The 144,179-nt window shown below is 46.2% G+C and overlaps 1 protein-coding gene across 1 annotated transcript; it reads right to left on the bottom strand.

Moving 5' to 3' along the window:
- Positions 1 to 73,681: 73,681 nt before the first annotated feature.
- KCNJ3 (potassium inwardly rectifying channel subfamily J member 3) lies at positions 73,682 to 132,802 on the bottom strand. The gene is made up of 3 exons (XM_049810966.1): positions 132,034 to 132,802; positions 126,262 to 126,478; positions 73,682 to 77,853 (listed from the first exon to the last, which is right to left on the bottom strand). Exons 1-3 carry the CDS (start codon positions 132,709 to 132,711, stop codon positions 77,270 to 77,272), a joined length of 1,479 nt encoding a protein of 492 aa, XP_049666923.1. The 5' UTR covers positions 132,712 to 132,802; the 3' UTR covers positions 73,682 to 77,269.
- Between the last annotated feature and the right edge of the window lie 11,377 nt (positions 132,803 to 144,179).

The following is a 144,179-nucleotide window of genomic DNA, read 5'->3' as shown; positions in this document are numbered from 1 at the left end:
CCTTGTGCCTACAGAGCACGGCACCGTCTGCGGTTACAGGCTCTCCTGTTATCTTTCCGCCTGCCGTATCAGCCGGCGTTTGGTGGTCGGCACAAAGTGGAGCAGAGATAAGGGGCCAGGTCCTTCCCGCGGAGGACGGCTTTCCCTCAGCGCCTGGCCAGCGTCGGGTCATCTCTCCTGGCCTCCGGGTTACTGGGTAAAGGGGTCGGGGAGAAAGAAAATGGCCTGTTTCTTGGGGGACCCCCCGCAACCCCGGTCGTGCACCCCTTCCAGAGGGTCCGGCGCAGGTGCCAATCTCCGGACAGGGCTGGCGCAGGCAGGCTGCGGTACCGGAGGAGTGGGATTCTCCGGCCGGCAGGTCAGGCAGACGGAGCCCCAGAGCCGCAGGGTGGAGGGGGGGACCAGACCTGGGAGTTACTGTGCCAGCTCCATGGGTTGGAAAGGTCTTTGAGACCGCCTTGGCCCAATAAATATTATTAATGGTCGTAGCTGAAAATTAAATTTGTTCTGGTGGAACAACTTGAAAATGGCATGCTCTTTCCTCTAGTCCAGAGGCTTTTCACATGCTGTAAAAATGTGTTATTCGTTTTACAGGGTCATATTTTATGAAAAGCAAGAAAAGTTTTTGTTGTCTGAGGACCAGATTTTGCTTTCAGTTTTCATTGGCTCCAGCTAGATTTGGCCAAAACAAGGACCTCTGTTCTCACCAGGACCGGTCTAAAGGGTAGAAGTCACGTTCAAACCCTTACCTTACCCCAGGTAATACTGTTCTTTTAGGGCTAACTTCTAATTTTAAGTTTCCATTTTAAATTTGAAGGTAGTCATTCTCTTCAGTCTGGAGCGCTTCATCAGTCAGCAAAAATGAAACTCGGTACAGCAAGAACAGCTGAGTCCGCCTCCCCATCCCCGGAGCACCGCATTGCTAGGTCAAAGGGAAAGCAGGGTGGGCAAAAAAAATCATCCTGCACTACAGATTTTCCACTTGAAGTGCCTTGTTTCTGAGGATATGGTTTGCTTCTGGAGTACTTGACTTAGCCCATGTTAATGATGGATTTTTTTTTTCCCACTAATTTTGATGGGAATTGCACCAGGCTCTGCAGAAGCCGGAGTTGCCCTCTTGCATCTTCTGCATTTTCTGGTAACTCACTTGTAATTAAGCCATATCTAAAGCGCTCAAGAGCATCTCTCAAATTATTTGCAGAGCATCACATGCTTCCTTTTGGGCTATTTTCGTCGTCGTTATCCGTGTACAAGCAGCGTCCCGCTCCGTGCGTGGTCCGTAGCTGGGGTGGCAGCAGATGCGTGGCAGGCAGCCCGGAGGACGGGGGCACGGCAGCGGTGCCGAGGGGGCAGGGGCTGGGGAATTCAGCGTGAAGCCCAGGACGCTCCCCACGGCCCTGGCAGGAGCGGTGCCGGTTGGGTGTAAGCCGGGCAGCCCTCGCAGCAGGGCAAAGAAAGGAGATTTGATGTCTTCGAGGCCATTTCTTCCCCACAGGAGCTGTGTCCAAGTCCTGGTGCGGGAATAGCCGCAGGAGAGCGGTGAACCTCAGCCACGGCTTCACTTTTCCTAATGCTTCATGACCTTCCAAGTGACTTTTGCGAAGCGCTTTGACGGTGAATAGCGTCTTTGCCTCATGGCTCTCAGCCTGGCAGAGGGGCTGCTCCGGCTCCCGGTCTCCCTTTCCCAGGGACCCAGGACACGGTGCTGGGGGGACGGCACGGTCCCCTGCCACATCAGCCCTTTCACCCCAGAAACACCAGGCTTCCCTTTAGACAGCTAGTCTTGTCCTGGAGTTTATGCTAAGGTTGCTGTGTTCATTGAGAACTACTTTCAATTAAAGTGTTGATCTGGAGTAAGAAAAAAAAAAAACCCGGAGAGCAGTTGCCCAGTTAATTGTACAACTCCATCCAAAGTTGCCTACCCAAGGGTACGTCCCCATCCCGCTGCAATGCGGAGCAATTCATGGTGGAAAAATGGCAGGAGTCAGCTTCCCAAAGGCATTAAGACATTTGCAGTGCTTTGGGACGTGGAAGCCGGGACGAGCCAACGGACCGTGGCTCGTCAGAGTCCTCTCCTGTTCGGCCCGAGGACTTTCGGCCATCCCTCTGCCTGGGGACGGGGAGGGAAGCGGAGCCAGCAGCTCAACCCAGACCCGCCGCCCAGCGCTCCTCACCAAAACCCCAAATGCTGGGATTCAAGGGTTTTGCAGCGTCGTAGTTCGCCAAGTACAGTTTTTCTATAGTGAGGAATATTGATGAATTTCATCTGCCTGCGATTAAAATAACATTTCAAATGTGCTATATATAGATTTCTTTTTCCAGTTACTAACTAGAGCGGCGATTTCACAGGGGGCTGGTGGGAGGACGCTGGAGCTTTCGCACCCTCACCACAAACTCCCCGTTGGTGCCTGTGTCGGTGCTTTCACCGAAGGTACCTGCCGGCGGAGCCCTCCTGGCCGACCGCTGTGACACCCCGTGCCATTAAAACGTCATTAAAGGCTCTGAGCGGGCTTTGGGCTGAGTTTATGAACTTATAAAAGGCACGGAGAGCCCGCCTTTCTGCTGGGGTGAACACCGCAGGGTCGGGGAGCTGTGCTTCGGTCGCTGCAGAAAGGCCGTTTAAATAATAAGTTTTCTGGGAGGACAAAAGGGGCGGCAGCACTTCATCTATATTTATGGTGCCACAAATGCATGGCAGATGGCACCGCTTTTGTGTCTTCACACTTTCAGTGATGTTTAATTACAGGCCTATAAATAGCTGGGTTTATGACTTACGGTCAGATGCTCTTTCATCATAGTGGGAAAGTAAGTAATAATAAGCACATCAAGAGAGCCGCTTTTTTTTTTTCCCCTTTTCCCTTCAGGCAAGCACCCCTGTAATCGTGACAGTGGATTTTCAGAGATGGGGGTTTCTGCCAGATTTCTGCTGCACTCTGCTCCTCTCCAGCCACCCAAAGGCTTTAATTACAGCCAAAGGTTTGTATGCTAACTGGAGTGTTTATTACACAGAAAAATTCTGGGTTTGATGAGATAATAGCTGGGCCCCTGCGCTCTTGGGTCTTACCTGAAAATAACCTATGTGGCAAAATGAGGACGGGCTGGATATGAGTCTAGTGCTTCGTTTGTAAAATGCCATTGAAGACTCTCCTGTTTTTTTCACTCTGGAAAAGGGCAGATGGGTTCCTTCTCGCCTGACCCTGTTAAGTCTCATTCAACTGAAACCAACACCAACAGCTTGGCTTTTGTAAGTGAACATTGCAGCCCCCTTACTAAAATACGATCTTGAAGGAAAATCATAATTGATAGCTTCCACGTGCTCACAGCTATGTGGAAAATATGTTTTTTTTTTTTCTCGGAGAAAAAACCTTGGGACAGGGAAGAGCAAGAGGGTGGAAGCAGATTTCCAGGCTCAGGAGCAGGCAGAGGGCAATCAGCCCCAGAACATCTTGTGCTTTGCTTTTCCTCCTTCTGCCTTAAATGCTCTGCCACGTGAAGATCAAATAACTGTAATTAGGGGAAATAACAGTCAAAGCGGTGTCTTCTTCGGAGACGCCTTAGCTTTGTCAAAAATAACGCTCGTGCTTCATGGGGAGGCTCGTGTCAGCAGAAACGTGACGCTGCTGGGGACCGCGCGGGGGCTGCGGGGAGGGGTGCCGGAGCGGGGGGAGCGCCCGGGCGGCCGGGGCTGGTGTGCTGCGAGCGCACCGTTACGGGTAAAACGAGCAGCTCTTGCACGAGGTACTTCATGAAGAAAACGAGCTGTCAGAACAAAAGCGATGCAACGCTCGGTTTTGGAAAAGTGGGGAGAAAGAAACTTAGATTCAAGTTAAGTGGGAGGCCGAGTATAAAACTAATTTAAAACCAATGTTGAAGCTTTTCAAGCTGCTTATTTCTCACCGACGTGTAAATTTTGAACGTTGGGTAAAGCACTGGTAAAATCAGCTGCTGGCTACAGATCGTACCAAGGACGTAATGTGTTGGCACAGCAGACGTCTGGTTAAAACCAGGGGTCGGGGGATCGTCCCAAAGGTGATGCTTTGGCATCGCGAGTCCCTTGTCCTCGCCAAGACCGGAGCCCAACCCCTCGTGTTTCAGTGCAGGGCAACGTGTTCTGAGAGCAGGAACGCGTAACCGCAGGGAGGGAGATTTGCAGTTTAATGAAAATGTCCTCTGAGCCGTGAATTGCAACACATAGTTTCTGAGATTATATGTATGAGTTTACCCATATTTATTAAAGCATCAAAACCTGAAATAAGAATAATTGAATTACAATTTCTAGGCAAGTTTAATTTTATTTTCTGTGTTTCGCTGCAGGTAGCCACCAAACGTTTCCCAATGTGAAAGGAGTACGAGGCAGGGCATGACTGATAGAAGTGCGTGCGTTTCTGTGGTGCTGCCCAAAATGAGGTTTCCCAGTGAGCTCTAACCTGAAGCTCTGCTTGTCCTTGGGCAAATATTGCCGTGTGGCCCCTTGCGAGCTCCTCTGTTTCGCTGTCCATAAAATTGATGATAACTCAGCTCACAGTGGAGATAAACTCATTAATGCTTGGGAGCATTCAAGTTCTCAGCGATGAGTTAGTAGGAAAGACCACAGGAAAATAAAGAATTCTCTTCCTAGCTCGTGATGACAGGCAGTAAATAAGGCACGGGCCATACGAGGGATGATGTACCTACAACGTGCAATGCCTCGCGCTGCACGTGCTGCCCTAGAAGGTGGGTAAGACGTAACGAGCTCTCTAACCGTGTCTTCTGAGGGACTGCTATTGCGAACTGATGGGGTCTTCGCAGGATAAAGTGTGAGATCGCGGACATTGCTAATAGCTTAGCGAAGCACAATACATTGGCTTAATTTGTTGGTCAGACCTAGCCAATAATTAGCTTGAAGATATTGACTGTAGAACGATTACGCTCAATCTTCGTCAGAAGCAGGCAGCTGTAATTGGAGGCTGTAATTATAAATCGTCGGTAGCTGGGCCCGTCCTTAGGGAGCCCCACTGACAGGGGAAGGGTGATCTCCTCTTGCCATACACGTCTGGTCTCCTTCCTGCAGTGCCCGGTATTAAAGATCCATCTAACTGAGTGTCTTTACGATAATGACTCATTTATATTATTTTGGATTTCCTTTTTTCATAAATCTCTTCAGATTTATTTTGTGGGTTGGATTTTTTTTTTTCATTCAGCTTTTTTTAGTGTCAATAATTGCCTAGCAGCTGGTGCTTAGCTAACTTTGTGACCATAATTTTCTGTGCTTAGATAATTATGTCACTCCTGTTTCGGAAGAGAATCCACTTCACTGTTGGGCTAGTGCAGAGATGATATGTTTAGTAGAATATGGTGAGAAATCATACGACTTACTCCACAGGGAGTAATAGATAAATATTCAAGTGTTATATTTAGTGAAGGTCTGGCTTGGATAGCAACCTGCTGTATAAAACTCCTAAATCTGTGCTTGTGAGTATTATGTCTTTGTGTGATGGACCTACGCCATCCCCTAGCAAGGTCTTGTTTTCTTTTCCATACCAATTGCTTCACTGGTACTTACTTAGTCTGTGCCTAGCAGCCTTCTATCATGTCTTTGGTTTTTAGTGAACATGCATTAAAAAGTGGCCACTACTGCGCTAAAATAAACCCCTTTAAATGCCAGTGTTCTGCCCTGTGCCCCATTTGGGTACCCAGCCTCTATGTAACATAGAAACAGTGAGGAAGGATAAATGTCAGCTGCCACCAATACAAATCGCAAACCAGTTTTCTTCCATTTAATTTATAGCAGAGCACCATGACCCATCGGAAAGATCGTGTTTGAGGATGAGCTCCAGCAGAAAACCACATCTTATGAATAATATTCTCTCTAAGAAGAAATATAAATTGCTGAAAATGCCTGAAAGGTAGGAGAGCGAACATCAATTTTTGGTTTGTACCTTGGTGAAATAGATTTCTTTCCAGGAGATTGGTACACATAAAAACTAACCAGAATTTCACCTGCCTCCTCAATTTACTTAAAAAAAAAAAAAAAAATTATAAAAAAAAATCCCAATGTCTGAGATATAGTTATATTGCTCCCCTTTTAATGCTTATCTTACTCCATGACAGATCTAGCGCGGTTTGTGACCTCCACTTTGAAGACTGCTGTCCGTACCCTATCAGCACCTGCGCTGCTATTTTAGGTAGCTCAGAATGAATATTCATCTTGTGTCAGTGTAGGACAGATCAAAACCAGAACAACCTTAACGAACAAGTACATTGATGTGGCTTGATACTCAACAAAGTGGGTGTTTGTCTGAATCGGCTACGTAGAACAGCCGAGAGCCGGGAACAAAGCAAAAACGTAAAACATCCCTGTAGTGATTAAAGTGACTTTGAAATCTTAAAGTAGCTTCCTATTAATTACAGGAGGCCACTAATTGCATTGGCCTCCAAACCTGTAATTCAGAGAGAGAAAGCATTGCAGGATGTGCTCAAGGCAGTACAGCCTTTGTTTATAACAAAGGAAGCTGAAATAGAGCAGCAATAAATACAAATATGATATATACAAATATGTGATAACCCACAACCAAAGCTATATATGACACAAGGAAAGAATGACTCCGACGACCTCGTGTACAGCTGAAGTGCAGGCTGGCTGGCTGCCCTGTAAAGCCCAGACTCTCCCGGAGGTGTGAACACAGCTGAAACCCCAAAGGCACGTCCCCAAACGATAATACCGCTCCCAAAGTACAGCAATTCCTAACAAAGAAAACTGCAAGTTTTCTGAAAGGAGATAAAAGCTTTGTGAGTAAGATATAATTGAGTTTCTAAAAAGTAAGAATATATAAACAGTTTTTAGGATATTTTTTGCCCGTAATGTCCTTGTGCCGAGGCATCAGTGTGTCATTCCCTAGGAGTCGCACTGCTCTGACACCAGGCACTTTTTTTGACGCAACCTTGGTCAAGTACAACATTTTGCAAAGCAGAGAGGAGAACAGTGAGGCCGTACCACCGAAATTCAGAGGTCAGGAGAACCTCAAGTTCAATGTGATAGAGAGGTGGTTTTAAAAAATTATAAGAGACTGAACGAAAAAAACCCCAGCATTAATAGAACAAATTAATGTTAAAAATCAGTTAAAAATCAATTTTAAAAAAAAGAGGTGATTTTTCTGAGCTTGACATTTTAAGAAGCAACCTCTGCTGTACCGTGGAGAGGAGAGAGAGCAAACTTTACCTGCTCTGTACTTCTCTCCAGGTTTCATAACAGCTCAGTATTACCTAGCAGAGTTGAGCACGAAGCAAGTTAGACAAGAAATTGCTGGCTGTTTGACAACATAAATGAATGCCCCAGCCATGAATCGGCTTGGGAAAAAAATTTTGACACCAGATTGCACATTGAATTGACATATTAAATAAGTGTTCAACAAATAATTACAACAGATAGCGGTGGCTGGTTTAACTCAACGGTATAAATTGTTAATAGCTGTATTATTTGCTAGATAATTGATTGTGATAACCACGCGCGGTGCGAGGAAAGCCACGAAGCTGGGGTGGCTGAGGGCGGGTAGCGCAGCGCACCGTGAGCGATGTCATGCTCCAGCAAAATGACGGTACCCAAAGCCGAAGGGTTTCTCGTTGAAAATACAGGTAATCGAACGAAGGGGGTGGGAGAGGAACGCGGCGTGCGCCCAACCCCCACAGCACTGCTGTCTCCTCAGGCACCACGCTGAATAACGGGTATGGAGATGCTTGTTGGTCAGCATATGGGGGGTGGGAGCAGGGGAGGGAAAGGCTGGCTAACGTGTGGTGACATTAGATAAATAACTACTGTTTTATCCTCGTGCACAGTGGCTGGAAGACGGGCTGATAGTATTTTGCAGTGGCATCTCGCTATCGCTGCATGCGCCAAGCCGTCCCTGTCATCGTCTTCACGCTCTACCCGTCCTCTGCTTCTTGATCTCTTTCCAATGAAAAAGCACTTTAGTCCAATATTATATTTAGTACAATATATTTGGTACAAAGATATTCAATCTAAATATAAAAAAAATTCTGTTATGCAGCAGAGCAATCTCTCTTTGATTGGGATTTGATTGATTATTGCTTTCCCTTAGAGAAATTTTATGAATTGCCTTGTTAAAATAATTTGGGATGCTAAGTGGTAATGTTTTCACATTTCGAAGGCACAGCCCAAACCTGTGTGTCTTGCTGTCACTGCCTAGAAACTGATCTTTCTGGCTTGGCAGCATTTCAGGGCCAGGGTGTTTTGGTTAAAGAAGAACAGCCTGTATCTTTTTTTCCTAGAAGAATCAGATTTTCAATTGCTCTCAAAACGAATTACTATGCTGGGTTTATCAGTGCGGCCAGTCGACATTTTAGCTACGGCATTGGCTCTCTGGCTTTGACGTTAACAACATCTCATGAAAATGCTAATGCGTTTGTAAGAGATGATCCTGCTTATTAATATATTTCACTGATTTGCAGAGTATGTTGTTGAAAACATGTATTCCCCCAATCAAAGGTAAATGTATTTTATGTGCTTTATATGACTCTGCTGCTAATCAAAATTAATCAAGGCCAGATCTTTTGATTAGATTTTTTACTGTTGTGTCTACAATTAGGCTAAAGACGAAGCTCTAGTCTTTAAGGTATGTGTATTCATTTTATATAGGCTTTGGGAGGGTTACTTTTAAATGTATATGGCTGGATTTTCCACCACTTATTTTAGCAATGGATTTGCTAGATGCAGCACCTAAAAACCGCTGGATGAGAACTGGAAACATGCACCCGACCCACTTGCAGATGATGTGCAGCCACTTCACAGGTGCTGGGGCCTCAGAAGTAAGTTCAGTTGGGTGGATTCCTACAGTGTCATTAAAGGATTTGGGCTGGATCTGAGAACAGAATGTTATTTTATGGGTATTGGCTTAAAGGAAAACACACAACACGTTCGGAAAGGCAGGTGTTGCCATCAAACTTAGAAGGATGCAAATCCCAGATGATGGCAGCTACCACGTTACGTGTAACCTGCGGTATCGTACCTACCATCGCAAACGCAATTATAGGATGGGACCTATTTGCTCATGAAACAAATTATACAGTTTCTTTTTCTCCCGTAAACTTGCAAGCTCTCAGCAGGAATGAACCACAAAGCAGATTATCCGACGGCAGCTTTGTCCAGGTTAACCTCGCCACCGCTGCCCTGACCGGGCTGACGGGAACGCGGAGCCCGCTTGGCAGGGGGAACCCCAGCAGGAGAGGATTGCCCCCAGCACAGGATGGACACACGCGCCTCTTCCAGATACCCTGGGCTTCCTTAGCGCAGGGGAATCGGTTTTTATTCAGTCGTGCAGCGAGGTGAAGGAAACTGTAAGGATTTCCTATGGTTGAGATGTTACTCTCCTACTGTTTTGTGCTATGGAGGAATTGTCGTCGTGCACGCTGAAGCCAGCAAACCTCATAGCGGAATCGTTAAAAGTGGAGTTGCTCCAAAAGAATTTATATCACCCGATCTGATGAAGCATTCAGGGCCCGTCTAAAAACTAAATATCTAATTTTTTCAGTGAAATGAAACACTAAATGGTTTGTTTGTTTGATTAGGAATTTCCTGATTTTGGAGTGTATCTTGTTCTACAAACTAAATTTAAATTAAATCCATAGATATTTTCACTAATTCTCTGATTTTAATAGTCGTAAAACACTTTTTATTTTACTAAAACATGTTCTGATTTTAAAAGTAATTGGATTTTGAGATTTATTTTTTCTTTCTTCAGCAGCTTAGCTTGGTGGGCATTTTATTTTCTACTGAACTATTACCACTAACTCCACTAGCATCATGGATAGAAAATGCAAACAAAAAATATAAGTAGTCCTTTTAGATGCATATAAATTATTATATATATATATTATATATATGGACATATCCCTTAATATACCCATGTAGAGGGATATGTAAATAGCAGAAGATGATGAAGCAACCTGTTCTGGTTGAAGATGTTCCTGCTCATTGCAGGGGGGGGGTTGGACTAGATGACCTTCAAAGGTGCCTTCCAACCCAAACTACTCCATGATTCTGTGATTCTAGGATTATCATGGCAGCATCACATTCTGTGGGATATGGGAATTACTACCTTTTGGAATCTGGTAGCTCCCGGTAACTGGTACGGCTGTCTCTGGCAGACATCATCCAGAGATTTTGGTGGGACTGGCCACCAAATCCTGCTTGGGAGTGAGAACAGTACCTGAAACAATTTCTCTTCAATTTTAATTATGTCCTTTCCTCAGTTTCTTGAAATTTAAAGAAACTTTTAAAGAGGCGGAGTAGAAAAAAATGTGGAAGGTCCACAGGAACTGCCTGCCTTCCTCTTTTTTTCAAGGAGGGAAGCCCAAGGAGCTGGTGCGGCAGGGGTTCATTCTCTCTGCAAAACCAGGGCACCCCTCGGCCTCTGAAATTAGGGGAGTCATTTCATTAGTGCGGCGGCACATGGACTTGATGCTGAGGGCTGAAGGCATCACCTTACACAGCCTCCCTGGTGACGCAGTACCCTGAAATTCCCGTTTATGGGAAGCAAAACCGGTGAAGTATTACGAGGCTGCGCCGTACCCAGCAGCTCCTGGCAGGGTGATGCTCCGTGTGGGATGTCCCTCTCCTGCAGCAGGGAGCTGCGACCGGTCGGAGTGGTGCATTCCAGACTAGCAAGCCTTGGAAAGGTTCGAGGGTAGTGGAGAAGTGATATATGGCATGTGTCGAGAGTTTAATTAAGGAGGGAATGATGCAAAGTCCCTCAGATCATTTAAACAGTAACTCAAGGGGGTCTTCTCTTATAATAGGTAATTACCAAAACATTTCCTTTATATATTCCAAAGGAAAAAAATGAGCGTACTCATTTATCACCTGGTTAATACCAAGGTTTGCAATAAATACGAACAAGGCATTATCAGGGGGAAATGTGATTGCTATCTTCTTGACACTTTAATCGTAAAAATGAGTCTTTCAAAAATCAATCTTGTTAGGTGTTTCAAAGCAGAACTATTTTAAAATATTCATTACCTCACACCAGTGTAAAAATATCTGTATAGTAAAACTACAACTCAAAAGATGAAAGAATAGTATCTGCTAAACAAAAAAACAGCAGAGCACTGGTTAGCCAACCTTGTTTGTACCAGCTCAGATCAGAGGGAGCAAACGTGCTGGATTTAAAGGGGATAAAATGCATTTTTAAACACAGACTTCCATTACACAGTGACTAGTGATTTGCAGCGTGTCCTTCAGTTCCTAAAAAATAGAGAACAGGTAAGAATGTCATTATCTGGCCACGAAGACAATGAGTTCAAGCCCTTTCTGCTTTGCTGCACACAAACCCAAGCTGAGCTCCGGGGGAGTCATGCACGGGATTGAACATCCCTTGTTGCCAGCTTGGCCCTGGGAGCCTGCAGAGCAAAAAGGGCCTTTCAGCGCTCTTCTGATCCCAAATCACAGCTGCGAGGAACACTTTTTGGATGTCTACTTTGTGATTTTTTTTTTTCTTTTTTTTTTTTTTTTTGAAAGCGTTGTTGGTTTTATACTTGTTTCCTAGCGAGACAGCTGGAGTTTCTTGTGCTGGCTATTGCACCGGGTTGCTATGTTCAAAAAGCTCCTAAGAGTAGCTGTGCATGCATCCCTTCCCACGCAGAGCTGCCTGGGTGGGCAAGCGATGGCAGTGCTATACAAATATGCAGTCATTAAAGTCCACTCAAAACAAAAAAAACCAAACCCCAAAACCAACAAGAAGAATCAAACAAAACTCCAGAATGTCCCAGATTACATTTCCAGTGCAGAAAATAATCCATTTGCGGTGACACAGCCAGTAATATTGCAAAGTGATGCTCCGGATTAACATGCTTGCAATACAGCTTTGAACTCAACAAGGTGAGTGCTCAATGAGGAGGTGATGCTGAGGGGCTCACCTCGCCTCTGTCGTCCCATCACCTCCTCCCAGAAGAAGCCAGACCCTTGTCCTCTCGCGTCTGGTGGCTGTGCCGCAGTAAAGACCGTGCCGAGGGCAGCCGCTGTCTCTGTCTTTGCAGGTACCTCTGCAGCCAGCACTTCGATTGTCCTGCTTTCTTGGCAGAGCAACTCATTTTTTTTTAATTAAGGCATATTTAATATAAATTTAAGTAAAAGGGCATAAATGCATTGCATAGATCACAATGAAGAATTGCGCACACAGTTATTTTGCCAAACAATTATACATGAATATTTTTCCCACCCTCAGCAAAAATAGGTGGCTATAATAAAAAATACAGAAGTCTTGAAATTTGAACCCCCTGCCTATATTGCAGAATAGTAATATTTTGTATACATTATATACCCTATTACACTATCCCCTCTACCGCTTGCTTTATTGCAAAAAGGTGACCTGACAACGGTCAGGTGTTCAGCTGTCAAAACTCCCATCTTTTTATCATTTTGTTGTTGTTGTTTAGCAGAGAACGAATGGGGGGGAGATATAGAAATGATGAGCACTTGTTCATCAAAATCAGAGTCTTATTTCCATATTAGGGTGTAATACTCTTAAGATCTTTGACTATAACTAATACGAAACATGCAAACACCTGTAAGAAGCTCTGAAGGCAATTGTGTGTGCACTGTGCCATAGGGGAGCTCAGTGCGTGTAGCACAGGGCTCTGGCAGGTGTGGGCAGAAAGCTAAAACTCCTCATGGGACACTGAAAAGTCTAACTATAAAGACATTCACAATATCGATGGCCTTCCTTGGGTTTGGGCATGTCATCGGTGAAGGCAGTGCTATTACTGTTCGTGTTGCTTAATATTTATCCCTATTATCAGTGGATGGTTCCTCAGGAAAACAGCTGCAAATCTCTTGTTCAAATGTGCTGGGTTTACCACTTTATCTAACTTACACACACATTTGCAAACGATACCCATTAATTATGTACCAGAAACCTTGCCTGTGCTCTGTTTTGTTTGGTAACACCATGTTTACACTGCTGCTTTTTGAGCTGTTGTAACACAGGTTGGCACAGCCCAGAGTGAATCTTGCAAATACTGGGGAAATCGAGCATTGATCTCTTCTGGGGATGCTTGCTGCTTTCCTTCTTTATTACCATTATGATTAAATGCTTTAAGAGGTCTATTTTTCCTATTACTCTGCCAACAGAAGCCATAAAATCTATTTTAAATTATACTATTATCTACTTATCTTACCGTTGTCTGGAGAACAAATACTTTCATGTCGCAGACGTAAATTAAAAATTTCACCGAGGCTTCCCAAACTCCGGCTGGTTTTTGTTTCCAGCCTCTTTAGTGTTCAGTGCTGGAGCCTCACGTGTGTTTCACACACCTCCTCGATGTCACTGTTGCCCTAGGGAGATTCATCTCCGGCATCTGTGTCACGGATCCTCAGAGACCCTGCTAGGAAAGGAAAATTTAACCGTGCACCGTTACTGCGGGGGGCCCCCTTGGCAAAGCACTCCTCAGAGCTGTGCCAGCATCCTTCGGGTTCATCGCTCAACCACAGCACCGCCTGGAGCTCTCCATACTAGCAGAATTCGCTCTATTAGTAGCTTTAATCAGCCGAAGCGTTCTTTTATGTTCTTTTCCTCCCCGTTTTGGTGCAGAGAAAGCCGAGTTAAAGTCGGCTTCCACGATGGCTGGGTGGCACTGGCAATCAGGGTGGATGCTGTCCGTGGGTGCTGGCAGAGCCAGGGGTGCCCAGCGTCCTCCCCACTCCGCTCCCCGCTGGTCCCTACCTCCCTGTGCTGCCGTGGGACCGATCATCCCCTGCCCCAAATGTCCCGTGGTGACACCGGCCTCAGCAAGAGCTGCTGCAACGCCACGCGGCACGCCGGTGTCCTCGCCGGGCACGTACCAGCTTAAAAACGTTCCTTCTAGCATCTGCAAATTGGGAATCTGCGCGTTGTTGGTTTAATCGTATAGCTATTCCCCAAGTGACCCTAAAGGAGGTGATATATTACACTTCTGGCTGGAAGAACCAGCGCCCAGCATGGGAATAAACAAGCTCCAGCCCTTAGCGGTGGAGCAGAGGGGAGCGGGGGTCTCCCGCGGGGAAGCCGGAGCTGCCCCCCCGCCTCTGCGGTGCTTTGGCGGGCATGCCTTTGCCCCCGCCTGTCAGAACATTTCTATATACACCACGGCTGCAAAACGTGGCACTAAATCCTGTAGTTATACCTCCGACGTGGGAGAGGTTTGAGTGGGATACCGGTACCCTCGCCAGGGGCGGTGGAAGGGGCCGGGGACTCGTCTCAGCCCTTAACCCCTGGAGTCGTCGCTTGATCTCCATCCTACCCGCTGTTTTGGAGCGAGGGCTGTCCGGTGCGACCCTCCACGGCACGTGCCAAGCAACTGCAACCGGGGACCCCCGTCCCCAGGCTGGGCTGACGGATGCGGTGGGTCCCCGGTCCCGGAGGGGGTGATGGACGCGGTGGGTCCCCGGTCCCGGAGGGGGTGATGGACCTGGTGGGTCCCCGGTCCCGGAGGGGGTGATGGACGCGGCGGGTCCCGTTCAGCCACCGCTCGGCTTCAGGGGCTGCGCTTTGGGGGTTTTAGCTGGCAGCTCGAGCATAACGAATGAAACAAGGTTATATTTAGAGCTATGAATAATTCTGCATTATGAATGAAAGAACATGTCATGCGAGACCAACACAGAAAGGCACTCTCTATGTGCAAGTACTTTTCTCCACTCCGGTGCTGGGTTTCCTTTGGGAAACAGGACTGTTATTCATTTTTGCTTGATTCATCCATATGCAGAAAAACCTCTATAAAGGTAAAACCCTCTTATTCTCATACATAGAGAATGAGCAAAAAAGTTATAAATACCTAATGATATTTAGCTATTTCATACATTCATGGCTTAGCACTTCTTAGGTCTGGCATTTTCTCCTTCCAGTCCTGTCTCAGTCTGTTTTCCCTGGAGTACAGGGACTGTACTTGGAAAACATGAGTGTACTTAATTAATACGATGTCAGCTCAAAAATACTGCCCAGGATTGCTAGGGAAGGTTGTTTAATTTGTGTATCGAAACTAAAGAACTGAAAAGAGAGGTATGCTGACTTAACAGTTAATTCACTCAAAAATATTTTATGTAGTAGAATGAAGTTATGGCCCGTCAGGAGAAAGAAGTCAGGAAAGACTACGAAACACTTGGCTATCTAAATTCAAAGTCGTCTGTAATTCACAAATTGGCTTCCCATGATAGAAGATGTATTTCAGGATTTCTCCTAGCTATAAAATTGTGGGAATGGCATCATAAATCAGGCCACGGATTCCTGGAGTCTGACATGCGGGCATCGGTTCGCACAGGGGTCATTTGTTCTAGAAAACACTGAATGCAGACGACATTCCGTGTTGCCCGTGCAGACCTTGTACCCAGCCTCTCCTGAGTCACCGCGAGCGGGAACCGGTGCCACGATGACTTTTCGACCTTGAGAGATGCTGCCTGAATTCACTTGGCGAAAACGTAAGGCTTCAAGGAAATCTCCCACCACGGCCCATTTTTCTGGTTTTCATTTCTTCGTGCTCGCGGTATTCTCAGGTGTAGCCCGGGGAGGATGGCACCGTCCCAGTCCGCCCATCAGGGACCACCGCAGCTGCAGCCATCAGCGCCTGGGGCCGGGGCCGCGGGGCTCTGCTCCCTTAATGCTGCTGCGGGGCACTCGCGCCCACCGCCCCCGGGTCTGGTCCTGCCACGCCAGCTCGCCGGGGTGAGCCGGTAACACTCTGAAATATCTCCCTTTTCGCCTCTTTCAGGTCAGCTCAGTCCATTTTCCATCTGTCTGGAGGAAACCTGCAGGTGCCAAGCTCCCCGCACGCCTACCCTCTGGGTTAAAACAGTGCATCCTGGCTATTTTGGGTAGGGAAGGAGAACGCTGCAAAGAAAAAAAGTGGCTGGACAGCGTGAAACCTGCCTGGGGAGGAGATGTCAGAGCTGCAGCGTCAACCCTCGCAGCACTGCCGGCATCCGACAAAACCTGAGGCAAGAGCAGCCTCCCCAGTGCCAGCTGCCTGCTGCCAGCTCCTGGAAGGCCATGAAAGGGTTACTGCTAATTAGCTAATTAGCTCAGCTGCTACTTAGGGACACCTGCCCCTGTTCAAAAACAGGCCCAGGGGTAGGGGCTGCCCTGGAAGGGGCAGTCTGGGACAGCCGGGCTTCGTTCAGGCACCGTCCTTGCGGCTGACGTGGGGAACGGGTAGGTGTGTGGTGCCCGTGGGACGTGGGGAGGAGGAGGAGGCAATGGGGATTTGGGAAGGGGCTTGGGTGGCTGGACGCGTGGTCGGTTCTGCTTGACGTGGCCATGGAGCTGGTGGTGGCTGGTGGTAGTCCCCAGGTAGCTAGACCAGCCCTGGGGGACTCGCCGGCCCCGGTGAGTGAAGGGACAGCATTCTCCTTGAGGCTGAAGAGAAGTGCAGCGGGGTGAGGGGTTGCGCTCCTCAAAGGTCTGTGTTTGGGTGGTAACGAAGGTGCCGGACGCTTGGATCCATGCAAGGAGGTGACCCCCGTGGAGACAGAGTGCCATGTGCACGCAATTCCCTTCTGGATCCAAAGCGCTGCTTCTGTGGATTTTGTAGCTTGTCCGATGTTTGAGATTAAATCCTTTTAATGGCTTTCTGTTACTGGAAAAATTGCTGTGTGCCTCGCTGGTAGTTGGAAGCGCTCAGGAAACTGAACCCCACGTGCAAAGTTGTGTTACAGCTAAGAGAGACTTGCAGCGTAGCTTTGCGTGTAACTTGTCAAAGCTTTAGAGCTGAGTTTGCAGACCTACTTCGCAACCCTGATAAATGTATTTTTTTTTGTAGCTATTTGTGTTGTCGTGACCGTAATTGGAGCTCTGCTGCAAACTGAGTGACCTCAGCTAATGATGCTCTGCCATGGCGGAGGAGGTGGCAGGTTGGATGGGGAGACAAGCTGGGGGTGAGGTCTGAGCAATGTGGATGGCTGGTTTCTGAGGGTCCTGGGGGAGGTGCAAGAGGAGAGCAAAGAACTTCTTGAGTTATGGTGGCATCCCTTGGCTCTAGTCCTCTGGGTAGGAGCTAGGGCTGGAAACGGGTGTCCTGCCTGGGTCACACGCTGGAGCATTTGCACTGCATTCAGGTCAGTATTTGCTACACGCCTGAGCAAAGCGATGGTGGGAGGAAAGCCTGAGAGAGGGGAAGGTGCTGCCAACATAATTAATCTGCTTGTGTCAGGGAACATAAAATTGAATTCTCAGCTTTGTGAGGGTGTAGGTTCTGGGTGTTTTTTTCTTTGGGTTTTTTTTTTTTATTATTTAAAAAATAAAAGGAAAGATCGCAAATGTTTTTTCTTAATGTGTTTAAGTATCTGGGTATGAGATACCCAGATACCTCAAGTTACACCAGTCTTGCAAGAGCCTAAATATACTTAGCCTCCTTTTCTTCCAAAGTGTGTTCAACCCTTTGGTCTCCCTAGAAACTCTTAAAATTAAGCCACGGAGGCTTAAAAGCAGGAGCAGCACAGCTGTGGGTGCTGCTCTGCTGCTGCAGCTTGAGGGGCTGCCTGCGGTGCGCCAGGTCCCCTCTCGTTTTACAAAGGACTGAATTCCCACCGAGGTGCTTGAGCAGGCTTACAAGAAGCGCTGTTTCTTAAACAGGCTTTGTGACATTACGGAAATCTGTAAGAGCTGCGTAACTGCTCCAGATGGCAGAAATTCGGCTTTGAACCCCAAGCCTGCCTGCCCGCAGCAGGTGACTGGGTTGAGGGTGTGCTGCGGGTTTTGGGAGCTGCAGCTGGAGACCTGTGGGGGAGAGCTGGAGGGGAGGTTATCCTGGTGCCCTCCCTGCCCCGTGGGCTACTGGTTTAGTTTCGTCATCTCCTGACTGGACTTAAAATGTTCACGTGAATGCATCCGTAGAAACCCTGTGGCAGCTTGGCTGGTTTATCGCCTGTTGTCTGGACCGGGAGTGTGCACGTGAAGGGTATGTTTCCAAAGCCTTGAGCAGTTCCAACCTCTGGTACGAGATAAACGTGTCTGTCCGTATAACTTCCCCAGCCTGTATTGAAGGACTGCTTAATCTTCACACATACAGCTCCTAAAAAAAAATTTTAAAAAATCTCATTATTTTGTAGTATATGGAATCATTCCAATCAAAAATAGCTTGTCTAGAATATTTGCTGAATTTTCCAGGTACAAGTGGAAAACATAATTACCAGCTTCATGTAAAAAATGAAAACACTGTTTAGGCTAGAGGAGACTCAATCTGTTGAAGTACATTTCAATCTCCTTCTGATGCTAAATAGCTATCTGCATTGCAGATAAAGCTATATTTGCATGCAGACCTGGATGTTGTCATCTCTCTTTCTGCAGTTGTTTTGATTTGAAGTCCCTTGTACAGACTCATTAGCTGCCTAGAATATCTTAGTCTGTAAGTATCTCTCTGGAGGCAACAGTCAAGATCTCTTGAGGACCTCTGATTATTTTATATAAGTGTTTTTCCTGCTTTGGTGACGCTTACTGTCTTGGTCACCTTGATTTAATCCAAAATGAATGCAGTCAGTGTCACTTAATTGGGAGAGGTGAGAAAGAGGGGAGGAGGGGATTGATTGTAGGCTTAATTTCTAGGCAATGCAGATACAGTTGATTATACCCCGGGAGTCTGAATAAAAGTGCTTTGGACAGTTTACAGGCCTAAAAAAAAAAAAACCCAAATAGAAGAACCATCCTCCTTTATCTCTATGGAAAACCACAAGGTTTCCATCCTGTGTGCTTCATCATTTGTTATTTCTAAAAGTCCAGAATCTCCTTGGACTGTAATTACTTTACCCAGAAGGACTGTAACCCTTTCCTGTTAAGGCAGGCTACTTCTGAGATATTGACATATAGATATAAGGATTTTTCTGAGTAGTAAAATGGGAATAATGGAGTGATATTTTTTCTTGTATTTCTGTAGCAATATTTGGTCCCTTGATCTTAAGATGCACTTACAGGAACAGAGACTCTAGCTTTGGATAAACTTCCACTTCTAAAATGAATGACTACAAGTGTATTCCCCATAATTCATGGCTGATTTATTCCACTTTCCACACTATTTGAACATACATGCTAACAGGGCTTTAAAAGAAGACAGTCATGCATGTAGACCAGAGGTCTAGATATTATAGGAGTCTTCTAGGTTTGTGGGTTTGGTTAACATGACTGTTGAGAAAATAATTGAAATAGCTAAAGTATTTAAAATAGTTAATTATTTTAAACTTAGTTAACTATCCCAGTGTTAAGCGATCCACATCCCTTCATGTTTATCAATTTAACTTATTTCTCTGGTCTAGGCTACTCACAGTAACAAAATGGGCAGATCGTTAATTTAGCCAGCGTTGAGGTTTGTTAGCAACATTGGGTAAACTATACTTGGACATCTCTTGGGTCATAAAATGGTCTGCAAGCTACTTTAAAATGCCTCTTTTCAAAAGCAGACCTACGTATGTTCTCCCTTTTCTCAGGTTCAGTGCTCTTCATACCAGTTATGGAAAGAAATACAAGCTGGATTGCACGTTTTCATGGTGAAGTCATTTTTCTGTGCTTCTAGTAACCTTTTGGTGTGAGGGTCCTGGGGTCTTGCCTCGCAGACCCTCTCACTTGCCCGAGCTGCTGCTTTGTGCCCCAGGAGAGGGGCTGCTCCGGGGGTGGGCAAGGGCAGAGCTGCTTTGCCCTCTTCTCCAGGTGTCAATTTTGTAAGGAGACGTGAGGAATAAGGGTATGCTCTTCATGTTCAAATCCCCCGTCAGCAGCTTCTGTAATGAGGATTTTCCCCTTGTCTTCCTCGGTGATTAACTCTGGACAACGAATGTTGCTTACAAATGCTGGGAGCACCAGCTCGGCTCCTGGATTTTGTACTGAACTACGGCATATTGCAAGCTGTTAACGAAGGCACGCAGCACATGTACACAACTGTTGCTGCAGAACACTAGTAATCAGATTAGCCCCGAAAAAAAGCAGGAAGAGCCTGTGTTCATTAGCATGTAGTTCTTCAGCTGAGTAATTAGAGTCTGTTTGTTAGAATAGCCCTTGGCTTCAGAGGATGACAATTCCTGGTGAAATCTCCTGTACAAATGGGAGCAGTGCGGGAGCAAACAGGATAGCTCGTTAGTACCAGAAGGGATTAAAGCAAGTCTTGGGGTTAATTGCAGTGAAACCCTTTTGTGGTGAGCTCCACCGCTAGCGAGAGCACGTGGGGACTGAGGATTCCCAGTGAGCTCTGCGGCTGATTTTGCAGGAGCTGCCTCTGTAACCTACACCTGAAATTAGCTGTGCCCGTAAGTCTCCCTTTTCAGTAAACAAGATGATACATGGATTGATGTCTAGTCACTTAAACAAGGATGAAATGCCTCTTATACTAATGGATTTTCTGGTTTATTATGTATGTACTCATGTGAAAAACATTGGTTTATGATGTTTTGACATGCATGGGTCTGAGAGGGAGCTGCAGATCTCGGGAGCTTACTTTAGTCCTGTGCAGGTGGCTGACTTTGCTAAAGTAAAAATCAGCTCATTAACTGCCTGAATAAAAACCAAACCAAATGAAACCCCTTAGAATCTCCCACCTTGGGCAGGACCACTGACGGGAACTCTCTCTCGAGGCCAGGACAGCAGGACCGGGCTCTCGCTGCCTTCTCCCCTCTCCGAGGATGGAGATGTTGCACCCTCTGTCCCGGCTTTTGGCCACCCCCCTGGCGAGAGGTTTATTTTCCCTAATATCTAAGCAGTCTCCCATGCCCAGGTTTCCCTGCTTCCCCTTGCCATGCACCTCGGGATGGGTCTGGTCCCATTTTCCCCTGCCCTCCCCTCTGACGGGACACGACGAGGCGCTACGGCTGCTCTCAGGCCACGAAACCATCACGGTGGGGATGGACCACTGAAGAAACCCAGCTGGGTGTCGAAGCAGGCTTCTTAAACACAGGTTACAAATGTGCATGTAGATGTTGATCGCCCCATCTTCACGTCTTTGGAAACGTCTTGCCTGTGTCCCCTTTAATTATTAAAAAAAAAAAAAAATCCTCAACATACCTGAAATAATTCTTCAAAAGGTAGAATGGTTTGACTCTTGGAAAAGTTGCACTAATGCAAGGTGTTTCATTTCTTTCTTTTACACTTGGTGAAAACCCGTTCTGTGATCTGTGCTAAGCTGTGAGGTGCTTTTCTTTGTTAACGTTCTTTAATTTGGATTCGGTTTCACTTCCAGCTGAATAGTTCTGTACTTTTGAGAAACACTTCCCAAAATCCATCACCAGTCTCTCTTCCCCTGTGGTGGATTTGTCTGCTTCTGCAGACACAGATCCTTGTCTGGAAGGTGAAACGGGCGGATGGACAACACTGTCCTGTAAGCGCATCCCTGGATTTCAGCTGCAGTCGGCGTGCAGCGCTGGGGCTGTGGGTGTGTAACAGCGCGCTCTTGGAGCCCCCCACTACTCCCTGCCGCTAAAAACCCGATATAAATGAGATACACTGCAACTGGAGCAAATGCGGTGCATGTCAGCACGAACCAAGGCAATGTTTTCAATTCCCCGTTTCCCCCTCTTCTGCCCCCCACCTTGGTGCTATATTTTCCATGCGTGGCCAAAGGCGGCATCTGAGCTCTGCACCGCTTTTATTTTGTGCTGAGCATGAACGAGCTGGGTACAAAAGCAGCGAGCATGGGAAGCTCAAAACAACGTGGCATGTGTCTTCAGAAGGACTTGGTTAAAATACCGAGAAACACGATGCGGTCTGCTATTATTTACTCTGTTTATAATCAGTTTGCCATCTACAAAATGAAGGTAATAGGCTAGTAGTTTTCGGCTGAAGCTAATAGACCTTATAAAGGAAATCGTAATTTTTGCTGGATGTAAAGGGCTATTATCCTTTAGATTAAGACCAGCTAGTTGCAACTAATGAACTATATCCCACATAATGTGCAAGATGAACTCTTACTACCACTATATAGAGAGCTTTGGTTAATCTTCTAATTATTAAATGAACAAAATTATTCCTAATAGCATGTAATTTTGTGGTCAAGCAGGTAATTATCTTTCTTGCATGAAACAATAAAAATCTTCTTTGGTGTAAATCAGCGTGTGCAGTTATTGACTTCAAGTCTGGGTTTCAACTCATTTGTCTCTGTCCTCACTTAACCCTGAACCAAAGCTCAGTGGCTCAATGACTTGGGCTTCTCCATGGCTGCTGGTGCTCATGGTTAAGCTTGTCTGACCTCAGCCCTGTCTTTTATTTATGTTATTCCCGATGGTCCCAACCCTTCTTCCTCCTTTTATTCTTTTCCAAGAGCCATCTTCTCCTAGACATAAATTCCTAAATATACATATATATAATTACTAAGGTCTTTAATATAAACTGTGGTAATAGCTCTTTCCTTACAAAACCTATCTGCAGAAGTTGCTCATCATAAGAGCTCTGACACTTGGATACCGCTGCATCATGCTTAGATGTCTAAAGCCTCCAAGTGTCAGGGAAAAGCTTTGAGGTACATGAATGCACACCTGAAATGCAGAATAGACTCTGGATCTTTCCAAGTGAGGAGACAGTGGGGCAGGGAAGAGTCTGAGCAAACAAACGAAAACCAGCAGCAGCAGTTTTGAGATGAAGAACCAAACGGGTGCCGAATGGGAGGACGTCTGTGGTGAGAGGCAGATGCGGTGCACCAACGTGACGTGTAGGACATGGAGATCTTGAACAATGCCGTAGCTTCAGGATAATCTTGTATGGGCTAGACACAAAGCACTTGCTTTAGGAAACTGGTGATGGGCTCGGTTTTGGTAAAGTAGAGCCAGGGCTGAGCCTGAAACAGCTGAAATTCAGGACCTGGGGTACTTTGCTTCTTGCAGCGTGCAAATTGCAGAGGTGGTTGATGACAAGTCTACGTGCCTCGCATGGGATGTGGATGTGCTTCATACCCGCGTGTGGGCAGGGGACGAAGGCGGAGGCACCAGTGTGGGCCTTGGTTTAGGGAACGTGGTAGAAGGCTGCCGGTTTGGGAGCTCCGTTTGGGGAGTGGGCACGGAGCAGGAGCTGATGGATGAGCTTACCTTGCTTGGCGAAGCGAGAGGGCGTACCTGCTGCCCCGGCAGAGATGCTCCCAGAGCTGCCTTTCATTTTGTCACGTACAGCTGAGCTTGGGACTCCCTTCGCCAGGATTTTGGCTTCAGTGCACCTTGGCTGTGTCAGACCAGGACCTGAAAAGTCAGACTGCCCTTCACAAATGCAACCCCCACGCACCACGAAAAAGCCAACTTCTCTTTTTACGTTCTGTGATAATTCAGTATGCAGGAGAAAAAGGCTAAATGGCTGATTTGGGGTGCTCTTTCCAGCTGAAAGAAGCTCTCCCTGGGTGCAGAGATTGTGCTTGTGGAGGACCTGCGAGCAGCCCCCGGCTGCAGAGCAGGGGCCGGGGAAAGCGAGGGGAGCCCTCCCTTTGCAGGATCCAGCTGGAGGAGAGGAGGATGTGCGAGGGAAACGCCATTTAGCTCAAAATTGGGCCACCCCCTGAATGCTTGCAAGCTGGTATACCTGAAATCAGCAGCAGGACTCCAGCCTGGCTCTCGCAGCGGGTAGACCCCAACCCTTACCGGGATGGACTTGTCACCGCTTCCGAGGCTCTCCGCAGCTTCACCTCTCCCTGATTTCGAGCTGATTTTGAAGGCTCTTGGTGTTTAGGAGATGCTGAAGATGTACTTCTTGCACTGTGTGGTTTGGTCTTGTTTGACCTAATTGGTTTAGTTTTAGGCAACTGCTGACTTTATCGTTATTAAACTTTTATGCTGCTTATAAATAAGAAATGACTTTCTAATAATAGTCTCCTTCTTTGCTTAATTAAGGTACTTTCATTTAATGACTGCTGAGTGTTCTTCTGCTTCCTGGTTTGTTTTTTAACACCTTATCCTAATGATTCTATAGTTTGAGGGATTATGCTCAGGAGGAGGAAGAACTTTCTTGTACCAATTAGGGTCTCTGGAGACTGTGCCGTGAGCAGTGACGCATGAGGTATTACCGAGGGCTCTTCCTATTAATGAGTTGCAAATGCATCCAAGGAGTTATTCAGGGAACAGGCTGGAAAAGGTAGGCAAGAAAATAAAGGCAGATGATTACAGTAAACATGACTTCTTGGGCAGCTCCCCTTTCCTCAGCAAACAGCCTGGCAAAAGATGGAGCTGCTGCTTTTATGAATAAATCAAAGGGAGGGAGAACCACAGAAGGAAAACTAGCACCTTGAACTAAGGAACTTTATAAGTAAAACACTGTAGAGAATTGCCTAACGTCTTTTAACAGCCCTTCTCACGAGCAACAGGCACACTGTTGCATGGGTTTGCCGCATTTTGTTTCATTCCCTTTAAAAAACTGCTTTAAAAATACAGCTGCTTTAGAAATAGAGATAACTTTAAGGTGACACTTTTGTAAATCTCTCTCTCTAAACACTACGAGAAAAATGGCAGGATTTAAAAATACATATATATTTATTTGCAATAAAACCTGCAAGTGAAGCAGTTATTTCCCTGTGGCTAGAAGAGGTGCAGCGACTTCCCACGGCCCCTGCCACGGTGGCGGTTCATTTGCTGAATGTCAGCTCAGGTCTCCACGAGTGGGGGTTTGTAATTATCTCCCCGCAAGGTGCGAGAGGAGCAGGGTTGGGGCGGTGGGGTGGGCGACAAGGCACCTGCGCTCGTGGCTCAGCGTCGCTGCTGGAAGCCTGGAAAGTGAAAATTCACGTCGTGCTGCCTGCGGCAAGGGTGACATCGCTCCCTTCGTCGGCACAAATGCTGGGAAGCGCTCTCGCGGTGGGAGGGTAGCCAGCAGCGTACGTGTCAATGGGAGGCCCCTGGCCCGTGCTCAGCTTTAATTTGTGCGAGAATTTAAAATCCTAAGGGGTGATGCTATGGACAGTAGCATCCAGAGCTGGGAAGCGTTGTCCCAGTTGGAAAGAAGACACTTTGCATTTTCAAAAAAAACCCTGAACAGTAGATCTCCAAAATAGACTATTCTAAACCATTTAAAGGCAGGTTCAACATCCTAGGAGCATACTTTATCATCTTTGTTAATTAGGCTGTTGTTTCCACAGTCTGTGTTCCCACTGGAGAAATGTTGTGAAGACTTTGAATAATGCTGTCTAGCGTTCATATTTCCAAAAATCTATTTATTGTTTTAACTCGACCTCAAATAATCTCTGATTAGTTTATGTTAGGTGTGTACTGGGAAAAACGTTATGAAATGTATAATGAGAAAGATTATTTCCGTATGTCTTTCTCCCCAAATTAATAAAATCATAAACTGATTGTTCAGTTGCTCTGGTGCACAGCCAGGTCACAGCCCCTGTGCTGCAGATGGAGTCTCCGCTCTCCAAAGCCGCTCATTTTGGAGTTAATTTAATGCTGGTAAAGCAAGCGGTGAGCACGGCGAGCCAGAACCAGGCTCCTGCACGGTGCCGGCTCCGGGTGCCTCGGGCGTTCGGTCACCCTCCGGTCCCCCGACCCCGGGGATGCTGCCCGGGTTCGGCACAGGTGGGCTGGAAAAGTCTCGTAGGGAACATGTTCGACCTCTCCTGTGTGCTTATGGTAACACAGCCTCGTCTTCTCCCCTTTGTTAGGAAACGCTGTCTGGCTCTGGAAATGTGTGAACCCAGAGAAAAAGTTGATGTTACAATAGGTTTCAGCAGGTTGATGTTTTTGGAATAAACGTTAAGTCTGTTTCTAGGCAGTTCTCGGTACACTTTTATGAAAGTTTAATATTCCATGAGAGCCTTTTTGTGGACTGCTGTCTGCATATGCACGTGCATGAGCAAACCGACGTACACGCGTACACCTGCAGCCCTAGGTTTGGGCACAGGCTTCTGCCAAGGGGTGTTTCAGTCGTCCCAAACAAGAACGGAGGTTTCTGTAACTCTGCCTTTTCCCACGCTCTTCCTTCTTCAGGAAACTTTTTTTTTATAGCAAAATAAAAAGCCAAGAAAAGCAACTTCAAAAACCTCAGTTAATCTTCACTTTTAAAATAGGAGTTGTTAAAGGCGGCATTGCTGCTCTCAGGATGTTTTTCATAAAATCTGTTGCACCTTGTGTTCCCTCTGTACCACCGTGGTACTCCTTTGGCAAATTCTTGAGCTAAGATTTAAGGGGGATTTTTATAACTTTTTACAAACTACAGTGTTTCCCCAGGGTGTTGGGAGTCCAGTGCATCTAGTGACAACCTCTGGAGCTCTCCACCAAGGGGTAGCAGAGATGAACTTTTTTAATCTCTATACAGGATTAAAGAAAAGGTTGTTTGATTATTTTTTTTTTCTCCTAAAAACAGCAGCAGCAAAATAAACACCCAGCCAGCAACAAATAAATAAATTTTATTTGCACCAATACTTTTAACTGAGAAATAGCTGCAGGAGGTTATCAGCTTGCAAACTCCACAGCAGTTTTCCCTTGGCAGAATACCTTCTGCACTGCTGAAGCTCTGCTGCTTCAAAGTGCTTGCTGTTACGTTGCGTTTTGAATAGGATAATACTTGGTCATGGTAAAGTAATATAGTGTATAACATGGAATTACACCTAGCATTGTAGGTTGAACAAAAAATCCCCTGCTTCCCACAAAAAAAAAGACAATTCTAGCATCTTTCCATAGGAGTTCAAGGCTTCAGATGGTTTAAAGGAAATATAAACATATTCAGTGTCTTGCTTTTCTGCCTTTCAGATGCAAAAATGTTAAACTGAAGTTCGGCCTACAGAAATGGTGAGCCCTGCTCTGAAGGCTTTAACCCATGAATTCCGCTACCCTTAATCTCTGTGCATCCCTAATACTGACAGTGTTACTAAGGTGGTTTTGTAAATAGGAATTCATTTTTTTTCTTATCTGTTACTGAGTGCCTCCTTGTCCAAAGCCAGTCTAGGAGGGCAGTCTGCGCATTTTCCATTTCTCCCCCACGGATTTCAGCCGGAGTAAAGTGCAACCTGCTGTGATGTTACCTTGTGTTGGGAAACAACCATTTCTAAGCTAGGGGAGTTTGAAGGCAAGAAATGATTCAGGGACTGGAGGTGCCCAGCAGGTCCGATGCTGCGTAAGAGCAGCTGCCGTGGTGGGGGCTGCAGCCCCCTTAATGCTGGTTAATGTCCAGGTTTCGCCTCAGATTTTTCTCCCGTGATGGAAAGAGCTATTCCCGTCTCCCAACAATAGTCCTAATGCCAAACTTGACATTTTGCCTGACAAAGCCTGGTGATTAGGGGACTTGTTTGGGAGAGCTGGCCCCTTTTGGATGTCTCTAATTGCACCAGGGAAGCAATTGTAACGACCAAAATATCTCTTCCCCAGCCCAAGAATACTGCTGGGCGGTTGCTCTCCGAAGAAGTGACTCATCTCTGCGCTGTAAGAATAGCTTTTTGATGTTTTTCTATTTTCAGTTGCCAACACTGATGTAACTTTTACAGAAACGAGTTATTAAGAATTGCCAAATAAAAGGATTTTTTTTTTTTTTTTTTTTTTTTTTTCCCCAGAAAATACAAACATCTGAATCTTCCCTGTAGGGAAGAAGACCATCTACTAAAAATCTTCCCTTGGTCTTTGAGCTGACTGGAGAGAGTACTTAAACTTGTGTGTGTTCCCCTTTCAAGAGTCAGAAAATAAATTTAAAAGTTTACTGAATTATTTACATCGTACTACCCTTTTCTATATTGACAGAATACTGCCAATAATGAAGATGGGTGTGAGCGGAGCCCTACCCAGTACGATATGCGATGCTGTAGCACTCCCGCTTCGCTCTTGGCAGGCATTTACACTTGTGATGCACAAGGAGCCTGGCGACCGCTGAGCGCAAACGCTTTCTGCCCCGAGCCAGGGAACATCGCCGCAAGCAGGCTGACTCCTGGCAGCCAGATCCCTGCGGGTGAACATCCCTTTTCTTTCCTTTTTCTTTCTTTTTTTTTTTTTTTTTTTTTTTCCCCTCACCTGCTTCACGGTGTGTGACTTAGCTAATGAAAGCCTGTTAATTAAAGGTTGCTGCGTGTGTCAGATAGAGCTGAGGGGCTGCCGGGGGTCTGGAGCTCCCACGCAGCCACTGAGCTGTCAGAGCTGATGAAATCGGGGCCACCCGCCTGCTCTAAGGACACATTTGCAAATGGGGGAGTAATGGGGAATATAGGGCGAGGATGCAGTATTGCTGTCTGACTGCACTGCTGGGTCCGGACAGATGTTGCTGGAAACTATTCCAGCATCATTTTGAAGGACAATTGTGTTTTGAGATTCTTGAGGTTACTTAGTGCTCTGTTCCTGAACTGGTTTGGGTGCATCGGCTTTACTGGGTCCCTGCTCTTCAGGATTTGCATCTGACTCCAGCTGCAGAAAGCCCCGTGGGGCCAAACGGTCCCCAAAACGGCACCCGTGGGCTTGTTGTGGCGCAGCCCCGCGTGCTCGTGGGATGGGCTGGAAAGCTGAGGCTGGCCCCAGGGAAAATCTGGCCCAGGTTTTAATTTCTGCTCCTTTCTTTGCCGTGGGATTGTACTTGGTGTTTGAGAATCATCCCATAGGTTTGAGTTATTTGCTTTTGAGTGCAAGAATAAGTGCGCTTCTTTTCTTTAGAGAACGTATCATCAGCAACTTTATTTTCTTATTGCAAAACTTTAACCAAATGATTGTGTTGAGTGTGTTTGGGAATCCTGAAACTTGGTACAGATAGTGAATCTTGGCATATTAAAAGGAGGTAAGATTTAGCTGTAGTATTTTGTTAACAGAATATGCAAAGCCAAGGCAGTCATGTGGCTGTTTGCAATGAGATTCGGAGCTGGTTTTCAGACTTTGAAGGTTATTTTCAAGTATTCCTCAATGCACCTGAGCCCTCTCCCACAGGCCACGCAAACTTCCAGGCTCTATACATCCACCCTGTAAACTACTATGTAGTGACTGCTGCGTTCATATTTCACCTGTTTTCACCTTCTGAGCATTTGTTTCTTTAGGATTATGAAGTGTTTATGTACTCATAGGAGGGATTTTGACCACCCGCTGCTGATCCTGAAGTTGATGCAGAAAACAGCCTTATGCAAAACAAAGCCCCCAGGAAAATAAAATAGCAATTCTCGGACTTCTTCAAATTGGTGTAATTTAGCATGTAGGTCAGGAGCCGTACCTCCAAAGGAAAACAAATATTATAATTAAAGAGTAAGGATTACATAGTTTTGAAAATATAATAATTACAATAATTATGTAAATAATAAAATGTATTATGAAATTGCTCCCCATCCTGCGGTCCTCAGAAAGTCAGCTATAAAACACGGTGCTGTGGCAGATGCAGTTTGACATTAACAGGTAACTTCAGCTAAGCCTACAAGAGCTTGCTTTCCACCTACATCAATTTATTTTTCGAGGCAAAGCATGTAGCCATCTCATCTGTGCCCATGCCTCCCTGGGACCTTGCAACAACACCCCAAGAATCGCAGACAGAGGGAGAAGCATCTGGAAACACGTCTGCGTAATGAGGGCATCTCGTCTCCCTTCGCCCAATGGAAGGGAACGGGCAGTGGGGAAGCAACAAGGTGCCGCCGCAGCCCTGGTATTTCTTAAGTAAGTATTAAAAAAACCAAACAACAAAACCATCATGGCTCTGCTTGTCCCATTGGAAATGGGATGCCGGGGCTGTCTGCACTGGGAGCTGTGCCCGTTCCTCACCGAAGTGATGTCCCACCATGGTGAGACAAACTGGTGGGCAAAGCCAAGCGTGTTCAGGCTGTAAAATGCATAGCAACAGATCCCAAAGCTGTGTTACACTTCCACATAGAGAGAAAACACAATTTCACCTTTATTCACATTTTGTCCTTTTTTTTTTTTTTTTTTTTTTTTTTTTTTTCTTTCTACAGACAATATGCAGAAGCATTTTAATAAAAATCTCAGTGGGGAGATGTGAGGGTTTGTTGGCTGCATTCAGACCCTGGGGTATTCTGCACTTGCTGTGCCTGCTCCCAGGCTCCAGACCAGGCCAGTAGGAAAGAGGGTGATACTTCCAGTACCCCTGGAAGCTGTGCTGGTTTGACACAGGCTGCACGGGGGGTCCTGCACAGCCCCCAGGAACTCTGTGCTGGAGGGAGGCAGAACAGTAAATCAAGAGAGCAATAGAGTATTTCCTTCTTCTTTCTCTTCCTAATAGGTCAATTGATGGTGTATCTATATTTTTAGTGTTATTCTGACCCCCCTTTCCCCTTACCCAAGGCCTAAAAGACTATAGGAGTGATAATTGCTCTCATTTTTTTTCTCCAATTTGCTAGAGTATGGAGTGATTTCTACAGGGAAAAGTAAGTAGACTATGCTTCTTCAGCTGAAAAAATGACAGAAAAGGCACCTGAAATGAATGAGCAGGATATACAAAATGGTCAGTGTCACAGAGAAGGCAATAATATGAGAAATAGGAGGTATAAAACTCATATGAAGCCCAAGGGAAGATGTGGAGGAAGATTAGGTTTTTTTCATCCTCTGGAATGGAGATGCAAAACTCATTGCCCTAGCAGATTTGTTTGAAAGCCAAATTCTATAAATGACTTTAAATAAGTAAATAAAAACCGGACAAACTGAGGTTGTTCCGCCTCAGTGTTTGAGCTCCTGGCGAAGCTCTCCAGACAGCAGTAAAGTGAGAGGGTGAATATTTGGGGAGGGCAAACGGAATGTCAACCTTTAGCTGGCTTCATGTACGGAGGAGAACAAAAGCTGCGGCATTTGACTTTAGTTTTTCACTTACTTTATCAAAGGCCAAACTTGGGTGGAAATACGTTCCAGGGTTGGAGCAGCTTTCTGCAAAAGCACATAAGTAACCTGTAAATGGAGTGTGGTTAGGCTCCCTGGGATGACACGGTGCGGTTGGCGTCACTTGAACTGGTGCTGGTAGACCTAGAGGAGCCCTTGGGGAGCCCTCTGCGATGCTGGGGGGGAAAAACGGGCAAGTACTGAGATGTCCTTCCAGGAGCTGTGCAAGGAGCTCACTTCATGGCATACACATGTCCAGGTATTCCTTTCAGGCTTGGGACCTTCCTCTTGGGAAGGGCCTGCTGGAGTTACATGGCAGCTATAAGTAAAAAGAGAAAAGGCATTCATATTTTGGGGAAAAACATACATGTCAGTTGAGGCTGTAATTGGGAGCAGTGTTGGCTACTACTTTAACTCTTACTTTCACGGGTGCTGACTAGTAATAATTTTTCTTCTCTATCTCCCAGGCTTATGATTATTCATTAAGCAAATTTTACCTGTTGACAAAAAAAGATCAGAATGTTGCATGGTTACTTACATGGCCCAGCAGAAAATGCAAAGCGTGAACATAGGAGTCCAAGGAGATACACTGAGCTATCTGTGCGAGACCTCTGGCATATACAGTGTTATATGTGGATCTCTTTATGTTTTGCTTTACTAGCAAGCCTGAGTAACTTCAATACACGGCCCGTATCTTGAATGAGAGGTACGATTGCTGATAACTCCAGTATTTTTGGAGTTGTTCCTTCTTTCTCCTGCCCCAGTGCTGTGTGTTTTCACGCACGTGGTCTCTTCTTGCCTGTCACCCCAAGGGTGGTGGTGGTGGTGGTCCCCAGACCCTCTGCCTGCCCCAAGGGCTGCCCACCGCCATCACCTGGGAGCTGCTCCATGGCTGCAGAAGGCTGAGGAGCGCTTTGCTTTTGCTAAATATTTTGACTATGCAAACTAGACCATCTATTATTATGTCAGTATCCCAGTCGTGCCTTGTTTTAATCCACAGCCCTCAGCTCTGGTGCAGTGATGGGCTCGAGGGAGCAGAAATCCCTGCCATAGAAATGTCCTTGCAGGCAGGCTCCCTACTGGCATTTGGGCTAGGTACTATGATGAACAGCTTTCCAAACGATAATCTGGTATCTGGTAAAGCGCACCATGCAATACAGGAATTACATCACTTGCAAAATATGCCCCATTATAAATGAGCACAATTCACTGCAGTACTTCACATTAATGGAACATTAAACACTGTCCTTTTTAAGCAAGGTTGTTTCTATGGCAACCGACACGATTGCTGGGACCTGGCGTGTCTCTGCTCCGTGCACCGATGGGGGGAATTCTGTTCCGTGCGTTTTCCTGGGGAAACAGGCAGTGTGGTGCAGTCGGGGTCTGGGATGGTGACAATCTTAGGGCTCCAAACCTTTTCTCTCACACGTAGTCTTACACAGGTGCCCACGTTCTGCCCATTTGCTCGTGAGAGAATTGTGCACTTTTTGGAGGGGAGCCAGATGTAAAAACTTGCAGTCCCACCACGGGCTGGTGGTTAGTCGTGTGTTTGAGGTCTCTGTTGCACCTTGCCGTGATCCACCCGTTGCTCCAGTGCCAGAAAGCCCCAGTCCCTCCAGCTGGAGACCTCAACCCCTCTGGCCATCGCTGCCCATGCTAGCCTTCAAAATGCTCTAAGCTCGTTTAAACAAAACGGGGCCAAAATGCTTGCGATACCCCTGTGTGTTCCCCTCTGTCCGCGTGGTTTTGCTTTTTTATTTCAAGACTGATTTAAAATAGCTTGAAAATGGCTGTGGACTGCAGGTGACAGCGCTGGACTTGGAGCTGGTGGTCCTCATTTGGAAGGGAAAAATAGAAATGCTTATTAAATGGCTTAAGAGGTCCTGATGATTAGAATGAACTAATTAGTGAATGCAGTATCCATGATGGGCAGTAAGTACAAAACTGCATCATTTTATTGTCTATCACAGCGAGAGTAAGTAACGAGGTTTTGGGGCTGTAACACTGCCACAATGACACCAACTGCAGTTCCAAGTGCATTGTGCCTCTTCATCACCTTTTTTCACAATGATGATACAAAATATTTATACAACAACTCTTCCTTCTACAAACTTTGCAATGGAAAAAAATTCCTTCCCTACTTCCTGAAGCTTTTGAAATATGCTTTAATCAGGATTGCTGAAGTACTGCATATAAAATACAGCACATCCGTAACAAGAAATTATAGATGTGGAGCAATGCTTTGATAAATCACTGCTCCCCTTTCTCAAAGGGCTGAAGAATATGCATGGTGTATAACTGTAACTGCTTTTCCCTATGGTGGATACTTTATGGTCTTGAAATGGAATGTGAATTACCTGCAAATATCTAATGAGCCTCAGCCCATGAGCTGAAAAAAACAGGGCAAATAAATCTTTCCCAAATAGCACAATTTAAGTGCCTCCTGGAGTACAGAGCTTTCACACAGCTGGCAAAGTTCAAAGTGTGTTCCTATATACTTCTGTGCCAGTTTTTAACTCATGTTATTTGTGCTAACTGCAGCGTGGCTTGGGTGCTAAAGGCGGGGTTTGTCTCTGGGTGTCTTTTTTCTCTCTAATGCCAGTGGTAAAGGCGTTTTTGGGTGGTTTTGGTATTTTGATTTTTTGGGGTAAATGCATTTCTATTAGCCGTCACAGTCAGTGCCACTCTCCAGTCAAATGAAACCTACGCCATCCCTTGGCTGTTGTAACGGTAAAGCCAGTTCTGGATCGGGGGGGAGCTGCCTGCTGCCTTGCGGGACAAGAGGAGCAGCAGGAGGGTGCAGGTGGGATGCGGTGCCCAGCAGGAGGGTGCAGGTGGGATGCGGTGCCCTGCTCTGCCCGGAGAAGTGGGAGTCCAACGGCAAGGCCATTAGGTTATGCAGTCTCTTTACAAACAGTTATTCACTAACTAGGCTCACCTGTAAGCCCCAAATCTCAGTGGTTTACAACGATCCAGCCTATTGAATGCTGCCCCTTATCCTCATGCTTTGTCCTTTTTTCCTTTTTTTTTTCCTTTTTTTTTTTCCCACAAACCTTTCACTGAATTGAGACCTGTCTCTATAGAAACAGATTCTGGGGTTTTCTGCAGTCATTTCTTAAGTGTTTCATTTAATAAATGTTCTGAAATGTAAAGGCAGGGGGGAGATAAGGAATAGAGAATGATTGGTTATAAAGATCTCAAATCTATGAATTAAGGGAATGGTTTACCCTAATGGAGGGGGAGGAAGAGGAAGAATAATTACAGTGGGTTATGTATATTTCATCAACATTTTCATATGCATGAAAGAATGGAAGTATTTCAATGACTTTTCAACCAATAGTGGCCATCTCAAATGATCAAAGTTTAATGGAAAACAAACACACATGTAAAAGGATCAGTCAGTGACAGATTTATCTCCCTGCTGTCAGTGTTTTCTCCTCTCCAAATGCAACAGTTCAATGTTTCTTCGGTTAAATCCTCTACACTGTTTATTATACGTTGTGTTGTTCGGAGTACTACCAATTACAGATTCCCTGCTCAATTCCCAGCAAGTGGTGGTGTTCATTTCCATATAGGCTGCACTTCCACCACAGAGGGAGAGCATACCCAACCCTTATTTTCTGTGGGAAACTGAGTTAAACCAACCTGGCTGTTGGGTCAGCCTTGAGCATCCCCCAGTTCCGCAAAGGGAGGCGGGAGGGGAAGATCCACGAGGGCTGGGGACCAGAGGGGCTCCATCCAGAGGGGCTGTTCCTGCTGATCTTGCCATCCCCAGCACGGCAGCAACCATGATTCCACACGGCAATTGTATCTCCTTGGAAAATACTTGACTAGTACCTCATTTATTCTTCCTTTCTGAGCTGATGCCATATGAATATACATGTCTTTAAAGGGTTTAAGTTCCTAGGATGTTATTCAAAAGGGTGAGACGACTACAGTTTGATTTAGATTAATCTTTTTTTAGTGCATACTTTTAGCAAGTGAACAGAAATTCTAATAAATGCTTTTACAGTCTATACTTTCAAAACACCCCCAAAAAATAATTTCATGCACTGTTCTAGCTATGACATTAGCAGGTACTGTGGGGGCAGCTGTTTTACAGAAACAGTCCCGCTCTCTTTAATAGCATGACGAAAAGTGAAATAAATACAACGTTTTGACTGCTGCGAATGACTAATTTTAAGTAGTCTTTATATGCTATGTTGTCTTCTGCAGAAAACAAGGTCTTCTCATCAGAAGACTTTACATTATTGACAATAATGTCTAAAATAAATATTTAACAAATTACTTTCTAGGGTGAATTTTATATAAATGCTTTATAGTTATGCCTTGTGGTCCACTTTATTTGGAGTAACACAAGTCTCTTGTTCTCGCTGGGTTCTTCAGTAAGAAGCAGGTCCTGTCCAAAATACCTCATGGGAGCAGAAACGCTTTGTCTTCCCTGGGCTAAGAAATAAAGCAGCCATTTGCCTTCAGTTTTAGCTCTGCCAGACTGTGAGGAGTTGGTGCTGCCTTGTTACAGATGCACAACAACCAAATCCAACAGGTGTTAAAACTCAGATTTATTCTTCAGTAAAAAGTTAGTTAGAAGTCTGGTAACATTTTATAAAACCACAGGCTCAATGATGCAAAAAGAATTAATACTACACAGCCGACTTAAGAATCCTTAAGATTTAAAAGTGATGACTTAAAATGAGCCTATCGCTCACCTAAAAGCCGAGGGCTCTCTCCCTCGAGGAGTTACTCAACTGCAGACCCGCTGCTCCAAGGAGGACCGATTCCCACGGGTCCTCCGACCCCTGTCGAATCTCACCTGTGGGCATTTAATCCCTATCAGCCAGTTCAAATTTCAACCTGCAGCCTCCAGGGTTTCCTTCCCCTTCTCCCTGCCCGGAGAAGTTTCATTTCTTGCGATGGGGATGGGGATGGGGGGGAAGTGTGCTGCCACATGTCTTTCACCCTTGAGTGACCATACCAGCCTCTATGCCTGCTGACTGCCTTGTCCTGATGTCCCTCTTTCCCAAAATGCTTTTTGGGGAGGTGAAGTGAAAATCCCTGTATTTATTGGTAAGAAAGTAAACTGGGGAAAAGAAATATTCCAATCAGAAATGAGAAAAAAAATCAATCAAACAAACAAAAAAACCCCCAAACAACCAAGAAACTATTGCTTCTGAGTGCTTTTTTAAAAAAATCCTAGAAAAGCCTAAAGCCAATTCAGAAAACAGCAAACCAAGGAACTCCAAAGCCTGCCCAACCCTGTAGGGCTCTGAGCGGCACGCACGCAGCAGTCTGAAAGTACTCGGTGTGAGCTATTTCTCAAATTACTGTTATTATTCCAGGGACGGGAGCCGACGGCGTGACCATCCGAGTGCTGTGGGGAGGCTGAAGGGCCCCCCTGGCGCCCACCCGCCTCGCTGCTCTGCCTGCCCGGCGAGTGCCAGCCCACGGGAGCCGCCGGCGGCCGCGGTCCAGCCGGCATCTCTGGCCGCCTCGCTCGTTCCCTCCTGACAGCCGTAATTGCTCTCTGAGTAAGTGAGCTGATAGAGAATATGCGTTAACTTTTGACGTGGGATTTCTTCTCTTAGAAAACATATGCGTCTGTCAGAGTAATTCGCCAAGAGAAAATCACCTCTGCTATCAAACCTGCATCTGTATTTTAGCCCTGAAATTACCTAGCTCGTAGCCATTGCGTTGCCTTGCTCAGTCTGCAGACGGACGAGCCTTTCTCCTCCCGTGAGCTCTTTACCTCGCCTTGGATGAAATCTGGGAGGCTTCCACAACAAAGCCGGTTTTTCTAAGCTTAGAAATCCTTCTGGTAGCTTCCTTCTGGCACCCCTTTAGACACATCATCTTTTGCTATAAGCCAAAATACTTGCAAACTATTTCACTTCAAAAACCTGACCTTATTGTCTATTAATGAGTACTCTAATCCTGTTCTCTTTTGTAACCTCTTTGAGACTTGGCACTTTGTGGTGCAAACCTGCTGAGGCACGGCCTGTAATTGCTTCTGTCTGGTTTTGAACATTCCAGTGTTTTTTAACTTTATATACTTTGGGTTTGCATTTTAACATAAAAGTAGTTGCTAATGGTTAATACTGCTAGTTTCTCGCTCTGATTTGCTGGCAAGCTCCAGTGGATTAGCCATCCCACCGGTCTGAGATTTCTGCAGTGTCATGCTTGAGCTGGTCTAATTTCCACCGTGGCTCTAGCTCAGCAGCTCAGTAACAAGTCCTCGGCATCAAAGCCTCTTCCTTCTCGAATGGCTGAATATTCGGATAACAGGAGGATGTTTTATTCGTGGAGAATGGTGCCATCAGCGTACTAGCTCGTCACAGCACATGATAGGAGTGCATTGGCCAAATATACCCAAGAACGCTCTTGGTGTCCAGAGGCTCTCACGCCCCGTTTGGACAGCCCCAGGCTGGGAAGCCTCCACCTCTGAAATGGATGTTGAAAGTTGTCCAGGTGTCCCCTCCTACCCTGTCCGGTATCTGTGGAAATCTCCAGAATTGGCTCCTATGCTGATTAGCTCATGGCTAGCCAGAAATCAATGTCCAAGTGAACCCAGTATTAACCATGTTGGTTATTAGGGAACTCTCTTTTACTACATGGTACTGCATGGTTTGGGGTTTTTTTCCCCTTAAAAAAAAACAAACCACAAAAGCATTTCCATAATAAACTCATTTCTTATTGGCCAATTGTTTTCTTGACTGTCACAGAAAACATTAACACCTCTTCAGATTTTTTTGTTGTTGTTGTTCTCTGGAGGATACCTTGTTCCTCACGTTTTTGTAATGGGCTTTGTGCACTTTATTACATGTGCTGGGATTTCAGTTCACAGGCCCCATAAAATTTCTCTAGGGATAATGGTGGTGATGATATAATTAAAGGATAACATAACGTAGTTTGTTTAACTGTCTTCAGTTTGCTATGAAACGAAGAGACTGAGTTTTTCAAAGTCACTTCCAAAAGACCAGTCTCTGGATTAAAGTCCTGCTCGGGACTTTCATGATCTGGCATCTCCTTCAAATTTTGGCAATTCCAGGCTGAAATGACTCTGGGCAGGTGCTTCTGGCTTTGTAAACTGGGACTTGGGTATTTTGCTTCCTCTTAAATACTTCAGTGCATTGCCGTCTTGGGGGAATGAAAGATTTCCTTCTTCTGACGTCCCAGTCTATTTTGGAGAAGATGCTGCTCTTCAGTTGCCATCTCCCTTACTTATATGCTCAGATTTTTTAAAGGCCTGAAGTTACTCCCATAGAGGTTACACAAGTGGAAGGTCTCCTCCTTGTATTTGTAATGCATTTAAATGCACGTTGGTATATGCAAAACGGCATGAACTCTACCTTAGAGCAGATTCCTAAACAGCCTTAACTTCAAGCTGGGCCCTTAATTGTGAGCGGGTAATTCTGGTGGCTCCGAGGTCGCACGCCAGCTGTCAGATGGTGCTGTCTGACTGCACAGGTAATCAAGGGAAATAGTGGGAGAGTTGCAGGTGGTTAGTTTTGTACTCTAATTACTGTCCTCTGTTGACTGTGTATCCTGTAGATTTTTCTCTATCCTCTGTTTCCAGCAGAACTTCGACAGAAACTTCCGAGACTGCGGTAGCCAGAGCTACACTAGTCTCTCCTCTTCTGGCATGATAGCCTAACAATAAAAAAGCAGTCAACTCATCGTAGTAAAAGCAAGATTTATTTTTTTTCTTTTTAAAAATAAAGCTTTTTCTAAGTGTGCACTCCATACAGAAAACAAGGATGTTCATGAGATTTCTTTTGCATCCGTCTCAATGGTGGAGACGCTCTCTCCTATCCAAGTAATTTCACCTGTTTCTCACACCTAGAATTTAACGGCGGCTTCAGACATGACTGACCTTCTCTCTGCATCTCTCATGGATGTCAGAGCTTAACTTTCTAAATTATATTTTGAAATATGCATTTCAAAAGGAAGCACTCAATTTTTGTTTGGCGCTTGCAGACTCCGTTGGAATTTGCAAACTAAGGTTGCCTTCCCTGAAGGAAACAAATTTTGTTTATATGCTTCTAATAGAGCTTGAAATGACAAGTAAATAGGCTTTGGCCTCATATACATTAGCACGTTTTAATATTCCAGACATTACCATATAATAGCTTTATAAAATTCTTTCAATTAGATATAATTTGTGCAACTGGAGCAGGCAGAATAGATGCAAATGACCAATAAACCAGAAGATTTAAGATCATCCTCTGAAGTGACGGATCTCGTGGAGTTGAGTTCTTCAATGACCTATTACTTTACTTGTACAAGGAAAAAGATGAGTTGTTAAGTCAGCTTTACTCCTCATGGCTCCTTAGAGAAAAGGAAATAGGTAAAGGAAAAAAATAAAGTTAAACAAGTCTTCTAATGGGCTGGGTTGGTAGGTATTATTTCTAGCAGAATGTATAGACCCTCCCTGAAAATTTGGATTCTATTGTATCCCACAAATAAAAATAGGGCATAATATATATTAATGTGCCCTGTAAATAAGGGGAAATAAAATTCACAACAGAGTTCTCTGTAGCTGGTAGTGGGAAATCCAAAATGCACATCATGGTTTAAAACGTTTATTGCAGATGTGAGCCAGGGCACCAGCAATGACAAATATCCCAGCAAGCTCACTTGGGTTCCCAAAGGACCAGGCTGTAACAGGCCACATGTAGGAAACTCCAGCTCATAAAATATCTATGACAGAATCTGAAGCCTTGAACTTTCTAGGTAACAGACCTACTTTTAGCAATAAGACTCCTTTAAATTTGTTTTTACTGAGGAATTGTGCTCAAGCTGCCCTGTGACACTGGGCCATGCTGGGGTCAGGGAGAAGCCCGATGCCTGTTCTGCCCCGAGAACTGAAGCAATTCAGATGTCCTGGGGAAATGGTAGAGAGAAACCTTTTAACTAGAAGAAGTATATGTATTTTTAACAAATATGTTCTATTCCAGCCAACAAGATCAATTCCCAGTTATTCCTCCACACTCCAAATATGACTCACAGCAAAAGCAGAACCACCTCCTCACTCTGCTTGAACCTTGCGCTCCTGCCCTGGGTCAAAAGCTGTTAAACAGAGGGAAATCTCTCATGGAAATGCCCGATGGAAGCGCACAGAACCGCGGTGGAGGCGGTCGTGCGCCTGCCTGGTTTGTAACGGCTCCCTCGAGGTCAAGCCTATGCTTCTGGTGGGTAAGGAGCAAATCCTTGAGAAGTTTTGTTAAACTACAATTTTAGAGCATAAACTCTCTGGCCGCTGCGTTCCGCTCTGCCGGCTGCCTGCTGCGCCCGAGGTCCGGGGGCTCAAACCGGGGGTGGAGGGAGGGAAGGGGCTCAGGGGATGCTGCAGAAATCGGGGATGCTGAGGACACGAGGTGACCCCCGAGGAGCCTTCCTCAGCATCCGCCGTCACGACTAAACCAGAGGTTATCGAGGTACCTCTGGGGTGACTGCGCGGCAGCCGTCACCAAGTCTGTACGTGGCTATTCCTGTCCCATCGCCCAGATCATCGACGCTGGCGAAGCTTGCTCTGATGGCCTGCCGGTAATGCCAAAAATATTTTGCTTTCCCTGAGAAATTCCCGTGCTGTGTTTGCAGCCGTACGGAAAACTAACGAGCGCGCTAGCGGGGAGCTGCTCTTTTGTCAGTTGGATGTACCGTTCTTCTGCAAAGCCCGGCGCTGGTGTGGGCAAGCTGGAGTGACAAAATGTAAAATAGCAGTTTAGGCTTATTTCAGGCATGGCTTTGTCGTACTTTTATTTGCCAAAGCGGTTTGGATGGGTTCCCAGGGGTCTGGTGTTGGAGGTCTGTCAGGGACTAAGTGAAGCTGCAACCGTCCAACTCGGCGCCGATGTCTCCTAAGCACGGTCATAGATCGTGGAGTGCAGGAAAAACAGCTCCAGGGACCGGGAACAGAACGCTACTGGGGGTGCTTTTTCAGGCACAAAATGTCATTAAAGCAACTTTGCAGTTACGCTTCTAAACGTTTACCCCAGGTGTGAAGTTGCCCCCAGCAGCACCGCCAGCACAGACCTGTCTCCCACTGGTACCCACCCAGGAAAACATTTTCGGGTTTTACTGAGGAGTTTTCCTTCCCTAACCCACAAATACAGGCTTGCTAGACTCTAAAGCTTATGCTCAAATTTCAGTATGAAACTTGCTGCAAGGTATATCGTCCTGCACCTCTACAGGTTTGCATGTGGGAACTTCACATTGATTTTTCCCCTGTTACAATAAGAGCACGATGAACAGCTGCTTTTAAGATATGAGAAGAATAAAAGGAACTTAAAGACCCAAGTATTTTAATTTTTCAGCCCTAAGTGGTCATATTTCAGAAGACCTATCAGTGTCACATGGCTGTATTTTGGTAGTGAAGTGGAATTTTCTATCTTTAAATGCACAACCACTGGTTAACTCACTACGTTTTTTCTTCAGTTATAATTTTTAAAGAGCACCTTATTTTCACTGAAGTAACTCATACGCTAAGCACAGTGAAACTTTTAATGTGACACTAATTGTGAAATACTTCCATTGCTCGCAAATGCACGCTTTGTATTGAAAATGTTTTCAAGCACGTAACAAAAGGGGAAAAGAGGAATGTCCCAGAGCGGTCTCCTCCTGCCCGAGAGCACCTGATCCCTTTACATTTGCTGTTAGAGTAAAACCAATGCCCCATGCAAGGTTAAAATTTGCATCTACATGTGAATTTCCACCTCCCTGGGTCGGCAACTGTGTGTGGATTTGGGACGTATGGCTCGGCTCTGCCTGGATATCCGCAGCCACGCCTGAACCTCTCCAGGGGAAAATGCAGAAGGGTCAGACGGCAAAGGGAGCTCTTCAGTAGTTTCCAGAGAGTGAAAGGCAGTTAAAGGCAGTGAGGTCATTTCTTACGCTGAATGGATTTACAAAAGCAGACATCGGAATCGCGTATCAAACGATCATGGCAAGAAAAAGTCTTTTCAGCAGAAACATGGCTTCTTCCTTCCTGTGCTCATCACTGGGTGCGGTTAGTACCTATTCTGATCAATACTGCAAATGCCTTGGTATATTCAGTGATTTAGGCTAAATTGCTTCTATTACAGCTGGACCACATATTCTGTTTCATTAGGTTATGCTGCTGAATCCTTACCAGGAAACACTTTGCCGCTGTATGTTGGTACATAAAACTGTATAAATGTTTCTTTGTAATGCAGGACTGCAACCCAGCCCGACCGCTGAGGAACGGACTTTATGTCCTTCTGAGCCCCGCAGAGTAAATAAACAGCAAAACCAAGTTTCCACCGCTTAACTGATGTAGAAAACGAAGTCACCGTCTCATTCCCGTCGGCGGCCGGCGCGTTCCCTGGTAACCAGCCTTGACCTCCTCCGTCGTGACACGCCTCGCAGAAATTTGGGGGAGCAGAGCCGGGACTGGTGTGCGATGGGCTGCTGGGGACGCGGTGGGCTCTGCGGCCGCCTGGTCATCGCGTTCCACCGCTTCGCACCCGCCCGTGTGCGTTTAGCACAAGGTACAATCCGGTTAAGCGTTTATCCAGCGTAATCCAGTTAAGCATTTATCACTTGGCTCAATCGAGAGGTGAATCCGCAAAGCATCCAGTTAAAATCTGGGGCTGAGTTAAGCGGACCTTGCCTACCATCTGCTCTGCTATCTGCCTCTCCTTGCAGAAGCAGCACCGGTCGGTGTCCGGCTGTGCCGCCGCGCCGGCCGGTCTCGGTGGCGACGCCGTCTTCCCAGCAGGACCAGAGGGCTGGCCGCCGTTCCGGGTGGTGGCTGGCGTTTTGGGGGAATGGGATGGAGAATGGTGAAGAAGCAGTTCAAAGCTAAGAACAGCCCTGGGTACTGCCCTCCGTGCCCTCAGCTCTTTCCTCAGCTGGGTCCGTGCCCCTCCAGGATGTGTGCCCCCGTGGTTTCTGCCCACCGGCTCTATCCAGCCACGGTCTCCACGCCAAACCATCTATTCTTGTTCCTCTGAACCATCCATCCTCCTCAAACAACCTCTTCGGGAGAAGCCTGTGCTAACCTCTCCGCTTTTTCCCACCGCTTTCATTCCTAATTGACCAGCATGAATTTTTAAAGAGCGTTTTTTTTCTGTCTCCCGCTGCCTGAGCAGCACCTGCCCCGGCACAGACAGTCCCACCCGGCTCCGCAGCTCGATGCAGGTCCTTTCAAGTTGTGGCAAAATTTCCAAGGAGATCACGGTAATAAACTTCGTAAGGAATTTTGGGGAGGCGGGGAACCGAGGAAAGGGGCTCGCCTCCCACCCCACCGCCCACGGGCAAACCCCACCACAGCTCGCCTGCTCCTGCCCGCTGCCATCTCCCCCTCCTGCGCTGTGTTTTGGGGACCGGGAAAGAAAATTTCTAACTTCAGCATTTTGCTTGCGTGCTTCCAGAATTGGAGTCCTCATTAAAACAGAGATCATATAGGGAAGGCAGTCATCAAAATTTCCATTTATACGGTAAGAATGATTATAAATGAATAACAGTAACTCAGCCATTTTGGGGGGATCTGGGGATTGTCTTTGGTTTTTATCATACATTTATTTAAAAAAAAAAAAAAAGGGCACAGCAAACACAAATGAAAGGTTTTCTGTAAAAAACAGCATGATTTTTGCCTTTCCTTAAACCTGTCTGAATGTTGGCAGCCTTTAATGCCCCCAGCAACAGGGGAAATGGATGCACTGCTCCAGCAGTTTTGGTCCCACTGGTTGGGAACTGGCTGAGGTGGGGGTGGCTTCTCCGAGCTGCGCAGCACTGCTGCTCCGCCGCTGCAAGAGCCCTTGTGTTTGACACCCTCATGTTTCCCAGTGGTATATTTCATAGTGGAATTAATTAATTAAAAAAAAAAAAAAAAAAAAAAAGGAGAAAAAAACCCACAACCACCCCTGTGTCAATGTAGACCTTAACTGTCACACTGTCAGCATGAACAATACTACTTTACGTGGAGAAATTCAACATGGAGTTGGTGCAGACCGAGCAAAGTCTGGCTGTGGGGCTGGCGGGGTCTTCTGCGTCCCCCTGAACTCGGGTGAGGTTTGGGTCTGGGGCCGGCACGGGTGTCTGCAGCCGGAGTCGGGGTTTGCATCCGAGGACCAGGGGGATAACTCTGCAGCCGGCCTGAGCGTGGCAGGGCTTAGGAATTTCTGGAATAGCTGTTATTTGGATCAAAAAGGACTGTTAGCTCCACGGAGAGGCTGAGGTCCCGGCAGCAGCTCGAGCCTGGGGTGGTGAGCGCTGGCAGGGGCTGCGGGTCCCTGCTCAGCCCCCCCCCAGCCCTGCTAGCAAGCCCGGTCAGCGACTCTTGTCCCCTACCTGTGGCTTGAGATTTTATTGTAAATAAACATGAATTAAGCCCGTGCAATGTTAGCCCTGACCTCTGCTTGTAAAATGGTTTTAGTCTCTTTTTGGTTTCATCCCTATGAAAGAACAGTGACATAAGGGTTCTGTAAAACGTGCTTCAGATGTCTCAAAAAATCAAAGATGACCGGTGCAGTAAATGGACTGTAATTGTAATTCTATACAGCCTCTAGTTTGTTTTCTTCTTCCTGCAGTAACCAGAAAGCTGTGGCTCTTAGTGTTCTGGTTTGCTACTGAATTTTGCCGAGAGGACAGCCACCGTGGGTTGATCAGTCCATCTCCCTGTATCCCACCCTGTCCTAATGCAGTCTCCTAAAGCCGCTTTAACAGGAAGATTTTCATGCAAGAGAGAGAGATGTAACGAAAAAGGAGAAAACTCCCACGGAAATACTATACTTAAGGAGTAGCTTCATTATTTTCAACCTTTGTATCAGTAAATTTGGGAGGAGGAAAACAAAAAAATAAAATTCTATGTGTTTTGAATTCTTGATTATGCTGTTTCAGGAGGAAGGACTCTTTATAGGAGCAGACTGTTGGAAACGGCACAATCAGAAAGGAAAATAAAGTATGTGAGAGAGAGCCATCGTCACTGTAATTTACAGTAAGCGGCAGGATATAAGGGCTGCGGTGTGCTCTGGGGAAATTTGAAGGCACGCGTTGAATGGAAATCAGACGATTCATTGAAAATTATAGTGCTATGAATAATGCAATCTTCAGAGCCCTTTTTGTAAATGACAAAATATATTCTTGGATGAAGGAAAGGGAGAGACTCTGTGTGTGTGTGTGTGTGTGTGTGTGTATATATATATACACACACCCATACACCAACACCAGCAAACAGATCGCCGCTTAAGCCCGAGGTCCTGCCTTGCCGTGGAGCTGCCTGCCCGCACAGGTCACCCCTCTGGTGCCGTGAGCGTGCTCGGATCAGTGTTTTATGGCTTTCTTAGAGGGAAAAAAAGCATTTTGTGTATACACGCAACTACTTGAATTGCAAGTACATTTCCACTCCCCCTTTCTTGCAGGTCCCTGTAGGGTGATAACCTTCCTCGCCTGCTCGCCGCTCCTTTTCCCAGGCAGTGGCTGGTGTTCGCCGCTCCGTGCTGGGTGCCATGCCGCGGGGCTTCCTTGTCCCTCAGAAGTCCCAAAGTCATTTTTGGGGATGGTGCTTTGGAGGAAGCAGCCCTGGGACCTGATCTCCTGCTCCAGCTCCCAAGTGACGTTTGGGGTGACATTTATTCATCGTCCTAACTTTAGTCTTGAAGAAGTGCAGGGGGCGTTTGGCACGACCCGTCCCTGATGCCGTCACGCAGCTCTCCCTGTTTTCCCTTCTTTCCTTCAGTTCCTCACCTGAATCTTTTCCCCGTTTATTCTGCCTCCGTCTCGCTCACGCAGCTCATCACCCCGCACACGGCGCTGCAGTAGCCGTAGTCCACTTCCCCGGGATTTCACGTGAAATAACGTGGAGGCCAGCCTCTCGCTTTAATCTTAAACTCTTTGATCTGGGTTAGATACAGTGCTACAATTTAATGAGTTTCAGTATATGCGATGTCCCTTTTTGTTTCAGTAAATAATGTATTTCGGTGCATATAACCAGAATTGTTACCAGCAGAGGTACGGTGGCCTTCACCCACCCAAGTTTCTTTAAGCCAGCGTGAATTTTTGTCCAAGCGAGGACTTCAGATTTCACCTACGAAACAACAGGCTCCAGCTTTGTCCATTTTCCAGACGATGATGTTCAGCAAGAAGAGGGGCCGTCTGCACTGTGTGAGGATTGCAGTGCGATAAGGTAACAAAGCAATGTGTGGTTTTAAAAATATTATTAACTTTTCTTGTTACCTGGTGGCATCGCCTGTGCTGTGTGTGACGAGGAAACCGGCAGTAACTCCCTTTCAGTCTGGCTCGCTCTCAGTGTCAGAGAAGCCTGGCTTGCTTGCAACACGCTCCGAGGAAGTAGATTATGTATTTTTTTTACCTGTAAGTGCAGTTTAGGATGCAGATGGTGGGAACAACAATACTGTTAGGGAGAAAAAGGAAAGAAAAGAAAGCCCGACCCCAGAGCCGATCCACTCCGGGCAGCGCAGGGGAGGGCTCCCGCGATGATCTGGGAATATAATTTTTACAGGAAAGATCATCTGTGTTTCTGCATTTTTACATGACTAGGTGCTTGCAGATGCTGAATGGTATGGCTGCCCTCAACACAACGTTTATATGTTGAACAAATGCGATGAAGGTTTATTTAAAATACTGCAATGCCGCTTCTGTCCAAACAGATCAATTTAATGGTTATTTAGTAGAAATAAATTCAATCTGGCACAACAGAAACAGCAGGAGGAGAATCTAAATATAGCAGCAGCAGCAGCAGGCCCTGGTGTATCATTTTTTTCCAACTGCCATATTGGTTTTTAATAGGGCAAGAGATGGTGTCAGTGCTTGAGGAAGCCGGGCTGCTCCCACAGCCTCCCCACCAGCGCAGCAGCTATGCTGCTCTTGGCGTGTTCAGAGAGTTGAAGATGAACAGACCTAGTAAGAAAAAGGTAAATAACGGCTGTAGTACAAAGACAATATGTCCTGGAGGGGTCGATTATCCTAAATGTACATAGGGGAGGTAGGAAGCCACCTTGCTCTATATAGGGGATAAAGGAAACCTGCATAAAATGGAATGATCAATTAGTTGAACACGAGAGAGAAAGACTTTCTTAAATGGTAGAATTTTTTTAGTATTTATAGTTTACGTGCTATAAATACATGAACAATTTAGGGGCAGTTTAGGTAAGCAAAGCAAACTACGGGATTCCCCAGGCGAGGGCTATGCGAGGAGCACGTGCCTGGTCCTGGCGGGTGCTGGCGGCCGGCGGCAGTGGAGCTGCACATCCCGGGAATTTTCTGGATCCCCCACGCCCGCGGCAGCCACCCCAGCTCTGCTCACACCTCCTGGGTGGTGGGTGGCTTTTCACACGGGACACGTCCGCAGTCACGGAACAGAGGTTTTCCTGCTTTTCTCCTTTGCGAGGGATGTTCTGCGTGCACCCAACCAGGCAGCAGGATGGTGCCGTCTCCTGCATTGGGTCCTCGGATTCTGCACTCAGAGTTCTTTCTGTAAAATGCTTAAACCGTCTCTGAGGCCCCAAACTGCTGCAGGATGCGGCCAGGAGCGAGCCGCCCGCCGCGTCGCCTGCGGGCTCTCTGGCAGGAGGTGCGGAGGGACGAGAAGCGGCAGCGTTTTTCGCAGCGGTTCAGGCAGTCGTGTCGATCAGATTTGCTCCCGTCTGAGAGCACGAACTCCTCCTGGCTCCTGCCTCTGCCCCGGACCTGCTGGGAGCCCAAGTACGTAAGGGAAAGACAGCGGCAAGAATAGAAAGCACAATTTCTTCCCTCCTGAGCACCCCGAGCTGCACACGGATGGACCCATCCTGTGCCAGAAGCACTTGGGCTGCAGGTCCAGCAGAGCCCCTAAAAGGAGGCAGTTCCAGACCATTAAGCTAAATTAATTTTGTGTTATCATTACTAAGTTACCTGTTGGAAGAAGAATCCTCCCTTCCTTGTGAAGGATGGATTTTATTTCTGCCAAAACATTTGCAGCTCAATGAACAGAATTAATCTATAATTTGGCAGTTAATGTGTCCGCAAGCTCTCATGAAAGAAAAAAAGCTTATTAAACTTAATCGGGTTTTAGGTTTTCATTATTTCTGCTCTAATAAACACAGGAAACCGTACTGCAGGAACGCAAAGGCTGAGCGTGCTTTCGAGGGGAGGGCTGCAGGGGCTCCGCCACCCCAGAGTGAGGGGTAATCCCTGCACGCCCGGGATGGCTTTCCTTCTGTAACTTCTGGATCCTGAATTACTGGAGTCAGCTCGCTACAACCCTTTCACCCTTTCTGCTATGCAGATATACACACATACACAAACACACATATATGGTTTTTTATGTGTGTATATATATATATATATAAAATATGCTTGACATCACTATGCTAGTAAACAGGATTTATTTCTTATGTATTATATATAACTATAATGTTATTTTTTTAATATATATGTATGTAAATGCTGATGCTCTGTACTAGCATTGCTCCTTTCCCTAGTAGCTGTTGATATTCACGACCTTGCTAATTAGTTTCACAGTCAGAGCTGAAATTAATGACACAGATATTTTACATTCTCTCTTTCGCTCTTGTTTTCTCCCCCCCCCCCCCCACCCCCCCCACCCCAAGGCATCTGATGTGTCGCTCTAAGGTGAGATCTTTGGGACTGCGCCGGGGCTCTGCCATGCAGCTCTCTGTGATGTGGGTGGGCAGTCCTAAGAGCAGGCAGGGTCCACGGGGGCACCGGTGGGTGCTGGGTGCCGGGAGGGATGCGACGGCCCTGCGCTAATGCAGAAGAGCCCTTTCTGGAAAGAGGGGGGAAAACTATTGCACCTTTTTTAAAAAAAGTCATTTGCAAGCAATGAATAATTTTAAAAGCGCTCCTCTCCATAGCGTCTCTCCTGGACGGATTCAGCGCCGTTGCCATGGCAGCGCTCAGCATCTGGTCCTGCCCGAGGTACCCGAGCGGCCGTGCCCCAGGGCTCCCTGCACCAGCCCAGGACCCCACGCTCTGGCCCTCGCATTTTAAAGGGTGATTTTTTTTTTCCCTTCTCTACTTCCAGTAGTATAAAACCTTGTCGTGCTAGTATATTGAGTCACTTTTCAAACTGACCCCCTGGAGCGTAGACTGAATGTTGTTATCTTAGCGATAGCCGTGATTTATAGGACTCGGGCACCTACACAGAGTCGCAGGGTAGGGATGATCGGGGTTCCGAGCTCCGCAGATCTTTTCTCTCCCTCCTGCGCCGATGTGCTTTCACACCTGGGGTCTTGCTGAGTAAATTGTTAGCCAACACCTCGTTCCAGGTTGTTCCTTTTTTCGCGCGGCTCGTATCCCTTTGAAAAAAGATGAAACACCACCAACAACAAAAGGCTGCTTTTGTGTCACGTTTGAAATCATTATTTAAATGCCAAAAAGGATTCTTAAAGAATTTGGCTCATACACGTGAATTACGGGTGGAAAATGCATGTAATTAAACACTTTTAGAAATTCATATGGGAATTTGAAATGGGTATCTGCAGACAATAAATAAAAACAAAGCTACCAGGATGCCGAGGAAAACCAAAGATGATGGGAACATGTGAACTTATTTAATGATAGCGAATAGTTACAATTACCTTTAAAAATGACTTCTCATACTTGAATGCTTTTGGAAGAGCTTTGGTTTCTTTAAATCCCGAACATCAGGCTGGATGCTTGAATTGCCATGGTTAGCCCGCTCTTGCCATTGACCGCTTTCCGAGCATCTTGTGCAACATCAGCCCTAGGTAGTGTGAACACCCGGGTGATATATTGACCATGACGGTCTCAAATTCTTATTAGTACGGGTGCAAGGTGGGCTGTGCTGTATCACCAAAACACCAGGGTGTTTTGAGGAAGTAGGGTAATTCCCTGGCTGTTGGTATCTGTGTTATTCAGCCAGGAATACCTTTAATAGTAGTGGGGAATCTGGGCTGGAAAAAGATAATAGAAATACATCCTGGGGTTTATTATGAAAAAATAATCAAAATTAATATTTCCATGTAATTCTTTAGCGTAACCTGTTGGCAGTGTGACACTGAAGTGTAGGACTATTGGGCATGAGAAAGAGCAATAGTGTGAGTGCATAAGCCGTGATCACGGGCACACCCTTTCACGGCATCGCCTCACTGGGGCTGCTCTCGCTCTGCTGAGCCCGGGAGCGAGACGTGTTGAGAGCTGCTGACCTGCCCTTCCCCTTCCCCTTCTTCATCTGGAAGAGCTACCAACAGCGTGCGAAATGCTGTGGGAGGATTTAGTTGCAGGGTAACCACAAAGGAGCCACAAGTAAATACTTTCTCCTTTTCCTCCTGTATTTAAGTTGGCAGCTCTGCCACTGGGAGAAGTTTCCATCTCGGTGTTGGGCCGGGAGATCTGTGGATCCTCTGCTTGTCGTGTGGCTGCGGTTTGGTGAAGAAAACCCTACTGGGTGTGAGTCGTGGCTGGAGGCTGTTGCTGCATCGCTAGAGACGTTGCTAGAGGAAACCTTTTGGATGTTCTCATGTGAAGAAAGGTTTGGAGTCATTCGTGCACAGATAAAAAAAAAAAAAAATAAGAAGAAAAACAGTGATTAGTCCTTGAATCACTGTTGAATGATGCTTGGCCTCCCAGGCTGTAAATCAGGGTGTCCAAGCAGAGGTACGGCTGGGGGGTGCGTGCCGGGATCTCCAGCTTGAGCATCCTTTGGAGGGGAGGGGATGCTCTGGAAGTCGTTGTCGTTGTAGGTATTGCTCCTCCTGGGGGGGCTCCAGCAGGGAAAATGCAGGCTTAGGCTCAAGAAACCCTACTCAGGCACTGAACATCATGAAGTGATTATAAAATACCTACGCATAATATCACATTGAATCTATGGAACTATGTAGCTATGTATAGGTAGATATAAATACCATCGTATATGTTTGTATACATGGACACATGCACAATTATTAAAAGCCATACACTGGCTTTTAATAAATCTTTACATTGATCTTCCTCCTATATAGCGAAATCAGAGAAAGTATGAGATTTTATAGGGAACTTTAGATAATAAAAAGATATTGTTCGGGTGATCTACTGCTCAAAGCAGAACATAGTATTTAGCATTAAGATGAGGAGGGACGTGCTTTTCGGGGGGAGTGGTGCTGGCAGAGCCCGGGAAGCCGTGCAAGTGCCCAGCCGCTGCCAGCCTGGCCCACATCTACTGCGAAACAGGGTTTTCACAAGACTGAATGTTTCTATTTTCCTGCAAAAATGCCGTTACACAGCTTGGTTTTGCTCCGTGCCGCAGAGCTCCCTCCTGTCCTGCCGGAATGCTGCCGGCCGGGCACGGCCCCGGCGCTGCCGTGGTGGCACCCACGGGTGTAAATGCTGTTAGGAGCCAGAAAATACCACTTTCTGCTCTGTGTCTTGCAGCCCTTCTCAGTGTGATTCTACATGAGAAAAGGTGGCCGCAGCCTTCCCGCTATTAACCCTTGGAGCCAAGAGTTTTCTAAGGAGTTGCCTTTATGTTTTATTGCAAACCTGATGGGTGAGCGGGAGCAATCTGGCAACGCGATGATCCCACCGGGACAGATAACAAAGGCGGATCGGTCCCGCTGGCCGCAGGCTGGTTTCTAGCCTGGCGTTGCGTTTGGAGTCACATTAAATGAATATATGTCCCCTGAGCTTTGCCTCAACGTAACTGTTTTGTACCGCTCCTCCTTCAGCATCGGGCTACGGACCATCCATGGCTGGGCTTGGGTACCGAATTTAACAGTATTTACCAGCTGTTTTAATTTCTACACTTGTGCCAAACGTTTTCTCATTGAATCGCTTTCCTGCTAACAAAAGGCACAAGGAATATGTGTTAGCCCCGTGCTTTTTGGAGATAATTCACTGAGGGATGTTAGGCAGCTGCCGGTGGTATTAACGGCTTTCTGTGACAGAGAAATAAGATTGTTCGTGTACAGTGATAGCAAAGGATTGCAGGGACTGTAATGGGCTTGTGATACTCCTGCCATTTTCCTGAAGCATTTTGTTATCAGACACTGCTCTGAAATTACTCTGCATTTGAAAAAAAGATTAGCAGACGTCTTTTTTTTGTTGTTGTTCAGTCGTGCATTAACAGCTAAAATATACCTTTCAGATGAGGAGTAAGAAATCAGCCTTGCAGGACTTGAAATGCCCTTGCTGCATGACCTTTGCTGATATGTTCCAGCAGCGACACGGAAAAGTTAATTTTATTCCTCTAGGTAGTCACCCCCTGGGAAAAGCAAGCAAACCTGGGGAAATGTGATGCCTAAAAACACCCTGGGGGGGGGGATGCGGAGTACACCGCGTCCCTCCCCTGCCACCCCTCCCTGTTTCCCGCAAGTGCCTTATTTTGGGGTGCTGAACCCTGGGGTGCTCCCAACGCCCTCCTGCGCCCACCCGGGTAGTGTCACGTCCCGGGGGAAGGTGCCCGTGCCTGCACACGTGTGTCCGTGCATGCACGTGTTATTCTGAATGTCTCGGTGTATGTGCCCAAACTACCCTACGTGTCCTCAGCAGGAGCCATACTCAGCGGCATTACTTAAAAAATAGTCAAGGAATACCACAAGGTTTCTCTGAGTTGGAAAATAGAAAGGTTTTTTTTTTTTTTTGTATCACGGTTTGCAAAGACCCCCGTTCTGCACACTGTTCCCGTATCAGAGAGATTCCACTTGGTTTTCCTTTGCCTGTTTCAGTGGGAATTTTGTATATGCAAGGAAAGTCAATTCGGCCACTAGATGCTGCTTTATCGAAAATAGATTTCAGTGAATGTTTTTAACTAAAAGGAAAAGAAATAGGTTGAATTAAGATTTATTATTTTTTTTTATTTAATTTTTTTTTTAGAAGGAGCCTTTACAATGCAAGTAGTAAGCCTGAGACTTTTGCAGATCCCAACACTAAAAATGATTCGTTCTCCCAGGAGTTTTAATCAGGTAAAACGTATACAGAACTGGTGAAATATTGTTCTGAGGAAAAGCCTTTTGTGCAGAGAAGTATTTGATAGCTGCCTCTCACACCACGTGCCTGAAGCTTGTGAGCCGTCCTCTGAGATCCTCTCTAGACATCCAGCAGAACTGTCGTCCCATGGGAGACGCAATGTTCACAATTAAATCCTTCAGAAAAAAAAGACTTGAAAGCGGCTCCAGGAAGCACAACATTGGAAGCGATGCACATTCTCCATATTCCTTGTGTACATACACATTTCAGACAGTTAAACAGCTTTTCCGTTACGTTGACAGGGTATAAAACCGCTCTGCAGTTATTGCGAGCTCTAGCCAAACGCTGCAGCACGTGTCAGAGACCGAGCCGTTCGGAGGTGCAGCGTGTCCCCCAGAGCCCCCCAAAACGCCGGGGGGATGCTGCAGATTGTGTTTGCCCGCCTGCCTGCAGTTCAGACATTTTCCACAGTAATTTTTTTTCTATTATTGTTGTCTCATTACATTTATGGTATTTGCGTATCAGATTTACCCAGAAAAATTATCATCTGTGTCAGCTCAGGGGTTATATATATATGTATCTATATACATAACGTAGCTTTGTTGCATATTAGATGGGAAGTTTATCTAATAGTTCCCCGCAGGTATACTATGACTTTTTTTTCTTCTTCTTCTGAGACCAGGAATGCTAATTGAAGTCAGCGAGTAGCTAATTGCAGCCGGCAGTCCAGTACCGCCGGCAGCCCCGAAGGTGGCTGGTCCCACCGGCGTCGGGGCCGCTCATCCCCCGGCACCTCGGACACGCGGTTTCCCACGGACAGGTGGGATCGATGCCGTTTGGAACACGGTTTTCCGCCTTCTGTCGGTGCAGTGTGGAAATCGCTTCTCCAAACACCGGCAGGGGTTAATTGGCAGGGAGAAATGCCCTGGCGCCTGGACGTAACCTGTTCCCCAGCCCGTTAGGGGGACAGGGCTGCGTGCTGTTCCTTCAGTACAAGGGCAGGCAGATAACTTATTAGTCTTAGAACATAATGGAATATTAGATAAATCGTTATGTTTGTTAATGGGTGTTTGCACAGGGTAAATGCAGCGCTGAGAGACTACTCTGCCTTGGTTCGCTACTCAACAGAGAGGGAGAAACGACTCCAGCTGGCAACCGAGATGATCGAAAACTGACTTACGAGCCTTGGGTCTGTGTCTGTCGCGCTCTTCCCTCCCCATCTCCCACGGCTGCAGAGGGAGCCTGGAGAAACTAAACTCTTTTCCTTTTTTAATTTTTTTTTATTTTTGTTTTTTTTTTTTAAATCTCCCTCTGTATTTGTCCAGTTATTCTATTCTTTTAGTTACTTCTGTGTGTTGAATGTGACAAATTGGTCATACTTCACAAAGTCAAATGAGAATTTTTAGGGGTGAAATACATTCAGGAATACCACCATACTTTCTGTTTGTTTTGTATTTAGTTTGACTTTGACTTTAATTTTCAGAATATTCTTTTTTTTAGATAAATACCGGTAAGTAACTAAAAAATTAAGGCAGGCAGGCATGCAGGCATCAGCCACGGGAAGAAGCAAGCGGTGAGTATTCCCTGGCCAACTTTTACAGAAGTGGCCAGGAATTCGGAGAGGGGGGAATAAAAAATCACCAGTGGGCAAAAGCCCAGGTGGGCAGTGGTAGCTCCTTTCCTTCCTCAAAGAGGTGCGAAGGTTTTCTGCTATTTCTAACCCAAATCATGCCAGGCAATGGGGATTTTTGTTTCTGCCTCTTCCCTCTCCCTCCCCTCCGCCACCTCCCGCGGTTTGCGTCTCTCCCCACGACAGAGTTAATTACGAGGGGCTGGAGGGACGAAGCATTGCCAGGGAACTGCTGAGAAATCAGACCTGTCCGATCGTACCTGCGACACTTTGCTCTCCCAGCTAATTAAAAAAAAAAAGGTGTTTTCATTTCGGCAGTGGCATATGGGTGAATGCGTCACATCGACCTTCATAACTCATCTGTTTCTTCTCTTTCTCGCCGAGCAGCTGTCGTGTGATCTTTCAAAAAAGCAAAGATTTTCCCTTAAAAGTAACGATCAGAGAGATTTCATTGTCATTTGTCCAGTAAGTTATTTAAAGCAATCAGCGTCTTCCCTTGGATGATCCACATCTGGCAGTGCCTCGATGGCGCTTTCTTCTCCCCAGGACCGGACCAGGGGCTCAATCCCTGGACCAGGTCTCGGTAGGAAAGTCTCACATCCCCTCCCGGACCGAGGCATACCTCCTCTGCCACCTCCTTCTTTCCTGAAATTATCCTCATTTTTCCCAAACCGCTTGGCTGCTCGGCTGTGTGCGAAGCCCCCGGCCCCGCGGGACGTGGCCGGGCTCGGGGAAGGGGTCTGCGGCAGGACAAGCACTTTGTGTTTTCGGTAGCGTGGGAGCTGTTTTCATTACTCTGGGCCCCAAAATCAGTGTCCCTGTGTCAGTCCAGAAATCTGAGTGTGATGGGGAAGGACATGGCACTTGGGGTACTGCTTGCAAAAGAAAAAAGGAGCAATTTACTAGTAGTGTTATTTAGAATTACGATACTCAGTCTCACGAAGATATTGTTTTAATCCTCGTCCCAGACCTCAGTTACAAGCGGAAAAGTTGGAAGCTGAAGACAGGTTCAAACAGGCTGAATTTGACTTCTACGCATGTGGGGGTTAAGAGAAAATTGTGTCCCAAATGACCAACGCTTCCCCAGGGGTTCCCAGCATTGCCACCGGAGCTCTCCCCTCCGTCGAGCCTCCTGCATCCCGCTGCTTTTCATGCCGGCAGCTCCATCAGAAATTGAAAATCCATGTGTAAATTATGAAAGCGTTGGTACCTTGGTTCCTCCAGCTGATGAACCTGATGCCATACCCACCTGGCGCTGGCTGCTGGACCCGTCCCCCGCGAGCTCCTCCAGAGACTTCTTACACATTAACTGTGCCGACACACCTCGGGGGTAAATACTGAAAATATTTTCGTATTCATAAAACCCCACCTGGTACTGTAACAGTGGAGAGGTGATGCCCAGTGACACCATGAAGTACAGCAGAGCTGGAAGGAGGCACTGGTTAATTCGATACTGGGCTGATGCAGTCTGGCTGGTGGAGACATCCAGGGCCGTTTCCAGGCTCTTTCCAGGACCCCCACCTCACCTGGGGGGGCTCAATCTCCGTCCCTGTGTCCTGCCGAGGGACAGGAGCTCCTGTCCAGCATCCGTCCCCAGCCTCCGGCACTGCACGCCCCCTGCCCCAGCAGGAACCTCTCCCGGCTCTGCATGAGCCGGGGCAACGCTCTGTTTTGGGGAAGGGGGGGCAGTTATTTCACTGATATAGCTTTCTCTTCCAGCAGAACCAGCCATTTCAGGCTAAACCCCTATGTGCTTATGCAGCTGACCTCCTGGAGTTACACTGGGAGATACTTCTTGATCATGGTATTACATCATATATATATTAAAAATGTAAGTACATATATATAAAGATATGTAAGTATATATATATTTTTTAATATATGTAAAAATAGATATTTTTTTATATATATATATACACACACACACACAAAGGCTTGCTAATCTCCATGTGCCTCCCAGCATTTTATTCCTTGTGCAGGGAGTTGTATTTTCATTTCTATGTCTTGCCCTGTGATATACTGAATTCACTACCAGTATTTTAGCAGGGACTAATGGAAAGATCGTTAAGTGTAAGGTTATTGCCGTTACAAGTTCCAGGAATTCAGCCGCTATCAGCGCTGTGCTGATAATTCAAAGCGTGAACAAATCCCTTTACAGAGGCTTATTATTACCCCAATTAATATTATTTTGCAGGAGAGCCCGTTTCCAATACATAAAAATGTGGTTAAAAATACTATGTCGGTGGGGTGTAGCGGGGTGGTTTAGGGAAGAATTCATTTCTCCGGGTGGCTCTTCCCCGACCCGAAGCCGTGCGCTCGCCGACCGTGTCTGCCTGCCGAAGGGCTGGACTCGGCCGCTGAGCAAAGGGGGTCAGCACAGGGTTGGGGGGCTCAGCCCCCCCGGGGTCCCGCGAGCCCTCCGTGCATCTCGGCACTACCTCTGTGGTGTTACCCAACGGTGCTGGGACCTGTGGGGGGACTCTAAACCTTCTCGAGTTTTGTTTTCTGATGTGAGGTCAGCTCCGCGACTCAGACCGCGGCGAGAAGTGAGCGCTCGGTGTACGGATCGCGCCGAGAAAAGGATCCCTGAGATCCCCCTCTCGCTAGGACGGCATTTTTGGTCTTGTCCCTGTGCGTGTGAGTCCGGTGAATAAAATGAGACGGCTGGGAGTCACGCGGGAGGAGTGCGATAGCATATTTCCGTACATTCTGTATGGTATGTCTAAATATTTTGATGGTTTTAAGATTGTGTACCAGCCGTGGAAACTGGTTTGCTGCTAGGTGACTGTAAAAGTGAGATTTGGTAAATACTTATTAGAAATCTTGTACTAACACTATGATTGAAACAATAGACAAAAGTAGAGCCAAGCAATTAACTAGCAGAGGTAATTACTCATAAGTTTTGCAGTTCTTTGCTCTTATGATGAGATGTTCCTGTACTCCAGATGAGAAAAATGCTGAAACCGACCTCGTGTGATTGAAACTGCATTAAGCTTCAAGATCAAAGAACAAGGACAAGCATAAAGACTTTGAGGACAGCCAGCAAGAACTTCAAATGGGTCGGTGGTCGCAAAAGCAGCCCTTCGTCTCAAATGGATCCTTCATTGCGCGTGATCGGATGTAGGCAGTGCTATGATAATCGGTTGCCATCGTTTTTATGTATATGTATACTCATCTGATTAATAAGCAATTAGTTATTCTATATAACCTGTTTGTGCTAAAGCTGTGGCACGCACGCGAGGTGGAACTATCCCCCGTGCATCCAGCGCTGCAATGAAGAACGCCTGCTTTCTAAAACTCCAAAACGACTCTTAGGGAGTTTCGTCGACCGGCTTTTTGGTATCAAGTGTAAGTAGAACTGGGAGATGAACACAGAGCCCCCATAACCGTGCCATGGGACAGTGACAGCAGAGCAGTAACGGTCTGGGTGTGCACGCGCCATGAGGGTAGAAAAGTCTTAATGACTCATTAATTAAGTCCGGAAGGATTATTCCATCTAGCCCAAATTTCTCTCACATGCAGCGGTTCAGTTGTTATTGCAATGTAGAAAATAAAAGCTTGCGTTCTTCTACTTCTTTTTATTTGAAAGGTATAAATAATTGCGATCGAGGCTAAGAGGCTGCCTAGACAACAACCAAACTTTGGCGATAAGTACCCGGTTCAATGAAATGTCCTCCAGGTTTACAGTCAAAACCGAGGGGAAATAACACCACGTTTACAGCTCGGACTGAAAGCTGCTCCTACTTGACCCTGTTTAGTTATTCCAGGGGCTTCGCTGCAGACAATCAAAGCCTGAGACATTTCAATGTAAGTACCCGAAATCTTTTTGTTATTAACTCCTGAAAGGAGCAGGATTTCTGCAGCTAACCACCCGTGAAATTCAGACTCCTGGTGCCGGCATCATCTCCCTGGGAGATGCCCAAGGTCCCCTGAGGCTATTCCCAGCTCCAATCCAGGCAAGAAGGATGCATTCCTTTGTGTTCCTAGAGCAGATACTGGCTCAGCCCTGAGCCCAGCGGGTACCAGCTGGGGTTTGGAGAACCGGGAGAAACCCGAGGATGGTGGAGGCTGCAGGCTGTGCCACGGATGCTCCGGCAGCGGGAGCGGGGCTGGGAACGGGGCGGCCGCGGCACGGAGGGGTTTAACCACAGGGACCCTCCTGGCAAAGAGGCTGACACACACCCAGACGGCACGGCTGTTTCAGAATGAAAAGGGAAGAGCGAGGAAGGGAGACGCGGCACGTAACGTGAATAGTAACTAGAAATCCCATTTTAGGTTATTGCCTTTCTCAGCCTGAATTGATAGCGGCGTACCTGCAGCAGATACATCGCTCTTGGCGCAATTTTACGATATAAGAGTGGAGGTGCTGCTTCTTCATAAAATCTCATAGGAATTATTGCGATGTCTAAAACAACATTTTGTTGGCTGTTCATGATTACATAATCTTTCCGGAATAGAGCATTTGCCTGTTATAAATATACTGACATCTAAACAAAAAGAGAATTTCACAGATTATGGTCTTCATTGGTGACTGACCCCCGTGGTGAGCTTCAGCCAGAATTCTTTTTTTCCTCTTTTGTTTTTTTTTTTTTTTTTTTAAATTACTTAGCGTCTGAATTTTCCCGAGCCTTAAGTGAACTGAATAACACCCAAAGCAAACAAAGGCATATACCACGTCCCCCACTGCTGAAGATGGATGAAGCTAGCACCAAAACCTTGGCTTCCGCACTCAACTTAAGCCCATTGATCAATTTTTTTGCAGTTTTCAGCCATTCCATGACTAACCCTGAGTCTTCGAAGCCAGGCCAGCAGACTGTGGCCTGGGCTGTACCGGGCTGGGGGGGGTCCTGTCCGCGTTTTCATGTCACTACATGCACATCTGTAGGACGGAGCAGAAACCGGTGAGGGCAGTGACACAACACCCAAATATGGTCCAGTCCCAGTGAAACCAGGGATGACGCTCTTCCAATTAACATTCAAAATTTAGAATAATGAATAAAGCTTTAGAAACCGTTTTTTTCAGTGCTCCTATCTCCATCCTTATTTTACATAGCAAAGCATAACAGTCAGAATGATTATTCTGAACCTGGGAGGATAATTAGTGATTTTTTTCCCTTTACCCCATAGGCAAGGAAAATTCCCATACCATGCGTAGGACTGCTCTTTGGCTGAGTCAGTGTGAATGTAGCCTCAGAAAGGCTATATATAATTCATTCCCACACTAACTTCTTGCTCTAAAGAACGAGAATGATATTTCAAAGGGATTAGTAGCAGTGGCTGCTGCCTCATGGGGCATTTCCCCAGCTCTGCCAGACCCTCCTCATCCTCAGCCCGGAGTGTTGAGTGGGGCTTCATGAAGAACCTTTTTACTGTTTCTAGAAGGTCGGTTTTAGTGCAAAACCTACCAGAAAGGGTCTTTCTTAAATATAATTGTAGAGGTATGGAATATATATCTTTTAAAGTAGCAGTATTAATGGGGTTTTGCTCTCCTTTAGGCACGCACCCATGAATACAGATTGTTATGTGCACAGATGCCCACTCTAGTATGTGCAGATAAAATAAAACCACACATAAATACATTTCAAAACTTCTGTGGTTCTTCCTAAGGAAATGTAACTCGCCTTTAAGATGTAGGGCTTTGAGGTCTTTAAATTTGTATTTGCTTTTTGTTATTTTAATTAATAGACTAAAATGTAAGGTGATTAATAATGCCAAAGTAAACTAGTCTTGTATGAACACAGAGTACTTTAAGTGTGCTAATTTTAAATATTTAAAAAACACTTTGTACAAAACAATCACCATTGTTTTCATGCATGCATTGCAATTATACAAGCTTTCCCTGATTGTATAATATGCGTTTCTTTATAGGATTCACAGCCAGGGTTTGTAAGAGTGGGGTTCCCTAAAACGTCCAGTGTATGACTGACGAATATACAAGAACATCCTCGGTCCTGGGGTGAGTTTGCACAATGATAAATTAGATTAATCTCTGTCCAACCAACCTTTGAGTTTGTTTTGGGGTTTTTTTTTTTTGATTCACCTAAGTTTTGTTCTCGCAGTTTCTGGTCCTCCAGGAGGGCTGGGGGATTGGAGAGCTGCAGAAAGTTGTGCTGATGCATCACCCCTGCACCGGTCCTCTCACCTCTTCAGGGGAAAAACAGAGGTCGTGGGGCAGCACGGCAGCTTTATCTGTTGCATTTAAGAGTAGGGAAAATGTTCTAGGCCACAAAGAGGCTAGCCTCAAAACCAGCTCCCTTACGCTAGCTAAGAGCAAAGATTTCAATGTAGCCAGTTCTGGTTTATGCAACTAATTATAAAGCTAAACTACGAAATAACTAGCGCATTATTCCCCCCCGGAAAGCCAAGGTCGTCTTGGCTTAAGTGTTTTTCCAGTGCCGTCGGGGTGTATTTTCCCTTTGCTCTGCTTCCCCACGGTGTTTTCCCGTGCAGCGCATCGATTGCCAGGTCCCTTCCAAGAGCTGCTCCCGGGGCTCGAGTCTAAAAAAGAGAAAACCCCAGTGGTAATTCAGTTGCCTAGTGGTAAAAGAACTGAGGTGTGACCTTTTTTTCGTTAAATACTCCAAAGGCTCAACAGCGTGACTGCTGGGGGGGCTGGGGGTGAGGGAGGGGGGTGATTGCGTCCCCCCAGGGGCTGCCCAGGGCTTCCTCCCCAGCTGAGCAAGCTCCCTTCACTCTCAGGATAATTCTACATCCAGAATATTTGCTAAAGCAGCCATTACTTAAAAACGCTGTATTTAGCCAGAAAGAATGCTTTTAAGTAAACCATTTATCAGAAATACTTTCAAACGCTTATCAAATCCGTCCTGAACCTATTGGTGGACTGAAAACCAGTAAGATTTTGGTAGGGGAATGTTGGTTAAAAGATGTTTCAGGGTTCTGCTAATAGTTTTGGCAGACACGTCAGTAGAAACACAAAATGAATACCGAAAAATCAGCCAAGTTCCAAACGTACAAAACAGCAACGCGGCTGAAGTTTTCCAGTCGTTTAAAAAATAAAATTAAACTATCAGGGGCGGACTCGGTCGGCTGCAGAGCCGATGGCCCAGAGACCACCCGCACCCTCCGCCGGGACTGCGCGTCCCCTGAGGAGTGTTCTGGCCATCGCCTGGGGACAAGGACTGCGCCGGGGCTGCTGTCACCTCTTCAATCTCTGTCGCGGTGTGACCCCTCGCTGCCGGCAGCGTTTCGGCACTGCCGGTTGAAGCTGCTGGTTGAAGCCTCGGTTGGTCGATGAGCTGCAGGGGGCGGTTATGATCATTTCTGTTTCTTTCTGTCCTCCCCGGTAAGTCTATTAAGGACTGCACACGCTTTTTATAAAGCCCATGTTTTATACAATTTCATCGTGTGATACTTTTCAAAAGATATAGTATATAGCATTTAGTACAGATATAGTATATACACCATATATACTGTATTTTGTCCAGCTGAAATTGTTTGGGTAAATAAAATTGAAGTGGCTTTCCTGTTGCCATCCCCCAAAGCCTTTTTAAAAAGGCTGACCTGCCATTTTCAAGGATGGGTTAAGGAATGCAAGAACGAAAGAATAAAGAAAAGCCAGCAAACCTCCTCACCCCAAGCCTCCCACCAAACCAATGCTTAACGCCCTTTGCGCATCCCAAAAGTCAAGCTGGTGCTTGACAGGCTGGGCAGCGGGAGGGAGGATTTCTAACGACTACGATGCAAAAGAACAAAATCTCCAGCGAGACGGTGCGGTGGGAGTCAGAGCGGTCGCGCTGCAGCGATGCTGCTCTTGCTGCAGCAGTATCGTTACAGGGACCCGGCAATCCCATCCCCAGATGAACCTGGCCATCATTCAGAGGTGCTTGGGTGCGCCGAGAAAATAAATACAGCTTGATGACTTTTGTACAGCTCTAGCAAATCCTTAATAAATGGGTGTCGATCTAAAAATCTGTCAATTCACAGGGAAAGGGGGGTGATTAGCATGCTCAGAGTGCAGCCCCAACCGCTCTTCTGGCAGAATGGTTGCAGAAAACCCATTCCCTACCCTTGGTCTCCCCTGGAAACCCCGGGAAGCTCTTTCTTCCCAGATACCTGCGGGACCGGGGAGGGTAATCTCCGCTTTGTTCCCGCTCAACACTGAATAATTAATTTCAAGACGCAAAATGGAAAACACCGGGGATAAAAAAGGGGAGCGGTTACCATGGCACCGCCGGAGGGGCTGGCTCCATCCTTCCCCAGGCACGCTGCCCGCGCCGGCGGCTCCTGTCGGCAGCGACTCGAGGCCAGGAGGCAGCTCAGGCTTCCAGGTGGTGAAGGACCAGCTCCAGATCCCGGCGTGCCTGCCGAAAGCTGGGCGGGGGGCTGCGTAACCCCAGGGCTGGGCAACGTCCCCGGACCCGGTGTGGTACCCGGGGATGGGGATGGGGAGGGGGACGATGCAGCGCTGGCCGGTGCCTCGCAGCAAGCGTGGGTTGGGATGCAGTCGGCAGCCCCCTCCCGGTTACGCAGCTCAAAAAAACAAACAAAAAAAAGGCTGAAATTAAGCCTTAGAAGGCGACACGAGGTCCGACATTTGAATTTCTCTCCTTTCCCTTCAGCTTTGCACCAGTCAAAGGCTTGTGCCTAATTGCTGCGCTTCACGCCGCAGCGCGCGATATGTCAAGGGCAGGGTGCCAGTGCTGCGCGAGGATAAATTCGCATCCATAAATAAGGGCTGTGTGCTAAAATTCTGTACTATTAATATAGTACATTATACCAGTCTCTTAAATGCTGTAGTGCGTAGGTCTTACATACATAGCTAACAAATCGTACTCCTACTTTTCCATAAGCACATGTACTGCGCTTATTGCTCCTCCACTATGCCTTTTAAAAAATCCATCTGGTATATTAGCATTTCTTCTAATTAATGTCAACTCTAATCACAACCACCTACATAAAAACACAAAATACTGGGAAAAGCTCTTTTACAAATAGCGACAACATTTCAAATTGGCCTGGCTGCGCATAGCAATGCACCCGACAGAAGTTTTTTATCGAGAGCAGAAAAAAACTGGGAAGTATATGTAATGTTTCATCAAATGTGAAACACTTGCTGCTGCTTTCCCTGGCATACAGGTGAGGATGAACATAAGAAAACCAGACAAGAGTTTTAGGAAGTCAGATAAGGATTCATTAGTGTTTGTCACATATTGATCACTTTTACCAGACATGTCCTGCGTTCCTGCCCTGAGTGAGTCCTTCATTTATATGTTATAACGTTAATTTTTAAAAGATCTTAGCAAAATATTTGTGGGAAATATCTACACAGGACTGAAAACTGCGGACCTATAGATTTGAAGCCTGGAAAGGATCTCGGTGATCAGGTGCCTCCTGCTGAGCACGTGCCAAAAATGCTGCCTGCATCTGCGTGCTGAGCCTAGACCTGCTGCTGCTAAGAATAGATGAGCCTTAATTTAAACACCTGAGGCCAAATTCTCAGGAAGGTTGTTCCAATGGCTAACTGCCTTCCCTACACCCCACCGAGAACAGTTCGCATTTTTCTACTCCGCTGATACTATACCCGGCAATGCTTTTTGCCTGTCGGCCCCCTGAAAGGTCCGTGCTGGGCACCGCAGAGCCGGAGCTGCGACAGGGCCTGGGACAAACACTCCCCAACGGGGTTTTTTTTTTGACTTTGCGTTCCCCGCGTGCTGCTGCAAAGACGGTTGCAAGCAGGGAAGCAGCAGCAGTAATGCACGTCCCCTGCTCCGGCCGTCGGGCAGTTCTCGGCAGCATCCCGGGCACGGATGCGCCTTCATCCCAGCATCCCGCAGGTGGTGAGGGTCACTCCTGCTGCTCCACCGAAACATCAAGACACAAATAGGCCATAGGAAAGGGTAAGGCAGAAAAAGGTCTGATCAAAAGAAATACGGTTGTTACTTGGTCAGAATAAACATTTTTTCCACCCCATGTCTAGGTTATATAGGCGTGTGCAAACACGTGCAATTGTGTCTGTATTGTACTTCCATAAATGATGACGCTGTTATATATATATATATATATGAATAGATATAGGACACTTCTCATCACAGCAGCTTGTTGCTTATCTACAGTTGTTATTAACATCGAAACATTCCAAAGCAAAAAGTGCTTCACTGAAACAGTTAAACATTAAATTTTACCTTTTAAAGACTGGCTAGACATTACACAGCCCAAAGAACTGGCACCTCACATCTGCTGTTTGTGGGCTCTTCGGCAGGTGTACCTTTGATGACAAATACCCTACGTGAAGTGGAGATATTCCTGCAGCACGCTGGCTTTGTTTGCTGCTTTGTTTTGGCTTTAATTGATAGAGTTCATCTTTGTACCTCACTCCAGGTAAGCATGGACACCTGTCACCGAAATAGTGAACTCTCCTGCTCTGTAAAATTGTAGTTTTCCAGTCACTCTGTGACTTTAGTAGTTCAGGGACTGAGTAATCATGCAATTCACTTTTCTATTATTTATTTCTTATTTCTACAAGTGAGGCGAGCGGTAAGCCAGCATTTGGAAGTGTAGAACATTTAAATCTTTCAATTCTACCTCAATCCAAAGGGCAATCCTCCTGAGTGCTACGCTGAGGTTTCTCCTATCAAGAAAGAGGTGTCTAAATATGCATTTGAAATACTAAAGATTTAGGAGAGGCATGATAATATCCACTGTGGCTGCCAGTTGTGATGTGAATCATAAGAGGATAGGAGGATAATCATTCGGTTTTTACTCCAGCAAAACTCACATTCCCGGATTTTAGATAACATTAAGAGCAACTTCAGTTCCCAGTGGTGTTTACAGGTGTATAAGGATTTGATAGTATTTCCATTTTAAAATCTACCTACTCCACAGACAGTGTCGGAAATGCTCCTGGTGGATGCACAGCTCCCGCTGGTAGTGCTGGCCTTTGCATACTGATGTGGGAGCCCAATTTGGAAACGGCAGATTTCAGATCTAAGGACGAAAGGGGGACATTTTAGAGAATACATGCCTTTTTTTATTCACTCCCCCCCAAAATAATGTCACAGCTTTTACAACTCATGTCTGCATTGGCCTCCTTTTTTATTACTATGTAGGGCATCTGTGGATTTTCCAGTCTCTGATCTGCCTGTGACAATAGGATATTTCTGGCTCTACAAGACCAAAATTGAAAAACATCTTTTTTTTTTTTTTTTTCTTTCCTCCCTCATAGTAATTCCTATGTCCCTGGCATCAGGATGGTGGTTATTATTAACTGCGCCTGTATAGCCTGTAACTTTCATATGCAGTTTTGCCACAGTGATTTTTCACGGGCTAAAGCCTGCGATCTTGTCCATAAGTCTCAGCTGATACTCTGGGGGGAATTAGATGCTGTATTTTTACTGTTGATAACAGAGACCTTGCAGAAAACAGGCAGCTGAAGGCAGCCAGGACCACAACACATTTATTCCGATCTATCACCATAGAAACAGATAATCCACAAATGGTCCATTTCTACAAAACCAGTTTACAAGATGCAGCAGTAAGCAGGCTGCCTTATTAAACAGCATTTCGCGCTCTGTAGCGAATGCACCTGAGGGAAAAAAACCCAAACCTGGAAAAAGGTGTTTACATATATAACTCACGTATGCATGGGTGAAGCAGGGCAGACCCCCAGAGAGGCCAGCCGTGTGACAGAGCTGGTGGAATTTACTTGCACCGGTCACCCACTGGTGACAACAGGGACAAAGAAAAATCCCCGTGACGTTCCCGTGTATGAATTTCTTTGTACGAGACCCAAGAAACTCTCGCAGGAGAGCGGCCGTCGCAGCCCTGGGCCGGCTCAGATCCCGGTCCCGGTCCGTTCTGCTTTTCTCCTCCTTGGAGCCTGGGGCTGTCACCGAAATCTTTACTCACATTTTACCCAGATGTTGCACAACCGTAGAGCCCGATACAAGGCATCCTTCAGGAGGAAAGTTCGTTGGATAGGGAAGAAGGGACCTTTGCAGCCTGCACGGGCTTGTTCAAGCTGTAATACAGCCGCTTGCGACCTTATTAAAAAGAGGAAAAAAAGAAAAAGGCAAGTCTAGAGCAGGAAGGAGGGTGATAAATTAAGTTACAAAATCTTTTCCTCCGCTTCAGAGGAATATTTTGCGGAGAATAAATGAGACGAAAGGAAGGATGCTCTGCAGGAGCATCAGGGGTTCGCACGGCCGCGGCCAGGCTGCGGGACCCCCCCCCCACCTCGGCAGCCCCCGCAGGGCGGCGTGGGCTAACGGCATTGCAGAAGGCTGCTTGTAACGTGCTTGTCCCACCCCAGACCAGCTGTGGAAACCTCACGGCTCGAACGGAAAGCTCCTGGCGCGTTAGTCACGAGGCGTTAGGCTGGACGGGGTGGGCAGCCTGCCTTGAGACGGAGCCTGGGGAAACGCCAGCTCCTTCTCCAGCCTGAAGCAATTTTTCCAATTATTTTTAATATGCTAGCTCCTAAAAATTTGGAAAGGAAGTTCAGCTCTCATTAAAAATACCCTCTCAACGTTACTTCTAGTTCTTGACTCTTTAGAAGCAGCCTGTATGCTCCAAACTACTTAAAAGGCACCGAAGCCGAGAGCTTGAAATGTAATTCAAGTTTTCGTCTCTTAAATCCCTTCCATTTTAATATGAAGATTAGGTATTTATGGAAGCAGCAGCAACCTGACTCCTACAGCAGTGGGCCTACCCAGACTAACTGAACTGTTTACCACAGCAATAATTACATTAATATTTGCTTATTTATATAAAAGCACGGAGCTTCACCGGAGACGCCCATGCCGGCATGTCCTGCCAGAGCGGAACGCCCGACCGCGGCTTGCCTCCTTCCCTCCTGGGGACCCTCTGTGAATATTTTTTCTTTCACTGTAAAAAAGGGTCTTAATGAAACAGAATCTATTTGGTGCTCTGCGCCCTGCCTGGGATTGCTCACCAGCGATACAATCACAAACAGGACGGGAAACCGAACCCCACCATCGGGACACCCTGACCCGCTGCACCAGCCTGTCCGCGTGTCTGACTGCCCGCCCGTCAAGGGAGGTAACAAGGAAAATGTAAAAATATCTTTTTTTCCACTTCTTAAGAAATTGTTAATTCCTACAGCAAGGAGTTTTATGAAAAAAAAAAAAAAATTAAAAAAACCCCAAACCAAAACCCAAAGGGATAGCAATGAGCTGATTGCACAGTATTTAAAAACGGCATTTCTGAACCAGGGCAGTATTTTGAGCTGAAGCTGGAGGTCAAAGCTGCGGCAACAGGCAGGAGCCCCTTCACCCCGGGACTGCTCCCTGCCATCTACCCAGGAGTCTCCTTTCTTCTTTTCTTTTTTAAGAAAAATTTCTAATGTATCTGTTTGACTACAAGCTCATTTACAGACTCATTTAAATAATTTTCTTTTTAACCACTCAGTACCCAAATATCGTGGAGCCTGAAGTCACTGGCATTCCCGACGCGCCTCTGCAGAAGGAAGCGAATGGCTCATAATCTTATTACCATGCCGGGGTTTTAAGCCCAAGGCAGAATGATGTGCAATGCTTGGAGAGCGCCGGAAAGCGCCCGAGCACTTCCAACTCACTTACCGCTGGAACGAAAAGGCAGCCTGAGCAAACAGGACAGGGACTGACAGCTAAATCAGCATTGGTTTTGCACATCCAGTTGTTTACAAGTTAAGATTTTGATGTCTAGATTTAAGACGACAATAAATTGCCTTCACAACACCTAGACCTACAAGCACTTAAAAACATTCTTCCACTGTTGTCTTTCTGCTCCATTAACTTTGGTACTGAAGCATCAGAGCAATATCTGACATTTTGTACAGAGTGTGCCGTTTCCTTAGGTTTCCTGGGGGCTAAGCAAACTAAGTACGTATGCACAAGGAAAAATATAATATAAAATACATAAATTATGCAACAGTATTAAGGTATCTGTATAGAGGCCTCGTGGTCTACTCGACTATTGTGTGTGTGCAGAATTGTAAATGACTGCTTATGAAATATTTGCACCGTGCAGGACCTGCAGTGGAGCTGACACACGGCACCCTAATTTTATAACAGATAGTTTAGGAATATTATATAAAAATTAAGAATAGGTCTTGTCAAAGAAACTGTTGTTCCTTGCTTTTTTAATATTCAATTCTGAATTATGCATTAGAAAGGGGCCACTGAGTTTTTTGAATGTTTATCAATAAAGCCGAGCACGTATTTTAAATTGTATTTTGTCTCCCCGGCGAAGCGATATTCCTTCCGTGAACCCAGCAGAGCAAAGCTGAGTGCTGCCAGCTGTCAGGTGAGATCCTCATCCCTCTGCGGGCAGGAGGACGGGTCCCCTCCCCGAGAAGGAGGAGGAGAAGGGACCTTTCCTTGGAGAACGCAGCTGGCGTTTGTAGCCCTGCGGCGTCACTAAATATTGGCGATTAAGGCAGTACAACTGTCGGTATTAGGGCACTTCTGCTGAACCAGAAGCAAAAGGTGCTTGGGCTGTGTGTTGAGCAGGGTAAGCGAAAAATAGGAGGAAATTCAGTACACGGAGATAAAGGTGGCAGTGCTGCCCAGGGCGTAGGTATTCGCGATAGTTGTACCTGTGATATTGCAGCGCTGGATGTACTGAACAGCTCCTTCAGAAATGTGAAAAACCGCATTCGGACTAGTCATTGTATGAAACGGATATTTCTGCACGCTGTGGTTTTGCACGCGCGCTTGCGCGCACGTTCGGAGCCCGTATGATCCGAGTATACGTACGCTCCGTGGGTCGTTCCCAAAGGGCTTCCACGGCCCTCGTGAGAGCCCTGAATTCCCCTGAGCTGGTGGGAAAGCCTGGAAAGCCCACGGGCCGAGCCTAAGCGTGCAGCTGACGGAGTAAAGGTGCCCCGGGAAGCATCCGCAGGGAAGATGCGCTCGCAGGGCAGAGCGCTGAGCTCTGGATCCTGGGATCCAGCCGGCCACAGCCTGGCAAGCTTAGGGCATTTGGGTTTTGCCAACAGCTGGGTTCCCAAAGCTTTACCCGGTGCTAACCCTGTAGCTATCGTGCATCATTTTTTTCACCTCCATTTTCAAATCTTCCAAGTCGAAAGTACCATCCTGTTTTTTAGCTCCTCACATAAGGCAGTTCGTGTGTTGTCCAGCTGCAGCCCAGTATTTTAAAAAAAGTTACTGTCTTGAGCTTTAGTGAGAGTGAGCTGAAGTCTGCTGCTTTTTGATTTTCCGAAGGGGGAAAACCACGTAAATTTGATTTTCCAGCACAACATGGCTACCCTGACTTGCGGTCTTTAACCACTGCTCCATGTACACAGCCTGCCTGGCTCTCCCTCCCTTGCATACCATCAAAAGTCAGTCAAAGAGAAATCAGTTATCTTCACTTAAAGCTTTTCATTCACTTATGCCACAGGGAATGGCTGAAGCAGAATAAATGACTACATTCTTATAAACATCGATGGGAAATTATGCGCTCTTCGGATGCACATTTGTATTTTAGGATTTGATAATCTCATTACTGGGACTGTAAGACAGAACAACTTTGGTAGAAAGATGGAAGAGACAGACGTGTTTATGAGATTTTTTTTGTGTCTGAACTCGTCTCTTGCAATGCCTTTGGCACCTGGTACCACTGCTGTGATGCTTTATGTCACATTGCTGCCATTTTTACCCTCTGTGTCCCCTGGAGATGGCAGAAGCATTGCATTGCATTGCGTTACTTGCAGTCACCCTGATGAGAGACTCTATCGGCAGGCTGGGGGATTTCTGCGGCCAGTTTAGAGCACGCATGCAGCAAACATTGCATTTACACAGTGCTCTATTATAGCAATGTGGTTCAGGCATCTAAAGACATGGTTAAACTGTAATGATAGTCAGAAAAAATATTCCTACATTGACTCTCTAGCATTCCACATTTGCTTTCAAACTGCCTCAATGTACAAGCGTTGCCATTTTTTCTTATTAGCAAGGAGAATTTTGTGGCTAAAGGAACAAGGAATTATCAATTAATATATTTGAGGAAGTATGTCGAGAGTTTCCCCCAACTTGCATGAAATGAAAAACATAAATTTGCAATGTACTAATTAAAAGAAGAACAAAATACTTTATCGTCTCAAAGGGGAGCTTTGCTTATTTATTTAAAAAATTAAATTAATTTTGCTGTAAGGGGTGGACTTATCAATTTTGTCAATTAGTATAAAATATTTTGTATAGTTCCTTCTCAAAGTGGGGTGTAAGGTCATGTTTATATTCATCTTGAGCATCATCCTAGCATAGGACTTAATTTTGTCCTTAAGTTGTGACATGCATTAATTTGGATTTTCTTTTCTTTTCTTTGTTACTGATGAAGGCTCCAAGAAAGCTTAAGGAATCGATGCCTGGAGCCTTCCCAGGGAAAATCTGGAGGATGCCAAGAGAAAAGTCTCCCCAGGTTATTCCGACAGCGAGCGATGCTGCCGTGCCCGCGCTCTCCCTCGCTTTCTCTCTTTCGTACGCTCGTCCATCTGTCACGAGCTTTCCATCGCACGCAGTTGGTGTGGAATGAGTCCAAAGACCCGATTCCCAAGGCAGTGCCCAAAAAGCTTATCTAAACCTACAAACAGTTTAGACAGAAATAAATGTAAAAGTTGGGAGAGTGGAAATGGGGAATAAATCTGAATTAGCAAACAGCTATCTTGACTGCTGTTACCTTTAGTATTACGGGTACAGAGACATCACGGATTATACATTTTCTTAGGAATGTATATGTAATTATTAGGTGCACACTGTATATTTGCTTACCTGTGTATTGCCTTACCTCCCGTACCTGGATACACAGACGAAGCTCTGCTGAGCCCATGGCGTTTGCAGTCACCGGCGCATCTCATCCTCATGCTCATCCACGTCATGCTCCTGCTGTTCGTCAAACCTCCACCAGCTTGGCAAAGCCCCTTACTGGGGGGGGGACGGAGACAGGCACCGAAGCACAAGCTGCTGCGTGGGGCTGCGCCGAGTGCCAGCGGACCTCCCTGCGTGGGCCGGCAGGCGGTTTTCAAAGACAAATTGCTTAACTGGTTGTCACGCGCGGTGTTCTGGTCGCGTCTCATTAGCATCCCCCGTCCGATGGGAGGAAAAGTGATGGCGGCCTCCGTGGTTTCACTGAGCTGCCCAATTGTCGTGACCATAAGCTAGGCTTAACAGTGCGAAAACGCCCGTGGCATTGGGGTTATCTCCATTCGTCCCTCGGGGATGCCCACAGTCCCCGAGTGTTATGAACAGACCTAGGGGCTTGGGAGAGGACTCTACATGGTGACAACGCTTGGGTCAAGGCAGACTTTCCCCAAAAGGGAGATGCATGTGTCTGCTCCCGATGTGGGTCTCTGGTGGATGAAACAGTCTCAGCCGGTGGATGTATAGCTAGTTAATGCCTGTAGTCCAAATATATATAGGTGTGAAATGGGAGAACCCCATTTCCCTGCCTTGCTCGTAAAGAAGGGCAGCCGGGGGGGAGCGACAAGCTGCCCGACCGTCCCCAGCCCGTACCCAAGCTGAAGCCCATCGCTCTCCCTCAGCCGCGGTCGGTGGGGTGGGCCGTACCGGGCGCGATGCTCACCGAGCGCATCGCCCGTCGGGTCTCAGACCGCACTCCCCAGCAGCAAAACTCACGGGTGCTGGCCTTCCAGCCTCTGATGGATGAGGCACAGATGTTTGTCTTGGGAATAATAATTCAAGTGCATTTCTGCAGCAATCAGAGAGCGCTTGGAAGTGGTGTAAACAGATTAACAAAACCAGTATTGCACTCAGGCTAAATAGTACTTACAACCATACAAAAATTAGGCTGCCGTAAAAGGATGAGTTTGCTCTCTCTTTGCCCCTCTCCTTCTCTTTCTCTTCCTCACTCTTTCCCCCCCTTTTTTTTTTCTGTTTTTGTAAAGTGGAAATGTGAGAAGCATAACTGTAAATCACCTCAAATCCATGGAAGTGGTAATTCTACGTATCACAGGTGAATACTGAACCACCCTTATCGGCCCCCCCCGCGTGCTCCCGCTCAGTCACAGGGCGGCTGGTATGAGTGGCAGCACGCTCAGGAGCTGCCTGTCACCCCCATCTAATATTTTTAAAAAATATATGGATGCAGCTACCTTCAGAGGTGACCTGATCCATAAATCCTGCCCGTGCTGGGGTTTGCGGCTCAACCTGCCGGCAGGGCCGGGGCTGCTGCGGGGCTGCCAGGGCACAGAGCTGCCCCTCTTCCTCGGCAGGTATGTTTCCTATGTAGGTATTTAAAACCTACCTGCAATTTCATTTTCATATCTCCAAGTAAGCCCCGCAAATTCACTTTGTTTCAACCATGGCTGAGGAAATAAATTCAAATGTATTCTGCACCTGATGCTGCGGGATGATTGATACAGCCCCGTGCTGTCGTGCCTCTGTCCTGCCGCACGCAGTAATTCAATTACAGCAAGCGTAGCACTGACGCCTCAGTTTGCAGCAGCTTTAACACAGGCAGCAGCAGCAGCAGGACGGCTCCTCGATTCCCCAGGGATGCTCCTTGCAAGCCAGGATATCCACTGGCTGATACAGGCATTCCTGGGTGACTCCAGTTATGCTGGATTGGGGGATGTGGAAATAACACTGAGAATAAAACTGAATGGTAACCAGGTGCAGGAGCAAAGAAATCTCCAACTTCTACTATATCATCCCTTCTAAAAGTATGGAAAAAAATACATTTGTATTAGCATATAGGGAAAGTGTATGGTGGACCAGCAATATAAGGTCAGGACTGAGAGCAATGCAAGTGGTTAACAGGGAAAAACAAAATACAGTTAGCTCTAGTAACCTTCATTCAGCAGCCTCTTGAGGGGAAGGAGTTAAAAAGTCAGCTATCATGACATATCTTTTGTCATTTTTTTATTATTTTTATTTTGTAAGCACAGAACGTATTTTGCTCACCCTGAGTGGTGATCCCCAGGCACCAATGGGGCAATTTATTGTAAAAACCAGAGAGGAAGGTCTGGTCTACTCATGGGGAGAGACCTAATAGCTTCTATTGATTTCTGGAGCTTTAATTCCTGAGGCTGGATGGGGGAGATAATGACAAAAAAATCCTACTTCTCTATGCAAAGGGAAAGAGAGCTCCCCAGTCTCTGTGCTACAGAGGAAATGGCATTTCATAAATTAATGTAAAGTTCAGAAATTCAGCAGGACATTGGCATATCAGGGCTGCCTGAATGACAGAGTCTACGGGTTTTCAGCACGTACCTCGGGCGCTGCTCTTCGCTGTCCTTCAGGAAGGGGCCTGCAGACTCCTGACTTGGATTTTCTGTGCCTGGGCTCAGCCAGACCGTCTCCAAAGACCCTGAAAATGCAGCTCAGCTAAACTCAGGTTTTAGTTTTGCTGCTCCTAACAGCAATCAAGAGATTGGCCTTTTGCACACATTAAATGTGAAATCAGGAGCCCTTAAACAGCTTGAATTCATAGTCATTTATTAAAGTAATAAAAAGTAGATGGGATAAAAGACAAACACATTTAAACCGAACGATTTTTGAAAGTTTAATATAGCTTTAGATAAAACTGAGCTTGCAGTATTAATGAATACAAGAGTTTGTTATTTTGTATAATTCAAATAAACTTGTACATTTATACAGTTATAGACTGCATGCCAGAAAATGCATTTAGTTTATTCTAATTTGAATATGTACAATTTACAATATAATTCAAGCATAAATTCAGCAGTAGAGAACACAGACCGGCTGTGCAATCAAACAGTTACTTTTTCTTAGCATAAGCATTAGGGCTGGGCTAAAAGTTAATTAGGAAAAAAAAAAAAGTGGCCACAGCAATAAAAATGAAATATTAATCAGAAGTAATTTCCTAAAATAAATAACTAAAGAAAGTTATCATCCATGTTTGTACTTTCACTCTTATTAATGAAAGACTCATACATTGTCACCTTAACATACATAACGCATTGCAAGACAAGCCACAAGCCTCAGAAATCTTGCATCCAGCAAGGACAGGTGCATATTTTGATTTAAAAAATCAAACTTTTCAGTTAATCATAACTTAATATTTTTTATGGCATTAATTTAATAAAAGTGAGGCTACTTCTCCAGTGTTTCACATACTTTCAGATATTTTTACACAGGCACTGAGTAAGCTGCAGCCACTCAGACTGCCAATATATTTTACAGCTACAGCACTTCTCCTTGTCACCTCTTTTAAGTTCAATTTGTAGAACACATCCACACTGCTCCTACTTAATTCAATCTTGTACACAGTTTCCCAAAGAAAAACACCACTTGGCTCTCCCGAAGGCAGGACTTTGCAGCCACTGAGCAGCCACCTTGCCAAGGCACGGGAAGCCAGGCACCTTCCGCACGGTTTTTGGGAGGGAGGATGCTGGTGGCCCTAGGGCACGGCTGGTGAAACACCATTGCTCTTAGTCTGGGGACACGTCACATTTACTTTTCCATACAAAAAAGTCAACCGGACCATGAGCCATCTCCCAAACTGATGGCAGGAGAACTCAGCAAAGATGGGCAACCCCCAGGGGACCCCACCTTGCACCAGCGCTTCCATACCAGAGCCACAAAACTGGGGGCAGCATAGGGGAATAGGATAGGATAGGATAGAATAGAAGAATAGAACATTTTCAGTTGGAAGGGACCTACAAAGATCATCTAGTCCAACTGCAGTGTCACAGCAGGGCAGTGGGTTGGCTGGGTCATGCTCCAGCAGCACCCAGGGAAGGAGGCAGTGATCCCCCATCGACCCCAAAATAACGAAAGGAGTTTTTGAGGAGAGGTCAAGCTGCTGGAGACCCTTCTTTCAAAACCAGACCAATCTGCTCAAGCCTGCTGGCAGGACTCATCACTCGGCTGTGGCACTAGCTGAGTGTTTACCATGCCAATTAACGTTCTTGGCTCTCTGGTTTGGACTTGGTGGGGTTTTTACTGTTGACACCTGGCAATTGTACATGGCTATTTTTGCTGTCAGTCAAGGACTGGTAGAAGAATTACATGTGGTACAAAAATCAGCGGTATTTTACAAGACAACCTGAGGAAGTGTTAGCAAAGAGGGGAACAGGAGTCCAGTTTTTACCTTGCCATATCAGCAATCTGCTTACTGCGCACGTAGAGCACCGGACCAGCACACAGGGAGCAATGCACGCCCTTCCCTTCAACAATAATGTGCAGAGAATTGAAGTATAGCCAAATGTGTAAAAAGCATGCAGTGCCACTCAAAAACCATGATAAACCATGAAGAGAAACTTTGGAAGTTAGTATAAAGTCCTTGGGTGTACAACTGACGGGTCCTACGCTGCAACTTCCAGGGAAAGCACTGAGCCGCAGCGGCGTCTGAGCCAACCCTCCAGCAGTGCTGAGTTTCTGAGTCCTTACTCCATGCCAACATTTATAACAAAACCAATATTTTTTTCCCTCAAAGATCATCAGACCTGTTGTTATGACTTACTGTAGCAAGCGTCAGCATTCGTGCAGGATGGTCCTGAGCCCGCGAGTCAGCAGTGCTCGTCCATGACCGCAGCTACATCACACGCATGTCCGCATCTGGGACTACCTGGCTGTGGTCTCGAGGGTTTTACATACAGACAATGTCATGCAGAGCCCTTTTCCCGGCCGCTCTTGGCGGTGGCTTTCGTACCTGGCTCATCCCGCACATTGCTCCGTCTCACCCAGACCCCCTCCTCCAAGAAGGAGCCCCTGGGAAGCCATTGTGTCCTGGCCCCCAAACACAGACCACAGACCACGGGTGCCCCTGGGCATGCGACAGCCGACTGTCAGCATTTTGGGGAGGCTCCAGGGTGGCTCGGGGTGCTCCAGCACCGCAAGCCACAACGATGGGAGGAGGGGCAACCCCCCAACACCCAGCCCTCCCGGCTCGACCCCACCGGAGCAAAACAAGATGGGAAAATGAAACCCGAAGACAAGCACAGAAGGATATCAAACCAACCATTTATACAAAGTATTACTCATTTTGAAACCCACAGGGTCAACTTCAGTTAAAGAACGTGTTTAAACATTATTTTCACCATAGAGAAAGCAGTAAGGAGCGACGCCAGCAGCCAGCAGCCGGGGAGCCGTGTGCCTGCCCGGGCTCGGGACTTGCCACGACTCCGCACAGCTCCGGTTGCGAGACCGCGGCTCCCGCAACCATCACCTGTATCGCAACTGGCCCAACTGGGCCGTCAAAGCAAGAGGGAGCAAAATCCAGGCGCTGCGGAGTTAGGGGGAATTGTGATTCTGCCTTTGGAGTGCAGTTTGTTCAGAATAAATGCCTGCTTGGCTTCATGGAGACATTCAGCTATTTTCAGGTTTAGCTACTCTAGCAACACGAGAAATCAAGCATGTCCTGCTTATTTAAAATGGTTTTCTTGCACATATATTATAAATCACCAAGATTTTTAAAAATTTTTACTAACCGTATCTAAAGTGTGAATTTTATTCATTCATTTATTGTTTTGCCTAGGCTTATTCATACAAGTTTCTTCTCTAAACAATGCCTTATGAAATACATTTTAGTTTTTTTTCTGGTAGCCTAGAGGCAGGAAAAGAAACCCCAAGAAAATGTTAAAGCAAAAGAGAAACCAGCAGTTAATTTAAGGCTAGCAGATTTGGTGTTAGGAATTAACTAATACACTTTCTTTTAAGAAAAACAGACATGCACCATAACTACTTTGTTGAACAAAACATCACGATCCACATCAGAAAAAGGAACCCCAAACCCATTTTCAAATCAAATTATAACTTACCCTGAAAGTTACCCACTCGCATGTTTTACCTACTACTTACTCTTAAGAAATACAGGGGAAAGGAACGCCCCTTTCCCTATTTTTCAGAATATACAGTATAAATATAGTAGGAGTCATGCCATAAAACTATATGCAAAAATTGCACACTATTATTGCATGCGTGTTGTGATACTACATGCCAATGAACATCAGCTCGCTGATCGTCCCGTCGTTCGTACTTACAGCGCAGCCACCGCTACCAAGGGGATGCTCCTGCCTCCCGGTGTGCCAGGGACCACAGAGTTTAGCACACATATGGCTGGTGGAGGGCCTGCTCTCCTGCCCACGCTGCCCTTGCCAGTAGCAGTTCAAGCTCTAAATGGTAGCTAGAAGTCCTGTCGGGTTATGTAAAGCGGTCCGAGTTCATCTTTCGCAGTTTGGGTGGAAGGTTCCCTTCCATCCTGCCGCCGCCTGACAGCTTCTGCAGCTTGGGCGGCAGGTCGGCCACCGACTGGCTGATGGGATCCGACATCATCTTTGTGGTTTTAGACACCAGTTTCTCCTCCGAGTTCCCGGGGACCGAGCTGATCCGCTGGAGTTTCATGGGTAAATCCCCCATGCTGTAGGCCTTCTCTGAGGTGGTGGAACTCATCCTGAGGAGTTTTTTGGGGAAGTCTTCCCTCCCAGTTATTTTCTGCAGTTTTGAAGGTAGTTTTGTGCCAACTTCATCAAGACCATCCAGGCACTCCACTGAGTTATTCCTTTCCTTGCTGTTGCTCACTGCGGGCGCTATCAAGGGAGAGGACATGAGCAGCATTTCCTCCTGCTCCTTCACGCTGTACGGTGGGGTGGGGACCTCAAACGTCGCGTGGAACTGGGAGTAATCGACTTTAAAGAACCCCTCTTCCAAGGAGATAACGGGGAAGAACCGATGACCCCAGAGCACCTCGTCCTCGGTATAGGATGTCCTGGCTTGGCACGTCATCCCTGCAACGAGCAAGGGAGAAAAACTTCCACGAGTTATGGACAATTGCGGATGCACATAAAGGTTTGGGGTTTTTGCACATTTCAATGAAACACATTTTATGTTTTTAAATGTATAAAAGAAAAGAATGCCTGCCATTTACATACAGTAGCTATTAAATTGTTATCCTCAAGGTGAAAGGAGCCAACAACAGAGGAAGGAGTGTAACTGAATAATTCACATCTATTATTATGGACACTTTTGAAGGTGCTGGTGACATAGGGAAACACAGGGCTAACTGATACCCCTGGCAGTAAATTAGCAAGAGCTGCTAACTGCAGTGTAAAGTTTGACTTGTCAGGATGCTAAAGTATTACTAAGATATTCCATATTTTCATCATACTGACAAATGCATACAAACCCAGACCCTATGCTTTATGCATCATATGCACAAACCAAGCCCGTATTAGTGGATTCCAACCCACCAGCGAGCAGTAGGTATGTCCTATGAAATACATTTACTCCTCTTCAAGGGCTTCACCAGCAATCTGCTCACAGATCCATTGCTGCCAGGCTGAGATCCAAACTTCAAAAAATTAGCAGGGGAGAAGAAATATGACTAAGAGACACAACACTGCCCTTCCTCTTTCTCCACTGCCTCCCACCGTGGAGTAAAAGTCCTCCTCCTGAGCACCCAGACTTGGCCGTCCTGGTGACCCATCTGACCTTGGAAATCAGAGGGAAACAATGACCGTGGATTGCTGCAGGCTTCTAGAAAAAAAAAATCCTGCTGCTTCTTTTATAAATTTTTTTAAAATGGTATCTGTAGCAATCTGTAAATAGAATTACCCTGCCATTTTATCCTAGTATAGCAAACTGGAAATATGACATTTGGTTTTCAGGAAGCTAAATCTACCTCTGCAAACACATCCTCTGCTTAGCTGGCAAGAACGCCTTTAAGTCAGAAGAAAATTAAAGGAAACTTTGGAAGGCACAAGAAAAACAGTGGGGCTGTAGCGAGGGGGAGCGGGGGATGGATATGCGCCTGGTAACATACAGCCAGAAAAATAAAATTTTATTACTCTTTCTGTTACTGCTAATGGAATCAAAGTTTTAGTTTCGCATAGCGATTACTACTGCTAATACGTCTTAATATATCACGAGACATAAATCTCAGTTTTCTGTTTTATCTCTTAGGAGAAAATGATGAACCCACGGGTTTTTTTGCACACACCGCTGCTCCCACTGCCCGTGATGGCACCTCACCTGAGCTCAGACACCTGCAGGAGCACACCCAGAGACCAAGCAAGCCTACCCCCTTCCCACAGCCTCAGACAGGACACTGGTTTATACTTTATGGTGTATTTCCACTCAGTCACCATGTGTTTCAGTTCTGTTTACAAAGTGAAGTGGAAGCAATCACATACCTAATAGGTTTAGAAAAAAAAATGCAATTTTTAGAAAAATGGTAATTAGAATGAGTACTTCTTCCATCTGTGTCCTTTAGTCTCCAGCCGTTCATTAGCTGTACCTTCGCCGCGAAAGCCCAGACCTTTCCCCCTCTGCTTCTTCAGACCTGACTTCCGAGGGAGACCTCATTAGCAAACGAACGGGTCTAATAACGCATGCAAATGGTGAGAGCCGTGTTTGGAATTGGGTCTATGGTGCCTGTGAAGCAGATGGCCGGTTAACTCCGGTGACCTATGCTTTAGATAACAAATTGCTTAAAATGCAAATCACTCTGTATAGAAAAGTTGATAATTGTCGACCTCACTGTGCCGCAGGCTTTGCTGAGGGGGGTGAGCCGCACCTCCGGCATCACCAAAGGGCTCCCGTGGGAACACTGCCACGGTGGCCACCACGGCCACAGCAACGCTGCTCTGCAAAGAGCTGACTGTTGGGTGGAAATCCCTTGCACGGCTTTTTCTTTGCATTGGCAACACTACCAAAAAAAATAAAAAATTAAGCTTTATTGTGTGCTATCAAAATGCTGTGGAGAGTGTAATAAGGGGCGTGGGGGGAATACGTGGGTCAGCAACGCTGCCAGGGCACGGGGAAGGGGACCAATGCACAGGTCCGGCCGGCACCTGCATCGGCATCCCCACCTGCATCCGCATCCCCATCTGCATCCGCATCCCCATCTGCATCCGCATCCCCATCTGCATCCGCACGAGTTCCCACAGCTGATGCTGCATGCCCGGGGCAATGCCAGGGCATGGGACCTGCTGGGTTAGGCTCTCCCATCCCTGCCAGCCGCTGGGCTGCAGGGCTATTTCCACCTCCTGATCTATCATCCTGCCAGCTCCCAAACCTGCTGCTGCCCGTAGGCTTTCAATGGAGGAATTTTATACTTGCTTCCTATTGAAAAATGTATCAGCTGAATCTCAGGAAAATCAGCGTCACATTTTGTTCCATTGATGCAACCCTTTGTAAGCTCACTGGAGAGATAAATATTTGCAGGTGTATAATTTTTCTTTAAAATCAATTTGTCTTATTCACTAACAAACCCGAGGGTGCAAATTGTTTAATAGTCTCTCAGGATGAACAGCAGCAACTAATACACTCGTCATAATAGGGAATACCTGTCATGCTAAGCAGATGATGCTAAGAGGTGCTAACGTGCTCTGATGAGCCCTTGGACAAGAAATCAATTCTTAGGTTTTCTTCCAGCTCTGCCACATTTCCCAGCTCTTCCTTCCCTTTCTGTTTCTCAGCAAAGCCTCAGACTCGCAACTATAAGCTCTGCAATGCCTTTCTGCTATTACACACTTCGAGCAGCCAGCTCACAACCACCCCGGCTGTAACCATCTCCTTTTTATTATTCCAGCAATAACAACAGAGTTGCATAAGGCACTTGATGACCGGAGCCATTACCCACGTCCTTGCGCAGAACAAGCATCAGCTCTTTGCAAGTGTCCTAACACATGGCCCATACTCCCTCCTTGGGAGAGTTAAATCTGACAAAGGTGCTCTCCCCTTACTTGCACCACGATCTGCATCTTCAACAGGCTGCCTGGACAGCAACGCACCAAACAGAAAATCAGCAGTATTCCCACATTTTCCCATAGAAAAAGCAGGAACAGCGGGGTGAAACCTGCCACTGATAGCCCTTCTTGGTAACTCCCTCAGGATTATTTTCCATTAATTTATGCTCAGATAAACATAGGTCTTTTATTTTAATGTAGATGTAGTTTCTTTCTGGACCTTTAAAAAATAAGATGCATAAAGCAGCAGGAGGCCGGGAGCCATGCTGGGCCATGCCGAGGCACAGGGTCCGGCTGCTGCTGAACACCTACCAGGGGACCGCATGCTGCGGTGGGCATGTGCTCGCGCCCAACGGGCTCTAACCGATCAGGCCATTAACGTCAGGCTAATAAGTTTTCCTCTCCTGTCGGTATGAAGGGCTTTTTGGGTTTTGTGCGCTTTTTTTTCCCCTAAGAAGTTATTCATCAGCAGGGTACGCCGCCAGCAGATCCTTCGATGCCTTCATCATGTTAATGGGCCTGTTAAAATTTTACCAAGTTGTCTATATTATTAATATTCATTTGCAGTATAAATTTTAAACTCTCGTTTGGAAGCAAACACGCTGTATGCAGTGCATATAATTAAAAAGCCATCCATTTGTCAAAGTAAAAGGTTTCGATGCGTTTTGTTCATCACTCCTAACACACGCTTCCATCACGAAGTGCTCTCCAGAGCTGTTAACGGCCGGTGATTGCAATGCACATTAGCAAAGCTCTGCCTGCATACAAATCGCAACAACGCATCTGAAAAAGAGGTACCCTTACGCACATACTCCAGCATAAAACCCCAATCAAATGTCCAATAAAACCCCTCTCTATTATTTCAAAAACAGAGGCTGCAAAACCATTGTTCACTAGGTCCAAGGGAAGAGATTTTCATCCAGAAGCACTGCTCCTAAGGGGGCAAGCAATGCTGCCTTGTCTGAATACCCCGTACTTTTACAAACCTCACTCCTGCGTATTTGGGACCACCTCTACCCAGATCACCTCTCGCTGTTTCCAGGAGTTACATTCCGTCTGCAGAAACCAGGAGCTGACTCTGTTTTCAAAGTATTATGAATAATGAGCTTAAAGGAAGGCAAGGGGAAAGTTTTGGGACTCATCTCCTCACGGGCAGAGGCTAAAGTGGTGTTAGAGAGAGCTTTAGTATTAGACATTATTAGAAACATTGCTACTGATTAAATTCAGTCATTTACACCCACCCGCAGTGATCTGGCATCCCTCTGTAGAGGCCGGCACATAATGCCACAGTTTGTAACACAGGAAAATCCCAGCCATGCCTATCTAGGAAAATTTTCCGTTAACTCCCTTGAATAATATACAGCAGAGCAGCTCTGGAGAATGAGCATGGGTTAAACTGATATATTTCTCTCCTCAAGTTTGATATGAAAGTATCTTTTTTCTTTTTTTTTTAATAATCATGCCTTCTCCTTTCAGCATTTTCTCTATCCGAAGCAAGTGCTATCACTGGAGAAAAATGCATCATGAGTTATTAATTACAAGTTGTTATTTCTAATGAGGTAGAACTCTTGGTTTTAGAGCTCTAGCTGAGCTGAAAAAGTGGATGCAATTATCCCAGCCTCAGCCAAGCAGCAGACTATTTAAGCTTTTATTTTTTTCTCTGTCTCTGGCTAGGGCAGGTTTAGGCTTGGTACCCCATTTCCAGGAAACACCAACAAGAAACAGGGTTGTGCGAACACTTAAGACACGGCTGACTGGGACCGGACCTCCCAGCATGCTCGCTCGGTAAGAACATAACACAGAGGAGATTTGGTGCCACTGGGATGATGCTGGGAGCATCATCCAGCATCTGAAATCCTAATAATTCAGTTAACGATCCTGATAGCTTCTAGCTTTGCTACAGTACAAGGGCAGTTCTCCAGGAAGGCGAAGGTATCCCAAAGGACAACGGCTGCTGCCACCAAACCCACCCAAAATCCAGCATCACCCCGCATCACCCAAAGTCCTGTCCCACCTATGTTGGCCACGACGTCCCCATCGCTGGCTTTGGGATGCGATGGGCACTGCATACCCTGCTGAAGTTACTGGACACAGCTGGATGTGGACAACCTGTTCTTCATCCCCATGCTGGGCTCTGTAAGACTGAGCTCAGTTACAGTCATTACTGTGATTATGCTGGCTTTAGACAATTAGATGCATCCTAAAGTACCCAGGTACACGTTCCCTCCTGAAGCGACCAGAGAATGGTGAAAATACAAAGCATCCTACCGCTGTGACTCACTGTCAGCACAGCTGAGAGCTGCCTCCCCGAATTAATAAGGGGGCAGATGGAGGACAAAAAAAATCTGTAAATAAGTGCTTTGACTAATTCTATCCTATAATAACCCTCAAATTATTTCTAAATTTCTAAAGTACCCAGATGGAGCTGGCTGCATTCAGGCAATTTCTAGAACTCATAATATATTGCCTTGATAAAAAATCACAGGCGTGCTGTTATTTATAGGACCCTCTTATATTTTATTACAGAAGTTGGCTGATAGTTGACAAATCATAGATCACTAATAAGCTTTTAACAGCCCCCCCCCCCCCCCAAGTCCTTAGAAGCAATTTAGGCATACAAAGATTATATGGCTCTTTTCTCCTTCCAAGGTAATGCCAGAAATTTCACCTTAAATCTTTTTGTGTTTCTGGGCTGCAATTTGCTGGCCAAGGGCTGGGCACAGGGACGCCAGGAGGTGTCCTTCCTAACATGGAAATGTTAATCTTAACCAGCCGGGGAGAGAGTTCATTATTTTGGCATTATGACGACTCAATAGCGCATCATCCCGAAGGCATCAAAAAGGGCACCTTGGTATCCCACCCTCCAGGACTGGAGCGAAGAGAAATCTTCCAGCAAAAGTTACTGGCAAAAATGCACAAATATGCTGATGTTTTGTCAGATTTTTTCCTTTTTTCTTATTAAGATCTAGGGCCCTGCATGTTAAAATGCCTGGACCTGAGCTGGGTCCAAGACGCTACCTGTGCAGCCAGGTGGCTCTTCCCTTCACATGTTTCTCTGTGCATTTTGGGGGGTGTTTACCTCCCTTAAATCTACACTTTATCTGTAAAGCCTCAAAAATATGTGTTAAAAATTAATCAGCCAGCAATGTTAAATCAATTACCAAGAATTAAGATCATTCACAACTGCAATCTAAGGCCCATGAAGGCAAGAGTAAAGCTTGATGTGAGAACTGATATAAAAATATACCACACTTATCCTGCACTCTTGCAGGAATAAGGGAAGATACACTGCTGTAGAAAAAAGGAGTTGCATGATTTCCACAGCAATCTTTCCTCTTCCAGGACTGTAGAGAAAATACGGGAAGAGAAGCTGGTTTTGTGACATTTAGCTAAGTAACAGCGTGATATCCTGATGTTAACATCTGGCCCCTGCACCACCCTGTATCTGAAATGCCATTAGCTGTCCGAGTTCTGCGATAAGCCAGAAAATGGGTGCCTGAAATCGGAGGTCAGAACCAAAACTTGGAGTGAAGGATGCTCTCAAGCTTTTCCTTTCAACGTTCATTGCCAGATTATTTTTTAATGTAAGTTAAAATGACAAGCTGTACTATGCATGGCTGAGAAATGTACAGCCTGATGGAAGGGTTTCTAAGCAGACAGAAAGCGTGGTGTCTAAACTCTAACACTTCCCATCTATTTGGAAAGAACACCTATTTTTAGCATTAACATTTTCCCATCATAATTTCAGGGGGTATTTTTTTATTACACTGATGATAGTTTGAAGTGCAATAAAACTTTGTGTCAGTTTGTGGTTGCCAGCCTCTGCTGCTGTCTGCTTTAATGTACTGGTATCTTTGGAGCCTGATTTTCTTTAGTAGAAGGGAGATGGGCAGCCACCTTGCCATCTATGCATTTAATGCTTCTGATTACTTTTAAAGTAATGTTTCAATAAAAAAAACCTTTTTGTTAAAGAGAAAAAAAATATGGCATTTCCTGAAATGCAAGAGACAAAAAGAGTCTTAAAGGTAACAACTGTAAAAAGGTGCTCTGTGAATTCATGAAAATACAAGTGTGTGAATTCCAAGCCCTGCCTGAGGCTGCTGGGGGATGTTGCGGGATGCAGGCAGTGACCGAGGAGTGGTTCAGCAGATGTGCGGGATTAGGGAAAGGCACGGAACACAACCTGCCCACCCTGCCCCTGCCAGCACTAGGCAAGGACATCGCCCGTTGCCTTCACGGCCACAGCCCGCTCCGAAGCCAGCAGTGAGAATGCCACGGAGCCAGAGGAGAGAAGTGAGAAGAGGATGACAGCACTGGTGAGAAGAAGAAAATAGTTCAGATTTTGGTAATTGTGGATAATCCGAGTTCGTTCTTTCTGTAACGAGTGAACAGATACACTGCCTGTTTTGTTCTTTAAGCTAATCTCTGGTTTCTTACATCATGACACAAATAGGTCCTGGGATGAGATACAAAGCAAAGCAGTGGCCCTATGGATCAGCTCCACAAAAGCCATGTCCCTTTTTCATAGCAGAAAGAAAAAGTGGGAAAAAAACATGGAGAACCTGCCGTTGCCCACAGGCTTGTGGTACCAGTGCAGAAGACGGCGGAGTGGAGGTCCACACATGTCCCCAGGCACCCACTCAACACACACAGAGCTGGGACAGACTGCGGGCGACAGGTAATTCAGGGTGTCTGACATACAACAGGACACGGTCCAGTGGCCAACTCCTCAAGTGAGAGCATTGTTTCTCTTGAAATTTCAACCTGCAGCAGGCCTTTCTTAATGCTTAATCACCATTTATTCCCAAGATCTAGAAATTGCCCTAACAAGAAGAGGTCAGAGATTAAACAAATTAAGCACGTATGCAAAAGGGAACCAAGGGAGCAGAGCAAGCCAGGGGAAGCAATGCATGCACTTATGCAAGAGTCAGACATCAGTCTTATGCTAAACATTTTAATTTCTCATCGCACTGAATAGCAAACCCAGGCTTCTGCTCTGCTACTCAATTTAGACACGTTGTTTATGCTCTGGCACTATAAATACCTCCTGGTTTATTCAGACTGTGCTGTTCTCCCAGGAGCTATCTTGACACTTAAAAAATAGCGGTGACAGCCAAGGTATTTTTCTTATCAGCCGGTCTTCTTCTTAGGGCAATTTTTAATCACTCATACACACATAGTTTTCTGACATCTTGCAGACAGCTCATCTTGATGCTTACCAGGACCACAGCTACCCTTCATTAGCACATATTATAGCAGGTTTTGAAAATGTCATAAAACCCGCACGTAAAAGCAAGGCACCACCGCACATATTAATACTGTTTCCATGTAAAGGAATGCAACAGGCTATTGTCAGGTGAGCTAACCTCCCCTCTCTTGTATTAGCCCCTTACCCCAAAAAAGGGGGAAAAATAAAAGCACTGCAGTCTTCAGTGCTGCCCTTCTGCTCTCAGCCTGTAGATGTTTGCAGCAGTATTTTCCACTCTTTTGAAAAAACAGGGCCAGAATCTCAGTTATCTGAACAAAACTGTCTAATGCACATTTAATGTAGTGACAGAAATTTATACTATCTGAAATCTGGCCTGATATTTTTCTTATGACCCAAACCCCCATATTATTCTGAAAGACTGATCTGCTCCCTTCTACCTACGTGCAGGAGTGCGTCAGGGCTGATTTCAGCCCCTTCAGCTCCTTTCTTTGAGCAGATTTTTTTTCCAGAGCCATCTGCCACATTCCCATTTTTGCATCATTTCCCTCCTACTGGGATGTTATTGAATAAGCAGCCGCACCGCCAAAATGGAAGTATTTAATTCTCTGCTCCATGCCGCTCTCCGCTAGGATGCATCAGGAGCGCTTCTGGCATCAGGCACGGGCGGGAGGAAGGGGCAGGAGGAAAGGGATAGAGGGAGGAAAGGAGGATGGTAATAGGGAGAGGTAATGCACCCGTTCTCACTGGATGGGGGTATTTACAGGATGTACATACACAGAGGTGGCAATACTTACAAAGTAGTACTCTGACAGAAAATAGAGATGCACATCCATCCCCTGACAAATTGCAGCAGATGCTCTCCAGAGCTCCCCTCCAGCCTCAAGTATTCTGTAATTTTTAGTGATAACACAGTCCTATGATAACTTTCCTCATGCTAATAGCTGATAGTATTTTCAAAATCTTGGAGCAGACAGAAGGTTCACTGCTGGCAGCAAAGTACACTAAAGCCCTCCCGCTTTGGGGACACAGCGGCCGGTGGCAGTGCTGGGGAAGGTCGGGATGCCCTTGTCCGACTCCTCAGCCCCAGCCCGGGCACCACATACCGCATAAACAACTGACATTCTGCATGGCTGCGGACACGTTGCAACTGGCAAGGGGACATCTTGGAAAATAAGGAGGTGATTGGTGACAGCCAACATGGCTTCACTAAGGGAAAATCCTCCCTGACAAATTTGGTGGCCTTCTACGATGCGGTTACAGTGTTGGTGGGTAAGGGAAGAGCAACGGACCTCATCTACCTGGACTTGTGCAAAGCATTTGACACTGTCCTGTACGACACCCTTGTCTCTAAATTGGAGAGATGTGGATTTGACAGGTGGACCACTCGGTGGATAAGGAATTGGCTGGATGATCGCACTCAGAGTTGCAGTCAAAGGCTCAATGTCTGAGTAGAGACCAGTGACGAGTGGCGTTCCTCAGGGGTCGGTATTGAGACCGGCACTGTTTAACATCTTTGTCGGCGACATGGACAGTCAGATCGAGTGCAACCTCAGCAAGTTTGCTGACAACACCAAGCTGTGTGGTGCGGTCGACACGCTGGAGGGAAGGGATGCCACCCAGAGGGACCTTGACAGGCTGGAGAGGTGGGCCTGTGCAAACCTCATGAAGTTCAACAAGGCCAAGTGCAAGGTCCTGCACATGGGTCAGGACAATCCCAAGCACAAATACAGGCTGCGTGGAGAATGGAGCAAGAGCCGCCCTGAAGAGAAGGACTTGGGGCTGTTGGTTGTCGAGAACCTCAGCATGACCTGGTAATGTGCACTTGCAGCCAAGAAAGCCAACCATATCCTCGGCTGCATCAAAAGCAGCGTGACCAGCAGGTCGAGGGAGGGGATTCTTGTCCCTCTACTCACTCTGATGAGACCCCACCTCCAGTACGGCGTTCAGCTCTGGGTCCTCAGCACAGGAAAGACATGGACCTGCTGGAGTGGGTCCAGAGGAGGGACACAAACATCACCAGAGGGCTGGAGCACCTCTCCCATGAAGACAGGCTGAGAGAGTTGGGGTTGTTCAGCCTGGAGAAGAGAAGGCTCTGGGGAGACCCTATAGCAGCCTGCCAGTACCTAAAGGGGGCCTACAGGAAATCTGGAGAGGGACTTTTTACAAGGGCATGTAGTGAGACGACAAGGGGTAACGGTTTTAAACTGAAAGAGGGTAGATTTAGATTAGATATTAGGAAAAAAATCTTCACTGTGAGGGTGGTGAGGCACTGGAACAGGTTGCCCAGAGAAGCTGTGGCTGCCCCATCCCTGGCAGTGTTCAAGGCCAGGTTGGATGGGGCTTTGAGTAACCTGGTCTAGTGGAAGGTGTCCCTGCCCATGGCAGGGGGTTGGAACTAGATGACCTTTAAGGTCCCTTGCAATCCAAACCATTCTATGATACTCTATGATATGATTCTATCTTCAATAATCCAGTAACTCTTTCCAGCTCTGGGCTCCACGAATTATTGTAAAGTAAAAGCGTTTTTTTTAACATTAGTCTATGCATAACTCCTGTCATAGGAGAAATAATTTCTAAAAATAAAAATGAACACTTACCATAAAACGCACATTTCAACATAATGCGATGCTGGAACTTCCCCACTGTGATGACCATTTTCTTTGGCCGTAAGGAAAGGCAGTCTTTTCTGGGACCTCCCCCAGACCTCAGCTCCTGTGGCGGTGGTGGCAGCAGCACCATGCCGGGTCCCACATGGCAAAGTCCTGTCGTCACCACGCTCAGGGCTGATGTGCCACAGGGCGGTGGGGGAAGACTCGCGGCAAGCACCGGCTGCTGCGGCTGCGGCCACTACCATGACCACGGGCATACCAGAGGACAGGGATGAAACTACCACTCTTCTTCTGTTATTTCATGCCTGCTCCATCAATAGCAAGCTTTAATCTTAAAAGCAAGAAGTTCTCAATTATCCTGAATATCAGAATAACTTCCTTCCCTTTTTAGTATCAGAAGTGATTTCCCTTAACCTTGAGGCTGCCTGAATCACCTCCTTTCCTCGACAGCTTACTGAAAAGCCCAGTGTAGCTGCCTCTCTGCTGGATTTCCCTTCAAATTGCAACTACAGCTCTTCAGTCAGAATTAAAAAGCTGGGTTCTGCGATTTATGGAGTTTTGGCTCCAAAGTGCAGCCAAAAATGCAGTGTTTTTATTTGTAGCACAATGTAACCATCCATTGGGGATGCTGGGGAGAGACACGGGAAGGACAGACTGTTTTGTTAAATCAGAAGAAAATTGTTTGTGGTCAGAGGATGCCTCAGGAACATATGGCTAAAGTGAAACCTGAGAGAAGTCTGCCAATCAGTCAGTTAGAAAAGGAGAAAGAAAAAAAAAGACAGTTAAAATAAATTATCCTCTTTGAATGAGAACATTTTAATTACAAGGCAAGAAACACAAACCCAAACCCCAACCCTTGCCTTTGAATACACAATTTCTTCAGCAACCCTATGCCTCTCCAAACACCCACCCAGCCATATGCCGCTGAGCACCAAAATAGAGCACTTTAATCTTCAGGGCTTTGGCAGGCCTAAAAAATATCTGAAGAAGTATTTCATGTTAGAGACTGCCTTCCTGGGATGGAAAAACTATTTGTCTTCATATTGAAAAGTACCGTCCACTGATGCTATACAATATGGCCACATGGTGCTTTTTTTTGGGCTCCAAGTTACACAGATGTCTCCTGACCGCTGCCTGCAGCGAGAGGAGGAAGCACGGCAGTGGCAGGTGACCCGATGCAGCACCGCTCTTCCTTCACAGCTTCCCTGCCTGCATCCACGATATGGGAAAAGGCTCTCAGGGGATGGCTGGGAGACTTATTTAAATATACCATAAACCTGGCAGCCAATTTCCAAGCTGAAAATAATGTGCCATTTGGTATGAACTATATCAATAGAAGGATGAAATACAACACGGAGCTGTGTTTGGAAATAAACTTTCCTTATTTAGCATTGTTGGTCTAACATATGTATTAATTTGTTGAATATCTTTGCAACACTAAACATTTAGAGGCAATCAATTCATCCCCAGAACGGCTTCAAACAGACCTGCTCCCATACGGTGCGACTTCTGCTCCTGACCTGCAGCCCCAGCTGGCCTGTGGCCGCTAACACAGAAAATTCAATGTGAGACATCCCATACAGACCACAAGCCTCCCGTGAAAGATGGAAAATCTCATTTACCGTCTTCTCTTGGTGTACTAGGATTTAAAAATTATGGCAATCACCAAGTGCCCCAGCATTCAGACATACCACAGAGGTATCTCACGGCTAGAACCAGGGGTGACGGAGGTCCTCAGCTGCTGCAAACCAGGAGATGGCCCCCAAATAGAGGGGAGATGGGGAACAAATGACCTCCTGCTTTGGGACAGGGGCTGCCTACAGCAAAGCCACAGCAAATACCTGGAGAAGGGGACTGCCTAATGCCAGCAACCCTAACAACCCTATACCACTGCCTTCTGTTTTGAGGGACTCTTCTGTCCCTTTCTGCTACAGACAACTTCTGATGCTGTGTTTAAACCAGCTATTCTAGCTACAGCTCTTTCACCTGCATCTAAGAGTACATGTCTTGCACTTGAAACATTTCGTAGATCCCAACTCCATCACCAGCATCTCCCAGCCTGGTACAGCTTCTGTCGTGTATTTAGAATTAACGCGCAGTCCTTAACTCAAGATCCCTTGAACTAAACATAGCATTTGCTGCACAGTCTTCGGTTTTAGCTGACAAACATTTCTTGCAAACACGTCAGGCGCACAGAATTTCCTAGGGAAGAGATGCATCAATTTTGTCAGTGCTGGGGGAAATGAGTATCAGGCTGGACTTGACAATCTCTGGGCTGTAAAAGTCTCTTCAGGAAACCAGACACCTTGCTGCACCACATGTAAATTTACCTTATATATACATATTTTTAGAAAGCAAGTTATGCCCTTTGGCACAGCACTGCATGCCCCTTGGGAGGAGACTGGCCTCACAGGTTGCTAAAGGGACCCGAGTGCCAGCATCAATTATCTGTACTTTTTTTTGAAGTCAAGAATTACACTTAAATTACAGCAAAGCCATGAGAGCAATAGTATTTGCACAGCTTTTCAGAAGCGATACGCGAGAACAGCATATGTGCAAAAGCTAGGAGAAATGGGATGCTTTGCCTGGAGAAGCCAACGCCCAGCCAGGTGCCCACCCAAAATATGCAGTTTTAAATAGTGCTCTTAGTCCCAGCAGCTCCCACAGAAAATAAACACAGCTGCATGAAAACAAGTGGAAAACCAGGCAGTATATCTTTGCAAATACACAGTCATTCATTAGGCTTCATTTCCTGAGAGCAGTTTCAGGTTTTCACGAAAATTGTATATGTATATATGTCCAGAAATGCCTCTGAGGTTTCAAAATAATCAAGAACTTTAGCAAGGAGAACACCTTTAAAACCAGGATTTTCTAATCTTTATGCAGTAATTTATTGATGGTATTGCAGGTAGTTCCTGGAATATGTATTAGCGTATCCATCTAACCCAACGTCTATTTACATTTTGGGAGGTAATGAACATTCATTACAGGTTTCTCTCCCTCCCTGGCGTGTTGTACATGCTTCACCACAGGCTCGGTACAAGCTTAAACAAATCTGCTGTGCTCCCTTTGATCAGGACATTTTACTTTTTGGTTTAAGTCAGATGCTACATGTCTCAGCCGTTAGCGAGGAGGCAAAAAAATGCTCTCACTTGTACTTTCTGTGCAAAAAGCTCTGCCTAGGTGTGAGTCCCAAATATCACCGCACACCACTGCTTGCCTCTGTTACTGGCTGTGCAGGCTGCTCAGCCTGACCAGTTGGGAATGCTGCTGAAATATAAAGTTGAAACGGCAATATTTTTTAAGTAAGTTTTTTAGCATTGATTAACAGGAATGCAATTGCTTTAATTTTCCTAAGAGCCACAGGCACCTGGTGGGACATAACTGGGTTTTGTTCTTCCCGTCTGAGCAGTCCCTGGCCATAAAGAACAGTGCAATAAGTCGCCCATTACCTTGGGTTTTCAGCCTTTGAAGATGGGGCTCGCTTAGCAGAACACCACCACGCTGGTCCCTGTCCAAGGACAGCCTCTAAGCCCTGGCCTGGTGACTGACTGATGGTTATCTTTAAGGCAGAGAAGATGGAAAACAAAAGATGCGTTTCTTGGAAAAACCATGGGACTAGTTCACTTCCCCCTTACACCTTAGAAGAAAGCATGCAAAGCTTCATAGCGACCATCGCACGGATGGCTGGCTACATGAAGCCATGCACCGTGCTTTCTTAATAGCAAAACCAATTTTAAAATGGACTGAGCACAGAAAGATTCACGCTCTCTTGTCTCTGACAGCTGCGGTGCAGCTTCGGCAGCCCCAGGTGAAGAGCTGGGTCCACGTCTCAATGGTACATGTAAAGAAGATGGAAAGAAGCCTTACCACTTGTAACCAATAAACGTTGGGTCTTCACACAAATTGGAGATGTGAAAATCAACCTGCCCAACCTAAGGTCTCCCCTTCCTGTGCAGTGAGCAGAGCATCTTAGCATTACCTCCCCAACCTACCAAGCTCTTACTCTAACTTAGGCTTCCCTCTGGCCAAACTTCTAAAAAAGCATCTTCATGCATTCAGTAATTTTCTGATGGTTTTTTTCCCCTTGGTAATATATTTGACTGATCTCTACAGATTATACAGGTGCATTCATATCACCAGGTGCACTTCAGAGCTCACTTCAGAGCTGTTCCTTCATTTGCAGTGTCATCAAACCTCTCCCGTATTAAAATAAAAATCAAAATCCCAAAATAAAACAGGACCAACATTTCCTGATGCAAAGGCAGGAAAGGCAGATAAGACTCAGAGTTATTGAATGCTGTTTTCTTCATATAGCCCCATCTTCCATTATGGTTGATATAGAAAGCATCAAGAAGATAATACAGCAGAAAATAATTTCCTGCAGCATGCACAGGAGTGAGACTATTACAGCAGTCAGCGAAGGTTAATTAGGGACTATATATATTGCAATGTGATGTCATGCAGCGTACTTGTTATTTCCATGAGCACCCCAGGAGAACAAATAAGCCACAACCCAAAGCTGTACTGTACAAATAACCATATGCCTATGAGGAGTTTCTAATTTTATATACAAACCCTCTTCCTTACATGTGAATTGCACTGATATTAAGTCTCACCAGGCTAGTTTAAAATCCTGTAAGTCTGGGCCCTTTTTGACATTTCGGGAAAATCGTGACTTTTCTTTCTGAAAATTTCCAAAGCAAGTCAGTATTTTTTACATTTCCTCATGAATTTTGTATGGCATTCTTTTTCACTTCCAATCCTAAATGTCAGTGTACTGCTTTTCTTCCAGAAAAAGACCTGTTGGGCTGCAGAGGTGCCTCTGCACCTTCACATAGGCTGAGGCTGAAGGAGTTAACAAGAAGTGCTTTGAGCTGTTTTGATCGCAATCACCACGAAAGACCTGTTCAAACTCAAGAGCAGTGTTCACCAGTTTCCTTCACTTGTTCAGCTTTAGGTTAAATACAAAAAATAAAATAAATCCAAGAAAGTATTGAGAAAGCCTTTGATAACATCTAGCAAGTATTTCACAGCAAAATAGTTTTCCCAGTTCAAAGATTTGCTAAATACTTCCCAAACTATACTGGTGGAACTGGTCAAATCCTCAGGGCTGGGCACCTGCCACGCCACCACAGGAAGCCGGCACGTTGGCTTTGCCCACGGCTGCAGGAGAGACCTGCGTGGGCAAGGGTGAGATGGAGGAGGAGGGCAAGAGATGGAGATGGATGGGCAAGAGAAATGGAGGAGGAGGAGGAGGAAGAGGAGGAGAGGCTGCGAGAAAGTACTCAGCTCACCAACAAGTACTCTGAAAAAACACCACCACTGCGAAGCACACCACAGCAAAACACTCCTCCTTCACCCCCCACCCCAATTTCTCCCTTTTGTGACACCGCTGCATGCAGAAATTCAATGCGACAGGCACAAACGCCACCAGGACTGTGTGAATTACCATTCTTCGCTATAGAAAAGTCATTTAAAGGTGTTGTAGTTTTTTTCTGTTGAGAAATGCAGATTTTTAACCCACTGATGGACACAGCTCTTTGTGCCAAATTATAAATGCGCTACTTCCATGTCCGAGCAGAGCCCCACACCCTCGTGCCAGCACTGTGGCACCTGGTCTTTTTCCCCTTTCCACAGCACTGTTGAGTATTTCTAGCTGCTGCAATCTTTCATCAGAGCCCGTTTGATAGGGGCAGTTTTGTGGGCGTTGACTAGCTCCCCAGACATTGCTTTTCAATGCAACAGCAGAAACGCTACACAGAAATGAGTTAGATTTCCAATAGAGACATTACAAAAAAAGGATGATGTAAATGTTCTGAATTCTTGGGCAAAAAAGGGTGACTTAGAACAAAACCGAAGCCTCTCTTTTCCTCCATGTGCTGAAGCCAGTGAAGATGGGCACTCCACTTCATTTTTGAAGGTCAGGGACCTGCTGCCGAGATCTTTACAGCTCATCCCCCTTACACAGCCTGCCGAGTGGTGCCTGTGCTCCGTGCATGCACAGGAGCAAGGCGCAGGAGCCAGCACTTATCTCCTTTATGTACCAGGGAAAGGGACACAGCACTTCTACGGCAAAATTCAGTGATTTTCATAAAAAAACAAGATGAGAAAGAAATTAATAAAAACATGCAATAAATACACCATTTATGAGAGTAATTTAAAGCAAAGGGAACCAAGAAAAACGATGCTGCTTGCTAGCCTGGCATCATGCACATATAAAACTGCAACTGCCCTTTTGGTTAAATGCCAAAGCCAGAAAACATGGCATTAGCCTAAGACTAGAAAAGCTGATTTTATAATCCCAGACTGACTTACAGTAAGAACATTTTTCTAGTGATATGCTTCGTTCAAAAGGTGTCGGGAGAAGGGAAGGAAAGAGCGCGATGCACACACATCCCCAAGGCTAGCTGCTTCCAACCTGGCACCACACTTGGAGGACTAATCAAGATTTCACTTCAGGAAAAGATAAATCCGTGTTTACCTATATGTTAGGGTTTATGCTTGGAAGCCGGAGGCTGAAGTGGAAAAAACCTCTCTCCAAATAAACACTGTGAATAATTTTGCCCTTGACACAATTCCCCCAAAACCTCTCCAAGGACAAACAATCCATTGCCACGCAGGTGGACTGCTATAGTGGCTGAGGTATAGCCATTAGCAGATCTATTTACTTGTTTATAAAGTCCAATTTGCAGCTATATTATTGTTAGGAATATGTAACTTTCCAGGTTTAACAGAAAAAACACATTTTAACAAATAATCAGTGTCCTGACAGGTAATGAAGCAAGTGGTATTTGCAGATCCTATTCCCATTTTTCACCACTTCCTCTTTCTTACTGTATTTTTTTCCTGTATTAAGAGAGTTATGTACAGCAACTTTCAAAACACAAATTATAGCCAATAGAGGAAAGAAGCATATTATTTCCCAGGACAAATACACAGACTGACATGCTCCCTGGTAATTCCTGAGGACAAACCTTCCTGTAGTCAATCTCAGGGGGTCTTTAATGAACATAAGGAAGCAAGAGGGGCTTGGGGAAGAAAGAGGGGAGTTTGAAGAGCCTGAGGATGACAACTGCATCCATATTCCTCTTACCATCACTCCTCGCTGTAGTACTGCCAGTGGCAGCAGTAGGACGGCGCATGGCCTGATCCTTCTCGCCAGCCCACAGTACTACCCAGGCTGCTGGTCATCATTGGGTGCAGCGAGCACGTCCCTCCTGCACTGCCCCGGGAAAGGGGCGCGTGGCTGGTTCCCCCTTCAGACCCAAAACCGCTCCAGCAGACGCCACTTTGGCCCAGACTGACTGTTTTGCATTAGATAGCATCTTTCCCCTGGGGATTCTGACTCTTAATGACTGAGATATTCCATCACAGGTTTTCCTTGCAAATGCACTGTAAAAAAAAATAAAAAAATCTAAAAGCCTTTTGCCAAGAGCCAAAGTGCCTGCTGTCTTGTGGGCTGCCTGGGAGCCCTGAGCATCCTCTGCCTCAGCCCACCGGCACCAGCACTGGCTGGCATGCTCCTTGACCCACCAACAGTCATATAGATGACTTAATCCAGACTGAATATAGCCAAAGATAGTTGTAGTGTTAAAAATAACCCTGGGAAAACTATTCACAGCGAAATGCAGTGGCCACATTAACTGCAGGCATGATTTGGTTCCCCGCTTATGTTAACATGTAGAATGAATAATATGGAATACAAAAGAAGGAAACTGCGAAAACTGTGCTCTCCCCCTGGGTTTCCCCTCCACTGCCTCAGTACAGACAGGCAGCAATGTCTCCCCTCCGAGCACCCTCAGCGTGCCGGCTGTTACGGCACCAGTGCTGCTGCTTTTCAAGGTCCCGTGCATCAGAGGACACGTCTCCACCGCAGAGGACACCACGGTCGGTGCCTGTCCCCAGCCAGGCAGCGCGGCTTGCACCCAAACACTCACCCCGACCCAGGTATTCCCCCTCATGATGAAGCAGCACGGTACACCAGAGAGTGCAGAGAAGTGACCGCTTTATTTGGTGGGGAATACATCAAGCGGAGAAAAAAATGAAAGAGTTTACCAGCTCCTGTATGCACACCTTCCATTATAAAGGCACAGTCATTTGGAGTTTCTCCCCACAAACTCTACATGCCAGCTTCTCAAATAAGAAAAGTGCTCAATAAAGACGCCATTGTTCAAAGTTCCTATAGTTTTAAGTAATAACGTTACACTTAATATACTCAACTTTGTAATAATCTGGATGCTTGCCTGGGGACAACCTGAAGTACCATTTGAATCGCCGTTGTTTAGTGCAGGGCTGGCACCAGGCAAACCAGACAGGACCCTGCGCAGCTGCAGATGCTTAACAGTCCTTTCCACTTTCTTGTGCAGTTGTCTCTCGGCATGCAAAGCTGGGGTTGCACCTCCCGGCAGGACAACAGCTCACTCTCACTGTTCATTTTCTTGCAAAGTAATAATAATAATAACAACAATAATAATAATAATAATTTAGCTTTAAATTACACTGGTAAATGGTGTATTTATTGCCTTTTTTTTTTTTTTAAAGCAAGCCCAGCCTCGTGGCCCAAAAGCCCAGCAATGCCACAACAGGCTGTAGGCATAAGCACTGCCAAGACAGCTCCTGTCTGCAGCAGCTTGGAGAGGGAAAAACCTGCTCTGCAAGTGCAAAGTTAAGGGAAAATAAAGAGCAGAGCCCACACTGCAGACTGGTCTAGCAGGAAAGCTGAAGCAGAGGTTTAGCCACTGCTTGGCTAAGGACAAAGGTGTTTGCTTAACAGCTAAGCTGGAGCACGGCTGCTGGCACTGCCCGGGGTTGAGCAGTTTGTGCTGAAGCAGGGACCCACACCGGGCAGGGCACAGGGGCTGCTGCAGCAGGGCAGCAGGCTGGGGGGGTCAGGGCTGCCCTTGGGGAAAAAACCCCTTCCTTTTTCCACTCATAGTCAGCAAAGGTGACTCCTTCTTCTGGAAGGCATCCAAGGATGCCCTTTCCTGGCTGCCAGCGCCCGTTGCTAGGATCTGCAGCTCTTTTACTCTCTCTCCCCCTGAAGGACTTTCATCCTCAATGTCAGGCTTCCTATGTGCATCTGAAAAAAACAGTTACAATTTGCAGAAATGCAAAGCAGAGCTGTTAAATTTAATCAATTTCTAAGGCAAGTCCAGCTACATCTCAAAAATCCTGGCTTCTAGCAGGAACAGTCCACTGATGTGACCAGATACTCTCCAGAGCATATTTCTTCTCCTTTCCATTTGCAAAAAAACTAATAGTCTTTTTTTTTTCCTGTTTTTTTTGGGTTTTGGGGGCGGGAGTGTGTGTGTGTGTCTGTTACTCACTTCTCTGTGCCCTGAGGTATTAAAAACCATTTTGTGCATTTTCAAGCTATTATCCTTCTCTCTCTGGAAGATGCAATGTTCCTGAGACCGAATAGAGATGGGGTTTTCTGCTGCTGGGACGCTGCTGCTTTTCTGTTGCAGCCCCTCACATAAACCATGATGTGTACGTGCCCTTCATGGACAGCATACAGCACTGAACACAAGCATGAGCATCATTTCATGTAGCACTGGAAAAGCCCAAAGGTCTGGGCCACCCCACTTGGCTGGTTTCACCACCTCAGCCTCCTACCCCTCCCTTCATTATCACCAGCAAACTATCTCACATCTATATTTTTTTTATAACTTTCTGGATAGCAGCCACTGCTGCTCCTTTTATACATTTTTTTTCCTAAAACCCATGTGCCTATTATTTCCATTTACCTAAGTTTGGGTCTAACAGGGAGGAAGGTGCCTGTGCAGCACTGCAGGCACCCAAGCAGACGGTGATGGCCATCCTAACTGAGCTGTGCAGCGCCGAGTGTGCATCACCTCCGCACCTTCCACAAACCCCAGGGAAGTTATCTTTTTAGTAGAAAACCTAGAGTCCCCCAAAACCGGCTGTTCTGTAGGGCACCTGGGCCAGACCTACCTCCGTGTTCACAAGGAGCAATCGCAGCAGCCGGAATAGGGTATTACACTACCTGAAAGTCATTAATTATTTTGTTTGTGTTTACTGATGTTCTCAGGTTGATCTGTTCAACACTAATGAGCCATTTACTCTCAATTAGAAGCCTCTCTCAGAACAGAGCTCTAATTCCAGTGAGGTTTGCTGATGAATTAATTACAATGTGAGCTCAGCCTTCTGCAGGAGCCTCTCCTCCCCTCGGAGCAAGGTCCCCTGAGCCCTGGCACCCAGGGAATATTATTTACCTTAATGCTACTGTTAGTGACACATTCGCATGGGTAATACAAACCCACAAACATACTTAGAGTGGAAAGACAGGATGGTTTCATGGGCATCATGGATCAAGCAACATCTTGAGGCATGTTTGTTGGGAGGGATTTAAAGTCTTAAGCTCTTCCAGGTTAAAAAAAAAAAAAGTCCATTTTTTGTTATGTATGAGGTACTTCGTATAAAGCATTATATGAATTTCCTGCAAAACCTGCCCAGGTCTGGCTGCTGAGCAGTACTGCGAGAAACAGCTACAAGCAGAGAAATCTTGCACTGTGATGCCTGCTTGAAAAGAAATATTAAATATAAATCTGTGCTATTTCATCACGCAACATTAAGTCAGCAATGTTCCACTGTGGGAAATTTCATCCCCATTACTGCGTACTGCGTGAATTTAAAGCATCTGCAGCATAATGAGGAAGACGAAAGGAGCTCCAGTGAAACACTGTGAATATGCTTAGCACTACGGTTTGCGTCCCGTTAGATGATTGCAGCTAATATATGTGAAGTGTCGTGCTACAAAATAAAAAGGCAAAAAAGAATAAATAATTAATAGGGCTCTGAAGGGTAGTTTGGAAGATAGCTATATTTAGAGAGAGGCTCTAGGGTCTGCTTTCCATCCGGTACCTGGACTGCAGACGGAGCAAGTGTCCCGGACCCCCTGCAAACCACAGTGCTGCAATGCATTGCCCCCCCACTGCTATTAACACCTGAGGTTTTACAAATGTATGTACAACTTGGGATACAACCAACTTGTAATAAGATAGTGCCAAAGATATTCTTCAGGCACCGAGGCGTGTACGAGCTAGAAGCGATGCTCTTTTCCTCCATGCCGAAGCATTGCTCCTTGGCACAAAGCACCAGGTACCTGGTCGGATGGCTGAAAGCTGGCTAGCGCGAGAGGAGAATGCCCAGGTAGCCCCAGAGGACACAGATAACCCCAATATGTTTCTAGTGAAGTTTCTATCCTATAGACATCAGTGTCTCCAAGAGCTGTAATTGCCATTCTGAGATGCAAAGTACTTGGGAGCAAATTCTGTGTTACCTGGAAGGTGATGCACTGGAGACAAGGAAATAAGAAGAAAAAAACCTGAATTGTGCTGCATAACCTGGTTGAGAAGCAAAAGCTGTGAGATACGCTTGGCTTGGTCATGTCATGACAGCATGCAAAGTAGGTGTACATGGAAAATATCGGAAAGGATTTAATTTAAACAAGACAGAAGGTTCAGCCACTTGGAGATTAAGGGAAAGGCAGATGAAATCTGTTTCAGAAAACTGCCCACTCCCACCCCTCAGGTACCCCACAGGCACGGTATAGCATCACTTTATCACACCTTGCTGAGCTGCAGCTGCAGTGTCGCTGTGAGTATTGGAGCGAGGGCAGGAAACCCAAAACCTCAGTGGATGCTCACAGCGGCTTTTCTGTTTTACTGCTATCGTAGGTTAGTGCGCTTAAGCTGTCTCCAGAAGCTCTTAACAGACTACTGAGAAGACATGTCCCTGCCTCAATCCCAGTCCGGCTCTTTGCCAGTTACATAAAATAAGGGAGCCAACCAACACTGCTCAGCTTTTCACAAGGGTTTTTTCATGACTGAACCTCATGTAAACACAAATAGTTCTTTAAGGGCAGAAAAGCATAAACATTTCAAAGAGCAACTTGTTGGTGAACATGGATTGCTCAAGAATAATTCCTATGCAATGCATTATAGAATTTATCGGAAAAGGAAAAGATAGGGCAATAAGGCAGGCCATGGGATGGAGATGCAAGCTTCTGGCTGTAGTTAGATATTAAAAGCTCATTTTAAGTATTCACCCCTGTGGTCAACAACTATTTAAATGAGAAATCCTGGGGGCAATGACTGCAATTTGCACACCACCGCAAAGTAAAAGCCAACAGAGAATCTCCTTCCTATCCCTGCCCCACGTCTTTCGGGACATCCTAATAAATCTCACATCCCCACACCTGTCAGCTTCCAAAATATTAAAAAAAAGAGTCTTCACCTGTGTCGAGTGGTCCAGTACACATAGAGGCAGCAAAGCAACCCCTGTCGTCCGCTGCCCGCTCCGTACCGGCCGGACCCCCGAGCTCTGCCGAACCAGCCCATCCTCTGACCCACCAGCTGAAAACATCGGCAGCCATGAAAATCCTCCTGGAATATTATGACTTTAAATTTTAACACACAGATAATAATTTTTAGAAAGCATTAGTGTCTCAGTTGCCAAAAGGCTGTTTCTATATTGCCCTGATAAGGTGTTTGTATGAAGCAACAGAGGGGTTTCAGCTTTTCTTGAGCAAAGTCTCTCTATGTTGTTCTCCTGAACAGACAGGAGGTGAAGAAAAAAGTTGTGTTTTCACAGGTGAAATAGAGGAATAGCCTATCACAAGAGAAAAGAGAATTCATATCCAAATGAAAACATCAATAATACCACTTTGAAACACAATTTCCCATTAAGAATAATGGTAATAATATGATTTGAACAATAAATCTTAACGCCAGAGCAAGCCACTTTAGAAACACAGCAATCTGCGTGCACCAAAATTGGGATCTTTTAGGTTAAGAAAAATATTTTTGCTATTTAGTTCGTTATGTATTATTCCTCCATACTCCTTCTGGTTTTAAACATTCTTCTAATTCTTTTCTCTCTTTTTCTTATGCCATTTCCTTCCTTCACCAGCAAAATACTTATTGGCACATTCAAGCTCCAATCTGGCAGCAAAACTCTGAGAGAGGAATTCAGAGGATGACACCAGCTACCAGCTAACTAACGATGACTAACTACTCCATAGCCCCGGGGCACCCTCAAGCCAACCACTTATTTAGGATATTCTTTGCCTAACAACACAGCAGTAACTGGGGAGAATTCGGTGGGATGTCAACCCTTCTGCTGCTGGTCAGTCACATCTAAAAAATTGGAATATTTGAAATTAAAGCCTTCTCTGTCATACCTTCAGCCATAGGAATAACGAAACACATAACAAAAAATAGTTTACTTTACACAAACCTTTTCTAACAAATCTTGTTATTTTTCAGTAATTACTGAAATTTCTATCAAGTTTGGTGTGGTTCTGTATTTCTTCGATAACTCACAAATACTTATTTGCAAAGCAGGTTAAGTGTGACGAGGGGGTACAGAGCCAGAGCCCCTCAGGCTCTCCACGGCTGCACATACACTGTGCAGCTGGATTACCTCTGTACCAATTCTGGCCTCTTTACTGCCTCTTATCTAGGGTAATGATTCCTAAATTAGAGATCTTGCACTTCCAGTGCTGTTACAGCATTTATCACCGCAGCTGTGAACTTGGTGGAAACACAGCTTTTAATGTGGGAACTAAAATTACAGCTCCAGGGGCAAAGGCGAAAAGGGGATGACCAGTGGAAAGAGCCCAGGTGGTTGATGGGCTGGGCAGTTCTGGTCAGCAGAACTGGTCTGCTGTTCTCCACATGGAAAGGAAACCAAATTCAGTGCCGAAAGAAGCACATTATTGATTCACAGCTCTATCCAGGCATCATCTTTATTACCCTTGCACCCTCCTATACTCCGAGGTCATAATTTTAACTTTAAAGTTGTTCTAACTCATAGTTACTCTGGTCCCAAAAGCACTCCAGAAGCCAAAGTCAGCCAGAAAACCGCATCCGCCCAACATTAAAAACACCGCAGAAGGGAGGGAAAGCATCGTGGGTTTGCTGGAGAAGCCACTCTGCAATGCAAAACCGTGAAATGGCTAGCAGCAATCGACAGAAAAAAGATTGAAAGACCTTAACACAACACAGCCTAGTCGGACACGGTGGCATACACATGTCCTTAATCACAAACAATTAGTCATGCCGTGTCCTCGGTTATTTATGCAGGAGATTGAAGTGCTCAGCTTTGTCCTGAATTGTCCTGCTGCAGACACAGATCAATATCCTAATGAGGAGCAGAGGAAATCTTGTTAGAAAAATTGTTGCTCCAAGAGGCCTCCTCATTTTTACTACATTTATTTCTGCATTTCTGTGTTATCTTTCCTTAGGCCTGCCCAAACTAAACACGTGGCGATTCCTGATGGGACTGGAGTACCCAACTCACAGCTGAGCAGCCGCGAGAACCCACAGCATCTCAAAGTCATCGCTCCCACAAATATCCCATCAAATCCATTCTCTGCTTGTAGAAAGGATGCAGAGACTACCTCCCACAGCAGCAATGCCAAGTGCAGCTACAGCATTCCTTCCTCACGGGCTTACCCCAAAAATGAGTCCCCTCCACACCAGTGCTGCCATGCTGCAGCTCCAGGCAGGGGCTGAGAGCAGCCGGGCAGGGCAGCGCTCGCCCCTCCCAGACATTCTGAGCATTTTGTAGGTATCTTTACAGCCCTGACTGCTACCTGTGCGTATGTATCACGCCTCCAACCCAGTGCTCCTTCTGCAGTTCACAGTACCGCCCCATTGCCAAAAATAGCTGTTTCAGTCAGAGCCTGTGCTGGGGGAACCCATTAGGGTGAATGACTTCAGGAGGTGATTACTTTTTTAAACCTTTGCCTTTTTAATAGGTAAGTAGGCTTTTTACATCGCTTGCTTAGCTCAACCATAGGTCATTAATTTTATTTTTATTTTAAGCCAGCAGAAGCCCTGCTGGCTCTGCAGGGGCAGAGCCGACCGCAGACGATGCACATTAAAAAAAAAAAAAGAGCTGTTAATCAGCATCCCCTGTTAGCCCTCAGTACTTTGAGGTGTATTGCCCCTCCTTTACTGAGCATGACCCCACATTGCCATGCCCTGCAAGAGTGGGCATGCAGGGACCGTGAGGATGCTGTCACAGGGGGGTCAGCGGTGGCCTGCAGATCTGCACCCCTGTGGGTGTTTCCTGCGCTTACACAGGGCCGCAAAAATCTTTAGTATACACGTCACACCTCCTGATTAATGTCCTGTCACCAACACATGCATTCTTGTAATTGCTAGTGATATTTAGTCCATATCATGTTCAATTCTGGGTTTGGGGTTTTTTTTTTTTGTTTTACCTATGTCAAGGAGTTGACTTTCTGTCAATATACAAATTTTGCAAGCACATTAGGTGCTGGCAGAACAAAAAACCCCAAAGAAACAAGCAATTCCACCACCAGACAGTAAAATGGTCTATGAAGTCTATTTATCCGGAGATTTATTGATTGTGGGATTAGAGCTGGTTCAGCGTGTTATCTGTGTGAGGCTGTGGCAGACAGTACACAGTCCTGGCTGGAAATCATCCACTGTTTATTCAGCTTCAGGATTTGCTTTACGCATGTGCCCTACCCATTGTGTTAAAATTCTTTCTGTTGTTAGAGATTTATTTCATTTCTTTCCTAGAAGGATTCTTTGTGCTCAGGTTTTGTCACAAATGGTAAAGATTCAAGGAACTGCTGTGTGACGAGGATGCGAAGACTTTGGCAATGAATTTTGTGTGCTTACATGACTGTAGCACTACCTGACACACAAAATACCAATAATGTGTCTGGTTATTGTGTGTCCAAGCACAGCTAGCAACAGTTTAAGCACTAAGTCCAGGCACTCCTTGCAAAGAAAAACTCAGTAGCATCAATTCCAAGGCTTCACAGTATAGACCGGCCGAGGAGTTCTGGACAATGACATTTGTGAGGGCTGATAAAAAGAAATAAACAAAAATAGTACATACTGTGAAGGACTGGTTGGGGGAAAACCCCAAATGCTGACTTTTTCTCTGTTTTGCAATATTTTAGTGCCAAATCACCGTGCTGGAGCAGTGTCCATTCCAGTGGACAGCTGGGGTTTGTACCCAGACTGCCTCCCCACTGCCACGAAGCAGCAAATAATCCCCATGGTTCTTCCCATGATTCCCATTCTGGGGCTCAAGGAAGACCAGGGCCTGAAGAAGAACATGCCATTGGCACCCCAAGGTACGGCATCTACAAAGAGCATCGCTGGAAAAAGTGTGCAGGAGCTGCTAATTAAATAAGCCATAGATGTGAGGAAGTATTTCAGCCATGATAATCAGATCCAAACCGAATTCCCAAACTCCCCAATAAATGCTGACCTTTGTTAATAAACTACAAAAGCAGTTTAATACCTTTGTGATAAACCATCCCGGAGTGGCATGGGGGCTGCCTGCGTTGCAGGCAGCAGGGATGCTCCCTCCTCCCTGCAGCTGCTGCTGGATAGCACTACCAGTGAACGCTGCTCCTGTGATACCACCACGGACCTCAAACAAGCAGATAGGAAATAGTAAAGGCAAGTCATAACTCTTCCAATGGCTCTATTTAGCAGGAAAAATCAGATCAGGTACCTAACAGCACATCAGTTACCCGATTACTGTATTTATCGATGTTTTTGAACGCAGCAGCAGTTATGGTATGATGATCAAAGACCCCTCCGAAGCCCCTACAATCATGCATCACCTTGGCAATGGCTTGGCACATTGCATATTTATCTCTCAAAAATCAATATATTGCATAAAGCCCTTTAATAAATAACTGGCCAGCAGCAATGTGCGCCATCACCCAAGCAGGGCACACAAAGGTGCCACGTTATATTTTCTTTAAGTAAGCAATCAAAAACAAGAAATCCTATCAAAAAGCATCTACACTGTGGACACTGAATATCAAACAACAAGCAAGGCTCTTCCTAACTTTCACTAAGAAATTAATTGTTAGATATCAGACAATTTTTTTTAAGAAAATTGAAACTTTCTGGAACTTTAGAGGTGAATTCTGTGAGCTCCTAAACATCTTTCCACAGAAATATATTGGAAATTGTGCTTCATGATATGAAATGCCTTTCAGTATTTAGGGATCCTCAGGCAATTTAGAAACTCTTTAGCAAGTCATACGTGACAGGAGATTGAAATCAGGTCAGATTAAGGAAAAAATTCTTTTAGCAATGTTAATTCTACCTCTTTTGCTGCATTTCTGCTCCTTGCCTACCAAAAGAGCCGTCTGTACCAGCCAGGAACATGCAGCTGTGTACCATGAATGTATAATCCACAAGATGCAAATATTTTTTTGTCTACCAACTTGCCAAAATATATTTTCCTCCAAGCAAAGACCAAGCATGAAAAATTCCAGTCTTAGAAGTTAATTGACTGGAAAGTTATAAATAACTGGAAGCAGAGAATTACAGCTAAAGTACACTTCTGACCCTATCAGGGAGGCAGGCAATCAGTGAGGACGCAGATCTCCCAACAAGAATAGAAGTTCCTAACCTTGATTCAGAAAATGAGAATTTACTGAAATAAGGGGGGGGGGGGGGGGGGGGGGGCGGGGCAGAGAAAGTACTTTTTGGCATTTGGCGTGACTGTCCTCTGAAAGTCAGGGCTGGCAGCCTGGTGTGCAGCGCTCCCTTCCCCGCAGCCAAGCCATACCCCAGCACTCTCAGGTCCATGGCAGGTGGGGGGGGAAGGTCTGACACCGGTGAGAACCAGTACCCCGCCAGCCCTCCTCCCTGGGTGCTTTCGGTCACACCCAGCTGCCCCCCCCCCCCCCCCCCCATGGCAGCCTGGCCCCCCAGCACAGCTGCCAGAGGCACCCAGACACCCTGCCCCAATGCCTTGCTCTTGGTGACCATCTCCTACCACCCTTCACATCAACTTACCCAGGTTCAGTCTGAAATAGCCAGGGTTCATACACCATTACTCAAACCAGAAGGGTTGAGTTTGCTATGCAGTGAGTTTTATGATTTATTCATCTACTGCACAAGTAATATGTTGAAGACCTATACAGAGTTAATAAGTAAGAAAAAAGAGACAATGAACCTGTAATAAATAATGCAACTGGAGGAGGCAGCTGTTCCCAGGATCCCCAGCATCTTCTACCGATGCCGTGATGACATGCACAGATCAAAAAGTTCTTTGCACCTCCATGAATCCAGCCTACCTTAACTCTTTTACTCACTGTCAGGTGAGATGCCAGCAGCAGGTTAGATCAAAAGTGCTCAGTTCTGCAGCCACTGCGGATACCTATACAGGCAAGTTTTCTCAGTACCTCCTTTCTTTCTAGTGTAGCTGGAAATTTCGTACAAACAGAACAGAAAAGGATGGAGAATTGTGGGCACAATATCAGATGCCTGTTTTTCACCTTCCTTTCAAGGCCAACTTTGAGCAACCTGGTCTAGTGGAAGGTGTCCCTGCCCATGGCAGGGGGGGTGGAACTAAATGGTCTTTAAGGTCCCTTCCAACCCAAACCATTTTTTTAGGATTCTATGATCCTATGATTCTCTTCAACTTTTTTTTAATAAACTTTTTCTGCAGCCATAGTTTGCCATTTAACAATAATGCATTAACGTTTGAAGCAAGCCGCATTTGCTAATGGGTTTATTTTTGACTTCAAGATTAATTCAGTATAACAAGCCAAGATAATAATCTTTATTGGATGCTTCCAATACCAATCAGTCTTAAATAACTTAGTCAAACCATGTCTCCATAACGTAGGATGGCCCCTGCATGCAGAGAGACAGCAGGCAGGCTGGAGCTGGGCTCCGTCACATCAGCCCCTGGAGCATCGTGCCCACAAGGATGCAGGGATGCAGCCGGCGGTCCAGCCGGCAGGTTGCACCATCCCAGGGGGGCACACAGGCTGTCCTCCTCACCGCTTGCTTCTCTAGCTGCTCTCTCCAACCCCCCCAAAGCACCACAAACGGGGAGGGAAGGGAGGCAGGAGGAACAGCCCCCCGCAAGGGAGGGTGTTACAGCCTGCCATGAGCTGCCTCCCAGCCTGCGCCCCGCAAGCACAGTGCCTGCTGACCACTCTCCTCGCCCCAAACCCAGCCGGCAGATGCTCTCCCCCCTGCGCTGGAAAAGCTTCAGGGCTGTTTTCAGCGCAAGCACAGTTTTCTGCTCCGTAAAATCCAGGAGCTCCTGATTAACATTTTGGATGACTCTCCCCAGCACTCTCCTGAAACATCCCAGCATCTTAGCCACGACAGGCTTCTTCCCCTTCCTCCTGCCAAACAATTTTATCATAATCTAGTTAGTTAAAAGTAGCACTTAGTGAAGGTTTGATTTTGTTAACACACGCAGCTAAAACAGCTGTCCTCTTTAGCTTAAATCTCGCCTTGGCTCACCAAAAAAAAGCAGACACATAACTAGTCTTTAAACAGAAAGTACAACTATTTTACGTGCGAGCCCTGCAGCTAGTACAAAGCAGCAGCAGTGGGCTGCAAATTATCCCTCCATCTGCGGGCAAAAGAACAAACCCTTGCTGAGGTTCTCCCTTCGTAGATGAACCCCCAGGTTTTGTGACCCAGTTACGGATTGCTGGGAGGAGTCGGAGGCTGGAGTTATTTGCTCAGGTAGGATTGCTTTGCTTGATTTGCTTTGGGATATAACTGATGCTCAGCTGTAAGGGTCTGCCCTGCCACGGCACAGAAAGCCCCTCGCTCAGGCCAGTGCAGCCTGCTCCCCGCACGCTCCCCAAAGAGTCCCTCGTGTTTCAAAACTTCCAAAAGTCAAAAGAAACAAAGAAGTTAATGACAAGGAAGAAGTCGGGATTACATGCCAATGAAGTCTTTTTCAAAAACATACATCAAGCATTGCTGCTCAGTGATTACCATAATTGCACTGCGAAAGCTATTTCAGCCATTTGGAAATGCAATATTGGGGTTCAACCAGTTTTCCACCTCAGGGAACGGCTGCAGTTTGCTTTCACTACCTGCCAGCCTTCCGAGGGCTCCCCGTGCTGCTCCCCATGCAAGCAAGCCTTCGCAGAGAAGGTTTGGGGAAGAAGGTGAGAACTATGGTCACTCAAAATAACCCCATTTAGCGCACCACCGAGAGGTGCTGGGGGCATGGCATCCCGCCACGCCCGGATGCTCCCATTTTCCGCAGAACCGGGGCACCGCTTCTTCTTTTAGTGTGACTCTAAGATTTCATCTAAACACACTTTTTGCTTGGTGATTATGAGTTTTGGCTTGACAAGCAATCTCCACACCGACGACAAATCCAGCACGCAGTTTTCGGATGGGGAGAGCTTTGCCATAACTAGTATTTGTAGTTGTAAGCAGAAAAAGCCCTGGGCATACAACTGCCGAGGTGGGCTCTCCAACACTGCCTTCCCCAAGCAGCACGTGTCCCAGCCGCATTTCAGCCCACCTCAACAGCCCAGTAAATCACGTTAAATAACGTTAATCACGTTAGAGCAAGCAAACCCGAGATAAGCTCTTTAGAAAAAAACAAGTGTCCTTCAGCACTCTGAATGCAGAAATTATATTAGAAGGGCCCTCGTCTCTGGCTTGCAGAATGCTGATGGGAGAGGTTTCTGGGATATTTAACGTGCTTTTTTCTTGGATTGTAATTCATGAACCCTCAGGTGAGGGAGTGTGTGAGGAACCACCTGGGAGGGAGCGGCTGGGAGCCGAATTATTTAGTAAAAAGTCACAATTGTGCAGTACTCTAAATAAAGAATAGTGAGCATAAATGTATCCAGGACAAGTAACAGGTATCCATGGAGAAGACAGCTGGGCATGTCTTCCAGGTTTTAAGCATACAGAACATCTGCCAGAGGCAGGTACCCTGCTGAATATTATTTAAACAATAGATAAATAAATAATACTTAAGAGGTATCAATTGGCTGCTGACAAAAAATACTGACAATGTCATTAATAATTTAATGAGGGTAACCATCCAGGGAAAGTCTGCATTGCCAGTTGATACAATATGTTAACTAAGGAGAGGAAAGAAGTTGCTACATAAAATTAATGGCTAAGACTTCAATACAATAGAGAAAATAGTCTCTTCACAGCAGAGCAGCCCCAGCCCCCCCCAGCACCATGGGGACCAGCGACACCATCTCAGCCTGGGAGAGAGACATCGACCACTGCCACAAAAGTGTTTTCTCAGCAGACCTTCCAAGGAAAGCCTGCTCCCTCCTGATTACACAAGTGTGATGGAGTGCAGGAAAAAAACACTTCTGCCCCCCACCCAGCTATGCAAAAATCAAGAACAACGTATATTAAACTGTAAAACAAAAGAAAAAAAAAAAAGCTGTAAAACAAAAGTAAACACATTTCTGCCCCACACCCAGCTATGTAAAAATCAAGAACACCACATATGAAACTGTAAAAGGAAAGACCATGTGGGTATTTATAAATGTAAAGAACGTAATGCTTACTAAGCTTTCAGTATTACCAAGGGGCTCTACTTTCAGTCAAGCACAATTCTCCACGTAGGTAGGACTGCAAATACCCTTGCCACAGAACGTGGCAGCTTGCATCACCTACTCCGATTCACCACTTCTTCCAGGTCTGAAGGAAAAAATACATTTAATGACACTTCGAGCTCTGACCTAAACCCTGAGCAACCCCAGGGCCGACATGATGCACAGCTGCCATGAGCCATCTCACTGGGCTTGGGGATTTCCCTTTCGGAACATCGAGTGAGCTGCATGCCCCCAAACTGAAGATATTTCCTTTTTTTCCCCACCAAGGTTTGGAGAGAAACAGAGAAAAACGTGCACCGCTCACTGCGATGAGGACACTGACAGGTCTTGTCTTGCTGCCAAAGCTGATGGCTTTAAAAAAAGAAAGCGGGTACGTCTTCTTTTATGTACTTGGACTCAGATGCCAAAGCCAAGAGGACAGGGAATGTTCAGGCTTGTTTCCACAAGGCATTGCTTTAGGAAAGGAGTCTTTGTGTGGGTCCTGGTGCAGAACCATGGGTGGGATGTGAGGACCAGCACCTAACAGACTCGGCCAGTACGAGGGGTTACACAAGGACAAGGACCCCCATCACCAGCTGCCACAGCCACACCAAACCATCGGAAACACATGGGCACGGGAGATCGAGCCTGATCCCCACACAGGTCAGGCAGAGATAATTATGGCATTAATGCTAATGGACATAACAGACCCTGCCTCCCCGGAGAGGTGGGATAGTGGCCCTAAAAGCGGGCTTGGGATTTCGGACAGCTGTTCTCCAAACAGAAAACACACCAGGAGATCTGTTCTGGAGTCTTTTTTTTCACACAAAGCAAGCAAACAAACAAAAAATGCAATAATAGACCATAACTCCAGGTAACTCCAACTGTTACACATCAAAGGGCAGGTATGTGATGCGGGACACAAAAACATTAGAATAGGTTTAATAATGAAGTTCACTAAAGACAGTACTTCTAATGAGTATCTAAAACTATGAGTAAATAATTCACAGCTATATTAAAATATTCAGCAGCGTGCAGAAAGTGACCTTGCTCCTCGTCCCAAACATCCACCTTATTATGTTCTCCTAATCCCACTGAGTTACATTTTCCTCTTCTTTTTGATAAACACACTCTTGTAAATATGAGCCCACTATAAATGGTAATATGCCTCCATCTGACCACACATCCTAAACCTTGATGGGCGTTCAGGACCACCCTGAGTCCCTGCTCTGCCCCCGAGCATCAGCAGCAATAAACTGCCCCAAGTGCCAGCAGCAGCAATCACCCTGCCCAGACAGACCCAGCTCTGCAATGGGGTGAAGAACAAGACAACTACACACCTACTTTACATTTGGGCTAAGCAAAGCAGACCAGAACAGACTGCTTTTTGACAGGCTTTTACTGGCTTGCAGTCAAAAAGCACAGAATAAGCACTGGGAAACAGTGCAAAATGTTAGGACCAGTCCAATGTGCCAGCTGGGCAGACAAATTGCAAATGGTTTCAAACCAGTTGCCTAAAGGTGCACTATTAAAACAGAAAAGTGCATTTGCTATTTCAATGAACAACAATTTAGTCATTTGCTATAAAACATCATTCTTAGATTTAGGGTTTTTTATTATTTCTATTTCACATAAAGGCAGAAAAATGAATATTCTACAATTTGACTAACACATTTGTCTTTTAATCACTGCATTTACATTAAGTTCATTTTTTGAGCCCAACCTAAATTTGCCCTTGTTCCCCAGCCTTCTGCAGATTTCAGGATGAAAAACCTCAGCAAATTGTGATACAGATTATGCCCACCACCCCAGGAACATTTAAGATGATTTTAAAAAGAGCAAAACACACATGGAAAACCTCCCCCCACTGCTCCAAGCAGTGTCTGGCCGCCTTTCTGCTCAAGGAGCCTTGGCACTGCAAGAGACATGGGGCAAGAATTGCAGAAGGAGCTGTGGACGCGCCCCGAAGAACCCCTGCCTCAGTGGATGCACGTCTGGGGAAGCGTGCTCTAATGCTGCTCTCCATCCCAGGAAGCCGTCCACTGGTGCAAGTATACGATGCATATGCTCTGCCCTGCACACTGCATGAGGAAAATTCATGGCAGTGTCTCTCTGCAACTCTATTTCCATGCCATAAGCGTATTTTCAGAATAGGAAGGGTTTGCTGTTCTTCCTCTCCTGTAGGACACTTTAGTTTACATATAAACAAAGAGGGTATGGGTGCTCGCATTCACAGGATGCAGAAAAAATTTATTAACATCAGGTTCTTAAAACTAGGACATTAGTGTGACAAGGTAAAATGTTTCCTTTGCTTGACTCGCTGTGTGGAGCTGGTATCTCAGACAACACAGAACTGGGGAAGAAGTTAGCACACTACTGCCCATTCAGTATTAAGTTAAAAAGACAGTATTTGGTGTTTGAAAACCATGCGTAGCAGAAGATGGATGCTCTGGGATACATCTAAAGGGGTACCAAACCAGCAGATGTATAAATACCAACCACAAACACAACCAATCTCTCTTCTTGGAGAAGGTACTTAATGGTGAAGAACAACATTGTGCATTAAAGCAGAAAAAACACACACTGTGTTCGGGACAACGGCACTCCCCATCAGGCAGATGCTGCAGCATGCTGCTCATGCCAAACCTTCCCCACAAGGCTTGGCTTTTGCAGGTCCTGGGGACTAGAAGGAAACCTCCCTCCTTGTCCAACCGGGCTTTGGTAATTTTACAACTGACTCAGTAAGACTGTTAAATATAAAAAAAAATAATTGTAATCTCAATCTCAACCTAGAAGACAGAATTTTTGTGACAAACACAAAGTACTTGTTTTCTGAGATGGCGCAGTGATCAGGAAACACTCGGTGGCTCATTATTTTTTTCTTTTCCAGCTAAGTATCTCAAAGACATATTTTTAATTCTGTGAGCCCCGTGACCTGTGGCCTTGATTTCCAACACTGAAATAGTTTCCAAATTGAATTCCAACATCCATACAGGACGTGTAGGATGCAGATTTCATCTCTCACTTGCAGGTCCTGTCTTCCTTCCCAAAGAGAAGCACGTTCTTTTTCTAACAGGGCAGTTCTAGGGACTCATTTCAGCTCTGATGATAGAGACAAATGGGCAATGGGACATCCATCTGGTCTGTGGTCTCACCCAGGGGATGCCCCAGCCTCCTCGCTAGGACTGTCCCAGCAAAGGCATCGTAGGATTCAGGAGGACCCGAACCCCACCGTCCTCCCAGGCAGCTCCCCAGCAGCTACAAAACCAGGGAAACACCAGGCTATACAGACTGAGTTTTCAGGAGCAATGAAGACAAGCAAGTCCATGATTAATAAAATGCAGCCTAACAAGAAACAGAGTCAGCAGACAATTCTTTATCTTAACTAAGTTTAATGGGTTTAATTTAATTTAATTGTTTGCCTTCTCAAACGGTCCTGCCAGCCGTCCCTCCCCTCCTCCCTCATCCCAGAGGACTCTTCCCTCCATCCTTCCCACTGGGAAGGTCACAGCCCTGCAGGGCAAAACCCATGTCCCCTTTTTGCTGCACTTCATTTAGGAGCCCAAGTTGGGAGAAGCTTAGGCTGAGTTTAAAAAGGGTGAAATACAGCTACTTATTTCTTTTTTTTTTTCCCAGCATGAAACAAATTCTAGATAATGGCCATGTATTTTTCCATCAAATAACCTCTCTCTATCTAAAGCAGAAATTAAGATACATATACAGAATATATCATTGAATGCTTTATGCAAAGTACATTATCAATATGCTTGGAGACATGTCTTTTTTAACAATCTGCTACACAATTGTCTTCTATTGGTACCACAAATCTTTTTTCTACTTAGTCCTGGAAGCTAAATTCTCACTGGTGTGCAAACGAGTTATGTTAAAGCCTTTGCTGATGTCTTAAGACTTTATCTGATGCCTTCCCAACCATACTAAGACATGCCACCTACAGTGAAAATATGAATATCTGGGTGGTCCTTCAGAAAAAAGTGATAACTTCAGGTATCTCAGGGCACTTCTTCCCTGCATCAAAGGCATGGCCTGACTTTGACTGTCGGTGCCGTTATGAGAAATGTCCGGTTTGCCTGGGTGCAAAGGGCACCCAGATAAACGGCAGTCCCTGTCCTAGCAAACAGAAACATCACCCACCTGTGGCATAGTGCATGTGCGGACAGGACCGGCATGTGTGCAACATTTGAAACAGTGGGGGAAAAACCCTCCTTTTTTCTCTTTCCTGACACTTTTGTTAGTATAGTTTCAATATCAAGGTTTCACTATGAGAAAAAACTTAAAACAGAATGCGTTTTCAGGGACTTGGCTGCAGCAATGGACAATAAGAAAGAAAATGCATTTCTGTACCTAATGAAAGAAACAGATCTTCACAAGAGCCTTCTACCATGGTGGTTAACCAGGAGATCTTTAACAGTACAAGTTTCCTCTGCTCTCCAGATTTCAACTTACATTCTTGACATAAATAAAAGCAGCATCTTTTTGGTGAGAGGCCGTATAGATCTGCTCCTCCACCTCCACATACTCTTTGCTCCCATGGCACACACACGCACACACACACACACACTCACGCCAGCAGCTAAAAGCCTGCCATGAGGACATGGCATCCCTTTGCACCCTGCCAACACCAAATACACTAAATACACTATATGCTATGGACCACAGCTTTGTACATCAGCCAGAGGAGGTGTCCACCTCCTCTACACCTCTAAAGGACTGAATTTACTATGCTTATATACTTATACATATGTTACTTATATATACTTAAATAGTATATTTATTATACTACATTATCACCCTATGATCTGGCCCAGTATCAAGCAACAAAATTGACCTGCTAAGCATAAAGAAGCAGCAAGAGACTCTCTTAAAAGAGTTGAAACTCATCCTAGTGCCTCCATGCCATCAACAGCCTTGGGAGGGGCTGTGAAATATTGTCACTTTAATAATTTCAATATAGAATAAAATACCTATAAAATTTTTAACAAGTTTAAAATTTTTAACAGATTTAAAATACAAATTTAAAAAGCCCACATAAGTGATTATGCAAAAGTTAAAAGGAATGGAAAGTCTTTGTTAATAACCAAAGAAGATAGAGAATGAGCACTTATTTTCTTCTTGGGAACACATGGAAATCTTTGACGCTTCAGATGTATCCTGGAATCTCCTAAAGGGTTGTTTTGAAGTTTTTAATTAGTATTAAAGTGAAATTTGCACTATTACTCTTCCTGGCAACAATTCATAGTGAACCCCACAAGAAATCACATAAATGTAGGAAATGTTGGAAGGTCAGGCTCCCTCCTTCCTCCTTCCCACCATCATGTACCCCTGAAAACTGCTACCTGATTGATAAAAGTGCTTGTTGGCTGAGAAAATCCCAAGGAAACTCCGTGCAATGCAGACACACAAACCCTTCCATGATATCCCTGGGAAGATCATTCCTCATCATTGTAAAAGTGCAGAATTTAGGAAAATCCTACTAATAATACAATAGTATAGCTGTATGCCAAGGGGCTGGGGGACTGACACACAGTATGGCCTCACCGGCTCCATGCCCTTCTGAATTAGGACAGTTTACTTAAAATTTGTGTGTATATACTATGACAATCAGAAGGATGTAAATTGTAAGCTGCAGTAGCTATGCTTGCAAAGATTACAGCAAATCATGAGCTTTGATCTATAGGGGAAAAAAATGCATCTGAACAGAAAAGGTAGGAAATAGTTCATCTGATTGCTGTCACTTTACAGCCACTCCTGAGGCAGCCCCTTGCTCCTAAGGATAGTTCTAAGAGCCCACTGTATAGTAGGATAACAACAGTTTTGTGCTTATTTATGTGAATGGCTTAGGATTTCATTACTAGGTCTAGCTAGGGAGTACTCGGTAACAAGCACGCCGTGTCTTCATAGCTGAATTCTCAGGCAAAAGAGTAAAAACCTTTGGGTTTGTAACAAACAAGATTTAATAGCAAGAAAAGCCATCTGAAGACCGAAGGATGCTGATGGTCTGCAATGACTCTCCAGAATTTCCAAGTAATGAAAAGGTGCAAGGGATTTTTTTAACTCTGAAAATAAGAACACTTCTGATTATGTGAAAGAAAGGAACATGGCAAAGTACAAACTGCTCTAACCCCTTGTTTTGCATCAATGCAATACTAATTAATCCCGGTTTACAAACTGAAGTCAAGCTAGAAGGGCTTCACCGAGCTGGCTACCAGCTGCAAGCCTTTCCCAGAAACTATCAGTATTTCCAGCTTTGCTTTTCACCCCTTGATATGATGAAATCTGTTTGCTGATTTGCCACCCCATCGCTCAGAAGCGGACGGTGCGCAACGCACCCACCGCCATTCATTTGCACAGAGCAGCACAGCAGCATGCAGATCCAGAGGCCAGGCAAGGGACGGGTAATTACACGCCACCAGGCTAACTTCAAATCATGGGAAAACACCGCACAAAGTAATCAAACAGTTTTCATCAGCTAGGAGATAGCAAGGTTGCAAGCAAGGGCGAAAATGGGTTTGTCAGAGCAAATCAGGTCAAATGAACTTAGTTTCCTTCTAAGGCAGAGGAACAGGGCTGCTGAGTAGAACACTAGACTGCCTGCAACAATACAGTTTTTAAAATTTATTTTACAATAATATCAACAAACTAGAGGGAAAAAATGAGAAAGATGCAATATATGAGGAAATGGTTGAAAAGTGCAGCTCTTGGAAGTAGGAATACATTTGCTCCACCAACAGAAAATGGAAGATTTTCCATTTATTTCCCATTAAATCCCACTGAAGGTGACAGCCTTGCTGGAAGCCCCAGCCTGGTCTCCAGGGTGGTCCCTGCTGCAGCACTGCCACTCAGAAATGAACCCCTCTGTCCTTTATACTGACCACCCCTGGAATGTCGGGGGGGTTCAGGACCAAAGGGGCCCAGTCCCCCCAACCCCTCAGGCAGCCCCATTCGGGGGTTAACACCACGGACCCTCGGGCACAGGTATTTCCCGCTGCTGCTCCTGACACTGGTCAGATGTGCTTGTTCTGCGCAAATGCAGCAACAGGAACTGGCAACTTGGCCCAACTGGATTTAAATTAGATCAGTATTAGCAAGTGACACTCTTGCGGTCTTCATTTGGGCAGGATTAAAGGATAATAAAGTCATTTAACGTAAATGACAGAAACTTCTGAGACAGCTGTCTCCTCCTTGGTGACCACCACCCGCACTCGGCCCAGGAGGAGCTGCTCGTCTCAGGACAAAACTGCTTGGTACTGAACAGAGATTTGGGGACGACACCAAGCAGAGCTACCATGGAAAGAGCCATTACAGAAAATATGGACACGGCAAAACCAGTCCTTCCAGTTGCATCAGCAATTAAAATGTTTCCTGAATTAAGATCAAATTAGCCATGCTCAGATGAGTTTTTTCATTCTTTGCTCAAACTATTTTGGAGGAACCTTCTTATTTAGGATATGCCGTGCGCCACTTCCAGATCTGGGCAAATAAAATGTCCCTCAGATTGATGGGGGCTCAAATTCAGATCCTGGCACAACCCATACATGCACGTGAGTTAAACAGGTCTTTAAGTGCAGATCCACAACAGCATCCTTGCAACTCCAATACCAGGGCTATTGTAGCCAAAGCTTTCTTCTATCCAGGAATACCGAAAATCACTAAATCATTTATACAACCCAGTAGGAGAGGCAGTGATGGTAAAAGGACAAGAATAAAATGAAGACCTCCATTTTATGCTTAACTGAAAAAAAACCAGGCTAGAAACAGCACAATTTGAGCACTGTAGAGTTTTCTTATTCGTTCATGAATTTCTCAGAGAGGAGCAATTCGGGTCTATATTTAGCAAGCAGCATCTCCACGTCCCTGCCTGCTGGTGGGTTTACAGGAGTGAAGTATTCCCTGCCCAGCACTGAAGCATGAGGAAGCAAACACCCCGCGCAGCCACATCGCATTTGCTCCCTGAAAAATTCAAGGCCTTCACCTCCCACACGTTTCCGACCAGCACTCAGGCAACAGCTCCGATCTTCCAGGGCTCGACGTGTGCTAACACTGTCCTCCAGCCCCACTGGGGAGATCCTGCCCCTCCGGCACTCCTGTAACCAAACCCCCATGGCTCCAGCTGCAGAAGGGATATAGCTCACACGCTCGCGGGGAAACAGCTATTCGTAGTTTTTCTTCTTAGATACGTTCACTTTCCTGGAGGCATGGAGCAGATTTATATCAGAGATCAAGTTTTAGTGCTCCTGAGTTTTCTGGATGATTGCACATGTCACTCCCCCAGAGATGACTATCTCATGCTTAGCCCTCCAATACTTATTCATGGAAAAAATTGAACTAGATGTATAGACTGATGGTACAAGGTCCGCCTGTGCTAGCACGCACAGCACAAGATCAGCACAAGAAGGCTCGTTCAAGGAGCCTGTATTGTGTTTGATTAAGCGTGAACAAGTATTTTTTGCAAAGACATGACTTCTGATGAATCACCAGTTATTCAGATTATATATGGTAAAAGGAAAGCTCCTGCAGAGCTCCAGATTAAAACCACTACCGTTTTTCTCTTCTATATCTCCAAAGAGATCTAAGGAATAAAAAAAAAAAAAAAAAAAGAAGAAAGAGCCACACAGGCTTTATGCACTGAAATTCAGTACTTCGGGGAATTGCTGCCTTACGCAGGAGGGGGGATGCATTATCTAAAATACAACGGCTGCAAGTTACGTAAGGGATGCAGTTACCAAAACTGTTCTCTCCCAGTTGTGCCTCCTTAGAACCAGCACACAAACCCATACACTTTTGCTGCATTTTCCCAGAACCTCACATCTTTTCATTAGCATTAAAAAAAAAATATTTTTTCCCTTTTTTAGTCCAGCTGAGCCCTTTGGCTGTGCTGCACCTGAGCAGCAGCTGCAGGAGGGGCAGAGGGAAGCTGGGCGATGGAGGTCCCAACTTCAGCACATCCTTGCTTTGACAGTGATAAACGTGTTTGCCTGCATGACCAACAAATATTGTTTTTTCCACTAACAGATTTTGTATAGTGGTAGCACTGGAAAAAGATTTGCTGAGCTGCTAAAACTACAACATTTTAAATGGCTATTTTATCATGTTTAGGTTATGCTCAGAAAAAGAAAAAAAGGCACTTTTGTTATGTAGAACTGCTGAATTGTTCTTTTCCTGTCGCCTTCCCATCTAACACGCCTTACTGATGTCGTAGTACTAAAATAGTGGTGGAGTTTCCCTCCTTAGAGGTATTCAAAGGCTGACTGGACATGGCCCTGGGCAACCAGGTCTAGGTGCCCCTGCCTGAGCCATGGGGTTGGACCAGATGACCTCCAGAGGTCCCTTCCAACCTCAACTATTTGTGATTCTGTGATATTCTGCAGACAAGTGGTTCGAAGACATGATTTCTAAGCAAATTTAGCCATCGAGTTATCCCTGATGAAAGCTGGCTGGGGCTCCCCAAGACCCCGGTCCCCTCCCACCGATGCAGAAGGTGAGGACTCCCCTCATCCTTTGCCAAAGACCACGATGAACAGGTCCATGACACACGTGCAGGTCCATACTCCACCAAAACCCAAGCTACTGACAGGTTCGTGCCATCCTCACCCAGACAGGCAAACCCAGAGTGAACAAGGACCCGTCCATGGTGGAGCAACGCCGGCATGCACGATGCTGTGCAAGAGTCTGCTCTGGACCTTGAGCTCCTCGCTCTACCTCTCCATCCAAATTTCTGCCCTGTCAATACAATGAGATTGATGATACCTTATGAACACCAAGACCTGGTCACAAAAACCAGTGTAAGACAGTGGAGAAGAACAGTGAGAGGATGAACAAGGTATAATTTATGATAGCATATGACTGCATCAAGTGATGCAATGTTTTGATTCTGGTAAGCTCTTCCATTAACTCCAGAGTATTTTCCCTCTCCTCTGTCCTCTGCCCACAACACTTTGCCCACATCTGCACAAAAACACCCAAATCTGAATGGTAAAATAAAAACAGAATAATTTTTTATGCTCCACCTTTAAAGCTGCTAAATTTGTATTGGGTTTTCTTTAAAGCTAACCCACTTTGAGAATAACGCATAGGAAAAATATTTTTAAATGTCCCTAGAAATTATCTGAGTCACATTAGCTTTCAGATCTGTATTACAGTTCTTTGTTTGCTCAAGTTGCTTTGGTTCTGAAATCATTCCCATGTATCTGTTTCCGAGAAAAACCTTCCTGTGGAGACGCAGTTTCATAATTCAAGCTATTCATGTTTTTAAAAGTAAAACTAGTGGAATATGCCTTTGATTCCATCTCTACTTATTTAATTAAAAGGCCTGGCAGGCTGTTTGATTTCTTTAATCAGAAAATGATGTTAAAAGGTTTCCAAAATAACATTTAATGAGTTTTGAAAGGGGATGCATATACCATCCCTGCCAGGTTTCTGTATGTTTCAGGTTCTTATTAACTGTTCATTTTTTTAGCAATTTCAGCAGCTTATCAGTAAGTCGCAGGATACTACAGCAATTGTAAAAGGCTATGTACTCCTAAATGCATGCAGAGGCTAAGCCCCAGCGTAAGAGTCAAAACTTGTTCTCCCCATGAACATTACCGGGAAGGTTTGCTGACAACAGAGCTTAAAATTCTCCACCACAATAGTGTGAAATCAGGACAATAGGTTTTGAAAATAAACACTTTGAGTGTCCTTCAAAATTATATGTTATCATAATAATGGAGGGGTTTAATATATATCAAAAATAATCCTAAATGATTAGCAATTACCCTTATGAATCACAACCATCTTCGGATTCTGAAAAGCCGTTTGAACATCTCAGCTGTGGAACTCTCCCGTCACTGACTAACACTCCAAAAAATGGAAATAAACCAAGCCCCAGAGCCAGCACTGAGCATCCTCCATCATTCCCAGGGAAAGCTCCTGGGGTCTGGCTTTGGGATGACCAAGCACTCCCCATGCGTGAATTTTAGTCTGCGGGTCATGCAGGAGGTAGAGAGGAGAGTCAGGAGCCACCTGCAGTCATCTAAAGCATCCGTGGCCGTGGCCCCTCCCGTGACCATCTAAGAAAAAAAAAAAATCTGTCTGCTGAGGTATTCTGCTTCTATTTCCTAAAAGAATGGGCTGGAAAGGGACACCCCTGCTCTGGGAAGGGGAGCCAGGCTCTGCTGAGCTCAGCCCTGCTGCTCCCCCCTGGAAGGGTCAGAAGACCCCGGCTTCCTTCCCTCTAGAGATACACTAGATCTGCCTCCCGCTTTCCACATGGTATTATCTAAAAAAACTAAAAGCTGTAATTAAGGAAGGCAAGGAAAGCATAAAGAAATGTTTATATTTCCAGAAATTAAAATTTCAGTGACGAGGCAGTAAATTAACTTAATCAAGTTGGGAGGCATCTATGAAAAATCATTTTTATATGATTTAATGAGAGAAGGCATCGGAAATGGTGATTTTAATCAGCCAAGTGGGATTTATAAGCAAGAAGATCCTGCTTCAACAACTCATTAGACTTCTCCAAAAAAGCTGTACTCTCCCTCCAGACAGTCAAAACAAGATTTATTGTATATATTTACTAATTCTCTAAATCCCTTGGTAACATTGCATATCACAAGTCAACTGATTAAAGGAGAAAACAAAGTCAAAGAAAAAAAAAAGTCTTCATAAGCATCTGCTAAAGAAAACCAAGAGGCTCTAAGTCCCTATGAAAAGACAGAGCTGACTCAAATCAAATGCTATTAGGACTCCTAAATCCCTATTTATTATAAATACAAGGGCTACATTAGAAATACTCAATACCTTTTAATACTTTTTATAATTTGTAAGACACGTGCACCCTGGCCTGCACCAGACGGCAATACTGGAGGGCTAGAACAGGAGTAACATGGGAAATGGCAAAGTAAATGGGATCCTTCAGATGACTTACCCTTAAATTGTGCTGTCCTGGCGTAACCTAACTGACATGATATGCCTCCCTATGGCACCATACGATCACACGTCAATGAAGAAATGCGACAATAATGCTAAATATATTTTGAAATCATGATTTATAGAATAGTTCAAGGTTGAAGCATTTCAAAACATGTGAAAGAGCGCTGAATCCACCCCACTGATCCTTCCAGTGACTTTAATTCTCTCTTACATTTATATGTTGAGCCAGAAGCCTGCATTTATTTTTCACATTTCTGCCCCCTTCAGTTCCAGACTAAAGGCTGCTTCTGTCATGTCAGTACAAACAGAAGAAAAAAAGTGCTAAGAGTATTCCCGGAAATAAATATTTTTGTTAGTTATTATTATTCTCTTGCTGTCTAATTCTTGATGTTGCGGCAGGCAGATCTCCACTGGATGCAAGAGATGCGCGTGAGTAACTCGGTTCTTTACAAGGGATGTTGTAGATCTCAGTGCAGTTTCACAGCACTTTTCACACAGACACAGAAAATAATTTACTTGGAAAACAAACTAGGAGTGTAGGCTGAAAGCACTAGCTCCCCCTTTAAACTCTGCAAGTTGAAGAACTTTGATGAATATCAAAGCCTTCTCTGTTAAATATGCTACAAAATACCATTAGCAAAGAGGCAGGGTAGGACACTCACGCAGGGGCTGCTCCGCTGCGGTACGCTGTACGGACCTGGCAGTGGGGAGCAAACCGTGCAATTTCTCTACGCTCCATTTCTGGGGCGGGTAAGAAAACAATTTATCTCCGTGGTATTGATGCTCTTCAAGTCAATTTTACAAAAAAAGAAAAAAAGACAGCAGCTTTAGAAAATAGGCTGTATTATAAGGTTGCTTAATGACTACGTGCAGAAGCCACGTTACTTTACCAGATCCTCTGAACTGGTTGTCAAGTCAGGAGATACAGCACAGAAGCCAAGCAGCGCATATAGCGCTGGGGGAAAGTTTATCCTGAAACTGCTGCTCTGCGCAGTACACATTTCCCCACTTGGGAATGAAGACATCCGAGTGAAATTAACTGTTTTCATAGGAAAACATTAGAGCCAATTTTAAACTCAGAAAAGAGTTCCCAGGTGGGGTTTCCCAGAAGATGCCCTAATGGAGAACGCTGCCTTGGTCTGCAGCAGCACAGGGATACAGCCATCATGACATCAGCACGGGAAGGAGCACACATCGCTACCCAACTTCTGTTTGGCTTTTGGACCTCTTGCCTTTGGAAAGAAACCAAATGCCAAGACTGCATCAAATTAATCCATTTTCATTGCGTTCTAGCATTGAAATATAGTCTTCTGAGTTTTGAAATCCAATTCAATTTCAGAATTTTTTTTAATTAATGATATAAAACTATGATGATGATTTTTTTTTCATGCAGTAATTGATAGGAGGGTAAGGGATAACCACTACAAAGGCAGCTTTCTAGGCTGAAAGGTAAAAAGTTCTTCACTCTGCAGTAAACCTCTATTTTACCCCTGGGATGCAAGAGAAACCCATCCTATGAACAGGGTTGAAAAAGAGACTTGCTCTCTGGAGGCTGCTGTCCTACCTGCGCAGGTTTCACTCGTAATTAAATTAAATACCACTCCCAGTAGGACTACCAGAACATTGTGATTGTACTTTGGAACTCAAATATAAGGCAACACAGCCGAGGTTTAAGACAGCAGCCATCAGAAGGGACTTCTGTACCAAGTGGGAAGCTGGAAGGGCTGAAAGGCAGGCAGGAGCACACCTGAAGTATTGGCTGGGCTGATGCCGGCAGCACCAGTCATCCCATATATAACTCAACCTTCCCCTCCGCTCAGCCTTGGCTCTGACCTCTGCCTGGTCCTTCTGGGCTCAACCGGACCAGACACAAAAAAGAAACCCTAAACCCCTCTCCCATTCGGTTCAGATCAGTCCCCACTTCAAACACTTGCAGCTGTAACTTCGGCTCGTTTGCAAATCAACCACAGTTTATTTAATCTTCCTCCAACCTACTTCCTGCAGGCTACATATTCATCATCCACAGGACTCTCCTGAACCACACGCAGATCAATCGGGCTTGCTCAGCCCCTGTGAGACCCACCGGCACCACCACTGCTCTCCCTCTGGCCACACGTAATCGAAATTAATTGGAAAAGCCTTTTCAAATATATGACCTACTCGCTGATCTTCTGAGACAAAAAAAAAAGCAAACAAAAACCAAGCATCGTTTTTACACCTAACCAAAAATAGCACCCTGGTTTCCAAACAACTGGAAGTTATTTCTGTTCTTTCCACGCCAGCAGACATTTCAGACTTGTATTGCACTTCTGACATCATGTACACACTAGAGCAAGGGCAGGTAACTGTCCTACACTGAGGAGGAAGAAAGCACAGACTAAGTCTCTTATCAGCTTTATCTACAAAACAGCCAACAAAGCACGCTGCAAATTACTTTATAATATTTCTAATAATCCCCTTCAAATTATTGCTTCTGTTCTGGGATGGCTGTGGGCTGTTAGATGCAAACCATAAGTCAAGATAGCTTAGATGGAAGATTTCTACAACATATTCTTTCCACAAAGAGAAGAACCCTGTTTTGCATAACGCATACTATCCATGCTGAGGTTGATGTCTCCTGACCTTCAGCCAGCCCAGCTCCAGCAGTCACACTTCATAGTATCAGACGCAACTTCTCAGAAAACTACTCTTGAATTAAACCCATTTTTAACCTTAGTAGAGGTATTCAGGTACGTAACCCATACGAAACGTTCCCCATTTTTCTTGATATATAATGTACATTCATAAACATAAATTGCACATGTTTCTGTACACAGGTTACTGCCTGTTCCCAGAGCAAGACTTCTGGCTTGCCAAAAGTGGTTTGGCTTTAAGGTGAATGACAGGGGAGGTGGAAACTCCAATAAAGAATCTGCTGGGAGAGCACCAGGATAGAGAGATGGGTCCTGACTTTCTGCAAGTTTTAAACCTACTAAGTGTCCACCTCTCCTGATAAAAAAGGGCATCCTTTAGATGAGATTGCCCCTTCCCTCACGTCTGTTCTTGTCTTCCTTACCTGAGCCAGGCTTAGCAAAAGCTACCTGCTGGAAACCATCAGTGAGAACACTGCAGCTTATAATAAAGCCCCAGTGCTTGCGCCAAAGGCAGTGCCATGAAGCAAGGCTTTTTGCCTCCTCACTCCCACCTGCAGCACCTGCCTTTTTGTATTTACGTGCTCTCACCATCACTGATATATCTTTGTATGTACATGCTCTTGCCATTGCGGATATTGGTTCTCCTCCAGTCCAGCTGCCCTCCAGCTCTATACTCTCCTCTTCTCCATTTACTCACATTTTTAAAGATTTTTTTAACTTTAAAACCCTTTCATCCCTCCATGTTTTATCAAGATAGAGCACATTCAGCTCTATTTTACCCAATATTCATCTCATCTTACGAAACTAGGTCACAAAATCTGCAAGCTTATATGAGTTAGGCTTTATAGATCCAGAAAATACCTCTTCTTTTTTTTGTTCTGGTCATAATTTCTAAGTCTGAAATATTTACAAAAATAAACTCAGAAGTATACAAACACACCACTTTGTTTTAAAATTCTATTGAGCTATTTACAAAATTCCTTTTTTTCAGTCATTTCTGTTTGAAAACAGTTTTGCTAGGGAGAAAAAAAAACAACCTGGAGTTCTCTGGTCTGCATGTCAGCCCCGAAATCCTTACACGAGCCAACTATGCTAACAGCAGGGAGCTTTTCTTGAAATATCAGGGAGCTTTTCTTGAACAGCACGGATGATTCACCTCTGCTGCCCTGAGCCTCGCTGGGTACCCGGCTGAGTAACTAAAACACTGCAGCCCAAGGCTCTCGGGCACCAGCATACGGACCGAAAAAACGATCAAAGAAATTCTGAATATCCCCAATAAGCGTTCTCCCGCGGCAGGCAGCAGCGTGGGAAGCAAAGTGAGGTGCTCGCTGCCTGCGGGAGCATCTGCCCCCCAGCCCTGGCCAGAGCTGCAGCATCGCTGCCGGATGGGCAATGCCGTGGGGATCACAGCGTGCCTGACCCCGCCGCGGCATCCCCGCACAGCGAGGGAGGTTCCTGCCGCTTGTTGGGAGCACCGAAGTGCATCGCCTTGGTAACAGACACATTGCCAAAAATCCCTCAAACATTTTCACTTTGGGGGAAAATATGACACTGGCCATCTCGAAGCATTTGCAAAATGTGACCGTGTGGTTGGACTAAAGGGCAATCTGAAGCACCCAGTTTTTCAAAGGTGGATGGTAAGACCTGCAGGGTGACATCTGCTTTCACTGAGCATTTGCTTTCTCTACTCACCCGTTGTTTCCACGATGCCCTCCAGGATGACGACAATCTCAAACTGCTCGGTCTGCATGCTGCGCTGGGAGAGGTCGTAGAAGGGGCTCTTGGCGTCTATCACGTGGCAGATGGTGAGCGGGGACACGAGGAAAAGCTGGTCAGCCCCTGTGCTGAAGCCCACGTCCAGCTCCAGCTGATCGAGCGGGAGGAACTCGCCCTCCGGGGTCTGGCGGGACTGGACAGGCAGCGAGGGGAGAGGCAGAGACAGAGAGAGAGAGAGAGAGAGATCACCACTGGAGCAGCTATCACCGAGGTACCCTGACAGCATCCTGCATCCCTGCCAGCACTCTGCAGCACCCACCACACGAGGCAAACCCCGGTCCAGCCACACGGCCATGAAACGTGTGGGAGTCCAGCGCTGGCCGTGCAGAGCAAGGATGAATTATTTCTAACACACACCTTACTGCAATTGCAGCTCACTGACATAGGAACCCTGGAAAACCGACAGCCACCGACACGAACTATGGCTCTGCCACCGACCTGCAGCATCACCCACCAGAAGGAGAAGATGAAGCCAGCGCACATCCAGCCTGCCCTTCACCCAGCTTTGCACGCCAGCCCTTGTACAACCAGTGTGCCCAGACAGGGTCCCCTGCCTGGGGGCTCAGACAAGGGGACGTCTCCCCTTGAGATACCCCGAACCTCACCAAATCCATGCGGCAACACAGTGACCACAGGTGAGGGCTCACAGCCAGCTCCAGGGTCCCTCCCACAAGGGACTGTCCATGAACTCCTTGCAGAAAGTGGCAGCAATAAGATTAATTACCAGCTTTTCCCGTAAGAGTGGAGGCCTCAACGCTGACTAACTACAGCTAATGTCGGCCCCACATCAGCTGAGCACACAGTTCTCCAGGGAAGTTTTTGGATCACCACCCTTTTGACAAAAGAAGCCCGGCAAAGGGTATGCTGTTACCACTTTAGTTAGAGCTGCCTGCTAAGACATTATAAACAACAATTTAACAGCTACAGAACAAGTCCATAAAATCACACCTAGAGCTGAAACCTCAAATTCAGCGCTTCGGCTCGTGTGCCTGGCTGGAAGCTATCCTTTGCATCCCTAGTCCGTGAGGAGCACTGTAATCAGCACAGCCCTGCCCAAACGCTCCCTCTCCAGCTTCTATTTCTTCTCCCTGTGTTATGAATAGGCAGGAACAGAACATTATAGCCCTTCCTGGTCATTACTTTTTATTACAGAATTTTCCATTATTTGCTACTCAGATTTTGAAAAGAAGTTTGACAAACTGTTGTAGTCATCCTACAGAGCGAAAAGCCAACGTTAAATCACTACTTGAGATGCATTTCCATCATTCCCTATGTTTTGAGCTGTTGTAAAACTTCCCATACTGAGCAATACCACTAACTTGAAATGGGATTTTTTTTTTTAACAGGAGCGTGATTATGCTTGCAGGAAGAAGCATAATCTTTCCTCTAACTTCTCCTTTCTTTCCATTCTCCTCGTTATTCAGATCTGCCGCACTACATGTGTAACTGGGAGCGGCGGAGGGGGAGGATGCCCCGTTGGACAGGGACCAGAGCAGACATCACCTCTGGACTATCAGGGTCCCTATGAGTGACACCAGTGACTCCCAGAGAAACCCAGTCCCATGCCTTCCATAAAAAAGCCCTGCACTGGCAGCTGCGGGGGAGTGGGTAGGAGGATGCTGGGTGCTCCCGGGGTACAGGGCAGCCCCCAGCGAGTGCACGAGGGGTACAGCTACAGCCAAGCCCCCCGGGGTCAGAAGCAGTTGGGAGCCTAAAAGCAAAAGACAGCAGACAGAGCAAAACCGGATTATGTGCCTCGCTTAGGATTTGGTTTCTATTTTTAAAATTTTCCCTGAATGGTGGCTGGATTTGAAGGAGATCTAATCCCAAAAAAACAATTATGTGTTTCACTGGCCTGAAGTTCCGGCTAAGAGATGTGCTTTAATTTTTGTGTGTGAAAATTCAGATTTATCACACCTGCCTCTGCTACTCCATCCCAGCATACGCCACGCAGTTTCAGATAAAGCCATCAGAGCCAAGAAACATCTAGAGCACATCTGCATAAATATCCTGCCTGCGGGGTTTTGTTTGTTCTTTCTTCAGAAAGAAGTCTACTTTTCAATAAAAAGGCAAAAAACACAGGCAAAGCACCAAATAAGACCCGTAAGCAGGGCAAGGAGCAGCTCTAGGGAGGGAAACGCATCCATCAGCCATCCCACGCCCCTACAATATTGTTATAGCCACAGGGGAGGCGAAGGCTGGCTCATTTCTGGGCGACACTGTTGTGCTGGGGACACCGAGACCCATCCTCCCAGCTCGGCTTTGGGGCAGAGGAAAAGGGTGGCCCCGGGTCAGAGCCAACGAAATACAATTAGGAGTTGGCATGCACCAGGCCTCATTATGATCGCTACTGGTTTGGGGAAGTCGTCTCAAGGTCTGGCTGTAAAATCGTTGCAAGGTCTGCTCTCTAGCTGCTCTGTTTAGGTCTTCAGCTACCACCACGACTGTCCAAAATGTTTTGGCTTTATGTGGCACTTCTCCACGGATGCTTTCCAAGGAACACTCAGTGGTACCTGCCTCAAAATCTTACTCTGACCCAACCAGCCAACCCCCCTACCAATGCACAGGAGAGGATGAAGAAGAAGGGTGAGCTATTATTTTGCAAAAAATTTCTCTACAACAGCCATCTTAACAGATGGAGTAGTGATGGAAAAAAAGGGAGTTAAAGACGATGGGGTACTTGAGGGACAGGGCAAAGGACAAGAACTCTAGAGAAAGAGCCATGAACTACAGATGGGGGGAAGCAAATGATGGGAAAGAAAGGTTAAAAATGGGTGAACTGATGCCTGGGTGCCATGAGCTGTAACCGCTGCTGCAGGGTCAGGGAGGACCCTGCTCCCACTCCCACTCCCACTCCCGCGGCACTGTCACCCTACCACCGCTTGCACGGGAGCACACGGGATGCCCAGCGAATCCATCACGTCCGTCAAAAAAACCTCCTATTTTACAGCTGTGGTAAAAATCAGGTGTTACATTATCCAGCTGTGAAGTCATATACACAAAGTATGATTGCTTCTGCTCTGAGAGAATGGAGATAAAGACTGAGAGCTAAAACGTTACAGACAATCCAAATATTATTATACAACTACCCCTGAGTTACAGGCAGTGTTCAACCCAAGGCAGGGTGCGAGAATTCGTACCATTGACTATTTTGCTACCTGAGCCCATACATTTGCAGGAAGAAATGACCTTGAGTGACTCTTTTTGACTTAGTGTAATGTAGGGAGGAAAGTACAGGGCTTCCAAGTTCCATGCAAGTTCTTCGCAATCCTAGAGATTCATTAAAAAAGTGAATATTACAGTGAATGAATCTTAGCACTAACTTGCCACTTTTCAGGTTTTGTATTTGTTTTTTTCTCCAGTATGGTCTAAGCTTACTGGGGGAAAAAAAAAATATTAAAAATGAAAAACAGTGTATCGGGGTTTCAATTTTACATAGATTTTGCAAGCAGAATAACCTTTTTTACCAAAAAAAGAAGTGTTTCAGCAGAAAGCCCTACAATTAACTCTTCCCTCCCCATTTTGCAATAAACCTGCAATAAAGGTTATATGCAAACCAAAGCAGAAACACTGAAGCAGCAGTTCCCCCCCGCCACACACTCGCGCTCCTGCAAGCCAGGAAGGCTGTCCATGCGTGGCAGCACCCCCAAGATGAGAGATTGCTCTCCCTGCTGCAATCCGGCTTTTGTTTTGGTTTTTTTCTCCCTCTTTTTTTTTGGGGCCAGGAGGCCAGGCCAAGCACTGCTGCCCCGCAGCAGTGAAAGGATGCACCGTGCAGAGCCATTTGGTGGGTGATGTGCTATAACTGTACCACAGAACAGCCACATTTTACCCCCTTATTACTCTTCTCCCTCTCCCTCCACACTTATAGCTGCCCGTGTATAGAAGTCCTGCGGGCTGGGGCCCAGCGAGATGCCCGCAGCACAGCGTGCCACCACGGCCGCGACGCAGCCGCCAGCACCGACAGTGCCCGCATTGCTGGCGTGCCGCACGGATGGCCTTTTCCTTTTCCGAAGATGAACGATGCCCCAGGATGGAAGGACAGCTTGCTTTGTTTGAGCTGCTGCTACGGCAGAGTTCCCTGGGCTCCTCTCGCTTTCTTGCTATTTTTAAAACAGCTGCAAAACCTTCACCATTCTGACTCCAGCTCTGCCGTCACAAAACCAGAAGAAATGATGGCTATGAAGCTGCTCCTTCACATATTTAAAGTTCAGGAAATTTTTGGGAGCCACACTAAGTTTTAAGCTCCAACTTTTAAGATTCCCTCTGCGGCACCTCTGGATACAAAAAGGGCTGTTTTCAAAATTTGGAATGGAAATGGCTCATTTTGATCCTTTAAAGCTATTAAAGAGCTACACTAAATATGACAGTCCGACCTCTCCCTAGTCAGGACAGCCTCGTCACACAAGGCAGTTGGAGGGGTCACCGTGGTGCCCTCTAAAGACCGGACGATTACTTACCAGGCTAATTGCACGTCACTCAATTTACCCATCTAAACTTGTGACAGGAGGAAACAATCAGGGACAGCTCATATCGGGGAGAAGCGTAACTGAGATTCCAGCTGATTATTGAGAAAGAGAAGAACAGGAATAGATGCCTCCAGGTCAGCTGCAGTGAGTGCATCTTCACCGATGTCGGACCCAGCTACAGAAATCATCCAGGCACAGCAGGAAGGAGACAAGTGAAATTATGGAGATTCTTTACATTCCTCTTCCCCCCCCCCGGCTTGTGGGGTGCGAGCACCACCCCTCCTTTTGGCCACAGACTCCCCCGCAGCTCAGGGTGCAGTGGGGGTTCTGCAACCCTCACTGAACGCAGCGACAATCCTGCCTGCAAAATCCCCGTCAGCAACACGTATTTGGGCCAAAACACGACAACTTCAGAAGCCTCTGAGCAAAACGCGTTTCTGCTTCACCGGATCCGGGCGCGGCAGGCGAGGGATGAGCATCCCTCTGCGGGGGGCAGCCAGAGGAGCGGGGAAGAAAGCAGGGCAGCGCTCCAAGCGGGGGTCCCCCCCCCAAGCAGGGGGACCCTGCCTGCCCCTGCAGAGCACCCACATCCCCTGCCAGCTGCAGAAACATGCGGGATGCTCTGCATGCGTCAAACGTCACCCGAGCCGTCCCCTTCCACCCACTCCACATTTATTTCATCTCCCCAATGTATATGCGGCCGCTGTAGCAAGTCTTAAATAAACACTCAATTTTTCCCTGGACGCATGGGGCCATTAGCACAATTTTTAAATGTCCAATCCTGGCATTCTGCTTCCCATGAAGTTCACGCACTGTATAAATAAAGTTCTGCCTGACTGGCCTCACTGTTGCCCGAAAGCACAGAAATGTGCCAGAAGGGCAAGCAGCTTTCTTTTAAAATGCACACCAAGGAATTCAAGCTACAAAGTATTTACTTGCCAGAGAAACCTAGCATTTCGTAGAAATCTATAACTACGCGTGTAAAGCCAGTGCTGAATATAAATATTACCCTACAAGGCTGCTGGTAATTCAGAGGGCTGAGAGTAAATCTGGTGCCCGACGGCTGAGCCCGAAGAGCGTGGCAGGGAGATGGGGGCAGCCCCGGGTAGGAGCGAGGGTTGGCGAAGGTCTCCTGCCGAAAGGGTGCTTGGAGGGGGCCGGTGGGATGACCCCAGTGGGGCCGGCAGCAGCAGGGCACGCGTGGTGGGACGGCACTTACTTTGAGGAGCTTGCAGCGGATCTGCGCGGAGACCATGTGGCTGTTGCGGAGGTTGCCCACCCTGAACATGAGGGTGAGCTTGCCGTCCCGCATGGAGATGGCGGCGTGCTCGCTGAACATCAGGGTCTCGGCCCTCTTCTTGGGCTGGGACATCTTGATGAACATGCAGCCGATGAGGAAGGCGTCCACGATGGAGCCCAGGATGGACTGGAAGAGGAAGAGGATGATGCCCTCGGGGCATTTGTCCGTGATGTAGCGGTACCCGTAGCCGATGGTGGCCTCGGTCTCGATGAAGAAGAGGAAGGCGGAGGGGAAGTTGTAGACGTTGGCCACGCAGGGGGTGTAGCTGTCGTCGTGCGCCTTGTTCAGGTCGCCCCGCATGTAGGCGATCACCCACCACATGGAGGCCATGAAGAGCCAGGCCACGGTGTAGGTGAGGATGAAGATGAAGAGGTTCCAGCGCCACTTGAGGTCCACCAGGGTGGTGAAGAGGTCCGACAGGTACCGGCTGGTCTCGCCGCCCAGGTTCCCGTGCTGCACGTTGCACCGCCCGTTCTTGTCCACGAACCGCTGCCTCTTCCCCCGCGGGGCCGCCCGGGGAGGCGGCAGCCCCCCGCCGCTGGCCGAGGTGCTCACCACCTGGTACTCGTCCCCCAGCTTCCGCCGCAGCGCCGACATGCTCCGCTCCGCCCCGGTACGGCACAGCCCGGCCCCGGCCCCGGCCCGGCGCCGCCGCCGCCGCTCTGCGGGCGCGGAGGCACCGCTCTGCGCGGCCGCCACCCACGCGGAGCCGGCGGCAGGGGCGGCGCGGCCCCGGGCAGGGCACCGCCCGCCCGCCCGCCCCCTCTCCGCGCTCCGCCCCTCTCTCCCCTCAGAGCCGCGCCTCACCCCCGTGTCCCTCCGCGCTTCTTCCTCCGCGCCGTGCTGCGGCTCCCGCCCAACCTGTGTGTGAGGGGAACTGGGGGGCGGGGGGCAGATCGCCTTCGTGCTTCGCTTTATTATTAATTTTTTTTTAATTTCAGAAGCCTTGAACGCCGCGAAGAGCACGCGGCGGGGGCCCTGCGGCCCTCAGTTGCTGAGGAGGGGAGTGTCGTGTCTCCCGTCCCCCCCCGAAAAAGGACGACCGACCTGTCGTCGGCAGGGATAGTTAAGGGGGTTCAAAACACCCGTTAGGAAGAGCGAAAAAATTCTGCAAACTCAACCCCCCGAAATAACGCACGGAAGGCTGAAAATCTCCCCTCGGGTCTTTGTGGGAAAGCTTGGCGATGCGGTCGTACCGCCGGGCACGTTTTCCATGTAGAGGTCGCGCAGGTTCGAGGTGGCTAGCACGGGGGAGTGTTAAAATCGGTGGATTTGAGTATTTCTCGGTCGCCGACAGCCGTTTTTCGTCACCCTGAAAACAGCGGGCATGTTTCAAAAGCACGGAAGACAACCAAGCTCTTGAGAAGAGTAAACAGCATAGTTACAGACTTCGCCACAGGCGATGAGCACGGACAAAATAACCGAATAGCCCATCAGCAACTATTTGTGAGGCATCAAAGGAGGGGATTGTAGCGGCTCATCAGCTCAGGTTTACGGAAAATATGCATTTCTGGAAAATACCTTGTGGTTCAAGGAGCAGACCGCTGAAACGGCGCCGGCTGTGAGGGCGGGTGGGATGAAGGCACGCCGTGCTCGCTGCTCGGGAGCCCGGGGCTGAGAAGGGTTTGGGCAGAAGTACGGGGAAATTCTGTTGTGATCAGAAAGTCTCACACGATGGATGCGTGCAGGCAAAAGTGGGAGCGGGAATGTCTCATTATCTCTGCGCTTGGCCGTTACAGGAGTGCAAAGGGGATGTTGTGTCCCTTCCTCGCGTCCAGCGTTCAGAAAAGATGCGGCTGAGAGGGGTGCTGGAGACCAGCCACGAGAAGGTGAGAGAATGGGAAAACAGCAGCAAGACCCTTGTCGCAGAGAGCCGCAAAGCACAGCCCCTGCCCGGGGGTGGGGGCAAGGTGGAACGGTCGGCCCCAAAAATTCAGACAAGTACACGTTTTCAAATGGAGAGCAGGAAAAAAAAACCCCAAACCTGGACAGTTTATCTAGGGTATGGTGGATGTTTGGCCACTGGGAATTTTTAAATTATAAAAAAAAAAAAAAAGAAAAAGAAGGGGACAATCTAGTTGAGAGATGAAACAATTGAGGTCAGGAAAGACCTGAGTTGAGCAGCAGGGCCGGAAGCAGGTCATGGCAATCCTGCTGGCCGTGGCACCAGCTGGGCTCTGAGTCCTCACCAGCGATGTGTGGGAAGTTCCCTTCGACTGGGAACATGTATCTCATGTGTTTGAAAAGGCCATGCACTGAGGAAGCTTGGAATAATAATGTAGTTTAAACGTTTGATTTCAACAGGGGTTTGTAAAATTACCTTGCAGAAATACTGAAGGAGAACTTGCATGGTATAAGTAATAACTAGATTTTGGTGTGATTTAGCTTGCCTGGTTATCTAAGCTGCCAGCTAGCCAGGAGACACGGACTTGGCAGCTCCCTGTTAATGAGCAGTCATGGAAAAAGATTTAAAAAATCAGCTAATGAGGCAAAGTGGAAAAAAAAGCCCCTACCTCTGCGGCGTGGGGTGACCCTGCCCAGCAGCAGCAGGGCATACCCCAGGAAAGGCGAGGGCACAGTGCCAGCGCCCGGGCACCCATCAAGTGCTCGGTCCCTTATTATATACCTTATTTCAGTCGCCCAGACAGATGTGGTTTAATTTCCATCATCCTCGTTACTGTCAGGCTGTTTGTAATACTCTAATTATTCTGGCTCTTCCTCACATTTCTTTTCTGTAATAACTTTAATAGAGTTTTATAATAGCTTATGCAAACCTAACCACGTTTTCCCACCTGTTGTTTTTCTTTAGCAAGCCGTGCTGCCGTTGTGTTTCCCTGATGACCCTTCCATTTTCCTGCCGGGAAGCTGTAGGTGTTTTCTCCTGTCCGTGTGTCCTGGGGATTCTCTGCAGAGTCAGACCCGTAGCCAGGATCCCTTGCTCCTCACCCGCTCCTCCTCCTCCTCGTCCTGCTGCTCTGGGGGCAGGTGCCCACCAGCACACGCCGTCTGCTCCGTGACAGTGCGCCAAGAGGCTACGCAGAGAAAAGTTGCATTGTCAGCTGTTAGCTGTGTTACAAAGCACAACCATACCTAATTTTCTAACCACTATCGCTTCACCTTCCTCAGCATTAGTTTCCCAGGATCTTCCCTGCCACATCATTTTTTTCAGATTATTTTTTTTTTTTGCTGCACAATGAATTTACTTTTGCTAAAATAAATCTTGCTTTGCAATTTTCTATTCACAATTATTTCTCTCAGGTCCCTTACCTTACTTTTCTTCCTGCAATGTACGATGTCTGTTAATTTTCCCCCACAGTAAATACAAATCCTGGGTGGAGTTCATCCCAAGCTATGGCTAAGCAGCACAACCGTACCGGAATCCTCCTGGGTCAGAGGCTGGCTGCTCCTCTCCAGCTCCCCCTCTCCTGTACTGGGGTATTTCTTTTTTCTTCCTACAGCCCTCCCTGCTTTCTCAGGCTGGCCTCTCTCGCCTCTTCCTTCCCATCTGTAGGCTAGAAGTTGGCAAAGATTTTATGTTATTCATCGCAATGTTATGGTTACAGAACTACAACAGTCTAAGGGGAGCTATTTCCTTCTAATTACTGAAATTAAAATAAAAATTATTACTGCTTTTGGGGAGACAAGCAGATTGACAATGTGCTTGTTCTGTCATCCGTGGTGAGGTAAGGAAGTAATGCGAGTGGAAAGGAAAATGATAGACATTAAAAGAATGTTCTCCATCATATGAATGATCTTGGTGACAAGAGCACCCTGCTCTCAAGAAAGCCCTGGAAAGAGTTATTTTCTGCCAGCCAGGAGCCCAGCACTGATGGAAGTCCCTGCTAATTTCATTACTCTGTAGCTGCGGGACAAAGACAAAACGCCCAGGAACTAACTGTGTCTTAACCTCTAATTCCTTCTGATGTCCATGATTCCATACACTTCATGCCCGCTTCTCCATTTAACCCAGATCTCGGCAGCTACAGAGTTAGGAAGGAAAAACCCAGAACACACTTTTCCCCATCCAAACCACAAGCTGGTTGGTTTTTTTTTCTCAGCAATTAGGTGTGCCATTGATACAAACAGTCCTGCCACCGGGATGGGAGGACGCAATGATGCCTGGCAGTGGAATGAAACACTCATTTGGATGCAAAGCCACTCAGGAAACCCATGTGGGGATTTCCAATTCAAATTCAAATTGAGATTCTGAATGTTCTTGGGTTGCAGAACAGAAAATTCCACCATGAATCATCAAATTAGTTCATAAGCAAATGCACACCAAAATCGGAAAGACAGCTAACGACCTGTGCAGTTAGCTGAATTTCTGTGTCCCGAGTGGCTACCTGGCTACACCTGAGGGTGACCACAGCTGGCCGGGACTGACCTCCATGTCGTGTGGCACTAGTCACGGCAGCGTTCAGCGTTAGTTCTGTTAGAGGTCGACACCAGTTACGTCAGAGCCTTTACGTTTCTGTGAATCGCTACAGCTGCCGCAAGTACCCTCTTGCCTCCTTGCACGCTCTCTGCCAGCATAAACAGCCTTGAGCTCTGCCTCGCACCTGAAAATCAAATTCACAAACACAACAGCCTGCTAGCCACAGTGGGATGCCGCCTGCAACAGATACCCGGGGCATGGTCCCAGATGCCCTGCTGCAGGGACGGTGTTTTGCATCGGTGCACTGCAGTAATGAATTTCTTTCCGTTTTTGCAGGAAGTACTGGGTAAATCCAAAGAAAAACCCATGTGGTGAAAGAGGATGCCAAATATAAGTGCAAGTGTCATGAAATATTACGGTGGCCTACCTGAGAAGACCCTTCTGGACTGTGATGTTCAACTTAACCACACAGTCATGATCATCCCGGTCACGTTCATCTGTTTGAACATTTGGTATATCCAAAGGCTGAGAAGGAAAACTGGAAGTGAAGCTCTGACCCTTTTGAAGTCCTGGGCCGCTGACTTCACCCGAAGCAGGAAAGTGCAGAAGGAGATGCATACTGCTGGTTCTTAAAGAGCTCTGGGAAGGAGCAGGATATTCCCTCTGCCGCTGGCATCTCCAGCTGCCGCCCAGGGCCACATTTCTGAGCCTTTTCCTCAGGACAGGCACTGCACTTTACATCTCGCTTCTTCCCCACGAAGCAGAAAACCACTATAACAGCAGCACGGCCAGGAACCACCGTCACGGCACGGTGAGTTCAACCAGCATCTCCTTATCTTCTAAAATATAGGTCACAACTAACATTAATTCACTTACTTGCTTACACAGTTCATTTTGGAGAGGCAGGGAGCTGTTCTCAGGGGCCTGGCAGGACGGTGCTGCCCTGACGGCATGCAGAGCCTAGCCACCCAGTCGGTTTTCAGGTGCTTGCGATTCTGCTGGCTTCAGAGGAGTTACTTCTGATTTATGCCCAACTAATTTGTAGCAACATCAGGCTTCAAGACATTGAGCTGTCAAATGCAAACGGACACAAACTTCCCCCCCCCCCCCCCCCCCATTCTGAAGCTAATGTCAGCTTTATGATTACTGGTAAAACCTGGCAAATTTGGAATGCCTTGTGTTCACTTTCCAAATTTAGAACATTTTTATCCATTTTCTGCTGGGCTGAGAAGCCAAATGAAACATTTTTTCTGAGAAACACAGGTACCCTGACATGATGATCACTGCTTTCTTTGCATCCCACTCAGGTCTGGTTTACTCCTTGAATTTTCCTTTTAGAAGGCAGAAGCTAATGGCTGGCAAACAGACAAGGCAGGAAACCCGGCAGCAGCAGCGGGGGGTGCAGAGCTGAGGCAGCCTCTGCTGCAGCCGCTGGAGAAGACCAACGGTGTCCTACAGCTCACAGCAGACCCCCAGCATGGCCCAAGTACACATGTCATAGCCCAATGTTCTCTCCTATCTCACTTTTAATATGAAAAAAACCTAAAAACTTGTCTTGACCAATATGGTAAAAATACTGGTCAAAATATGGCCTTGACCAAAAGAGTACTTTTTCCAGTGTGGAGGCTTTTTCCCCATCCATGCTGCTTTCATGCTCTTTTTGCAGGTTTTAAGTGAGCTGCTGGCTGTGCCACGGCTCCCCTCACCGAGGACGGATTTCCTCCATTAAGAGGGCAGTGTCATTTGGCTGGAGGAGGCATTAGGTTGCCTTGAATAGATCATCAGAGCTATTGATTTGATAGCAGCGCGTGTATTTGCGTTGGCACTTAGGAACCTCTGCTTTAATGATCGATGCCCATTTGCTGCTCTGTTCTCATGAGGTCACACATAGACCAACATCCAAAGCGGGGGGAAATAAAAATGAAGTGTTTCTTCACATGCTGCATATGCTAACCCTTTCTGCCCTGTGAGACTCCTCGCAAGGTATCGGGGAAGCTAAAAATATACCTGGGTTCAATAAGCAACAGGGGAAGTTCAACAAAGATCTATCCCAGAGGAGGAGGCACACAGTCGCCGTCTCCAGTCATTGCCCCAAGGCACAAGAGCTGGATGCTCTGTCAGCCTTGGGGAGAATTGTTACCAAATCCCGTTTCTCCTGCTCCTCCCTGCGTACAAATATTTACCCCACGAGAGCACAGGGTGCCTGGTGGTTGGAACCGCTATGTCCTGCCCTGATGTACACGAGTCTCACACAGATGGTTTGGGGTTTTTTCCACATTTTTAACTCAAAATAGTTCAGGGTAGAAGTGGTGCCAGAACACTCACTAAGGAATAAGATGGAATTGCTCTGGGAAGACGCTGCACTGGATGTACATACGCTAATTACCAGGAAGCATCACTGGACCCATATTTCTTGCAGTGCACAGTACTTAACCTGCCTCGTAAACCAAAATTACAATATCACCAATGGATTTTTTGACAGCCATTATGGTTTCTGAAATATTTCCTTTCCTGTAAAAAGTGCAGTGTCTTTTGTGCAAGTTCTTGAAAAGCTGCAGCCGGTGTCTCTACTGAGATTTAGAGGCTCAGGGCTGGACTGGAGAGATTAATAACCGAGTGTCTGCAGCAGCTTCTCTTGGTTCCAGGTCAAGCCACCGATGAAGAAGGTATAAGCAGGGTTATTAAATTTACAGACAATACCAAACATGGAGGCAGTGTAAGAAGAGTGAGGACAAAACTAGAACTTAAAATGTTTTGACAAACTGAAATAATAATTTGGAATTTAAAAAAAAAGTGAAATTCAGTAAGAAGAAATTCAAAGTACTAGACCTGGGGTGGAATAATCACCTTCAAACTGACACAGTGAAAGGAAAGAGTGACTACAATAGTCCCATAAAAGAAGGACAGCATGGCATATACTTATAACTAACTCAAGTTTAGAGCAATATTTCACCAAAATGCACAGGTAAAGCTGGCAAGTTGTAGAAAAATATGGCTGTGTTGATCAGAAAATGAAATCAGTCTTCATTTCAGATAAACAGTTAAAGCAGGAATGCAGCAAATGTCTTTTTCTATGGAGAATAAATGGCTATTAGCTCAAGACAAGCACTCAAGTAGTCTAAATTTCCCATCTGTGCTATTAGCAAACTAGCATTTTCCCCATTTTTCCTATAAAACAAGTGTAAATCATGACAATAAAATGCTGTTGCTCTCAGAAGTTGTTACTGGGGCTGGAAAACATTTTCCCTCCTGCGGTCCAACCTGCAGGCTGCGACTCAGCAAAGAGCACCGACCTGCCTGACCCATAAATAAAGCCTGTCAGGGAGGGCAGCTGCCAGGCTCCTGGAAATGGACCCGCAGGGACAGTCCCACCAGCAGTTAACTGGGAGTCCCATTTTTTTTCATGTTGCTCTTTTCCCTTTCCATCATAAAGAAGGTCCCAAAGATGGGACCCCTCTGCCCTGGTAGCAGCTGCTCCCCCCGCACCCCTGCCAGCCCCAGCACCCTCTGCTGCCGGGGGAGCAGCCCATTCATTCCTCGGCGATGGCTGGAAACATCCCTGCTTTCAGCTCGCTCTTCTCCCCACAGAGAAAACAAGTCCTGGCAGAGGCAGAAAAAAATAGAAGTAACTTAATAAAGACCTGGGGTTTCCTTAGGAAAAAAAGCCCCCAGAAGAAAGCAAAAAACCCCAACTAACCAGCAAGCCAACAAAAAAAACCAACTCAAAAGCCAACAAAAACCCTTTGGAGATTATTCTTTCCCTGCTCCAAAGATGTGATGATGAGTGAAAAAAAAAAAAAAAAAAGTATTTTAGTATTTTGACCTAAAGAGGTCAGGCAGTTGGACCAGATGATCATTGTAGATCTCGTCTCTCCTCTCCTCTCCTCCTGTTTTTCCATGGTTTCAGTTTCAGCGTAAAGACAAGCAACCTTGAGGAGACCCCACGATGCAGGGAAGCACACAGACAATGAGAAGAACCTGAGAGATGGTTATGGGACCTCTGGGACAAAACCGATGCAAAGAGCAAATACAGAAAATAGCGTAAGAAGGCAATAATAACAGGATCTCTGCTCCTGCGGGAGGGCAGGAGCCCCGAGCAGTGTGGCAGCGGTCACAGCACAGCGTATTTTTCTTCCAGTAAATTAGTCTTAATTAAAGAAACCAAAATCTCCTACTGTCTGCTTTGTATTGTACTCATCCCTGGAGTGAATGAGAGAGGTCTGCTCTGTCCCAGTGTTTCAGCTTGTGTTGCCTTTTTCTTCCACCAACTCTTGAAAAAAATACCTTAATTAAATCAACATACTGCAGTGAAGGCAAGAACGGAAAAAATAACTTGTTCTAGTATTAGAGCAAAAGCTCTTGCAGTGAATCAAATGAAAGGCAAAAAGCTAAGACAAACTGTGCACCATTAATATAGATTGGCAACTGTAGCTATTGATTATTTTTGTTGGGTTTTTTTGGGTTTTTTTTAAAGAGTGATCCACTTTTGAACACTTTCCATCGGCAACATCAGCACCAGCCTTCCCTTGCACTGCTTCCTTCTTTTCCGACTCTGTAAGGTCAATTTGTATGCTGCTATTCACTGAACATCCAGGGGATCTGGAAGGATGTGCCCTATTGCAAGGCTTTTGGTTTCAATGCTAAGTCAAGATGTCTCCAGCCTGGCAGTTAAAGAAGCAATCACAGCCTAACACAGAGGGCTGTGCATTCCTCCAGAACATTAAATCAAGTGGTACAGCATATGGCACAGCCAGGTAATGAATGAGAGAACCCCCAAACAGTATCTGCTCTTCTCCCATGTAGCAGCACTGCTCCGAGCACCGCGGTCAGTAACTGCCTCCAGTTATCCCTGGGGCTTGACCCAAGGGCAGGAGTGCTGCGCGGGCGCGGGGTCTGCTGAGGGAGGCAGACGGACGCCTGAATAGTAATTAGCTATTATACCCCATCCGCTAAATTAGATCATACGATGAACAGCCATCTACGGAAAAAAAGAAGGGGTATGTAGCCTCAATTTGCATGAGATTAAATATTATTGGAATATTTTAAAGCCCTACTAAGAAGAGTGTATTACAAGAGCTTGTATTCCATTAAAGAAAGGAGGACCGCCAGTGACCTCTGCAAATCCCACCCGTTCCTGTTACAACACGTGCAGTGCCCTTCAGTGATTTCAGATGAACAGCCCACCGATGCCCGAGCGTCTCGAGCCCTTGGAGCAAAGAGACTCCCGTCGCCCAATTTGTGTTGCCACGCTGAACCCTGCTCTCAGTCCGCAGGCATTCCCCACAGCCCTCATTTCCAAAGGCGACTTTTGTATTTGGCCAAATAAAAACGGTTTGCACAGGCCCCGGTTACTCCCAGTGAGCTGGGCTGTCTGGCGTGAGTAACCTCGTCCTTGTCATTAGTTACTGTCCCACCGCTTTGGGTCACCTGTCTGTTTTTCCAGACATGAGGTTACACATATGCACCCATTCGTGACAGCTAAATAAATGTAGAAAGCTGGATTTGTTTCATTCTCCGGCGGTTTTTAAGGTACATACCCAAACTACACACACACGGGCACGCACGTAACCACATATAAAATACATACCTAAAGACGGTTTTCCAGCTTTCCAGTTTTGATTCCAGAACCACGTCCATCAGCAGGATTTGGGGCAGGGAGAGGATGCCGCCGAGGGCAGGGGTTGACAGCGGGTGCTGCAGCAGCCATGCACAAGCCTGTGGGGGCCATACGGAGGTTTACATGGATGTGCTGAGGCAGAGGGATGGGAATGGGGTTTTGAGGTTGGGATCAGCGAGTAAGGGAGTCCTTGTGAAAAAGGTACACGTTCTCCTTTCCATTTACCTGCCACCAGCCCTCCATACCGAGGGCCCTAAGGATGTGCCTACGTGCTACCCGCTATTATTCCCAGTCTGAGCCGCCTCGATTCCCGACACACCTGCTCTTTAAATTAAAGGCTAAAATCCGTGCAACAAAACCTGTCCAATATGTAACAGCATCAGGCTGTGACGACTGTTATTTTTTGATCTATTTGCCATGCCTCCCATTCCTGCTGCGGCTGCTGGACTCTTGTGCTCCCCGCAACCCTTCCACTGCTCGTACTGAAGTTTGCAAGACATAGCGGTGACATTTGACAGAACAGAAAGATTCACACAGGCTAAAAGAGAGAAAAAAGCGTGTGTGTTTCCAGCTCTTTGACTTCCTTTATAAATGTGTTTTCAAAGTTACAGTGCCGGAGAGCCGACCCTAGGTCATTTGTAGGCTTTTATGAGCTTCCTATCTGAAGTCTTGAATCATTAATTTTTCCCCAGATAAATTCACAACTTTTGAAAATGTGTAGTTAGTTCTGTTTCTGCTGGAATGTAGGCAGCTAAAAATATACCCAATTATTTCTGCTTGAAATGTCAGCACAGACAGGTCTGGAAATTATTCTCTTCCCGTCACATCTTAAATAAACTAGTCTAGGTCTCTGTTCTAGAAGAAAGTTTATGTGCTCGTGAAGTCTGGGAGAGAAGCGGATGTGAATCTGGGCACGGGGCAGGCTTCTTCGAAAAGTTTGCAGGAAGGAGGGGAGAAAAAAGCCTGAGCTTTGTGGAGGCAGTTAGGCTCTGTCCTAAGTCAGATTTCTTGAGTTTATGGTTTAAAGGAGCTGTTTGGGCTGCAGCGCTCCCATGGATTGCAAGGAGGGGTGCCAGCAAGAAAGGATGGGACCAACGCTAGGGCAGTGTCGGGGCACTCCCCCCCTATTCCTCACAGCCAGAGCAAAAATCACACACGCACTAAACTTGCCAAAACATTAAAAAGTATATGTATTCTTCATAGGGAGCGCATGTGTGCTCACTCCTGGGACCAAAACTGCTGTGCGGGGGGAAGAGGAGGGGTCATCCTTTTTTGCAGGAAAATCTCTGTTCTGCTTCTCTGCATCTTTCCTGGCTTTAATGCATCCAGGCTGTAACCTGCCTGCTCTGCCACTGCCCCATCCCTGATCTCCTCTCTTCTGGTCTTAAGTCAGGATCAGGAACAGAATCCAAATATCCAGAAAAATCGGTCAGGCTAAACACGGTTGAAAACCTGATCTTACAGCAGCTTGAGAAAGAGCACGGGCCGGCGCTGGTTAGCAGATATCTGTACTAAACTTAGCAACTTAATTCAAGATGGAGAAGCTGCCCATTCCCATTGTATCTGATTCAAGGCATGGCTTTCCTCCAGATCGTGCTCCGTTTAACATAATAGCAATGCTTCAACTTAAGCCTCCCACGTTTAATTTATAGCTAATAGATGGTTTTCAGCATTTCTCAGCCTGGCAGGCTCCCTGTGTAACACACCTTTGGGATGCATTTCTAAAGGCAGTGAACCTTACACACTGTGCCTCAGTTTACCACTTGAAAAGTAGTGGGTTTTATCCGCTGGCAGTCAAGTCCACCAGTCGTGGAAGAAATTGTATTGAAACTGCCGCTCCCTTAGGCCATTGCTGAGGGGATTCATTATTAATCTCAGCAAGCTTTTCCTTATGACTGTGCAAAAGTCTTTCTCCTCCAGCGTAGATTTAGGCTGCTCAAAATATTCCTGCAGACATTTCTCTTACAGCATCTCCCAGCTCCCTTTTTGCCTTCCTCAATACCTTCTGTTAGCATTCCCAAGGACAAAATGTCAGACTAAAAACTAGTATGACATTTTATGGCAGATTTAAGG

This window comes from Accipiter gentilis, chromosome 1 (genome assembly GCF_929443795.1).
Source record: "Accipiter gentilis chromosome 1, bAccGen1.1, whole genome shotgun sequence".
In the NCBI taxonomy this organism is placed as follows: Eukaryota; Metazoa; Chordata; class Aves; order Accipitriformes; family Accipitridae; genus Astur; species Astur gentilis.
This window is presented reverse-complemented; position numbering and strand designations above follow the sequence as displayed.

Excerpts from the sequence above, each read along its gene's own strand:
- KCNJ3 (XM_049810966.1), bottom strand. The coding sequence starts at position 132,711 with ATGTCGGCGCTGCGGCGGAAGCTGGGGGACGAGTACCAGGTGGTGAGC. Across the intron at positions 126,479-132,033 it reads TCCGCTGCAAGCTCCTCAAA|TCCCGCCAGACCCCGGAGGG; the intron begins GTAAGTGCCGTC and ends CTGCCTGTCCAG. Across the intron at positions 77,854-126,261 it reads GGGCATCGTGGAAACAACGG|GGATGACGTGCCAAGCCAGG; the intron begins GTGAGTAGAGAA and ends TGCTCGTTGCAG.